The sequence below is a fragment of the Lissotriton helveticus genome, chromosome 4_1 (genome assembly GCF_964261635.1).
Source record: "Lissotriton helveticus chromosome 4_1, aLisHel1.1, whole genome shotgun sequence".
Classification (NCBI taxonomy): Eukaryota; Metazoa; Chordata; class Amphibia; order Caudata; family Salamandridae; genus Lissotriton; species Lissotriton helveticus.
In genome coordinates this window covers 405,354,006-405,498,184 of record NC_136063.1, presented here as the reverse complement: position 1 = coordinate 405,498,184, position 144,179 = coordinate 405,354,006, and the positions used below count along the sequence as shown (strand labels likewise).

Here is a 144,179-nt window from a genome sequence, read left to right as displayed (position 1 = left end):
AATATAATGTTTTTTAAGGCCATCATCTGATGTGCCATGTGAAAGGATCGAGCAGAGGCTTCATTGGTTGGTACATAATAGTGGAGATCACGACATAATCAGCCATACATCCATCAGGGTTGATATAGTTTTAATGAGCACTAAGGAACATATTGTGCTTCATAAGTTATCAACTTGAGAATGATTTGGCTACATTTGGGATCAGACTAAAACGGCCATTATTCTGTGAGACATACATCTCAACTCGCCCTGGTAATAATTCTAGTGTGCTCAAATGTTACCACAAGGTCTAAATGATTTCAAGGTTATCTTAAGGAATAAAAATTGTCTTTATTTTCCTAAAGGACTGCTTTTCAGTAGATCGATCACAGGGCATAAACCGGAAGACATGGCACGGAAGTAATTGGAATAACCCTTGAGGGTTAAAAACTCAGGTCCCTGTACCTCGATTACCACCAAGCCGCAACTGCTATGCAAACGAACGAATGCTTCGGCCGAGAACAACTAATTCGATAAAAACGAGGTATGCATTAAATATAGGTAGATCGAGAAGATGACTTAGACTGCACCCGTGATCATTGCAATGGATGGATCGAGATTCCATCTGCTATCTAGATAGCAAGTGTGTTTGTAAAAAGTCAGAGATATACGGAAGCCCAGAGCGAAGAGGAGTAGTAGCATTAGGACGATTTAACAAATAGGAAGACACTTTTTGACCCTGGATATTTCTTGTTGGACCCTCAGGTACTTGGCAATGGCTAGAGAGAAGTCTCTCTCAAGAATGCTGTAGCTGGCAAACATTCCCCATTTGGATTTGAGTCCCCCTTTTTTCTAATATGTTACATTGGTGATTAGGAGTAGGCTGCAAAAAACCAATTGGCTGTTTCTCTTTTTCCTGTTTTGTTTCATAGACTGCAGTGCAATAAAGGTGGAAATTGGTTTTGTATTTGAATTACAAGTCTTGAAGAAAAGAGATAATATGACATGCGAGTAGAGTGATGAGTGTGATTTGGATGGTGACGAATGAAGTTGCATGTTAATAGGAGTGTGATTTGTTATTACTTTTCACCTCATTTGTGTTCTGAATCCAGAGGACAACCCTAGAAAGAAAAACGGAAAGGTTTGAAACGTGTCGACTGTTTTCTAATCACTAAACAAGTGTTCTTTGCATGTGGTACCACTGATGTTCATTATCAACTGATTTTATTATGATTGATGACTGTCTCTCATGAGCTCAGTAGGGTCTCTGTTTGGTTGTTGCCCCTGAAGAAACAATTCAACTATTGTATTGTAATGTTAGCATCAGGGGCATTTTTTCAAACTAAGATTTTACTTTAGCAGAACCTAAACAAAGAGTGAATGCTTCAATATTTGTTTGTAATGTAATATTTGTGTTGTGTATTGCCTATCTGTTCATTCATTGTTGCTATCATGGTATCAGTAATAGTCCTTGTATATTGATTTTTTTTTTAATGGTTGTTTCCAATGGATGAATAATTGCCAAAAATAAGGCTTCTTTGTTTTAAAAAAGTTTTTTAGACTGGAATAAATAGTTAAATGGTCATGACAATTGAGGTGTGTGATCATGGCTGTTGAGTGAAAGGAATAATTAACATCAGTACTGACATTTGTGTTGTGGATTGAACTTTCTAAAATTGGCATTTTCCCCATACGTTAAGATTTTAAATTGTGAGTCCAGAGATACCAAACATGAACTTGTAATCTCTTTCCTTTTAGAAATTGCATTTATAAAATGTAATAAGGCAACTCCTAGGAGAGAGATAGGCCTTGCACATTGAAAAATGAATATAACAATGTTTCATTACTAGGACATGTACAACTTAAAAGTACATGTCCAACGTATTAAATACATGGTACCCTACCTTCTGGGTGATCCAGGGCCTTCCCTAGCTTGGATTGACTTATATGTATTAAAAGAGAAGGTTTGGCCTTGGCCAAAGGTTTATTTTGCCAGGTGGAAATTGCAGTTTAAAACTGCACGCACAGGCCTGGGACATGTTTGAAGGGCTACTTAAGTGGGTTGCACAACCAATGCTGAAGGCCCATTAGTAGCATTTTTTAATTCACAGACTCTAAGTCCATGTAGTGCCACTTTACTATGGACTTATAAGTTAATGAAATATGGCAATTGGGTATAAGCCTATGTTACCATGTTTAGAGGAGTGAGCACAAGCAGTTTAGCACTGGCTCACAGTGGTAAAATTTTAAGGCCAGCAAAAACGAGCTCAGTAAAAATGGAGGAGGAAGACAAAATGTTTGGAGGGAGACCACCCCAAGGCTGACAGGTCTAACTTTGGGCTCCTGATGTGTGCTGGTGATACTTAAATAATCAGCAACATTTAAAAGTACAAGAAAACAGTACAGAAATGCATGATTACTTTTAACACATGCAAAAACGAATGTTCATCAATTGGTTATGCCTTCATGGTACCAACATTATCTTCCTATGGCCTCCAAAATCATGAGTCCCTGGCATCAACCTAGCCCCACTCCTAGCCCTCCTTCCCTGTCTTCTTTTACTTTTCAAAGATTTGTATTGAATGTTTTTTAAAGGAGAACACTCTTTTAATAACTGTAGTATAGTTCCTATATTCCCAATAGGCTCTGCGCATTGGAATAATATAAACAGCAGTGTAGACGTAGGACTGAGGTCGACTAGGTCTCTACTGACTATATTAGACTTAATTAGTTTTGCCAGCTAGCTCAGAGGTCACTAGAAACTTTCTCGAATAAACAAGGAGGAGTTTAACTTTCCTGGATAGACAAGAAGGGATTAGCTTCTGACAACCATAAAACATGACAACTTTGCTCCCTCAGAATGAGAGTGTATCTCTAGAGTCGTGTGAAAACAATAGACAGCTATTTTGCTCAGTCAATTGTGCATACTTAGTTTCACCAGAGTGCAGAGAAATAGAGAGACAGGCGTTTTCAATAAAAGGTGTTATTTATTGAGCAGTCTTCTTTCTCATGCAAGAGAAATGAATTGCCACAATTGCAATACTTAACATGAAGTAAAGTGCGTACAGTAAAAGGAGTATTATGAAATAATACTGTAAAAGCATTGATATGGTTTCTTAGCCATATGATACTTTAAAATGGATACAATATATACATACATAAAAACATTGCCTAACGTACTCAACTGGTGCTTCTAATCTACGCCTACCCCGGTGTACCTGACCTAAGCCTAATACGTGGGAAGGAGTAAGTAAGTTGCAGTTTAAGTTAAGTTGGGTTTTGCCAAGGAATCTGAATCAAGAATTCTCTTAAGGGTTTAGTCAGCTCCGTACCTTGGTAATAGAATGTAGGAGGTCTGGTATCTCTCTCTCAGGACTCGATATCCCAGCAACCCGCAAGGGCGGCTGGAAACACCGGAGCATGATTTTCTCGGCTGGAGAAAAAGACAGCGTCTTTCTCAGTGCGTCAAAAAGGGAGGGGCGGCGTCCGTGGGCTCTCGCATCAGCAGGGCTCTCGGGCAAGTAGATAGCCGCTCTGCTCCAGACCACCGTGTCTTTGCTTAAGGCAACGTTGGTATATTTATACCTGAAAGGTGCCGGGTTTGACATAAGGTTGGACATAAGACGTCAATAAAGATGTCACTAAGAACTGGCCGTTCTTTCAGTGCTCGCAGGAGTTCTAGGACAAATCAAACCATAAGCATGGGGATTTCCCAGGTTGCTGGAGGGTTGGTTTGTTTAAAGAACGCGTTGTACTCTCTAGGAGTCTGGGGAAGTAGTCTTGCTTAATTTGGACTGCATGGGCTACGACTAAATATGAATATGATTCTTATGCCTTTATAAGGATATTATTTATTATAGCCATACAAGGGCATAAATTGGGAATATTGAATTAGGGTCCTAGATAGAAATACAACACCCACTCCACGATCTAATGTCCATCATTACTAAAACTAAGCAATAGTAAACATATAATGATGCATGTGTGTTTTCCAACCCACCCCAAAATACATAAATCGCATTTGAAATGGTATCTGGTAAATACACGAAGATGAGTATTGGTACTGTACGCTTTTTAAGCAGTGGTATCATTCAGTTAAAAATGCATATATATATCAGCTGAATGAATTGCGAAATTTACACATGAAATGGCTCTGCATACAGAAAAGAAGGTCGAGACCATTCCATCACATATTTATACAAATTCTGTACATATGCTAGAGGCTGAGGTAAAATATTGTCTCTAGAGTTCCTAAAATAGAAGCTCTGTTCTCTAAGAATAGTTCTACTTTAAGCAGAGTATTTTGTGCCAGAGAAAGGGTAAATATTTTGGAAGTGAAAAAAAAATAATTTCGCTTTCAGGGGGAAAAATAGTTCCAATTGTTTTCAGTAGCTGTGTTTATCAAAAACTGAAGGCCGAATTCAGAGTTCAGGGAACGCTGTGTGCTCGTTGTTTAAAAAGTTTATTCCCGTTGTTCAGGGGAGAACATCATTTCAGACAGACTTGCAAAAAATTGGTCTACGACAGCAGGTGAAAGTTCAACCAAGTTTGAAAATGCTGTAACAGTGCATGTGTGAGAATGATTGCTATCATCGATGTCAGGATCAGCAATGCTCACAGAAGGTTGTACCTGTGTGGTGCTGCTTTCATCTCGTACCCCACCGCCACATACTCGTAGTGGTGAAGTCTCAACGAATGCCGTCATCAGAATAGGTAGGCGCTGGGGACAACACGATGCATGAGTCGTTACCGGACCTAGCAAGGTATCTGTATCCATTGGTACTGCTGATGGTAGTGTAAGACAGACGTCCAACACGCATTCTTCTCCGCATAGCATACATCGAAGCACAGGTAAGATGCAAGCTTGCCAGATTGGTCTGAATGAAAGAAACTAGGTCATATTCAGATCTCTTAGCCGGGCTAATCCAAGGACTTTAGTTATGCGGTCCCGGTAGCGTATTGCTAGGATCGTTTCTTCCATCGTTGCTGGAGTCTTGTCTGTGGCTTGGCTTGACATATCGGAGTAGAAGAATCAAAAATAAAATTCCTGCTACGAGTCCCAAAAGAAGAGGCAGACCGCCAAATAATGAATGCACAAAATTCGGGATAATGCCCAGAACTGTTTCAAAGGGTGCTAACAGTCCCGAAAAAATTGTCTTAAATACATGTGCGATGCCACTGGTATCTGACATGTTTAAGATTTGGCTTAACATATCTACGAAATGCACGGGGCAATTCGTTGATAATAGGGAATGTATCTCTGCTGTTGTCCTTGCAACTTGCAGATCATGCGTTTCTTTGGACGAGGTCAAAGGCACAATTGTCTGTAAAAGAATAGACTTCATTCTGCTTAAAGTATCAATTCGAATAGAAGAGATATTCAAATAAGGCCATATTGCCGCCTCCCTGTCTGGAGTGCTGTTTGGATACAATACTTGCATACAGCAAGTGACCATGGAACTAACGCTCACGAGATAGGCTTTTCCTGGCACCATGCCACAACAGCTGTGGTCACTTATTAGAACATAGCTGCAGTTGGAAAGCTGTCTAAAGAATGGCTCTATCTGAGTTGCAGGAGTGCTGTGCAGGTGACATGAAAGGTTATCCGAAGACCCTTCGCAGGCCCCATGCAAGTTAATACCGCTTAACTTAACTTAACTTAACTTAACTTAACTTAACGTAAGTGTACCGCTTAGTGATTTTTTACAATTGTTACCACTAAGAAACACCTCCCTTTTCCTTTCATTATAACATTTGTGTGTATACGGTAATTTCCATGTTGACTTGATGTATCCTTTACCCAACCTTTCATACTGGCCCGCTGGTATATACTCTTGGCAATATTTAAACTGGAAAGTTGTTATCGGAATTGTAATAATTCCGTGTATTATCCATTCATTGACAGGTCTTTCTGACATTGTCAATGGTAATCTCTCAAGTTTTTCAATGCTCAGAATCGTATAGTCTGCTCATTTTTGTGCCAAACTGATTTGTTTATCAGTAAGGTTAAAGATAGAGAATAATGACGTTGTGTTGATTAAACGCCATGGCACGTAGCCTGAACGCAGATTTTGCAACGTCCTGCCAAGCTGTACAATAGAACGTAATTGGGACTGACCATGTTGTAACATTAGTAAGTCCTGCTCTATTATATCAATAGCAGATGATACGATACTGTCCAGTGAATATATTCTGGAGGACAGTCGTTAACCCATTGTCCACAACAGAAAGTGATTTTTCCAAATTAATACGATCAATTTCTCGTATTTTTTCTGCTGTTTCAATTTGCATTACTTTCCAAGCCTCGTTGTACGCAGCGTATATACCGGCCGCTATGAAACTTTTTTGACGCTGTTTGCGTGGTCCCAGTATGAAATCACGCAAGTCAGCACCGTCTTTAAGTAAAGTAAAGTGTTGCTTAATTTCAGCCAGTGTGGATTTCTGTAGCCATTCGAGGCATAGTTTCCCTACACTGTATGTTGTAACTATCCCTGGATGTTGTCTCTGGGAGTATCTAGGATCTGGCCTGTTCTGTTTAAACCCCTGTATTTTGTTCAGGAATCTATCTTGACAGTTATTTGTGTCTGTGGGCCAGATCAACCATTTTTTCCAATCAGGATTTGTTCTGTTTTGGTGTAAAATATGGGACACGTCTATCTCCACTTCTGTAGTGCTATTACTATCATGTATGGGCTTTGGAATAGACAGTTTGTTTAAGTCTTTTATCTTAGCTAGGCCAAGACAAGTAGTCTGTTGAATGGTGTCATTCAAGAATATTAATTGTTCTGGGATCATGCAGGCTCTAAATAATGCTTCTAGACCTTGGATCTGCCATTCTTTTGTACCCCAGATGGTTTTTGTTTCAATGTTGTTTTTCCAGAATTCAAAACCAATTGTAGTAATTTTTTCATAAAATGCTTCAGAATAAATCAATTTAGTATTTGTCAACATTGTTTTCATTCCAGTCTTATTTAACATTTTAAAATAAAAAGTTTCTGCATCACTTGTGTTAAACCCTGAGAAGTATGGGAATTTCTCATAAAATGTTTTTGAGCTGCTTTTAGGCGGGGTTATACAATGTTCCCATTGGTTATAATTTAAAACATTTCTAGGCTGTGCAGACTTATACAAATAGTGATGACCAAAATGATTATAGCAGTACATTTCTTCATAACTGGATGAATCCTGTAAATAATCATGTTCTGTAAAGTTTGCTGACATTACTAAATCTGACATCATATTGTTAATATTTTCAAAGTCCCAATCATCAAAGAAAGTACTTGGTTTTACAAAGTCACTTAATGAAACCTTAAACTGGTGTGGATATTTCAAGAGCTCAATCGGGCCATAAATTTCATAATCCGTTCTGTCCCATGCTACCCCACCGGGTATTGGATTGGCTGTGACGTTCACTGATGATAGTTCTCTTTTCTCGATGTGAGATGACTTGTGAGGCTTTAGGACCAAGTTGATGTTCTGACTTGCTGTGTCCATTGTACTGTATTTTCCTTCAATGAATTTTCCCAAACAAAGAACCATGATGAGCCAAAGCAGGAGGGAAAGTACACCTAACACAATCCAAAATTCATCCATGGAGAAATCATATATGTTTCTTTGAGTTGATGAAAGAGTTCAGTTACTTTGTCTTTGAAAGTTTTTGTTGCTGGCTTTCTTCATGTTCACTTGGATCATCAGAAAAGTCATCGAAATTGATGAAGTAGCCAGATGCAGTTCTGTCAATTATTGGAATTGCTTCCGGATTTTTTTTAGTCTTTAGATCTTTCTTGGAGACATTAGTATAGTCCGATGCTACATCATTGTAGACAGGTGTTTCTTGACGAACTGTTGCAATTTGGGTTTCAAGAGGCACAAGTTCCATGGCTGTGTTGCATAGTCCTTTTTTATTCACTGCAGGTTTATCAAATGTGATTAGTCTCTCAGTTTGAACCTCTTGGATTGTAGCAAATTTTGGTATTCTGCTATTTCTTGGGAGTCCACTGGGCCTACTACTTATTATTGGCCACATGATTGTGGTTTTACCAAGTCGATGGATACAACTCAGTTCTCCTTTTTACCAGCAAGGGGCGGTAGTATAACTGATCTTGTTCCGCTGACAGCTAAGACAGGTACTGCTTTTCTGTAAGAAGGCCCAAATTTCTTCTTCACCGCGATCTTCTCTCTGACCAGATCCCCAATCTTTGGAATCCAGACAGGTCTTGCTGGGACAGGTGGTTTTTCTTCAGTGGCTGTTGGCTGTTGTTTTAATTTTATGTTACTCAGGTTTCTTCTTGTTTCATTTAAGTCCTGTAAAACAGTCAAACGGTCTTTGATATCAAAGCATTTTTCTTCTACCACTGAAGTGTGACTATCAAGATCCTGAATGTACATTCTAGTACCGAACAATAGTTCGTACGGAGTGAGACCGTTTAGAGAATTTCTTGGCAGATTATTAAGATTACGTTGGACACTTGTTAAATGTTTGACCCACCCAGCACCCGAACCTAATACCCTCGCCGTTATAGATTGCTTTATGTCACGGTTTTTTCTTTCCATTACCGCATTTCCCTCAGGATGGAATGGAGAAGAGTACCGCAATGCAATGCCCATGCTGTTCATGGCCTCTTTGTAAGCTAGAGAGCTAAACGCAGGACCCTGGTCATAATGTAGCATGCCAATTGCGTATATGCCGATAAAGACTCGCAAATCTTTTATAACAGTTCTGGCATCAGCCGAGCGCTGGTGTCTGCATTTTAAGTGAATCTAGTCTTAATGTTTATGGGATCGCGTATAGATATCCTCATGCTTTCTAAAAAAGGGGTCCTGGCAATACTCCGGTCGGTTCACGACAGCGATCTCTGTTGCAGTTTGGACAGCTCTTTGCAAATTTGTAATGTTGCAGGCTCATCCCCGGCCACCAGTATTCTGATTGTAATTCTTTTAGAGATTCCATGATCTCTCGATGCCTTAAACCCAATCCCATATGTGCCGCTTCAATCAAGAAGACTCTCCTGTTCGTGTTTGGAATTACTCTATCCCCCACTCCAGGGATTTGAGCAAAAGGAACGGAGTTTGCATCAATTATGTATGTATTACTGAGTGGATAGTTCAGAGGTAATGCTGCATAGTCGCCTTTTAAAGACGCTTTTACCGCCAGCATAGTTTCTCCGTCTATGTCATTTTTAGAATGCTTTTTGGTGGCTATGGAAGCCGGTTGGACCGCTTCCGCTGTGGCTCTGAGAGCCAATGAATTCCCTGCATCGTGAACGCCATCACGTTGATGACTCAGTGTATGTCTCACGTGAGTCTTTCGTAGTTCTTTCTGCAAAAGAACTACCTGTTCCCAAAGCTTTTTATGCTTTATTGTGGCACCTGTGTCATCTTTGTAATCATTTTGAACCCAGTTCTGCAAGGTATTATTGTAAGACTTGACGCAGTAATGCGAATCGCACACTATTAGTGTGGGGAATTCGCGATCGGCATTTTCAAGCGCCATCTTTAAAGATCTTATTTCAGCTCGCTGAGTTGAACAGTTTCTGAGTGATTCAGTTTTGGTAATTAATGGTCTGAATTTACCAAACCGCCAGCGACCTTTAACAATCGCGCACGCTGCGTTGTAGGATTTTTTCTCTACATCGTAGTGTTGTGCAAATCTGTCCATGTAGATTACACATGTGTATTGTTCGAGAGGCAGAATTTCGATTGACAGAGGATATTCTTCTTCATATTCTAGATTTTCTAGTTTTTTCATTTTCGGATCAAAAAAGTATTTCACGTCTTCTGCAGCAAGAGAATTTTCCCATTGTATCCATTTTGGATCTAATGCCACAGCATTCAAATTGCGTGGGCTTGTTGATGCCTCAAGGGCGGATTCTGCTGTTAAAACAGTTATTCTTCTGCCTTGGGCTTGGGCTCTTTCTTTTGCTACAGCAGTTTGAACCGCTATTAGAATTTTTTCAGTAGAACTGAATTTCATTTCAGCTTGTGTGTACAAGTGTGATTTGTAAGCTATTGGTACGGTTTCTCCCTCATTAGAGGTTAGGTACGTGAATCCGCATCTTCCTGTGATGACTCGGATTACAAGGTTGCGCACGTTTTCGCGTGTTCTGCAATTTTGTTTTAGCTAACATGTCTGTTTGCAATGATCTTAACATTTCTGTATGTTTCTGAGTCCAATTTATTGGTTTAAAATCAGGTTTTATTAATTCATAGAGAGGTTTAACCCTCTCTGCCTAATTTAGAATGTATGTTCTTCCGAAATTCAGGAAACCTAGTATTGATTGTAAGTTCTTCAGCGTTTTAGGGGTTTGAGTACAGCACACTTCTCTAAGAAGTTGTCTGCTAGGCTTTTGCCTTCACTTGATAATTCATATCCTAAAAACAGGACAGTTAGATGGGCAATTCTTGACTTTTTAAAGTTGAATTTGTAACCCTCAGCTGCGAAACCAAGTATTATGGTGTTCACTCTTTTTAAGTGAGTCTGCAGGTCATCATCTGTGAGTCTGCAGGTCATCATCTGTTAGATAGATGTCATCGACATAGGATAATGCTTCATCATCATATATTTGTAGTAACTCTGTTACTCTTGCTGAGAATAATCCTGGGCTATTCTTGAATCCCTGTGGGAGTCGACAGAAGTGTTTTTGCGATCCCATTATTGAGAAAGCGGTCAAATACCTGCTTTCAGGTGCAATGTTTTGACAAAAGAATCCATTAGAGATGTCTAATGTCGTTTTATATTTTTTGCGCACGATGTTATTCATTAGTGCTGCACTGTGTGAGTTTTGTACTGCAAATGTTTTGCAACAGGAGTTTAGGTGTCTGTAGTCAAAAACTAGACGATATGAATCGTCTGGCTTGGAGACAGGAAACAAAGGATTGTTCATTTGTGAGGTGCATGTTTCAATCACCCCCTGGTATTCAAGTTGATCTAAGATCTCCCTGACTTATTTTTTAGCTTCTTGTTTAACTGGGTACTGCCTTTGTGCAGTGGGTTGAATTTTTAACTGGATTTTGTGAGGAGGAGAGTCCTCATCCCATCCTACATGATTTTTATATAATGCAGGAGCTTGGGCCACTGCCCATTTTCCTGCATATATGGATTTTTTATGAGTTGAAATATGATTTCAGAAGGCAGGCATAATCATTTCTTCGCCATGAGGGCACTCCCTGACAAACTCTGGTGGCCAGTCTTTCTCAGCTAACAGGATGTCATAGCCTTTAGAAAGGTTATCCCAAAAGAGACCCCTTACTTTCCTAGTCTTGTCCCCTCTATACGTAATGTTATTTCGTATATTTTATGAGGTTTGCTAACTCTGGTATCTGCAGTTTGCACCTGAATGTATTCATTCGTGTCCACTGTCTCCGGAAGATTCATCAAGATCTTGCGAGCTATTGTCACTTCTGCTGCGCTGTCTAGCATTGTCTGGGACCACTCTCCGTTTTTCAGTTGTGTCCTCAGTATCCTCGGCATGTTTAATTATTTTAATACTGGCTACCTTCTTTCTTGGAAATTGTAATTTTTTACTTTGAATAGCAGGTTCCTTGTCTTTGGACTTGACGTGCTCTTCCTTGTGTTCTGACCGTCCTCTTCTTTCCGATTTATGTGAGGAAGTCTGAAAAGATCAAGAGGGATGTGTATCAATATCTTGATATCTATCAGGTTTTCTCAATTTATCCCTATCTCTAAGGTTGTATTTTTTCTCAGAGGGCTCCCTCTGGGGAGACTTGCCTCCTTGGTCTGGAGATCTTTCTTTCCGTTGAGGAGACCTTCCTCTGGACTGGAATCGTTTTTCTTTGGGAGTGGATTGTTTATTACCATCCCAACTCTTTTTTGGAGTGTTTAGAATTTTTTTAATAAAAGTTTTTTTAGGATTTTCAGTTAGTTGGGGTTTTACTGGTTTCCCACCCAAACTATTTCTACCTAGTTCTTCATAGGATTTTTCTATGATTCTGGCAAGTTCAAATGGTTGTTCTGCTATATCTGTTTCTTTCAATTTCTGGCGGATCGCCACAGATGCTGCTTCTCCTTTTATGTTGGCTAATAATATAGCCGAAATTGCAAAAAACACAGTTGATGAACAGAATGTAGAACAATGTCATACATTCACCCCAGTACAAGGATCTGGGCCTAAATCCATCGTTTTTTTTGCACTCCACACCACCCTGGGTTACACACTGGCTATATGCAAATCAGCTCTGACCCTGTGCCTCATGGGAACAGTCCAGTCCGAACTACCAAGCCATGTCTTTCCCAGACCGGAATCAAGCATCCAAGGACCGGTTTCTGGCTATCAGCCTTCATCAGCCTGGATAGCTTGACTCCAGTGGTGTAGAGAGCCTGGGACTCACGTCTGAGCATCCCCAGCACACTCGGGGTGAAAATTGCAAAAAACACAGTTGATGAACAGAATGTAGAACAATGTCATACATTCACCCCAGTACAAGGATCTGGGCCTAAATCCATCGTTTTTTTTGCACTCCACACCACCCTGGGTTAGACACTGGCTATATGCAAATCAGCTCTGACCCTGTGCCTCATGGGAACAGTCCAGTCCGAACTACCAAGCCATGTCTTTCCCAGACCGGAATCAAGCATCCAAGGACCGGTTTCTGGCTATCAGCCTTCATCAGCCTGGATAGCTTGACTCCAGTGGTGTAGAGAGCCTGGGACTCACGTCTGAGCATCCCCAGCACACTCGGGGTGAAAATTGCAAAAAACACAGTTGATGAACAGAATGTAGAACAATGTCATACATTCACCCCAGTACAAGGATCTGGGCCTAAATCCATCGTTTTTTTGCACTCCACACCACCCTGGGTTAGACACTGGCTATATGCAAATCAGCTCTGACCCTGTGCCTCATGGGAACAGTCCAGTCCGAACTAGCAAGCCATGTCTTTCCCAGACCGGAATCAAGCATCCAAGGACCGGTTTCCGGCTATCAGCCTTCATCAGCCTGGATAGCTTGACTCCAATGGTGTAGAGAGCCTGGGACTCACGTCTGAGCATCCCCAGCACACTCGGGGTGAAAATTGCAAAAAACACAGTTGATTAACAGAATGTAGAACAATGTCATACATTCACCCCAGTACAAGGATCTGGGCCTAAATCCATCGTTTTTTTGCACTCCACACCACCCTGGGTTAGACACTGGCTATATGCAAATCAGCTCTGACCCTGTGCCTCATGGGAACAGTCCAGTCCGAACTACCAAGCCATGTCTTTCCCAGACCGGAATCAAGCATCCAAGGACCGGTTTCTGGCTATCAGCCTTCATCAGCCTGGATAGCTTGACTCCAGTGGTGTAGAGAGCCTGGGACTCACGTCTGAGCATCCCCAACACACCTGGGGTTGAAAATTGCAAGAAACACAGTTGATGAACAGAATGTAGAACAATGTCATACATTCACCCCAGTACAAGGATCTGGGCCTAAATCCATCGTTTTTTTGCACTCCACACCACCCTGGGTTAGACACTGGCTATATGCAAATCAGCTCTGACCCTGTGCCTCATGGGAACAGTCCAGTCCGAACTACCAAGCCATGTCTTTCCCAGACCTGAATCAAGCATCCAAGGACCGGTTTCTGGCTATCAGCCTTCATCAGCCTGGATAGCTTGAATCCAGTGGTGTAGAGAGCCTGGGACTCACGTCTGAGCATCCCCAGCACACTCTGGGTGAAAATTGCAAAAAACACAGTTGATGAACAGAATGTAGAACAATGTCATACATTCACCCCAGTACAAGGATCTGGGCCTAAATCCATCGTTTTTTTGCACTCCACACCACCCTGGGTTAGACACTGTCTATATGCAAATCAGCTCTGACCCTGTGCCTCATGGGAACAGTCCAGTCCGAACTACCAAGCCATGTCTTTCCCAGACCGGAATCAAGCATCCAAGGACCGGTTTCTGGCTATCAGCCTTCATCAGCCTGGCTAGCTTGACTCCAGTGGTGTAGAGAGCCTGGGACTCACGTCTGAGCATCCCCAGCACACTCGGGGTGAAAATTGCAAAAAACACAGTTGATGAACAGAATGTAGAACAATGTCATACATTCACCCCAGTACAAGGATCTGGGCCTAAATCCATCGTTTTTTTGCACTCCACACCACCCTGGGTTAGACACTGGCTATATGCAAATCAGCTCTGACCCTGTGCCTCATGGGAACAGTCCAGTCCGAACTACCAAGCCATGTCTTTCCCAGACCGGAATCAAGCATCCAAGGACCGGTTTCTGGCTATCAGCCTTCATCAGCCTGGATAGCTTGACTCCAGTGGTGTAGAGAGCCTGGGACTCACGTCTGAGCATCCCCAGCACACTCGGGGTGAAAATTGCAAAAAACACAATTGATGAACAGAATGTAGAACAATGTCATACATTCACCCCAGTACTAGGATCTGGGCCTAAATCCATCGTTTTTTTGCACTCCACACCACCCTGGGTTAGACACTGGCTATATGCAAATCAGCTCTGACCCTGTGCCTCATGGGAACAGTCCAGTCCGAACTAGCAAGCCATGTCTTTCCCAGACCGGAATCAAGCATCCAAGGACCGGTTTCCGGCTATCAGCCTTCATCAGCCTGGATAGCTTGACTCCAATGGTGTAGAGAGCCTGGGACTCACGTCTGAGCATCCCCAGCACACTCGGGGTGAAAATTGCAAAAAACACAGTTGATGAACAGAATGTAGAACAATGTCATACATTCACCCCAGTACAAGGATCTGGGCCTAAATCCATCGTTTTTTTGCACTCCACACCACCCTGGGTTAGACACTGGCTATATGCAAATCAGCTCTGACCCTGTGCCTCATGGGAACAGTCCAGTCCGAACTACCAAGCCATGTCTTTCCCAGACCGGAATCAAGCATCCAAGGACCGGTTTCTGGCTATCAGCCTTCATCAGCCTGGATAGCTTGACTCCAGTGGTGTAGAGAGCCTGGGACTCACGTCTGAGCATCCCCAGCACACTCGGGGTGAAAATTGCAAAAAACACAGTTGATGAACAGAATGTAAAACAATGTCATACATTCACCCCAGTACAAGGATCTGGTGTGGAGTGCAAAAAATCGATGGATTTAGGCCCAGATCCTTGTACTGGGGTGAATGTATGACATTGTTCTACATTCTGTCCATCAACTGTGTTTTTTGTAGTAATATAGCCGAGACCTGCTTGAAGTCTTTCAGTAATTTCATACCCAGAGTTAAATCAGGTGCTGGACCGTATTCATTTTGAATCTGTCTTAGCACATCTGGTATAACCGCCATGGACGGAACACCATGTGTTTTTGTGTAAATGGAAGCAAAGACTGTGCCCCAAGTGTCACAGTCCTCCACATGTGGTGCGATACCCATTGGAAGACAGATAGTCAGAATTCTGTGTTTCTCAGTAGGTGTAGTATCAGAAAATACTGCCTCTATTTGAGTGATTTTTTGTGCTAACCAGAATGGAATTTGTTCCCGTTTTGAGGGTATTTTACCAAGACATGATTGTATGTTCTGTGGTGTTATTTTGTTTGTGTTCCCCTGATGAGGGGTCAGCTGTGGAATGTTAATTGCTGGTTGGACTGTTGAAGTCCGCATTACATATTGGACCAATTGTCTGTGTATTTTAATTAATATTTTTAGCTGGGCTAAAAGTTCCCGGTCTGACATTTTATCAATGTCTGGATGTGGTGTGTAGCTGGCTGGAACCGGCCACGTGGCTCCTGGTCTACCTAGTGGACCGAGCCTGGTGATGTGATTTTTATGTTTTAGGACGCCTTTAAACCAGAGCAGGTGCTCTTGGTAATATAGTGGGATTTCAACCTCCTCGAAAGGAGTGTACTCATCCGGAGGTTCCTATATTTTGTAATAGTGGAATTCTTTTGTTACAGCGTTTGCTGCGGGAAAGTGTATCCATGAATAGAATACCTCTGTCTGCCGATATTCATGGGCCTCTACCACGAATATGACTGTACCACCTTGTGATGATAGTCCATTTTCTATAAGTTTAATAGTTATAGTTCTTCTTACATTTGCCGGAATGATTATAGCATTCGGGTCATTCTGTTGGAGATTCGTGTCATCTAACAACAGTTGAGGCGCTGTAGCATCTCTTTCTTCATCACCGTCAGGCATTTTACTGACAGAAAGTTCTATGTTGCAGAGCAAGTTTCAAGGGAAACAAAGATTAGGTGCACAATATTTTGGAACACTGTATCCTTCAACGTTGACTAAACCAAAAACTATACATAGGAATCTCTTCCTACTAAGTTCCGGCGGATTTTAACCTTTTACCCACTCCAGACGTCTTTTGGAGTTTTTACGGGAAAAAGGGTTCTGTGTGAAAAAGCACGACTGAGTTACTCTAGTGTCTTGCGTTAGATTATCGCCTTACCAAACGTTGGGCGCCATGTAGTGTAGTTCCTATATTCCCAATAGGCTCTGCGGATTGGAATAATATAAACAGCAGTGTAGACGTAGGACCGAGGTCGACTAGGTCTCTACTGACTATATTAGACTTAATTAGTTTTGCCAGCTAGCTCAGAGGTCACTAGAAACTTTCTCGAATAAACAAGGAGGAGTTTAACTTCCCTGGATAGACAAGAAGGGATTAGCTTCTGACAACCATAAAACATGACAACTTTGCTCCCTCAGAATAAGAGTGTATCTCTAGAGTCGTGTGAAAACAATAGACAGCTATTTCGCTCAGTCAATCGTGCATATTTAGTTTCACCAGAGTGCAGAGAAATAGAGAGATGGGCGATTTCAATAAAAGGTGTTATTTATTGAGCAGTCTTCTTTCTCATGCAAGAGAAATGAATTGCCACAATTGCAATACTTAACATGAAGTAAAGTGCGTACAGTAAAAGGAGTATTATGAAATAATACTGTAAAAGCATTGATATGGTTTCTTAGCCATATGATACTTTAAAATGAATAAAATATATACATACATAAAAACATTGACTAACGTACTCAACTGGTGCTTCTAATCTACGCCTACCCCGGTGTACCTGACCTAAGCCTAATACGTGGGAAGGAGTAAGTAAGTTGCAGTTTAAGTTAAGTTGGGTTTTGCCAAGGAATCTGAATCAAGAATTCTCTTAAGGGTTTAGTCAGCTCTGTACCTTGGTAATAGAATGTAGGAGGTCTGGTATCTCTCTCTCAGGACTCGATATCCCAGCAACCCGCAAGGGCGGCTGGAAACACCGGAGCTGGATTTTCTCGGCTGGAGAAAAAGACAGCGTCTTTCTCAGTGCGTCAAAAAGGGAGGGGCGGCGTCCGTGGGCTCTCGCATCAGCAGGGCTCTCGGGCAAGTGGATAGCCGCTCTGCTCCAGACCACCGTGTCTTTGCTTAAGGCAACGTTGGTATATTTATACCTGAAAGGTGCCGGGTTTGACGTAAGGTTGGACATAAGACGTCAATAAAGATGTCACTAAGAACTGGCAGTTCTTTCAGTGCTCGCAGGAGTTCTAGGACAAATCAAAACATAAGCATGGGGATTTCCCAGGTTGCTGGAGGTTTGGTTTGTTTAAAGAACATGTTGTACTCTCTAGGAGTCTGGGGAAGTAGTCTTGCTTAATTTGGACTGCATGGGCTACGACTAAATATGGATATGATTCTTATGCCTTTATAAGGATATTATTTATTATAGCCATACAAGGGCATAAATTGGGAATATCGAATTAGGGTCCTAGATAGAAATACAACATAACGACATTGCAAAACACAATTTGATTCCTGCGTTACAATATTTTGGCTTGAGTTTTTACAAGGTGAGGAATTTGAACTTGTTCTATAGTATTATTGATAAAAAGGTGAGAGAAAGGGGAGAAGAAGAGAAAAAGGGAAGGTAAAAAAGGTGAGCTAAAACATGGATACCTCTAATATGGGTGTTAAATGTATATTGGTAAATGTTAAAAAGGGTATATGTAGAAGGAGTGTAGGGATGGTTCGTCTGATAAATGCCTGTAAAGAAGCTTGAGATTATATTGATGGAGATTTAGATGTTTGGTATATAAATCCAACTTGTTCCATAGATTGTGTAACGAGTGTGAATGATAATTCTTACTGTACATGGTGTTGTGGCATCTCCCATAAATCAGACCTATTCCCACCATGTGTAGTATGATTAAATTATGTAGGATTTCCATTTGCATAGTATAATCTTACTCCTTCTAACTTCTATAATTAGAAAGAGGCCTAGTAGATATAAGTCTAGGGTATTAAGATCTGTAGTTGGAGAGGTGGACCCTGGGCCTAATGTAATGGTGTAAACATTAAGGAAAATGTTAGTACAGAATAATTTAGTATTCATTTTCTCTATCACAACCCAAAAGGTTTTGACTAACTTGCAGTGAAATAGCATGGGTAAACAGCAAGGAATCCAGCAAATCATGTCAATACCAAGGTTGGGCTGAGTGTATAAAACCAGTTTTGAAAAGTTTGATAGGGGGGCGGGTTATATGATAAATGAAGAGCCCATAATTTAAATTACATTAGGATTAGAGAGATCTTGTTCATAGTGGAATATTTCCACATGTCTTTCCATATCTTATTAGATATGGAATGTGTAGCGGTATTTGAGTAAGTGATAAACCATTTATTTTGGATTAATAGGGATAGCTTTTTCATTACCTTGTTGGAATATAGTATTTTATATAGTGTTGTAGCAGTGTGCAGATGTGTTTACATTTAAGAGCAGTTTAAAGAGGTCCGACCAGTAATGTTTCTTGTGTTTGCTCACTGTTGCTTTCCACTTCAGAAAGTTATTCAAGTCTATATTTTTGACCTTCTATTTGTTTTGCAGTTCTGCAAAAGTTTTAGGATTGTCCGAAGGGCCTAAGTCCTTAATATATAGAATACTTTTACTCGCCCAGTTAGTGCAGAGTAAAGATTTCCCTTCTATTTTGAATTTATTATTTCCCAAAAGCAAAGTGTATTTGGGTTCATGGATTTTTTTTGATGAGTTTGCTATCTAGGGTTAATATAATGGCACAATAGAAGTATAGGGCTAATACCTTCTTCATTGTTAATGTTGACATTAAGGAAAAGGCATTTATAAGATGTTATTCTATGGGTGCCCATAATAGTTTGTCAGAATCCTCTGTGTACCCCATATAGCTTGTCTGCTTAAGAAGACAGTTTGACATTTTAGGAAGTTTGGTAGATTGCCTCCGCCTTCAAATCTATTTAGTCTGAGTTTATTAAGGGCAATTTTGCCTTTTTTATTTTTCCAGATGAAGCCTGATATCAGTTTGTGTAGGTTTAAAATTGAATGAAAAGTGCAGGAGGAGCATAAAGGTAATAAAGTTAATCTGGGGAGCCACCATCATTTTAACACATTTTATTCTACTCCACCAGGTTATAAATGTTGTAGACCATGAGGAAAGGAGATCCTTCACTATTTTGAGCAGATTATCCTCAGCATGATTTTTGTGTCATCAAGGTTTGCCCTAAAATATAAGTATATATTCCTATTTTGTGTTAATTGCCACCAGAAATTATAGAGGATGAGCAGAGATTATTTAATGGGAATACTTCAGTTTTATGTAAGTTGAGGTAGTACCCGGGTACTTCTGCCTTCTAAATGTGTCAGAAACCTAGGAGTTATGCTAATTGTATCAGAAACTCAGGAGTTATTTTGATGATGAAGTCAACTTTTCTACTCAGGTCAACTGTCATCAAGAACATATTTTTCCACCTCAATCAATAAATCAGGCTAGATCAAGTGTGACTAATAACCCGATAGGGTATCCAGGCGCTTTCAGGTCCCAAAAGCTTATTCTAACAGCCAGGTCTTGAGGCCCTTCAGAATTCCAGGAGGGAGGTGATAGTTCAGAGGTGTGTGGGAAGGCTCTTCCATGTCTTTGCTGCAACGTGGGAGAAGGAGCGTCCTCCAGTTCGGCTTCGGTAGATGCAGGAGTATGGTCAAGTGAAAGGGAGGCAGAGTGTAGTCTACTGCTTGAAAGACGGCCTGCGGACACGGCTCCATTGATACGCCGTGGCTACTATGGGATTCGGGGGTTACTGAGTGAGAATCCCCATCTACTTGAGAGCTTCGCTATTCTCTATTCAGAAAGAACAGTTCTCGCCCTATGTTTGACTACTCGTGAAGAATTATCTCATCGCCAAAATATTTATTTGCCCTGAAGAAGCCCATGTTTGGGTGAAACGCGTTGGCTGGTTTCGTCATCTGCGTACTTGGCACAGCTGAAAATAAAAGATGTAATACAGCATCTGATTATGTCGTGTCATTGAATGCTTACATCTTTTTCTGTTCTTTATATGTTGCCTCTCATTCAAACTAACAGAGTGTAGTCTTCTCGACGGTTGGCGAAAGTTCAGGCAGTGGCTAATGTAGGTCCTTAATTGTGTAGAGCCATGTGTGCGTATGTCTGCAGCTCCATCCCCTTTGCGGGATTCTTCACCACAGTAAACTCAAGACTGAATTTCTCTCACACAGCTGTGGCCCTAACTTGCATCAACAACTGCCAAAGAGTCTTCACTGGTCTCCCAGTCAAACCATTCCATGAACTACAAAGAACCCGGAAAACAAAACAAAATGCTCAACTCATCTTTAATTTTAAGGGTTTGATCACATCACCTGCGCTTTAAAATGATCCTTTAAAATTATCTTATTTAAAATACAACAAAACCAAAGGAGATGATGGACGGAGTGTTGAACATTGCAAGCAATCATCCCCAGTCCACCGATCTGGGTTTAATCCATCATCATTCTTCAGCACACTCCGTCCATCATCCCCTTTGGTTTTGCTTTGTTTGCCCTAAGTTGGCAGGGTATGCCCAGTCATGGGTCCCTTGCTCACTTTGCCACTGGATTCAAGCCAGCCTGGCTGATGATGGCTGATTAGCCAGAAACCGGTCCCAGGATGCTTGTTTCCGGTCCAGGGAAGGCATGGCTTGGCAGTTCGGGCTGGACTGTTCCCATGAGGCACAGGGTCAGACTGATTTGCATATGGCCATGTCTGAACTGGGGTGGCGGAGTGAGCTAAAGAATGATGATGGATTAAAACCAGATCAGTTGACTGGAGGTGAGTGCTTACATTGTTCAACACTCTGTCCATCATCCCCTTTGGTTTTGCTTTGTTCACCCTAAGTTGGCAGGGTATGCCCAGACGTGGGTCCCTTGCTTACTTTGCCACTGGATTCAAGGTAGCCTGGCTGATTAGCCAGAAACCGGTCCCAGGATGCTTGTTTCAGGTCCAGGGAAGACATGGCTTGGCAGTTCGGGCTGGACTGTTCCCATGAAGCACAGGGTCAGACTGTTTTGCATATGGCCATGTCTGAACTGGGGTAGCGGAGTGAGCTAAAGAATGATGATGGACTAAACCCAGATCAGTTGACTGGGGGAGAGTGCATGCATTGTTCAACACTCCGTCCATCATCCCCTTTGGTTTTGCTGATTTAAAATACTGCACAGGGTACATAAGGCCCAGCATGGTGCAACTCCTGCTAGCTCCACAAACATTTTATGACATACTACTTGACTAGACAACTAAGTTCAGCCTAACAACACTGTCTCACACAATTTCTGTTAAAGAGACATTTTTAGGAAGGTCACTGCACCAACAAAGCTCCTCCCTCCAAAACTTTATACCAATGATTCTCTATTACGACACCAATTCTAGATTATTCCTCATATACCTGAAGTCCCACCTTTTCCAAGAAGTGTGTGTTTCATAATGTTTTTTATTGGAGTGTGCCTCATATCCCCTTAGTTGTTCCTCTGTGGCTCTGTGGTGCATGAGTGCTTAACAAAAACAATAAAGCAAATACATCAAATATAATAAGGTACGTTTCTGCCTCAAAGAATGGTGCATTCTCTCAGTAGCCCATCGGAAGTGAGAGCAGGGCTTAACTGCAGAGCACACATGAATCCCTTTCTTTGCAATGAGATTTGAGAAGCTAAGTAAATAGGGAGGTCTCAAAACCACACAGATGATGGATAGCTTTGGAGAGCCCCTCATGCCACATCAACCCTCAATCAATCAATAATTCAGTAGTTTACTATTGCCAGTTTTCAGAATCCATTGCAGGGTCCTTTGTTCATTGCAATGTCTGTGGTTGACCTGAAGGTTGATTTAGTTGTGTCGGTGTTAGTTTGTCCATGGGCCAAAATAACAGCATCCTTAAACATCAGTCTGGATGCTACACTGTACAGACTAATAGGGTAACACTAAAAGCCAAGGGGCCTGGGTCAATTTGATACAAAGAACAATAGGTCCTAGTAGCAAGGATAATTAAAGAAACATGGCATTTAATGCCTTATTTACATCAACATAAATTGATTCATGTGTGTGTGAGAGAGAGAGAGAGAGAGAGAGAGAGAGAGAGAGAGAGAGAGAGAGTGTAATCGAATGACAATGGACTGTGTGAATCAATGAAATTATTTATAATTTTCTTATAAGAAAAGATACATATAAAAAAATACACTCAATAATTGCTTTCTGGTTGCACCATAAAGTGCAAGTGCAATACAAAAGTGCTCATAGGAGTGCTCAACTGGGGTCTGGCCTGCTCTGCTGCCAGAGTGAGGCCCATGGATGGCTAAGTAGTTGGCTCCTGAGGGCCAGAATTGGGTGGTGGGGAGGGCTGGTCTCCGGGGGGAGAGGGGGTGACCCTCATGAAAGTGGCCCAGGCAATAAGACAGAGACTGTGGTGACTGTGAAGGACTGGAAGGAGGGGCTGAGACCAATCCCTGGGCAGCAGAATACAAGACCCCTGGAAATACCATCCCCATCCCATCATGGTGAAATCAAAGATGCAGAAATTGTGGCTGTTGGTTGATCCCCCCCCCAGGGATGAGGGTTAGAGACCCTGCCCAAACAGGAGAGGATCGAGGGCTGGAAGCTTACACCACAACAATCCTGGAGGCGATCTGCAACACCAATTCAGTGTTTGAAATCAAAATCGACGCAGTCCTAATGGACCTGCAACACCTGAGAGCAGACCATAACCTGTTGCCACAGCGGGTGGCGGAAACGGAGTCCTCGATAACCCAAATACAACCTGCTCTATTGGATGCCAATGCCAAGATGCATCCTATACAGAAAATTAATTACATTGTTGCACTGAACTTACCTCCGGTCCCTGACGTGAGGTGGGGCTACGGGCGCAGGAGCGGCATAAATCCAATGAGAAACCCCGCAGCCCGGGGCAAAGACCGCGCCAAGACGGGCCCGTCTGAGTCCGTCAGAGTCTGAAAGAGGCTGGGATGGACCAAGGCACTAACGTCTGGACCTCAGATTCTCCCAAATTGGTACTGTCAGATATTGTTTTATATTGTGGCATAGCCACTTGTATTTGTTGAGCTTCCTTGTTGCTGAAGGTGGTCGTCGCTTTTCTTTGTGTGTGGGCTAGGGTTGTACTACTGCATTTTGATTTGATTTAGCCTGTGCGGGAATCTACTGTTACCACGTATCATTGTTACATTCAGGAGAGATTTCTTGTCCCCGGGTGTTTTAGGGGCTGAGCAGGGAGAAGCGGATCATCTTCGTTTTGCACTTTTAACACTGTTTTCTGCCCTCTCCCACACATGAGCCTGACTGAGGCTGACTGAGGCTGAAGGCTGAATGTGACTGGATCGGGCTATAATATCAACGGTCTTACTGTGAGCTACTACTGTTATAAACCTAACCTTTTGTATTAAATTTGTTGTTGCAGCTCTTGGTATCTTGGTATCGTTACCATTGGGGTTTTTGCAGCATGAGTAAACACAAGCTTGGAGCGGGTGTAGGGGTTGTTGCCACACTTGATGCTTTTCTTACTAGGGCAGAAACAGTGTTAATGCACGAGATTTAACTTACAGAATGACGGTTATTACTAGAGCCTCAACATCCCCCCCCCCCACCAAAATAGTGTCTTCATCCAATCTCTTGCTCAACCACACTGATAAATTAATCTCTCATCTTAGCCTTCATAGCCATCATAGCCAACCATCCCCTGCACATGTAAAACCACCGCCACCCACTTCTTCTAGCCCGGGGAGCGGTTCTCGCTCCTTGATGGCCACTAGAGGGAAGAAGTCTAGCCAGGCTAATGCCTGTGAACCCCCATTAAAAAAAAAGAAATGCGTGTGGTCCACCTAACCCCATTATCCAGGCTTCTACAGTAGTAAAACGCAAGTGTTGTCACAGGGAGTGATGGTAGCCAGTTACCTACTAATTTGCCAACTAATTCGTGCCCCTTCTTAGGTAATACTGACTTTCCTCAACGGCTAAATGAGGATGAGTTTTGCTCACGGTGAGAAGCAAAACTTTCTTGCTTGCTCGATCCCCTATTTCATAAACTGACATTGATAGAAGAAAAACTTACTAAAATAGAGCAAGGTATCCCTCAGTGTCTCCTCTATCCACTCTGGTGATCGGATAATAGGAGGGCCTGACACACACACGCATATGGTGAGGGGAGTTGATAAAGTTTCTAGGGGACCCCCAATTAAACCACACAGTTCCACATGCACAGTAGGGACAGTTACGGAGTCCACTCGATTGAATTATCCCCCTCAGGGAGGCACGCCACAGCCAACAGCATTGCCAGAGGGGACTAATGAACCTTGTACATGGACCTCTAAGCAAATTGTCGGCAGTGCCCAGAGTGCTCAAATGCCCCTTTACCTCCCTCCAGAATCTACCCCATATTCAGTTGTCCTGGCCAACGTTCCAGTGCTTTCTCCCAACATACTGGAGCACTGGTCAGCACTAAGGAACAAGGTCCTGCATTTGATGAGCACTAGGGTTGGCTTAAACGATCACCTTTCTCAGAATTTAAAATGGTTCGGAGAGTATCATGGGTCGGGAAATCACGTAAGTCCTTGGGCTGTGTGGTCCTAAGCTTTAGATCGCCATGGTTGGTCAAGTTTAACTTGCAGAGGGCAGACAAACATCATATTAAGGTGGACGACATTAACGTCCTCCCCCTATGGTTTTTCTACCAGCCAATTACTGATCCATGGTACAGGGTGAGGAACGGGGTACCCCCACCTTATGGTCAATTTGTTAATTCTGTCCCTATAAGCAATCGCTTTGGAATCCTTGCTTCTCTAGAGGATATTGACTGACTTGGTACATCTGTTTGCTCTGCTATGACTGGCGCCCGGGTACATAAGGGAAGCTGGGTGCCTGATTTAGACTCTCATAACCAGGGTGAGCTCCCCCGAAATAGGGATGACATGGGGCTAGGGGTTGAGCCTGTTTGTATTAATAGCTACCCGGGGGATGACTTACAGCCGGGGTGGAAATGAGACTGGCGGTTGCGAGTGAGAGGGGCGCTACAAAACCCCTCCAGCAGGATTGACCTTTTCTAACTTAGGTTTGGGACTGGAAGCTCTGGGTAACGTTAAGGTGCCCATTACACCAGTAAATTCTAATGTTACAGCCCAAGGGAATACAAAAGCTAATCTATCTACAGTCTCCTGGAACATAGCAGGATTATCCGCAAAAAAAGCTTCACTCCAGTGGGCAGCCTTTATTGAAAATCATGATGTTTGGCTATTCCAGGACACTCGGTCCCTGGAATAAATTTACCATCCGGGGTTTTTAAACTACTCCAAAGTAGCATTGGGGGGACAGAGAGGTGGGCCTATAGGTGGACTTACCTGTTGGATTAGACAGCAAGCATGTTTCAAGGTTGAGGAAATACGTATTGAATCTCCAGATATCATGAACATACGGGTCCGGTTGGCACAAGTACCAGATATATTGATTATTAACTGCTATGCAAGGGGGAAGCCTGGTGGCAGAGGATCCAACACAGTCACCCTCCTTGACAGTTTATTGGAAACAATAGGGGATGCTGTAACTTGATAATAGGAGGAGACTTTAACTGTTCCTTCGAGCCCCTGGACCAAGGGGATGGCAACCTTAGTGCAGAGGAGGATGCCCAGTGGAATATCCCTCAACTAGAATTATGCCCAAGTAAAAAATGGACTGAGGCAGCATTGCAGCTTAAAGTGATGTGTTTGGAACAGGGTGTGAGGGCAGTTAATGGGAGGACCCAATCGGATAGAATTGGTACCTATACTTTTAATAATGGCTTAAGAAGTAGTCGGATAGACTATATTTTTATTAATCTAGAATTTTGGTCCTCCCTAGTGGATATGGCAGTACAAGAGCGGAATGAACGTGATCATAACCCTCTGGTATCGAAAAACTGCCCGACGCTCAGGAGATGGACTAACAAGATGCTTAAGTGGGCAGCGAGTGAAAGCACACTCAGATACCAATTGGCCCGCCGCAGGTCAGATGACGGAGCACTAGAGGCGGCCATGGAATGGGAGATACTGGTGCAATCCTTGCGAGATGGCATGGTGGAGGAGGAGGACAGCCTCTCGGAATCAACTGATGCAGCCCCCCAGACACACACCGGGAGCACATCTCCAAGAGGATGTTAAACACTCCTGATAGCACACACACATGTACACTACAGTAGAAGTTCAGGTGCAGGAGGTAGGCACTCGAGGGAGGTGGGTGGGACGATTGGGGGAGAGAGAGTGAAGTTGGGGGGGAGGGGAGTTGCGGGATAGTTGACCACAGGGGTGAGAAGGGTGAAAATATTAAAAGCAGGATGTGTAATTCTACGTATACGGAAGTCACCATATGAATGATCTCAAGAAGAGGGACCTACTGAATGACGCCGCCCGACCTCCGGGTTGTGGGCTAAATGGCTGTGTATACAAAACAGGAGATGAGAGGAAAGCGCATTGGCGTCAGGGGACGAGACATATTGTACATACGTGAAGTGGACTGTATTTCCTGCAATAAAAACGGTTTAAAAAAAAAAATCATAACCCTCTGGTGCTAACTCTGCAGGCATTGGGTCTACGCAAATCCATATACTAGCCCACAGAGCTGTCTATAGCAGATGTTATGCTTACTAATGATACTAGAAGAGTTAGAAGGGCTATGGTCATAGATAACGTTGGAGATCTTGACCAGATGAAGTTAATGGTTGCTAGTTTGAAAGCTAATCTTCAATCTTGTGACACACAGGAGGACATTAACGCAATGGTTTTTCAGGTACATAACAACTTGTTTAAGAATCTTAAAAACTTTTTCACCAAAACTAATAAAACAACAACAAAAACCCGTCTAAAGGTAACCTCTTGGTATAACTAATCATGTAGAGAGTGTATAAGTTACTCTCAAGAACCATTAGATCTAGAGTCATGGATGATATTAAAATGGCATGAGTAGGGTATAAGAAAGCCCAATATCAAGCAAAGAAGGACTGGGATGAGCAACACTGGCAAGATCTGCTCATAGTTAGTAAAGAGAGAAGCATGTTTAATTTTTGGCAGCTTGTTAAATGGGGTAGTGGTGCATTAATCCAAACACCAGTTAACCACGTAGCCCCGAGATGTGGGTCTTGCACTTTGAGGCTCAGTTTACTGCTTCTACTCACAGCAACAACATCTTTCAAATGCTTATTCCAACCACCACTTTGTACTTTTCTAGTTTAGAGATCGCTTCTGTCCTCAAATCAATCCCGAGAGGCAGGGCCCCAGGACCTGATTGCATACCGGTAAACTTGTTTCTGCACGATAAAGAAACGTGGGTAATTTATATTCAGATGCTTGCTAATGCAATAGCCACTGGTGCACCACTCCCAGATACATGGTTTGGCGCAGAAATTCTCCCGATATTTAAAAAGGGTGATCGCTCCCTACCAGGCAACTATAGGCCGATAAGCCTCATTGATTCCATCCAAAAGATTGTTGCTACACTAGTGTTGTGTAGAATTAAGATCTGGATTGATGACATGAATATTTTGTCTCCCTTACAGGCGGGGTTCCGCTCACACACTAGTACCATCGATCAGGTCTTCAGATTTATGTTAATCTACTGGAGGGCCGTTATTATCAGAGGGGGCACCATCTATGCAGCTTTTATCGATCTTAAATCCGCTTTTGATTTGGTCCCTCGAACCAAAATGTGGAGTGCGTTTGTGGATATGGGAATGCCACTGGAACTACTGGCCAGCTTAGTTAAATTACACAAGTGTAATTATGCACAGGTTCGTTGGGGTATGCAGGGGAATGTCAGAGACATGTTTCCTGTTTTAAAGGAGGTAAGACAAGGGTGCGTGTTGGCTCCCACCTTGTTTTCTTTATTTATCAGCAGGACATTTCAGTATTTTTCTGCTCACCATATAGATGCCCCCACACTGGCTGGTTTTAAGATACTCTTGCTTATGTTTGTGGACAATACTCTGATATTGCCAAAAACTCAAAAAGGGTTACAGTCCGCCCTGTCTCGTTTTGAGGTATTCTGCCGCGATAACGACATAGAGGTAAATGTGTAGAAAACTAAGTTTATGGTTCTCCATAAACATAAACCAATAAAAGGGAGAGTTTTTATGAATAATGTCCTCCTTGAGCAGAGGGATGTATTTACATATCTAGGGATTACACTAGGCAGGAAAATTAAACTGGAAACCCCAGATAGATAAGTTGGTCCTTAAACACGCTCAATTAGCAGGTGCTCTTACTAAAGAACAGGGGCTCTCGCAGACAAAGCCTATTCCCCCGCCTTAAAGATTTATAATTCCAAAATTAGCTCAACTGTATTGTATGGTGCTGAGCTTTGGGGAATCAAGGAGTTGTCATCCCTCACTGTAGCTCAAAATAAATTTATGAGAGCTTTAATAGGTCTTCCGCAATCAACGTCACTCTTGCCCTTATATTTAGATTTAGCTTGCAATGCAATTGAGGACATAGAGCGCTTCTGGCCCATTGCATTTTGGCGAAGGCTTTGGACTACCCCCGAGTTGTCCCTGTACGCTAAAGCACTGTATGAAGTACGAGGGGCAGATTGCTTACGCAAAATTACATGGTTAAACAAGATAAAAAATACCCTGATTGATATGGGGATGAGTAGTCTGTGGGAGGACCCAGTCAGCAACCCATTTCCATCAAAAAAAGAGTATAAGGCAGTATATTGGAATATGGTTAAGATTAAGCCCTTTTCATCTACAACGAGGTCCATCATGTCAAGGGGATTTTTGGAGCTCAAATATGAAACTGAGTTTGAAGCTTATTTGGATGTCATCACCGAACCTTTTGATACGAAGCAGTATCACCAAATCAAGGTGGGTTCCCTCCCTATAAAAGCACTCACAAGAAAGTGGGATTCTGTGTTGGATGATAAATGCTCTACATGTCTAGCTCAGATTGAAACATTAGTCCATATGTTGTTGGTATGCCCTGCCTATAAGCATCCTAGGAAAAAATGGCTTAAACCTGTCTGCCTCAATATGGACATAAGATCAGGTGTGGAGGCATTAAGGATCCTGAAGACTAACATGTAGGAATCAATAGTAATCGCAGTTGCTACGTTTCTGAGCTGGATGTGGGTTATCCGCGCCAACAAGATGAGGGTCCACTAATCCAATTAGATCTTATTAATATTTTAGATTCAAGATTTGTTTAGTAGCACTACGTTTATCTTAGACATATGTTTTTGTAATTAAAATCTGTGCTTTCTCAGTGGGAAAAGTACTTGGTTACTATGTTCCCTGGCTGTTTCATGGCTATTATTATCTTTACATATTTATTATTTTAGACAATGTTTTTAAATGTAAATGTGTTTCATTTTATCATGGACTTCTTGCTGCTAATTGTTGGTCATGGATTTAGTATATATATGAAATTTCAATATGACTTTTTAAATGCTGTAGTTATACTTGTCTTTTATGATTGTTCCAATCAAAATAAAGACTAAATGAACTGAACTGAACTCATGTATCCACTCTTAGACCATGTGGAGGATACAGATGGCAGGTTGAGATGCACCAACATGCTATTGTTGGAACTCCCAGGGCATGCAGAGGGTTCCAGCATCAAGCTGTTCCTGGAGGACTGGTTACAGTCGACCATGCTGGGGGGCAAGATATCTAACCTGATTCAAATATCTAGGCATCCTTGTGACCTCCAACAAGGAGCTCTTCATTTAGGAAAAGCCCACCAGGGTCCTTAATAACTACAGAGGCGACAAAGGTTGATGACGGAAAGTCTCATTGTTGCTAACCAGATGGGCCGCCTTGTATAAAATGATATATGTCCCGAAATTTCTGTACACATTACAAAACAACCTGTTAAGCATAGGGGAGCACCAAGACTAGTCGTGCCCACATTGACCAGGAAACCTCTAGAGGATGGAATCGCACTCCCAACCTTAGGTTTGTACTATTAGGTTTCAAGTGATCAGCGACTGGTCATTTTCATCACAACAGGAGCTATCACTGCTGACCGATCAGCAATTAATGGACCTGTAGAGTTATGTCTCCTAGCTAAATGGGGGCAGAGGGAAGTCACCACTATCCCCACCTCCCAGTGGTGATGGTCAAAATCTGGAAACGGGCAACAGGTGCCCTAGGGTCACAATAGACCTCACCAACGACTAGTCACCTTGGTGGCTTGAAAGGACCAGTCTTTGCAGGTTGTATGACAGAGGCACAGATGGCTAAACCATGCGTGCCTCTACTACGCAGACCCAACAACGAGTGTGCTGGAACAAAGCATTCCTTTACCACACATGCCTTTACTATGCATGCCTTTACCTCGTAATTTCATGGTAAGGCATGACTGGTAAAGGGATGTGTGGTACAGATCACACCCTAACCCCCTACTCTGTGCTCTAAAAACTACCCCAACTCCAGAGAGCTAAATACAAACTAGCCCAGAGCACACAACACTAACCTGACCCCAAGCCCTAAACACTGCCTCAACCCCCTGAGCCCTAAACTTTACCCTGACCCCTGAATCCTAAACACTACCAGACCCCTGAACTTTAAACCCTACCCTGACCCTGAGTCCTAAACACTACCCCAACCCCCTGAGCCTTAAACACTACCTGACCCCCCTGAGCCCTAAAAACGACCCCGTCTCCATGACCCTAAACACCACCGAACCCCCCCTGAGACCTAAACACTACCCCTACCCTGAGTCCATAACACTGCCTCACCCCTCTGAGCCCTTAAAATTACCTGACACCCCGGAGCCCTAAAAATGACCCAAACCCTTACAAACGATCACTCAAACCCCAAAACCTGGCCCTAGCTCCACTTACCAGTCTGTGTCCTCTCTGATTCTTTCTCTTTCTGAACCCGTCCATCTCAGCATCTAGACTGCGCACTTCCTTATTCATGCCTAATTGTGGTTAAGGCGTATGCGTGATTATGGCATGCGTGGTTGAGTTTGCAGGGAAACGGCACATATATCTCTGCCCGCATTGTAATGGCCATTTCCGGACTTTGCAGCGATACACCCTCCTTTTCTGTAATATAGCCCTGATGGTGGTGCAGCAAAATATGATCCGGGGTGGGGATGTGCCGTAGTACACGATGATACAGGAGTTTCGAGGCCGGTATGGACTCGTGCACCAAGGCTAAGAAACTGGTGTACTAGGCAAGGGGATAACCCAGAAAATTTGATAAAATATGGGGCCCATGGTGAGGCGCGGAGGACACGAGCTCATGATGCCCATCAGTCAGCTTTGGTTGAAGGGGTGGACTGAGGTGAGGGGAAGATCAGGGTAAAGGCATAGAGTGGGACTTTCTACTGGATTTTCTGCTGGGGGTGTGCCCCCCAAGCTACATTCACATTTGCATCTACAAGTGCTTATCAATATGTGTCTCTGGAAATGGAAATGTTGTAACAATGACTGAAATAGAATGCCTCGAACATGTGTTTTGTTGTATACTAATTGGTTGTTTGCTGTCACCACTGTTGTGCTGTTTAAGATTCCAAAACTCAATCGTGATATATATTTTTTTAAAGTAGTAAATGAAATCCACAACTGGTTATGCATTCTAGGTAGGTTAATCTCAATCAGTGGAGCCTTCAGTGGACTTCAACTAAGGATCTTCGGAAACGTCAACAATTATGAACCACATAAGGTAAGTGGGATACAACCGTTGACTAAAAAATTAAGGAACCCAAGGGGAAGCTTTAACTGCAGGAAGCCACTAAAAAAACAAAGGTGCAAGGATGGATAAACAGGTGCAAACTAAATTAAAGCAGAGAACTACTTCAACTATAGGACATATTGCTAGGCATCTGCTACATTTTGCAAAGGTGTTAAATACTAGGGGTGGGCCGTCAGAATTCACAGAGTTCTGAAAAACTCAGTGAAGCAGTGCGGAGTGGAGTTTTTCCTCTTGCACAGCTTGCCAATGTTAAGTTGGTGAGCAAATAAAATCATTCTCTAGCCACCTCCCGGCCAGATTTCTCAATGCGGGTGTTGCAGCAGGCCGCTACTGCTCGCATTGAGAAACCTGCCGCTTATGTTGATGAATCTGTCGCTCGAGTAGAACATCTACTCGAGTTGCAGAAAGAAGCAGTGTTCTCTTGTGCTGCGCGTGGTGCCGTTCTTGCTGATTTTACAACAACCTCCTGGTGCTAAAAATCAGCGTGAGCAGTGCTACCTACAAGACTCCGCAGCTTGCGGAACTCCACGGAGCAAGGTGGAGCTTTTTTCAGCACTTCGCCCAGTACTCCACGAACTCCACCCAGTCCTATTAAGGAGACACTCTCCCACTGAAACGTTAGACATGTTCAAGCTAACCTGGAAGTGAGGATTTTAAGTGAAACTGTGCTGTGAGGTCTAGCTTCTGCATGATCCAGTTCTCTACTGCCCAGTCTTCCATGCTTTCCAAGTCTTTCCAATCCTGTGAATGACTCTGTGTCTGAAATGTTCCAGAATCCTGACACACTGGCTACATGGCAACTTACATTTTATTTCCAGTCTGCTAGTTTCTGGCCTCTGATCACATTTCCCATGCCAATATATCAAAGACTCATGATTTATTGAAAATGTTGATTCATTATCCAAGTACTCCCGTGTATCTCGATTATCATCATTGACAAATGATCTGGTTGATTTCCCTGAAAGTGTGAACTTAAAGCCCTGGAACATTTAAATGCCATCCAACCACTGTTAACATTTTATTGATGGTTAATGTGCTGATTTTGTAGTGAAGGGGGGAACTTGGAAAGGTGATTTACTGCTGGCTGCATACCTCAGTGGTGGTTAAGGTTGTGCCATCACTGTGATGCTGCTGAAATCACCTCCGTGCTCTGCAGAAGTCAGTGAAGAGAACACTTTAATTAATTTACATACTACATGCTTCAGTCTTTAATCTTCATATTCATCTTCGTCTTTATGGTCCAAGCCCTTTATTTCGAATAATCCTGTGCACAAAAATGCAAGAAATCAAACAGGGCATGTATGCATCAGTCCTTGGAGAGTGGTACAGATTTACTCTTAGAAGGAAAGTACCTCTTGCTACAACCTGTTGTTTTTCCTTCAAAAAAGGAGTAAGCTGTTGACAAAACATGCAACGCCTTTATGTTTTTTTCAAGTTCTTGTCCAATCTTACACATCTTGCTCTGCATGTTGGGATCTTTATGAGCTTGCTGACAGACCCTCTACTGCCTCTGCCATAAATTGTTTTCTTTTTAAGGGAAGTCCTGCAGAATCAGAAAAAAACAAAGCTTTTGAAAAGTAACTGCTGTATCTTATATGCATGGACAATATTGCTACCATTGTCAGAGTCCTTAGACTTTCGGATTCAAGACTTCATTGGCCTTGGCCTTTGATCGTTCCAGGCTGTTGGCAACTGTGTGTGCCTTCTCCGCTGAGAATATTTAAGTTGTTGCATGTTAATAAAGGTCTTGAAAGGCATTACTGGCAGCAGACACCCTCTTATTATTCTACTTGAAAGTCTGCAGAGAGGGGGGCGGAGCTTGCCAACAGCTAAGATGGCTGCTTGAACCCGGAGCTCCACCGTGCACTGCTTGATATCCTACATAATCCTGACACAGAGCACAGATTTCCGTCCCCAACTCCCCCCACAGAGGCCGGAACCGGCTGGGAAGCTAGCGATCCCGAAATCGCAAAGATTTGGCGCACCAGTACCCGATCACGGTGGTGAGAAGAACTGCGGGCGGCTGGGCCGAGAAACCACGCCCTCTAGTACACGCTGCGTCGGCCGACGTGCCATTGCATGCGGCGGAGGTGAGCGCCCTTGCCCCGGACTCTCGCGGAGCAAGCCCTTTGACCAGCGAGACGCACCCTGGTCGCCTTCCGCGAGTCTCTGTGGAGAGCGGAGCGGGCGCAGTGAAACACAGAGGGGTGTCCTGCCCCTTCTCGCACCCTTGTGATCCTGCGTAGAGGGGCCGTGGACACCTGGCTGCGTTGGTCCCCTGGCGGGGAGGTAACTTGGAGTGGCGGCGGAGCCGAGGCCGAAGAGGCGTGGGATCCAGTCTTGGGCTGCTGATGTCCACAGGCGAGTGGGAGAGGTCCCTTGGGAGCACGGGAGGTACGTCCGCCCCCCCTCACATTACAGAAACAGCAATCGGCACCCCAGCCGACTGCCGGCAGTGAAGCTCGCTGGGGATTGAAGGCGGGGGGACCCAGAGACAGGCCCTTGGAGCACCTCTGCGCGACCATTATGGGTGCGTTGAACTCTGATTCCGGGTGCTGCCTTGTGGCTAGTCTACGTGCTGGGCGCTAGCCCCTGAGAGTGCATCGGGCGGGCCTGTGCTAGCTGGTGGAGGCGAACATCATAGCGAGGAGGGGGATCGGGACGACCTCCTGCCATTGTAGCGGAACGGTCCACGTGGCGCAGTAACCTTATCACGCTAAGTGCACCGGATTCCCCGTGACTCTCCGCAGTGCCAGTGCAGTCGGGTGTAGGCCCACACAGACAATTGTCGCTTTCTGCGGTCCCACGCTTCAGGTTTGCGGGGTGCCTCGACGACATACCGGGACTCCCTGGGGAAGTGACCCTCGTTTACACCCCCAGTGGTGTGGCAGAACTGCTATAGCGATGGGAAAGGGGGACAAAACGCAGAGCAAACTCCCATTCGCGCAGAGGCGATTGCAACTGCAGAGATCCCCTGCAGAGCATAGAGAGACCACGCAGACGGTGGAGGAACAGGCAGACAGTTCCGATATAAAGAACATTCTACGATCCATGGAACAAAGCCTCCAAACTAGCATATCTGCGCTGGGCACCAAGATGGACGCTATGACATACAGAATGGATCGTATGGCCGAACGCTTGGATAAGCACGCTGAGAAACACGACATGGCCAAAAGGAGAATAACTGAAGTCGAAGAGGCGCAAACAGAGTTGAACACGGCACACAAGAAAATAGAACACCTGATGCATTCCCTCCACGACAAGACAGGATTTGGAAGCGTGCTCGCGACACAGCAACCTCCGCATCACGGGACTGCCGGAGACCACGCAAACTGGCACGATGGAGCTGTTCGTGGAAAAGCTTCTCACTACCCTTTTAGGAGATGGGGTGTTCTCGTCAATGTTTGTAGTGGAGCGGGCTCATTGGTCCCTGGGCCCCCGCCCGAAACTGGGGGCGCCAACCCGCCCGATTATTGCCAAGTTGCTTAACTACCGGGACAGGGACACTGCCCTCAGACTTGCTAGAACAAAGTCTTCACTTCAGTATGAGGGATCGGCAATATCAATATACCCGGATTTCACCGCGAAAGTGCAGGAAGCGCACAAACACTTTCTCCCTCACAAGAAGAGACTCAGAGAAATGGGCCTGGACTATGCGATGCTGTACCCAGCCAAACTACGAGTCAACAGGCAGGGTCATTCACATATATTCACGGACCCGAAAGAGCTGCTGCAGGCATTGAAGCGATGGTCGAGAGAACAGAGAAACGATAATGCAGAAATGCAGGCCGACGGAGAGAACAGCCATCTAGATGACCAAGAATGACCGTGAAACCAGATCATTATGGTGCCCGCACTAGGAGAGTGGCAGAGTTGATCGTGAGACTGTGACCTCTGAGTGGGAGGATATGGCCCGTTCTTCTGATGGAGGAAGACTGCCAGATAAGTAGCGGAGGGAGTGAGGATGGTGGTACAATTTGGATACTTACTTATGAGTGCAATATGCTGCTGCAGACTGAATTTGTGCATACTGAACTGTGAAACGATGGGGTGTGTGGGGGGGTGTTGCTGCAGGGGGGAAATGTTGCCGAACACACTGAATAGACTGTAGTACTACTATGCAGCTCTGTATACACTTACGACTGTGCATGGCGGAAGGAGGGGTGGAAGCCTGACATAGTGCTTTGAGAACATTGGAGGTAACAGGCTGATAGGCGACCTTAGTCCCCGAGCGTAATGCACTACTGAAGTTCTAGTTTCTATGTTGAGGGAGATGGCACTGGGGTGGGGGAGGTTGGAAGGGAACCTGCATGGCTGAGTTGCGGGGGGTCTGCTGTGGGAGGAGGGTGGAGGGGTTGGGGTGTTTTGGGGTTCAATTTGGTTTGCTCTGCCTGCTCACACTGCCTACACTGCTTTACACCGAACTATCCCACTACTACGATGGCTAGTACAAATGATGTAACTGTGAATGGGGAGTCTGGAATGCTCAGAGCGTTGACGTGGAATGTAAGGGGTCTGAATGACCATCGGAAACTCAGGAAAGTCCTAAATTATTTACAGCGCCATAATGTAGACCTGGCACTCATCCAGGAAACACACCTTCCACTCACGAGTAGAATGTTCCTTAGCAGGGGGCTGGTGGGCAATATCACTGCTGCGGGATTCACAACCCATTCTAGAGGGGTTATAACTTGGGTAAATCCAAAATCAAAACTGACACTGTATTTGCTGAGGGCAGACCTGGATGGTCGTTTTCTGGTTTCTAGATGTGTGGGGATGGGGCACGATTTAATAGTGGTTAATGTTTACGGCCCAAACTACGACTCCCCGGATTTTTATGATGCACTTGCCCAGCACTGTCGTGCATATACCTCTGCACAATTGCTATGGGGGGAGACCTAAACTCTTGGTTCTAGAGACGTGAGCGAGGAAGATTCCGCCTTTCACGTGGCGTTTCCCCCCGTACTCCCTACTAGACGAGCTCTTTCGAGGTGAGCTTGCGGAAGAGATAGTGAAATTCTTCTAAGTTAATGTAGGGTCGGTTGACCGCTTGCAAACAGTGTGGGAGGCGTTTAAGGTCTACATTAGAGGCATTGCTATGGCAAAGCATTCGAGTGTACTCAAGGCTATACGCCAAAGACTACTACATTTGGAGACGCGACTGGCTGAACTAGAGAAATGTCAGTTGGAGGGCTCGAGCACTGACGTGTCGGAGGATATAAAAACTCTCATAGTAGAATATAACGAGGAAGCAGACAGAGAAATTCAGCATATGGGGAAATACGTGACGGCACGGACGTACGGTGAGGGAGAGCGCCCTGGTTCCCTTCTAGCCAGGTTAATGAGAAATGCCAGACGCCCTCAGGTGATATCTGAGTTGGAGTCATCTGATGGCCTCCTCCTCACGGAGGAGACAGAGATTGTAGATGAGTTCAGAAACTATTATTTGCGACTTTACACATCTAGGGCTGAGAATAATGAGGAGGCCATAGATGATTACCTGGGTCACATACAGCTGTCTTTTTTATCGAACTCTGATCGAGAATTCTTGATGCAGCCCATACACAAGGACCAGATAGCGGATGCGCTTTCGAGCATGCGCTCGGACAGCGCCCCCCGGGGCCGATGGGCTCACCGTGGGATTTTATAAAGCGTTGAAGGACGACCTCATTCCACATTTATCCACACTATTTGATGACATCTGCGTAGAGGGCAGCATGCCACGATCCATGAGGGAGGCTCTGATAGTGACTGTTCCTAAACCGGGCAAACCCTTGAACGCCAGCGGCTCTTACAGGTCACTGTCTCTTCTAAAAGTCGACGCCAAGCTCTATGCAAAGGTTTTGGCGACCCGTTTGGCATTACTGGCCCCGGAGTTGGTGGCCCCGGAACAAGCCGGATTCATTCCTGGCAGGAATCTCACCTATAACATTCGAACCATACTAGGGACTATGCAACATGTCAGGCAGGACACCAAGGCCATGGCTATCTTCCTGGACATGGAAAAAGCTTTCGATTCTGTGGAGTGGCCCTTTATGCTCTGTGTACTGAGACGACTGGGACTGGGCGAACCGTTTTTACAAATGATAGGGGCGCTATACTACCATCCCACTGCCAGGGTGCGCATAGGCGATCGTGTCTCGGACTCCTTTGGGATAAGCAGAGGCACTAGACAGGGCTGCCCACTTTCGACCCTACTCTATGCGCTGGTTGCTGAACCGCTGGCATGTGCACTCAGGGAGTATCACAGTAATGAAGGGGTGAACTTCCCTACGTACAAAATCGTCATATCTACTTATGCGGATGATACTTTGTTGTATATTCGCGACCCGGAGTCGAATCTCTCTTCAGTATTGCGGGAGGTGGTACGTTATGGTGCACTTTCCGGCCTCAGAATAAACTGGTCGAAATCGGTGGCCTTCCCTTTGACCCCGAAGACTACACGCTTTGACGTGGAGTACCCGTTACAATGGACGACAGAACCGATTAGGTATTTAGGGATGATGCTTCATACTGACCCAGAAATTCTAATACGCGAAAACTATGGTGTAGCATATAGCAGGTTAGAGGACGACGTTGAGAAGTGGATCACACTACCGCTGTCCTTAATGGGACGCATAGCAGTGATGAAGATGGTGGTCCTCCCCAGGTTCTTGTTTCTCGTTAATACCATTCCAATTGTACTAAGTCCTTCTTCAACAACCTGACGCAGCTATTTATTAAACTCGCTTGGGGGGGGCAAACAGCCGAGGGTAAAATGGACGACTCTCATGCTTCCATACGAGTTGGGGGGACTAAATGCACCGGACATGGAAAGGTACTACAAGGTGGCGCAAGCGGCACACATGCACACATGGATTCACGGTAAGGCGACAGTGCCGCATGTTCGGCTGGAACGACTTTTTGCAGAGCCGATTCTGCTCCCTGCCACGTTGTTTCGACCGCCTGATCGCAGAATTGGTATTTTGGACTCGATTAATTCCACTAACCACGCCTGGAATGCGTTGCTGCAGGCGCAACGCTGTGCTTTATTGTACTCCCCCCTAATGCCTATTGAATGGGCATCATGGCTGTCCCCTATAGCGGAAAAGGGAGTGATTCAGGCGTTGCGTAAAATGGGTATCACTACGGCGGGAGACTTGTTTCTGAAAGCTACTGTGAAAACGTGGGAGCAAGCTGCGTCGCTTCCCTCCGAGGCCCAGCTACTGCTCCGCTTCCAATACCATAGGATCCGTAGCGCACTATTGGACCTTTTGGATCCTGGCCTAGCGGAACCGCCGGAAGTGCTGGAACTCACTCATGTTATTAAAACTTCCTCTCCTCGCAAATTAGTCACAAACTTATATAGAATGAACAGGGTGAGTGACGAGACACCTCTCTCGAAGGTTAGGACTGCGTGGCAGAGGGACCTCCACATTACGATAGACGACGGAATGTGGATATATTGCTGTAAAAATACCAGGAACCTATCATTAAACGGCAGACATAGTCTGGTCCATTTCAAATTCCTCCAGCGGGTGTATTACACCCTGGAGAGACTGCATAGATATGGCCTCCGTCAGTCTGCTGAATGCGAACGGTGCCATGCACCATACGCGGACTTCATGCACCTGTCGTGGCAGTGCCCGGGAATCCAGACATTCTGGACTGGGATATTCACTGAAATGAGTACGATCCTAGAAATAGAGCTGCAGGCGGACCCCGCCCTGGCCTTCCTGTTGCGATACGGCGTCTAACCAATATGGGCATGCTAATGGCCAGACGAGTGGTTGCAATGTGCTGGATGAGAGCTCCTCTGCCGATCGTGAAGAGATGGGAACAGGACATGCGATACTGCTGTACGCAGACTGAATGCTACAGTGAACTACTCCCCCCCCACGAGTCGCCCCAAGAATTTCTGGAGCCTCTATCGAGACTATCTCAGAGTGAAAGACATCGAGAAGGTGAAATGCGGGTTGGACTCTGGGGGACGGGAGCGCTTGGATGGCGTGAACCTTGAAAGCGGGACGCCTTGATGCACGATGATAGTGAGAAGGGGAGTACTGATGGGAGGCGGTGCTGTGGTCTAGGTTCGACTGTGACGCTCGCAGGCGGGGCACTGCAGAAGGGATAGGTGTCGTCATGTGAGAGGTGACCCAACCGACTAGTGTCCCAGTTGCATACTCACGGGGCCAGTCCCCCCACCACACTGACTATCCCCATAGATGGGTAAGGGAGAATAACGGAGCATAGTTCTGAACACTGGTTGAGGTAGAGCAGGGGGTGGCATTGGCATAGGGGTGGGGGGTTGTTTGGAGTTTATCTTAAGGAGGAACTTTTTAGGGAGCATGAGAACGTACACAGCGGAAGTGCGAGCCCCAACATAAGGATGGCACGGAGCGGATCGCGCTCCTGCTTCTGAGGGTAAAGGCAGTGTGCGCTGTAGGGATCCTTCATATGTATAAGTGTGTAATTATGCCTTGATTTAAGGTGCCGCCGGACCCCCGGGTTGTCGGCTAATTGGCTGTGTATAACTGAGGACAAGACTAATACTACTGCTGATCCCGCTGCCGGCCTCCGGGTTGTGGCTGCACGCTGTGTATGACATCCCAACATAATAAAGGTTTTGAAAACTTAAAAAAAAAAAAAAAGAAAGTCTGCAGAGATGCACATATCAGCCTCATTCACAAACCCATTGAGACTGCGAGGAATACTACTATAGTAGTACAACCACATAGCAAGAATATTTTAATTTCACAAACGGCAAATTGGAAATACACTCATGGGACAACCCTATCTCTTCTGTGCTTAATAATCCACCACCAATAGTACTGATACTACTGAGGAGCACAACAGTTGAGTAGCCCGAGGGAGTGATCCCAAATTAAGCCTATCTCCACTAAATTGAGAAGCACAAGGGAAAAGTCAAGGTGGGACATAAGCAAGGTCATGCAAACCCAAAAACATAACCACAAAATTGTAAATCTGGTGCAATTCACACAGGTTATACCTACATCTACTTCGGCAAAACAGAATCAAATCTACTCCACAACAGCCTAGTAATAAATCACACACCACACCTGGCCACTCAGGTAAACTATAAAGAAATCACACAGAAATCAGTGGAGCCGGGGAATAACACCACCAGAACAATAGGAAAAGGGAAATGAAACAACAGTTTACACTTAACCATAGTCAACACAATTGCAGCATGTACACATACGAGGCACATACATTTAGACTAAAACAAGCATTGGAAATGCAATAGGTCTCTCCTTTGCAAGCGTTAGAGCTATTGGTTTTGTACATGTACATGTTTTATACTTATGTGTTATGGAGTGGAGTGGATGTATATGGTGGTAGGGGAATTATGTAGCTTGATGTGCAGTGGAATTATGTAGATAGTAATTATGTGGTATTGAGTGTACTGAAATTATGTGGAGGGGATTGTGTGTTTTGAAGAGTACTTATGTGGTAAGGTATTTTGTACTGTGTGGTGGTATGTAGTGGAGTTTAGTCATGTGGTGTGCTCTTGAATTTTGTGGCATGATGTGGAATTCTATGGTGTGGATTAGATGTTTGTGGTGTGTTGTGTAATTGTCTTGGTGAGTTGAGTTATGTGGTTTGGTGTCAAATTATGTGGTGTGGATTAAAATGTGTGGTGTTGAATTGTGTGGTGTGAAACTGTGTGGATAGCTTTATATCTTTGGTGATGCAAAAACAAAATCAAATAGTTAGGAGCTACGCTCTAGATCTGTATCTTTGGGTGTTAAAAAAAGACAAACAAATACATCTTATCACAGAGCTCCTACGTTTTCCAGATCCCATGCATAGGTGGTTCATCTAGGCCAGGCTTCCTTTATATTTGCATTTTGGTAAAGTTGGGGAGGAAGATGGTTCATTGATCTACCAATCACCTCACACATCTGCATTGATTTGAAGGTTATAGTTTAAACCCTGGCAAGCAAACTCCCTCTTCTGAAGTCGGTAAAGCGAGTCACATTAAACTGTAATTTACAGAGCTTTGGAGCAGAAGAAGTTGATAGAAAAATATTGTAAATGGTATAATTACAATAGGGGGCGTGGCTAAGCAGGCCAAGATGGCGGACGGGCTCCCTTAGAGCTCCGGTCGGCTGCCCGCCACGCTGATAATGAAAGCTGCCAACATGCACCTTTGCCGCCTCCAGCTGCTGTGGGGGACTCCCGGGACCACCTAGGGAGCCTCGGAGAGCGACGGTGTGTCCGGGAAGCGCCCGCACTGACCCCTGATGACAGCGGCCGAACCTCCCCCAAAATGGCGGCGCCCAGGGACTGACACGAGAGGTCCCGGGAGGCCGGCGCGATCCCTCCAATTGCCGGGATCCGGAGCGCCCTGCACGCCTAGCCGGCCATCCGCCGCATTTGGAGTACGCTGCCACACGCTGGGCGCAGCGGTAACCTGGGGAGAATCGTGGTCCCCGGACCCGCCGAGGAGACTCGACGGACTGAAAGTTGCAAGTGATCCCACCGCTGCGGGGGGCCCGGGCGGGTGCGGCCCCTTGCGACCCATCGCGACAAGTGCACGCGGAGGCCGGTGCGGACCTGGCCGCTCAGGGCTGGACGCCGGAGAGGCAGCCCACGGATGACCCCGGGAATCCCCCAACCCAAAATGGCGCCGCCTGAGTGATTCTACGAGGGAGAGGTGCCGGACGGCACTCGCGACCTGCGGAGACCCTTGAGACTGGTACCCAGAGCCAACACCATAGTGTGCCACCGGGGAGCCACGCGGCGGAGGGAGTCAGGGAGCAACGACACGTACGCCCCCGAGGTGAGCTCCAATGCCCGATTCGGGTCCCCGACGTCCGGTCCGAGACCCTCTGGGGAACACCGACCTGCTGTAACTGCCCTCAGCGGAGGGACTGGGAGTGGCGGGTGGCGGTGGGGGAGTGCCCCGGCCACCCCAGCAGCACAACAGAGACGCAGAAAGTGTGGGGTGCGTCCACGAGGAGAGCATCCCGCCTCCCCTGTCAAGGGCACACCACAGACCCCCACGACCGGGTGACAGGGGGCCCGCCTGGAGGAGCAACACTAAACGGAGGAGGCCTCGGAAGCCCAGTCTACCCAGCGTCGCTACAGACAGAGGTCTGAATCACTTCTAGCAGGCCGGATCGGACCGATAGGTCACCCACATCACCTATGGGGCGAACACAGCGGACGATGCCCGTGACGCCGGCACCAGCTCAGAGACGATCACCCTCCCCGGGCCCCTCACGCGGATCGAAGACCGGAGGTCCTCCGCAGGAATCGGACATGTCCACAAAGCTGGACAAAGTCCTGGCGGCCATCGAGCACTCACGAGTCTCCATGGAAACCAAATTCGGGGAACTGGCCTTGGACATCACCTTACTACGCGACGACCATAGGAAGCTGACAGATAAGGTGAAGCAAGAGAGTCACACGCTCCATGAACTGAAACCTCAGGTCCAGCTCAATCAAAAAGCCATCAAGGACCTACAAGAGAAGGTCAATTTCCTGGAATGCAAGGCGGACGATTTGGAGGGACGCTCCCGCCGGAGCAACATACGTCTGATCAACCTGCCGGAGGGAGTGGAGAAAGAAGACCCTATTCGATACATAGAGACTTGGATAAAAATGTTCACCCGAGCCAAAGACCTTACGCCGTTCTTCTCAGTAGAAAGAGCACACCGGGTCCCGACTGGACGACCTCAGGCTGGCCTCCCGCCCAGACCATTCCTTCTGAAGCTCCTGCACTATCAGGACAGGGACACGATCCTACGGGCGGCCAGGCAAGCGAAAGTCCTCAGGGTGGAAGACAAAAATGTGATGGTGTTCCCGGACTATTCTCAAGCAGTGCAACGCCAACGTGCCACATTCCTGGCAGTAAAGCAAGCCCTGCGCCAACATAAGATACAATATGCCCTCCTGTTCCCGGCCCGGCAAATGGACGCCGAACAGGAGATGGATCGAGGCCCTCACATCTTTACATCCAAGGATGAGGGTCAGAGTGACGTCCGCACCTCCAGAGATGGTTCCGCCTCCCCGCCACTGGTGACCCCACAGACGGCGGATACACTCATCTGATGGCGGCTGACACAACCAGGGGTAAGATTGAGATGGCGGAGCAAACTGGCCAACGAGGGACGCCGGGAAGACACGCCTAAGGTATGGGTGGTAGCATACACACACGCAGAGACATAATGTGGCGGGTGGCCTTGACCCGAGATCAGGGCTCCACCGCTACACCACCCCCTCACATCAAACGAACTAGAGACAGTACGAGATGTACAGTTTGGGCTCATCGTGCCTTGCAATGGGCCCCTGCAGTTGGGACTGTTTCCCATATGTTGTTTTCATGTTACGTCCCTTCCCTTTGAACCCTGATACCTACACGGGAGATGGTAGTTTGGTCACGGTGGAACCATGTATGAAGGGAGGTGATGCGGGCGAGAGTGGTTCTGGGTATAGTCGAAGGGTGGCGGGTGCACCGACCAACACTACTGACACTCTCACATGACAAAACCCCCTAACACGGACTTTACCTTTATCACACTAAACGTCAGGGGGCTGCACACGGCGAGCAAACGGTATGCAGTCTATGCCTATCTAAAGAGACAGCAGGCACATATAGCTCTCTTACAAGAGACTCACTTGACGACAGCGGAGACCAGCAAGTTACAGAGGAAGTGGAGGGGTATGATCTGTGCCACGGGGTACTCCGCATTCGCCAGGGGCACACTGATCTGGGTCAGACCGGGAGTCCCCTTCCGGGAACAGTCCAGGGTGGTAGATAAGGAGGGGCGCTATGTACTACTGGAAGGACAACTGGATGGACAGTCTATCCTGATAGGCAGCATCTATGCCCCCAATGTGGAGCAGAACGCCTTTTGGTCTCGACTCACGAACACGCTGGCACACCACACCCACACCCCTTGGCTACTGGGAGGAGATTATAACAGTGTCTTAGACACGACCCTCGACCGGTCCCGCCCCCCGCCACCACGGTCCCCAATATACAGACAGACGGAGCTCTTCAATGAGTGGGTTCGACACTGGACACTAACAGACACATGGAGAGCGCTGAACCCCACGACGAAACTATACTCATTTCACTCCATCCCACACGACGTTCGCGTGAGACTTGATCGATTCCTATGCTCACCTGCTATACACGCCAAAGCCAGACTCACAGACCACCTAGGCAGAGTGCTCTCGGATCATGACGCCCATGCCCTGACCCTCAGATGGCAACCGCCCCACCCCCCAGTACCGACCTGGAAGCTCCCTCGTGAGTGCCTCACAGACCAGGCATTCACACATGATCACGGGGAACACCTGCAGGAACACTTCAGACTCAATGCGGGCTCGGCGTCCTCTAGTCTCGTGGAGTGGGATGCACACAAAGTGACGGCGAGGGGACACTGCATTCAGCAAGTACTAGGGGTACGAAAGGTACTGGAACGCGCATTACACATTACAGAACAGGAGCTGGCAACCATGCTGCAAGCGGATAACCGCGGCGAGGTGACCCAGCTGCAAATAGCAGAGGCTAAGACAAAATACGCTGAGACACTACGGGACCTGCGTAAATATAATTTCAGAAAATACGCCAGTAGGGAACACCGGGAGGGCAACAGGGGTGGCACACTCTTAGCATGGTTAGCTCGACAGGACCCCGACTTGAAACCTGTCACGGAAATCATAGACCAGGCCGGTCACCTCCAAACATCCCAGATAGCGATCATGCAGGTTTTTTACACATATTACTCGCACATATACCAGACTTCCAGCCAAGGCGACACCCCCGAGGTGTCCAACTTCCTACTCCCGTTGCCTATCCCCCAAGTCTCGCCGGCGCTCCGGAAGGACCTAGAAAGGAAAGTAACACAGACCGAGATTAAGGCAGCGATAGGGACGCTGGCCAGAAACAAGGCCCCAGGCATGGACGGCTTCCCCCTCGAATATTACCAGACTTTCTTAGTTCACCTTGCCCCACGTCTAACGACAATGTTCGAAGACGCACTCAAAGCGGGAGTCCTCCCACGTTCCCTCAGAGAATCATTAATAGTGTCGTTCCTAAAACCACACAGGGACCCCCAGCTCCCATCATCCTACAGGCCGATCACATTACTTAACTCAGGCTGTAAAATCCTAGGTAAACTGTTAGCGACGAGATATGCCCAGGTCGTGCCCCAATTGGTCCACCCCGACCAAAACGGATTCGTGCCAAACCGCAATACATCCCAAAATCTCCGTAGGCTTCTCCACGTCCAAGACATAACTCGAGCCCAGTTCCCAAATGCAGCTTGCCTCATACTGGACCTCGAGAAGGCATTTGACACTCTCCTATGGCCATATTTGTTCAAAGTCATCGCCAAGAAAAACTTTGGCTCCCGCCTCATCGCTTACACCAAGCTCCTGTACACACAACTCAGGTCCAGGGTCCGGATCGGCACCTATATCTCCTCGGAATTCACCGTAGACAGAGGGACTAGACAAGGATGCCCGTTATCACCCCTCTTGTTCGCCTTGGCGGTCGAACCTCTGGTGATACGCCTAAGACGAGAGGGTGAAGACTGGGGTATCCCCCTAGCGCACTCATGGCACTGCGTATCTCTGTACGCAGATGACCTCCTGATTTATGTTAGGGATGCCACGAGCGACCTGACGTGTATCTGGAGGACGCTGGAGGAGTTTGCGAAAGCGTCGGGCCTAAGGGTCAACTGGGGGAAATCCTCCGTATACCGGCTGAGCCCCCATATGGCCCCCTTCGAAATTCGAATGGGTACCCAATCACTCGCCTGGAATGCTGACGCCCCCCAATACCTGGGAGTACGGTTGTACCACACCCCGGAGGACTTATACACAGGGAATCATCGTAGGACGCTAGCTGGTCTTCGATCAGCGGTCAACTTCTGGAAGACACTCCCACTGGCGCATATAGGCCGAGTGGCCCTGGCAAAAATGATTATGGTCCCCCGCCTGTTGTATAGCTTCGCGAATCTCCCAGTGATCCCTCCTCGATCATTCTTCGGAGAACTGAACACTCTCCTGATAGAGCTGATATGGGGAGGGGGTCGAAGACGGGTGGCGCTCTCCGCACTCTACCTGCCTACCACGGAGGGTGGACTGGGAGCGCCGGCCTTTGAAGCATACTTTCTAGCGGCCCAGCTCCAGTGGCTGTCCTACTGGACGGCGGGACGCCACACAGGGGAAACCATCACAGCTACTGGTCCTCTCTCGCAAGCCACGATCGTCAGAGTTTTGTTGCCAGGCACCAAACCCCTGCGGACTCGACCCTTGCAAGTGTCCGTTGCCCGAACGTGCATGATGCGTATACACCGCATGTCCAAAACACAGCCACCGTATTCACCTTTGTTGCCATTGGCGGGTTTCCCTCGCAGGGATTCGTATTATTCCCCGGGCACGCTTCGGGTTTGGACAGAGCTGGCGGTCACGGAGATCGGATCTCTGTTCGAAGACGGACAGTTACAGACGTTTGAGCAGATGATGGACCGATACGACCTGCCCCCGGGACAGTTTTTGCTCCATAGGCAATTATTAGATAGCAGCAATACGCACTGGAACCCAGAGGTCGGTGAACCCGCGACACATCCAGTGATTCACGTGATCATGCACATGGGGGTGGGGAGACACTTAGTAACATGGCTCTACAGGGCGGTGCGCTCTTTACTCCTCCCGTCCTTCCAGTCTCTACGCCAGAAGTGGGAGACAGACTTCGGCAGAGTGGTCCATGACGGGGAATGGAGGTCAGCCCTGGAATTTCCCAAAAAATTCTCCAGAAACGCAAGGTTCCGCAACATACAATTCAACGTCCTCCATAGGGCCTATCTCACACCGGACCGCCTCCAACGATTTTTCCCGGACACCCACTTCGAATGTCCCCGATGTCGAATCCCGGGGACAGACTTCAGACACATGTTCTGGGACTGCCCCACTCTCCGCCAGTACTGGGACACGGTCCACCGAACCCTAGAAGAGGTCACGACCATTGCCACCATCAACACATGGGAGGCATGCGCACTCGGAATTTTCCGCAAACGGAAAACTGAGAAAACGCAATGCCGATTCCTATCACTAGCAATCCTCCTAGCGAAACGCGGTATCGCCATGCACTGGTGGGCCCCCACGGGACCACCAGAGGCAGCATGGATTGGCGCGGTAAATAAATGGGGTAAGGCGGAGGAAGAGATACTCCGGGAGGAGGAGGTACGGGGACACCGCAAACATCCCATATCCCTGGAGTGGGCTCAACTACTATATAACTTCACACAGGCGACACGCCCTCAGGAGTCACCTACAACCTCGCAATCCCAGACACGACCGACAACACCGACCCCCATGCATACATAAACATGTCACGGACTCTACATACCTGTCGTGAGCGACCACACTCAGCGACCCTCCGACACCCAGACACAAATCAACGACGCTCGCTATAGACCTATACCTAAAGACCAGAGAATACGTACTTTGTGCTTGGCCACGGTGACCTGGAAACCCCCCCCTCCCGTCCTTCCCTTACTTCCACCCCTCTCCCAAGTTAATCGGTTCACCCCCCTAGTTCCTGGGTAAGAAGGCAAGCTCGATTTAGACAGAGCGCTACCCGTATATATTATTCACTGCTTGACTTCACGCATAGAGCCACCACGATGCCACAGGTTGTTGTGAATCACACCCACATAGCCGATGCCTATAGCACCGACCCCACAGTGCCTGACACGGCACGAGTGCACCCCCCCACGGGTGCAGTTGACAGACTACTATGTTCGAGACGGTCCCGCCCATGAGGGGGGCATACGCTATGGTGGGATGCCACGAGATACATGCTACCAAAGCACACAGATAGGGACGATCGACAGACATTGACCCCGAACTGGGATATGCCAAACAGAATCCACGTCTCCAATTGTATCTCTGTGACTTTAATTTTTGTAATGCTCGTTTACCTTGATTGATCAATGTCGTATTGTTCATGTAAATGCAACCTAAAACCCAATAAACAAATTCAAACAAAAAAAATGGTATAATTACAATAATTGATTAACTAATTAGTTAATCGGACCTACAGATTGAGCTAATCAATCATAGACCTGGGAAACCAGATGTCTCTGTTATTTATTTTTATATTTAATAACCAATCAAATATGCTTTCTTCGAAAACACATTGTGTACCATAAAAGCTACATAAAATGACATCGCTGAGTTAAAAGCACATTGTTAAAAAAAAAGGTCAATAAAATGAGAAAATAAAAACACAATGGATAGACACAGGCGTAGACATTCCCTGTAAACAATAACATTTCTACAACTGCTTCCTACGTCTTATAAGAGCCAATACGTATTGTGACAGTACAGCACATATGTACAAGCTCTGTAGCATTTGCAAATAGATAAAAGCTGGGCGACATTGCTGAAATCCAAGTTGTTTTAGCAGCAGACTAATAAAGCATTTTCTTAACTCTGTGTAAAACAAACAAAAACAGAATATGAATAGTGCTTTGCTTAGAAATGTTGTAACATGGACATAACTCAAGATCAGCGGCTCAGTTATTAATGTTTGGGAAGATCATTAAATAATGAAAAATATCCAGCCGAAACCTAGTCAGGACGAACCTGTGCCGATGGTTATTTACATTAGCTAGGTAGGGTTAAATATCATGGCTGGCCAGAATAAACTGGTTCTTCCGCACTGAGGGTTTCCTAATCTCAGTGATTGGCCTCAAATCCTCTAATAGAGATAAGCATTTTAATTTAAGAGATTTCCTTTGGATATTGCCAATAAGGATGGTCAAAAAACTCAGAGTGGGCAATGTCGACCAAGGAGCCACGTACGAATCTGAACCAAGGGATTTTTAGTGCTGATGTGGATCTGAGACAGTCTTCTATAATAGAGCGATTAAGTGCAGTGTGTTCCGAAGACCAGATCTTGTGCCAGAGCAAAACTGGCTGGACTGTAATCATATCTGTAAGGTATGGAACACTCAATTCGGGGTGACAAATGTAAGTGGAGCTACTTTTTGGAAGAGCAAGAAGATTCCTTAAGAAAACGTTTTCTGCACACTCTAATGATTCGACATTACAGTGTGCCCCTAGAGCTCGGACTTGTGCGTGGCAGTCGGTCTGCATTTTTCCTTCTAAACGTACAGCATTTCCCTTGGATGTTTTATGCTCAATTTCGTGGCAAAGTCTAGCAAAGCTGTAGTACATTTTATAAATTGAAGCCTCCTTGACTTAATTGCATTGGACCAACATCCATCTTTGTTAAATAAAATACCTAAATAGGAAAATGTATGTGTAAATATAATCTAAGAGTCCTCTACAAAAATGTCTCGGCAGTTTGAGGACCTATTCCCGGGCTTCATAATGAAAGTTTTACTAATGTTAATTTTTAAACCCAGACCTTGGCAAATTCATCTAATACTCGCTGTAATCCTAATGGGGTATGAGCCATTAGTACAGCGTCATCGGCATATAAAAGTGCCGGAATCGGGCGCTGTCCTACTAGGGCTTAATCAGTGCAATTATTTACAAGGGCACTACCTAAACTATTAAGGTAAAGATCAAACAAAAATAGGGCGAGTACGCCTCCTTGCCGTACTCCTCTTTCTAGCGGGAATGATTGGCTGCATTCACCTTTCAGGCCATAACGCACTCTGCCCTACCCAGTGCATATAAGTCTTTGAGGAAATTTACAATAGGGTGGTCTTTCCCTTACTAACCATGACCAACTTAGTTTATCGTGTACCACAAAATCAAATGCAGAGGTTACATCTATAAATGCTGAAAACCGAAACTCGTCTTTAATAAGCACATATATCCCTATAATTAAATTTAAATGAATAGCCTGTTCAGTCGTCCCCAAGCCTGGGCGGAACCCAAACTGCAGGTCGGAAATAACACCATCGGACTCTGCCCAGTCCTGCAATCTGCCTAGGAGAATTCATTCTGTCACTTTAATTAATGAGTCCAGCAAATAAATTGACCTGTATTGTGCTGGGATATAATGATTGCCTTTCTTAAATATGGGAAGTATTGAAGACTCGGGCCAGGTATGTAAAAAACCTTTGCCCCGACAGGCTCTAAAAAGTTGGGTTAAAAGGGGACCCCAAAGGTTGATATTGGATTTGAACAAGTCAATGGGAATCCCATCAGGGCCCGGTGCTTTACCACCTTTACTCGCCTTTAGAGCCATAACTACCTCATCTAAGGAAAGGTCAGGATAGGTCTGATCAGATTCAGAGGAAGTGTAAGAGGAAATACTCATAGAGGTGGAACTAGGGAGGGACATGGTAGTAACCGCCTGTTTTGAATAAAGAGTAGTAAAATGATTAAGCCATTCGGCTTCTGTAATAGCAATCTCCATGCGAGGGCTATCAGCTGTATTAAAAAAAAGGGAGAATTATTAATACTCCAGAAGGTTATATTATCTTTTGACAAGCTAGCCTCGAATAGTTGATTCCAAGTCTCCTCCTTCAGAGTCTTTTTACAATGTGTCAAAGCAAGCCTGCAGGCAAATCCACACTCCTGCACTTCCTGGATAGACCTTGGTTGTTTGCCTAGTGCTAACTTTAAACTTCTCAAGGCCTTCAACCAAGCAGTGTCAATCCAACTGCGATTCTCTGATCTGGCTGTATTCTGATTAACAGTAAGGCCTTCAATAATAAAAAAATGTATTTGCTCAAAGGTCATAATGATTTTATCAGCATCTGCATACTCATCTAAACAGGTATCAAAGGCCGCCTTCTGTTTGAAAAAGGTATTAAGAGTGACCAGGGACCATCTTAAGGCATGCCCGTTGTGCCGAGAGATCTCAATGTTCGCCACAGTAGACACAAGTTGAGTGTCCTTCAGTTGAGAAAGTGAATTAACGTTCAGAGCTACACTCTGTGGAAAGTGATCACTCATTGCAGAATCATAGATGGAAAAGTCTAAAACCAACTCGGAGTAACGTAAGGGAACCAGCAAAAAATCCATAACGCTATTCAAATCCCTACCGTTAATAGTACACTTTACTTCAATTGGGGGATTAGTAACTCATTACAGAGGGACAGATTATATTTACAAAGTAGATCATTTAACAGGTCCCCGTATTCAGTGTGTAAAAAATGAGTAACATCATCGTTATCAATCGCAGCTCGCCCACAGAATTGTTGGGTTATGAAATGTTTTAAAACCGTTGAGGTGTATTGGGTCCACTGCCCATGTTTCCTGTAAACAAAGGACATGAAACCTGGACACAAACTAAGACCACTCAGTCATTGTACTTTTAAAACGTGGCCCAGCAACATTCCAAAATACCACCATGATGGCACAGTCAGAACGGGTGACCTGGGCTATTAGTGACTGTTTAACTATTAGGTCCTTATTAGCATTTGGTTGAGGGGTAGGAAAATCACACTACAAAATGTAATAATCTCTGGCGATACTAAAAGGATATTATTGCCCTTCAGAATAAACAGTGGGCTGGCATAAGTGGAGGCAGAAAAATGGACCACAGTGCGCAGGTGAATTGCAGCAGAAGCATGCACATGGACAATAGAGGGCAGTGTGGAGGGGGTTGGGCAGCTAGCTGACCATGGAGGGTTATGAAAGGGGCCGGGGCATGCAGATGGAGATCAAAGGGCAGGCAGGAGGGCTAGAGGCAGCAAGCTGGCCATGGAGGGAAGGAGGTGGGAGCACACAGCTGGAGCACGCAGGGCATGCAGAAGGGGAGGAGGGGCAGGCAAAGCAACCTGATCATGGAGGGCAGGCAACGGTGGGTTTGCCACCAGCAGGGGTTTGCCAATTATAGCTTAAAAAAAGTCCTCTGAAAAAACAAAGGTTAAAGTAATGTTATAGTTAGTTATCTAATAAGATCTTAGCTTACATTAAAAAAAACTAGAAATTCATTTAAAATACAAAGGTTAAAGCAATGTTATAGTTAGGCGTTGAAATGTTAAAAACTAACAATTAAAAAAACACTGAAATTTAACAGTTATAAGTCAGTGAGCTAACTATAACTTGTACCTTCACAATGCACTGCTTATAACCTCACATATCGCACCATTCATGACATATTAAATTACATCATTGACCACAACTCAAATTGCAACATTGATGACTGCACTGATGACATCCTCCAAACCACTGCTCCTCAAATGAACGGCGCCACCCGCTCGTAGGGGCGTGGCGCCCTTAGTGGCATCCGGGGCGGGAGCCAGCAGAGACGTCCTCGAGGCAGAAACAGGACAGGGAAGAGCCAGCAAGATAGAAGGGAGGCATGACCACGTGAGCCTACCACGTGAGCCTAGTGTCATCAGGAAGGCAGGGTCAACCTTCCCTCCCCCGAGGGTACAAAAGCCTCGGGGGAGGCCGAACTAATCCTCTTTGCCCTCTCTCAACAGCTCCGGCGGCAGCAGACCAGCAAAGAATTACCCACCCACCCATCCCTGCAACAAGGAAGAGAATGGCGGGGTCCCAGGCAAGAAAAGGGTGTGGACTTCCTTTTTGGTATGGACTGGCTGCCCATGGAAAGGGCAAGCAGTCATTGTGGGGCTCTGGGCTGGCAGGAGAGGGGGGACTGACCTGCTGGTGGTCCTGACCACTCCTGCCCTACCCAAGATGCCGTGTATGTTTATAAACATTGGAGGGGGTATACCCCGGTATGGTTGTCACAAATAGTGGCAGATTATTTACCTGCGGCTCTGTTGACCGGAGGGTGGTCAACTTAAGGAGAGCAGTCTATCTTGGTTGTGGCCTGCTGGCACAGCCCGAAGGACAAGCCAAAAGGCCCCTTGGAGAGCGGGGCGTAAATATAATTGCAATGTATAACTTTGAGATTATTTTAATGTTGTTGTTGTTGATAAGCAAGTATTTTAAATATTTACTTTAATCAAGATGAATGAAGGATTAATGAAACTGCTTGAAGTTTTAATAAAAGACTACGCGGTGAACAACAACAACCTGCTTCATGTCTTTTATGGGGGGGGGCGACTCGCACCCGGTAGGCACACTATTACTCTATAAACCACTTGATGGTTTTAACAACAAAAGCAATTAGTAAAAGGCCCATAAACATTTACAGCATACATTGACTGTATGTGCAAATGTACATTTATGAAATATAAATGATGAAGTCCTGGAGACAAGTTTGATTCAGTGTGGTAACATTTACATGGCACACACTTTCACTACTTGTTTTTAAAAGGTAGAGATTAAGCACAACTAATGAGAGTTGCAGACACACATTGTTTGTGGCTTAAATCAAAGCCCTGTTGCCAAAATATGGGAGAAAAACTAAATTTTATGTTTACAATACATTATTCACCTGTGGATTTCTGTGCACATGCTGACATTAAAAAAATGATAAACTGCTATCAGCTATTTTTATATAAACTGGAGATTTATAATGAACAGATATTTATTTCCAGAAGTTCACAGAAAATTCTGAGATATTATAAATTGCTGAAGAGTATATAATCTATGGATGACTCAGAAATGGTTCAAGTCGCTGAATTAATGTAAACTTGATGTAATGGTATGCACCATTCTGCTCATTTCAACGATATGTGTAGACTATTTTTACAAACATGCCTTATCAGTGGCTTAAACATAGATGTGAAGTCATTGACTTTACAATTCAATGTCAGACTAGGTATTTATAACAGATGAATCTCATTAATATAAATAATGACCAAGCACTCTTTTGAAGTGTATTTAAGGTTTAATAAACTGCAGATTTTGTTATTGTCTTTTGAAACCTTATATTTCATGTTTATACCAGTAGAAAATACCATAATATCAGCTAAATATGGGTGCTTTCACAGATATTCTTTAGGTCTTGCATGATGCAAAAGGTTACTCTCAGAAGCACTACAGAGGTGGTATAAAATTGGGTCCAAGTGTAGCTTCCTGATACCTTTTAGTATGAAAAGCATATAGCAAATTGTCACTTTGATTGATTAATGTCATCAGTGATGCCATCAATGATATCATTTGAGGTGTCATCAGTGATGTCATCACTTATGTAATATGTTAGATCATAGGCAGTGCATGTTGGCACGCAAGTTATAGTTAGCTCATTGAACTGTAACTCATTCCCCTCTTCCCCCGACCCCATTATTGTGGTCCGACCATTTCATGGTTACTTGTGAGATTTTAACCAATCAAAAAAAAGCCCACTTATTAAAGCCCACTCGCTAAAGCGCCGCAACTGGAAAAAGTTTACCCCGGCACTGTTTAAAAGCTTTCTAGATGAACAACCTCCTATTGTAGGGCACTCATTACAAGAGGTATGGAATAATTACGAGCAATGGTTAGAAAATGCACTAGATAAAATAGCCCCCTGGACTACTAAACCCCCCATCAGGCGCTCTAAATCAGAGCCTTGGTTTACGGAGAAACTCCGACTTGCGAAAGCCCAATGTAAATCAATTGAGCGTAATTGGAGAAAGAGCTATGCACCGGACCTTAAGTTGAAGTACAGAACCGAACTAAAAAGATATCAAAAAATGGTTCGAGAAGAAAAAAGCATCTTCTTCAATACTAGAATTGAGGAAGCTGCCCACCCTACTAAGGAATTATTCCGCATTTATAAAGAACTGACTAATTCTGCCCGTTTAGAGACTCTGGATACTTATTCCACAGAAATATGCGAACAAATCGCTGACTTTTTTGTGGAAAAAGTGGAGAAAATCCATGATACCTTCCCTAAAATCTCTGACGCAGTAGATAATGTAGACATAAAAACTCCCATCACTCAAAACCCGATATTGTCCATGTTTACCACGCCAGACAAAAAGGATCTACTTAATATTATTAAAAGTATACATTCAGGATCCCCTAGGGATGTATGCCCATATGATAAAAGTAAGGACATTATGGACAACACACTTATTGATCATATTAGCCATATGATCTCTCTATCCTTCCAGGAATGTTTCGTTCCAGAAGCTTGGAAATTAGCGCAAGTGATACCGCAAAAAAAAAAACCTAACATCCCTATTTCACAGCTCAATAACCTAAGACCCATTTCACTTCTACCATACTGCGCTAAAATCATAGAAAAAGTAGTAAACAAACAACTCATGGATTTTGTAGAAAAAGAGAACTTACTCCATCCCTCTCAATCAGGATTCAGGCCAGGATACTCCACTGAGTCTGCAGTTCTGTACTCCACGGAATGTATTCGAATGATGGTGGATGAGGGCGAGACTGCAGCATTGGTCATGCTGGACCTCAGTGCAGCATTCGATACTGTGCTGCACTCAAAGCTGCTATCACGTCTCTCGAACTTAGGAGTAAAAGGCCCAGCACTCGCCTGGCTCAGCTCTTTCCTTACCAAGAGATCATTCCAACTACACGGCCCACCCTTCAGATCATCACCTCGCAGCGTCAGCCATGGGGTTCCACAGGGCTCAAGTTTGAGCCCTACCCTATTCAACATCTATATGGAACCCCTGGCTGACATAGTAAGGAATTTTGGGGTGGGCATTGTTAGCTATGCTGATGATACTCAACTCATGTTTAAAATCACACCGGACTGTAAGGAATATGCCACCAACTTCTCAAATTGTATGACGGCAGTAGCTACCTGGATGGACGATAACTGTCTACGCCTCAATGGAGAGAAGACTGAGGTATTGGTGGTGGGAAAGGAAACCTCTGTTTGGTCTGATGCATGGTGGCCCTGTGAATTGGGAAAACTTCCCAGCCCTGCAAAAGTGGTAAAAAACTTGGGAGTCATGTTAGATTCTGACCTATCGGGCAAATCCCAAGTGAATAAAACTACAGGAAAGTGCACTGGCATACTCAAAATACTTCGAAAAATCATTGATTTGATTCCCATAGGAGCTAGAAAAACAATAGTCCATGCCTTAATAACGCCACATTTGGACTATGGAAACGCCCTCTTAATAGGCCTCAATAACAAAGGCCTACACCAGCTCCAATGTATTAAAAATGCGGCTGCACGACTGGTGTTAGGTCTCTCGAGAAAAACCTCCATTAAATCTGCCCTAATCAAACTTCATTGGCTTCCTATCAAGGAGAGAATTATATTCAAAAGTCTCTGCTATGCCCACAGGATAGCCCATAACAAAGGCCCCATATACCTGAGAAGTCTCCTGGCTATACATCGACCGATTAGAGCCCTAAGATCATCAGGAACAATGCAATTTAAAATTCCCCGCATTAAAAGAGCTAAAATGGGAGGTAAATCCTTCCGTTCCCTAGCTGCTAAACACTGGAACGATCTCCCCCTTCAATTGCGGATGGAACCGTCCGAAATGATATTTAGGGCAAAACTCAAAACTCTCCTATTTCCTAAATAAATAGCTGATTTGACCCCCTCTCCGGCATCTTCCTCGTTGGTTGATTTATAAGCAGTTAGCGCGGGGACACACAGTTTGTGCAGCCAGGCGCTTTATAAGTGTTTTATTATTATTATTATTTTCACACCTAACTTTACATTACTTTAACCTACACCTTTTTAAGCGACTACATAGATAGATAGATAGATAGATAGATAGAGAGATAGATAGATAGATAGATAGATAGATAGATAGATAGATAGATAGATAGATAGATAGATAGATAACTTTACACATTGAATAAGAATATGTAAAAACAAATTATAAGTGAAAACAAAAATAAAATTACATTTACAAAAATAAAAATAGAATTCAGCCAACTGTAGCATTGTTATTAAATGAGGGAGTGAAGGTCCCATCCCCCACACCAATGTGGGTTTGCTCTTCTGCAGTTGAAGTTTAATGTACCTTTCATTGTCTACTGCATTAGGATATCCATCTTATGTTTTTACTTCACCATAAAACTTTACTGATAGCTGTAGTCATCTCTCGACTGGTGTATTGTAAATCCTGCTACACTAGCTTATTTTTTTTACCTAAAAGGCCGCGGAAATATTGCAACCGCCTTGCAATTTTTATTGTTGCTCCAGATAAATTAGAGAGCTCAAGTCAAAACATTGCATTATCCACACTACTTCAAAAGGCTGATGCTCACCTATCAAAAGTGTTGCAGCCTTTTCTGGCAATTTCAAAGTGCGTGGCTGGTCATAACATGGCAGGTCACACACCACGCACATTAAGACATGAGCGCTACCTAGTGGATGCCAAAGGTATCAGAATCATACCCTGGCCTTTCTTTAGGAACCCTGTCCTGTGCCGGTGCTTCCCCCAGTCTTTGGGCTTATGAAGGCGGGAGCATCAAGTAAACAGGGTTCTTACATCCATACCTATGCTCTGCAATTTTCATATGCATTCCACGTGGTCCATCAGCAGCAAATAGGAAGCATTTGAAATGAAAAGCCTTGGACAAGAAAGACGTCGGTCAATCTTGCCATGTCATCAGCTCAAAGGGTGGGTGATGTTACTTCCGTGGCATGTAGGTGAATAGTCGCCCATGCAATTATAGTAGACTTTTGCTATTAGAAATATGACTTGAGTGTGCTGGTCACAACCCTGGGTCTCCATTGTGGAATGGGTCCAGACCAGTTGACCTCTTCCGCCAGGGGGCGTCAGTATCACAAAGCCACTCTTCTAGGGTGACCAGAATTTTAATGCCAAAAACCAGGACATTTCACAAAAAAAGAAGAAGGACTACAATTTTACTTCAAGCAATGAGAGCGCTCCTCAGCAGAGAATTACAGAACAGGCAGTAAGAACATACATAAAATGCTATTTTTAAACCCAGTAGCTTGCCTGTTAATTAAATTGCTTTCTTGAAACAACTGCTAACTTTCCATGCTTTGTAAAACATAAAAAACACCTCCCACCGTTTTCAGTCAACGCTCTCTAAAAACCGGGACAAGAGCTAAATTTCTTGAAATTTGCTGGGACAGCTGGTTAAAAACAGGGACGGTCCTGGCAAAACGGGGACGCATGGTCACCCTACACTCTTCCGACTGAGAGACTCCCCCCTGCCACCCCTAACAGACTGACTGCGCAGGATAACGGTCACTTCAGCGGCCGAAGCAGGGCAGGATTATCTCTCAAGTCCCTTCGCACCCGGGCATTTCTGCCCGACAGATGAAAAATCATACATTTTGCCCAGGTAGATTTTATTTTTCTGAAAGGAGGGCCAGCATCTTTCCTCTGTGTTCTGTCCCATTTATCCAGAGGTAAATCTAGTCCTCAGAACATCTGCCTCGAGGCTCCGTCAGTCATTCACTACACTTCTGACTCCCATCCACCACAGCAGCTGAGCTGAGCAGGGTGGCAAACATTATTCCATTTATAAAACACAAATGGAGTCGATAAGGCAGCTGGGGTTCCTTATCCAGCCAGCGCTGCTGCAATGGCGAATCCTGTGTTTGTTTTTCCAGTGTTTTACTTGGCCGACGGTATCTTTGTGCAAATGAAACAAAGTGCACCTCCTGCAACGTGCTCTGGGAACGGGCTGAGCGGCAGCGCGCCGCGTGCACTGTCACTGCTCGGCGTGAGCAGTGAGGGGAGAAAGGAGGCGTAAATCTGCTCTCAGATACTGATCACACTGTCAGCGTGGGGGCTGAGGCGTCACGTGGAGCGACAAGAATGACCAGGTCTGTCTGACATTGACACGAGTTAATGAGGGGAAAGCGATTTTTCTACTTCCACTTTAGGTTGTTTTTCATGAACCACCGTTTCCCATGAAAATCATGTTAAGTGCTAGATATGGCAAGAAAAGTAATGTTTTCCCTTCATCGTGGCCTACAATATCAAGTCATCTGCATTACGGTATTCAGTAGTTTTATATGTTATTTCACGTATTTGTGTGTTACGCTTTTGTACTCTCGGTTACACTACATAACATTACAATTTGTTATGCTGTGGTGTGCTATGTCATATGTCATACATTTTAATTTACAGGCATTTGACAGATTTATTGTCAGTACTGGGGAAACATTAAAAAAGAAAAAGCATTGGTAAATGCATTGAGTTTTGCCTATGTGATTAATAATAAGCTGTTCTTTGTTGTAAGTTGTAGATTGCTGAGTAGTTGTACAATATAAATTACAGAAAGTCTGTTAAAGTGTTATCACTTCTTTATGTACAAAGAGGCAATATATTGTGCTGTTACTAGTGGTAAAGTTTGGGTAAGTAATAGCAACATTTTACAAAAAAATTAAAGAGGAAAATTGTTTAGCAGTAAAATATTGCAATATATTGTGTTTAGAAGGGTTTAGTAGTAAAAATGTAGCAATAATCTGGGTTTAGTGGGGTCCCTAGAGATTTTGGCCCCAGAGCCACTGCACCTGCTGCACCATTCAAATCAAGTCTCAAATGAAAGGTAACTGCAATTGCGACTGCCTGTTTAGTAGTAAAATATGGCAATATTAGGTGGTTAGAGGAGTTCTGACAAATGTTTGATCCAGTGCCACTGCACCTACAGCACCATTCAAATCATGGCCCTAGTTTCTGAAAGATAACTGAATTTGTGACTGCCTGTTTAACCCTGTTTAACCCTTTCGTTGCTGCCGTCGGCCACCGGCCGTCGCGAGCACTACCTTCGTAGTGCTGCGCATGTCCGCTCACTCTTCAGTACGCCCGTACCGCGGCAGAATTGCCGCCGCGGTTAAGGTGTTAATAGTAAAATATAGCACCATGTGTTGTTCACTGGAGTTATCAAGCCCCTTTCAACTGCAAGGGTGCACAGTCTAAATATCGAGTTTTTTATACCGACCTACAGAAATATCAAGTTTTTAATATCGAAGGTACAGAATCGAGGTCAAGAATATCATTGGACAGAATATCGACCCTAAGGCAAGTAATATCGATTTTTTTTATATCGATGTAAGTAATATCGAAGTCATTAATATGGATATCAAATATATCGATGTTACTAATCTCGATGTTACTAATATCGATTTTGTACTTTTGTTATGTATTTTATTATGTATTTAATATGTATTTGTTATATGTTTTTTGTTAAGTATTTTACTTGTTTTAAATTATATGTGTACTATTTTTATATATTAATAATGTTATTTTTAAGTAAATTTTATGTTGAAGTACCGGAGCAGGTTGTGGGTTTATAGGGGAATAGGGTGGGAAGTAATTTAACAATAGTAAATTAATTATTAATTTTTAGGCGTTCTTAATTCATTTAAATTAATTTTTGGATGTAAGTTCTGTAGCGGGTAGTGGGTTTATAGGGGAATTGGGTGGGAAGTATTTTAATTGTAATTAAGTAATGATTTATTTGTATTTTTTGGTATTCATAATTAAATTATTTTCATTTAATTAATAATTGCCAATTACATTTTTTAATTGTTAATTAACTTTTTAATTGCTAATTAATGTTTGTAATTGGTAATTAATTTTGTTAATTGGTAATTAATATTTGTAATTGGTAATTAATTGTGTTAATTGGTAATTAATGTTTGTAATTGGTAAATAATGTTTGTAATTGGTAAGTAATTTTTTTAATTGGTAAATAATTTTTTAATTTGTAAATATTCTTTTTTATTTGGAAATTCTTTTTTATTAATTGGTAATTAATGTTTTATAAAAAGTATATTTTGGTATAAAAAATAATTTTATTGTTTAATTTTTTTGAATTGCTAAACAATATTTATTTATTAAAATGTTGTTTTTTCGAAAAATCTTTTATTTTTTAATATTTATTATTTGGTTACTAATATTTAGTAATTAATATTTATTGGTATTTATTGTTAATTTATTGTTAATTAATTATTTAATTGTAATTATGTTTTTTATAATTATTAATGGCTATTTGTAAATGATGTTGAGTTGTTTAAAATTTAAATTATTATTTATTTTAAATACAAAAATTATTTATAAGTATGTTATATTTAATTTCTATGCTATCCAACGCTTTCCCTACTGTTGCACTCACTGGTGTGGGAATAGTAATTTTTACCCCTACACTATCCAACGTTTTCCCTACTGTTGCACTCACTGGAGTGGGAATAGTAATTTTTACCCACCCGTTATCCAACGCTTTCCCTACTGTTGCTCTCACTGGAGTGGGAATAGTCATTTTACCTCTACGCTATCCAACGCTTTCCCTACTGTTGCACTCTCTGGAGTGGGAATAGTAATTTTTACCCCTACGCTATTTAACGCTTTCCCTACTGTTGAATTTTCTGGAGTGGGAATAGTACTTTTATGTTCTACGCTATCCAATGTTTTCATTACTGTACTTTTTTTTGGACTTTAAATAGTAGTTTTATTTATTTATGTATTTAATATTTTTGGTATTTTTTATATAATGTTGTATTTAATTAACTTTAAAAATATTAAAAGTATATTGAGTTTTTTAAATTTATTAAATATAATTATTTATTTGTATTTCTGTTTTATTTTATGTGTTTAGATGTATTTGTAATTCATAGTATATTTTAATAATTTATAAGTAATTAAAATAATTATTACAAATTAATATAAAGTATATATTATATATTGTATGTTTATTTTTAATTAAAGTTTTATTATTGAATATGTAATATTTATTAATTTTAAACATTATTAAATATGTTTAAATATGTTTATTTTATTTATAAGTATTATTTACTTTATTTTACTTTTTTTTTTACAGAAAAAAAACCCGATATTTTTAATTACGATATTTTTAACATCGATATATGTTTTTTCCGATATTTTTGTACTTACAATGTTGTAGATAGGGTGTTGATATACTTGCCTTCGATATTCCAGCGTTGATATTTCTGTAGGTCGATATTTTGTCCGTCGATATTCTTTCAGTGATCCAACTGCAAGGTAACTGCAACTGCGACTGCCTGTTTAGTAGTAACATTTGGCAATATTAGGTGTTTGGATGAGTTCTGATAACTTTTTGGACTGGTGCTACTGCACCTGCTTCATTATTGAAATCATGACCCAAGAGCTTGCTAGATAACTACACTTGTGACTGCCTGTTTAGTTGTAAAATATAGTAATGTTTGGTGTTTAGTGGAGTTATGACAACTTTTGGCCCCAGTGTCACTGCACCTGCTAGACCATTTAAATCATCCCCTTTCAACTGCAAGTTAACTGCAATTGTGACTGCCTGTTTAGTAGTATCATTTGGCAATATTAGGTGTTTAGAAGTGTTCTGACAACTAATGCTTGAAAGATAACTGCACTTGTGACTCCTTGTTTAGCTGTAAAATATAGCGATAATTGGTGTTTAGTGGGGTGCCTGGAGCTTTTAGTCATGGTTCCACTGCACCTGCTGCACTATTGAAATCATGACCCTAGACCTTGCTAGATAACTGCACTTGTCACTGCCTGTTAGTTGTAAAATATAGCAATATTAGGTGTCTAGAGGAGTTCTGACAACTTTTGGACTCGATGCTACTGCACCTGCTAGACGATTCAAATCATGACCCTGTTGTGAACAAGGCAGCTACACGTGTTGCTGCCTGTTTAGTAGTAAAATATAGCATAGCTCTTGTATGTTAACTTCAAGTTTAACGAGCAATGTTTATTACAGCATTTTCAATTTGATCATCATGACCAAATAGATTAAGTTGAAAAAATCAATCTGATAATGCCTTCAAAGTGCAAAGAAATGTACTGAGTCATGAATAGTAAATGCCACACACGTTCTAAAGCTAAAACATCTGCTTTACAAAACTAAGTTATAACAAGCCAATAGGTCCTGCCTTTTGGATGTGAATGCAGCGCTGCCATGTTTTTGAGGGTATTTTGAATTGAAATTGAAATGAGTCTCTAGTTAAAGTCCCGATGACAGTAGCAGCCATTTGTAGTAGGCAATATCATGAATGCGTATAACCTTTGAAGCGATCAATGCCGAGTTTACCCATCACGTTTTCAAATTACGAGAAGCACATTACACACATCTCCCAAGCAGCAGGCCTTCAAACCAACAAATGGATTTTACTAAGGTGAGAGAGAAGCATAATCAGGAGATGCTGCGACTTCAGTTAAAGGGGAAAGAAGAAAACGAACGGCGGAAGAAATCGAAATGGAAAAAGTTAATTGCCATTGGCATACGTGAAAATCATGAAATACTAGAAAAGTACAATTCCAGACAAAGAGTAAGGGATTGCAGTAACTCTAAGAAGGCATGGGAACAAGTAAGAGCAGGTTAGAACTGCAATGTGGTGGCAGCAGCAGGGGACATACGGAGGAGAATTTACAGATAAACAAACTGTTTTCTTACGTGCATTCAGGCGTCCCTGTCTTAGTCGCATCCAAAGCTTCGCACCAAAAACTAGGCACTAGAACAACAAGCACAACTGGGAACTTAGCCTATTCATTCTTAACGCATCGGGTGACTGTGAAAATCTTTTGAAAGTGGCATTCAACTTAACAGAACGCTAGCTTCTTACAGGAACAAATGACACAAATAGTTAACTAAAGCACGCAAACAGCACAAAAGAAGCATACAAATGCCGGATGAGACGAGAGATCTCTCTCTGAGTCTGGAGAGATCTGAACTTGCACGGAAGACAGGCAGTAACAGCCAACAAGCATAGATGGGAAGAAGGGGGTGGGGGAATAGCTTTAAAACAGCACACATGCTACCTTGCCCCTTTCTGATGTAAATAAATCTATACTAATATAATAAAGAGAGAGCCCAAACCTTTGAGGCGGGTAATCTCAGGAACCACAGCACCAATCACAACACCCAATACAGCGTTGGGAAGGGCAGTTGCAGCAGAAGGACATAGGCTATGCAGACGCCCACCATATACATTTAAAAAGTAAAAGAACGGTGCCAGCAAAGTAGTCTCTTGTGGGCGTGTCTGCGTTGTGCTGTGGGCGTGTGCTGGGGGCGTGACAAATGCTGGGGGCGTGTGGTACATTCCGCCCTTCATGCGATGTCTCATATCGTGTGCTAATTCCACCCTGCTCCCTTTAAATACCCCTGCACCCCATAATCACAACCCACCCTTACTCCTTAAAATACCCCAACACCCTTAAACACTTACCCATCTTAACCCTATAAATATACCCTGTACCCCAAAACCCAAACCTATCCCTAAACCCTAAAAATACCCCGGTACCCCAAAACCCAAACCTAGCCCTGAACCCTATAAATACCCCTGTACCTCAAAATCCAAACCTACCCCTGAACCCTAAAAATACCCCTGTACCCCAAAACATAGCCCTGAACCCTAAAAATACTACTGTACCCCAAACCACCCCTGAACCCTAAAATACCCCTGTACCCCAAAACCCAAACCTAGCCCTGAACCCTTAAAATACCCCTGTAGCCCAAAACCCAAACCTACCCCTGAACCCTAAAAATACCCCTGTACCCCAAAGCCCAAACCGAGCCCTGAACCCTAAAAATAACCCTGTACCCCAAAACCCAAACCTACCCCTGAACCCTAAAAGACCCCTGTACCCCAAAACCCAAACCTAGCCCTGAACCCTAAAAAATACCCCTGTACCCCAAAACCCAAACCTAGCCCTGAACCCTTAAAATACCCCTGTACCCAAAACCCAAACCTACCACTGAACCCTAAAAATACCCCTATAACCCAAACCTATCCCTGAACCCTAAAAACACACCTGTACCACAAAACCCACACCTATCCCTAAACCCTAAAACTACCCCTGTAAACCCATAACCCAAAACTATATCTGAACCCTTAAAATACCCAAACACCCCAAAACATACACCTCTGGACCCCAAAACATATACCCCTATACCCATACTTACCTTATCCAAACATAAAAAAAAATGCTTTTACCATTCATGCATTTACAACGAATTTTGTTGTAAATGTATGCGTGGTAAAAGCATATAAAATGTAATGCCATACGTTATAATGGCATTGCGAAGTCATGGTACTTTTGTAATGAAAGTATGCGGAGTGATGGTGTGCGGAAAGAAAGTTGCGGAATAATGGGTGTTTACCCTCCCCCGGTAAGTACATTGGTGGCACGGCGGCCCACATCTCCAGCAACATACTCATATTTATTCACCACCCATTTGAAAAATGCACAGGTCTCTCTCATTGATGGCCAGCACCGACATACACTTTTAGACACACCTCCCGACAAAAGTTCTAGAATTGCGAACTTTAGAGCTGGGGAGCTACGTTCGAATCTCGACATCAGCTCAACATCCTGTGATTCCAGGCAAATTCTCGTTGTCTCCCCGTGCCTACCACAAATGAATGTGTTCTTCTGTAATGTAAATTGTGCTCATGCCATGTTGTCGAGTTCGCGCTATATAATATTGCAAGGAAAATTAAAGTAGGGAAACTCGAGTTCACACACTACTGAACGCGCACTCTTAAGTGCATCAGCAGTGCACTGTGAATCGGAGTGTTTCACAGGCCTGTCACAGATAAGAAATGCTATCAAAACGAAATCCTACAAAACAATATACTACTGACCGGCAGCAATTCATCCCCGGAAAACGTCGGGACGGGTTGCTAGTACATTTATAAAACGAATCGAAATACTTAAAAAATAGAACGCACACCTTTACAAACAAAAATATATATGTTAAAGTAATCTGTGGGAAATGCAGTCATACGTGATGAAAGGCCATTTGGTGTGAGTTACAATAAATTCACAGTACTGAATGAAGTGGCCGCCATTGTCCGGGCTACTTGAAGGGAGGAGAGGTACCAGCAGAGCAAGGAGGTCCCAGAAAGGGAAACAAAAGAGGAAGTTGTAGGGTAATAGACAAAATGTTCACACGGAGAATAGTGGACCCCACACTGGGTTTGAGAAGCCCATACTTCCCCCACATGCAGAGCGGCCTCTTGCAGGGAAGCCAGAGTGGAGCAGATACCAATGTACATCACGCAGAATGTTCTGGATCACTGTGATTATCAACAGATTAGGATTGAAAATTTGGGGGGCTTTTTCTGATTTTTATGAGACTTAAGAATGTATAATGTAGCGGTTATAGTTGTGTATTTCTCTTATTTTTGTCCTTCATCATCCTCGTATCCGTTAGTTGCATCTTATTTGAGTTGGTTTGCTTGTGTGTTCTATCCCGCCCAGGATGTAAATTTGTTTTGAATTATGAATTCTGTAATGGTTATCTTGTGTATTCTGTATGTTCAAGGGCTTTTTTTTGTGTTCTCCTTGTTGTGTTCCAATAAAAAAAAAAAAAAAAAAAAAAGTGATTATCAACAGATCCTGTGACCAGCCTTGGACAGAAGGAGAGATCACAAACTTTCAGTGGTGTTTAATCCTTGTGAGGGGTGCCTTCAACAAATCAGTACGAACAAGCATTGGCAAAGCCAATATGTCTTGTCTCTGAAAGGTGTTAGCAGACATTATGGCTTTGCCAGTGCTTGTTGGCGATGCCAGATGCTATCGGCAGAAAGGAAACAATGCTTGTTTCCAGTGCTGTTGACCAGCGCAAAAGCGCATGACTACTGCAGCAGGGTGAGTCGGTGCCAACTAGTACTGAATGAAGTGGTATTCATTGTCTTAGCTGTTTGAAAAGAGAAAGCGCGCATGGCACACTGAGTGTAAGCACAGCACGTCATGCCTGCAGTAAGAGAAACTCAATAAATAAAACAGTGCTTACAGACTAAGTAACACGTACCATGTAGCAACCGAAGTAAAAGGGCCAGTCGCTATAGGAAGTTACAAATGAAGACAAGGCGGTACTAAGAAGGGACTAACAACCTATTTTTGAATCAGAAGCCAGCATTTACGAAGGACAATGACACAAGTCAATGGCAAATATGGATGGAGAGTGGGCGGGGCTTCTATTCCATACTCAGTACAACAAGTCTCACAGAGCAGCGCATGCGCACTGACTCTAGGCTCGACCTAAGAAACAAGCATTCCAGCATACTGTTAGAAGCTGTCTGCCTTTTCTGTGGGAAGAGGTTTCATATCTTGACAGTGAATGTGTCTTAAACAGTGTGAACAGTTTTAGTAGAAGTATTGTAAATGAATATATGATGTTACAATGCGTGCAATTACAGCGCATGCTTTTACAACGCAGTCTTTACATCGCAACTACCATTACATTGCATTATTTTACAACGCATGCCATTACAACGCATTTTTAAAAACTACCATTACAACGCATTCCATTACAACGCATACCATGACAACGCTTATCATTACAACACATAATACTTTTAGGGCAATAGTAGGGTAAGTGTTGGATAGTGTAGGGGTAAAAATTACTATTCCCACTCTAGTGAGTGCAACAGTAGGGAAAGTGTTGGATAGTGTAGGGGTAAAAATTACTATTCCCATGTAACCCATAACCACCCTAATACTAAGAAAATCTTTATTACTTACCTTATGATGTGCTGCAATGGCATGCGTTGTAATGGTATGCATTGTAATGGCATGCGTTGTAGTGATATACGTTGTTACGGCATGCATTATAATGGCATGGAATGTAAAGGCAGTTGCGCTGTAACAGTTGCGTTGTAAAGGTAGGTTGTTGTAATGTCTGCGTTGTAATGGATTTTTTCCATCGTAAATGCATGCAGCCAGGGAAAGTTAACAAAAAAAAGGTTACAAACAAAAGCGGTTGAACACGGTAATTCAGAAATGGGAACTGATAGGAGCCCCCTTTTAAGTTATATTAAATACAAGAGATTTCACAAGTTCTGTGCAGGCGAAACCTAAAAAAGGACAGGACTGCTACTTATCTCTTCCGTCTACACAAAAGGGAAAGATTGCATCCATAAGTAGGTGACTCTTGGGCTCCCTTTTCAAGGACTGATGAGGCCAAATGTCTTTAACTTACTCATGGACGCCGACTCGCCAAAAAGCCAGGAGTAGCAGAATTGACATGTCAGTAGGCCTGGGTAGAGCTCGTGTAGTTCTGCTATGTGGAATACCACGGAGCGGCCCAACAAACTCTGCAAGATTCCGCGGTATTCCAAAGATGGCTGCAGCTGCTCAATGTGCCAGTTTGAGCTACATTTTTAACGTTTAGTAGTGCGATGTGCGTTCTCACTCTGGAAACTGCACGCAAACTGTACCACATGGTTCGCATGGGTGCGGCCATTTAAGTTTTCTGTTCTGTGCATAGTGCTGAGGCCTGTTTTTCAATCTACCCGTAATCTTTTCAATCCTCCCCCTATCTAACTACCCACCTCTCAATTTTCTTCATTGAATGAGTTGGTGCTTTTGTGTATTTTACATGTTTGTCATTATTTAGTTTTTTGTGACTTGTTGTACTTTTGTTTGTCTTCACTTTAAGTCTTTAATTTTTAATTTCTTCCTTCTCCTATTTCTTCTTTTTGTATTTTTTTGGACCACCCAGCAGAGCAGAGTGAGGGAGTGGCAGCACCATTGCTGCTGTTAGCCAAACACATAGCAGGTGTCATTGCCGCCAAGGGGCGCAGTCTGCACCTACTGTTCCTTATAAGGTGCGCATGTGTATGCACCAAAGTCACCACGAGCATGCAGTGTCCTGTATTTAGCACTCAAACACCACACACATCACATCCCGTGAAAATGTTTGCGCTGCTGCTTTTAGAACACAAGCAATGCAAAAAACGGTAATTTTCTGGTTACGGGAGGCAGAGGAAGAGACGACAGTGACGAGGAGAACAGGAGGGAGCGTCAGGTAAGTGTCTCCCTTATGGCCTGTGGGGTTAGGGAGGGCCTGCGTTCACCAGCAAGTGGTTCCTGAACTTGCTGCATTTCTTTTCTTAATAGTGCGAGGCTGCGGAACAGATTGTGGGCTTTTGTGAAAGTATTTGTGTTAATCGCAGGGCCATCAAGCACTGCAATTAACATTAATACTTATACAAAGGCCCACAATCTGCCCCACAGCTGCTCTCTATTAGGAAAAGGAATGCAGCATATTTAAAGCAGAACGCGTGCTTTCAGAGAAAGCCTTTCTTTTAATAATAGTGATGTTGATTGTGTGCCTTTGAGATAGTATTCATGTGCAACTCCATGTAGATGCATGATGTGTGCTGCGATTAACACAAATACTTTCAAAATAGGCTCACAATAGGCCCTGCAGCCATGTTCCTATTAGCAAAATGAATGCAGCCACTCAGAATCACGATGGGTGGCCCTGGGCTAAATGCTTGTGTGCGGCTCTGTCCTCTTTGTAACTTTCCTGTTGCACCCAACTCAACCACTTGCACAGTTTGAATGCCAGGGAAAAGCATGCTTCACAGGAGGTGTAACACACAGTGCAGATTTATAGTCCAGTTTAGCGTAATGGATGCTAATAATGAAGCACGTGGACATGTTTAGCCTAAACTGGAATCCCAGGTAACTATTTGGTCGCTTTTCCTATTGGAGTCTCTGGAACAGTCACATGCATTGTTTGTAACACTTAGAGCCTTTGCTAAAGAGCTTGTCTTCAATTGCAGGTTTGCAATCTGTAAGGTATTTGGTTGAATGGTCATGTGTGAGTACCCACAAAGACAAGGTAATTCTGTTTACTTTCCTCGTTAGATTTGGAGATTGCTGGGTAAATTGATTCACAATCTGCACCCTTTTTCTTTTGTAGGTTTGTGAAATTGTACTACGGATACAACTGCACAGGCAGACGTGAGTGCAGGCAAAACAGCAGGTACTTATTTGGCAGAGTTAAACTGTGGTGCACCTTGTACATTATTGCATACCAACATACTTTACCCATGTTTTTTTCTGTTACAGGTTTCACAGACAGAACCACACACATTTGAATGGGCATAAGTGAGCGAAAGCAGAACAGGTAATTGTTTGGTAGGGTTATACTGTGATGCACCTTGCACATTATAGCATACCAACATACTTTGCCCATGTTTTCTTCTGTTGCAGGTTTCACAGACAGTACAACACAAATTTGAACAGGCATACATGAGTACAAGCAGAACAGGTAATTGTTTGGTAGATTTAAACTGTGGTGCATCTTGTACATAGCATAGTAGTATAACAACATACCTTACCCACAATGTGCCTTAACAATCTTTACTTCTATTGCAGGCTGTAAGGACAGTGCTACATATAATTTTGGAAGGGCAGGGCAGAGAACACAAACATCCAGGTAATTATACTCTACATTTTGCCTGCAATGCCTCAACACTGTGTGACAGATTGCATTCATGAGCATAGGCACTGACTTTAACCATGTTCCTTTATTTAGTAGGCTATGCGGCATAGCAGGCTAAAACCAATTAGCACAATAATGTTCAAGCACAAAGCTGTAACTTCTGCAGAGTGCAGTGCTTCACCACAAAGGAAGAAATGTTGCCTTGTATTCAAAGAAGGATGGATAAAACAAAATTGTGGAGGCTGAGACACAGAAATCACGAAGCAAGGTTCGTGTGCACCTTGGGAAACTATTTCAATACAGTGCAGACGTGGGCTTGATCTGCAAAGCATGTGCAGATGACAAGACTTTTGGGGACTTTTCTACAGGGAAGAGATCGAGTGATGACTGGAAACTAGATTACATGAAATGCCACCTAATTAGCAAAGTTCACAAGTCTGCTTTGGTGCTACTGAGAAACAAAAGTGCTGCTTGCAGGTTTGGTTATGGTGTGCGGGCAATGCAGACAGAAACTGCGACCACCAAAGGAAACAGAATAGAGGTGATTGAATGACAAAGATCCCAGCCTGAAGAGATAAAGATTCTCATTAACAATGTGTTGGCAGTCAAGATGAATACTTCAATATTTTCTGTCCAAGACATCCATGGCTAGCTAGCTTTGTAGGTTAAGATACCAGACGGCTTGAAGAGCAGGAACTACGCCTTTGAGTTCCTTGAGGCCATCAATAGCATGATACGATGTGAAACTATGGCAGAACTTTGCAACACTCGGTATCACACTTGGATAATGGATGAGAGCACTGATATTTCTGTTACAAAAATGCTGATCCTGTACTTCAGGTTCTGACCTATAACATCAACAGAGCACAAACACTGTTTGGGGGCATAGTGAAGCGAACTAGTTGTAATGCTGAGATTATCACTACTGCTGTGAAAGAAATCTACACTGCCAATGAACTGGACCATACCAAATTGGTCATGTTGACCTCTGATAGTGCGTCTGTGATGCTGGGCAAGAATAATGGTGTTGCTACTCGCCTTAAACAATCTGTTCCATCATCTAGTTGAGCAGCATTGTGTAGCCAAGCTGGAAGATTTGGCACATGGTGATGACTGGAAGAGGGTTCCGATGATTAAAAATATGGAGGCATTATTCGCACTAGCTCTGGAGCCATTGGCAGCCTGGGTGGGAGGGGATTCTGTGATATCCGGTATATATGGGGGGGGGACCAATGGGAAGAGAATATCTCGATCTATGCCGATGATGTCCTCCTGTACGCAACACAGTCAAGATTCACTGTGAGTTGGCTCCTACAGATCTTTAAATTATTCTGTAGCTACTCGGGATACCAAATTAATTGGGACAAATCCTTGTTGTGTATACTGTCAGATGGTCCCCCACCACTATTAGGGGCAGGAACTCAACTACAGGTTAAGGATACCTTTAAAAATGTGGGCATACAAATTATAAAGATAGATACCGATTTTCTCGCAAAGTACCTACAACCGCAACTAGATAGGATAAAAAGTGATGTTGCACACTGGAGGACCCTGCCGATCTTCCTTATGGGAAGAGCGGTTATTTTTAAGATGATGTCCCTACCCAGACTATTATATATTCTACAGAACATGCAGTGTCCAGTTCCAGATGAATTCTTCAAGGAAGTGGAGAGTGAACTACGGACATTACTATGGGTGGGATGGTGGGGGGGGGGGGCAAGGATTGCATTAGCTAAGCTACAGAGAGGCGTAGATGATGGTGGTCTGGCCATACCAGACATCCTACAATATTACTGGGTCTCACAGTTGATGGTCATTAACGACTGGGTGTTCGTGGACAGAAACAACCCAGCATACCGAGTGGACCATTGGGCGATGGGTACAAGAGGGTACATGAGGGCATTATATTCCTCTGCGGTAAACAAACATATGCCACCACATACACATACAGTGCTCAGCTTGTGGGCAAAAGCCACTAGATATCTTGGGTGGGACAACAAGCTGACAGAGCAGACCCCCCCTGTGGGATAGTGATAAGCTAAAAGAAGTAGGTAGGTTACAGGGGTTTGGTAAGTGGAAAATGATTGATAATATGCGTTTGGGAGATGTATGGCGGGGACAGGCCCTGTTCCCATTCGCTACATTGCAAAAAGAGTCTCAACTAACAGACACAGAGCAGAATAGATACCTACAATTGGGGCATGCGATACACAGAAATATCAAGGAAGGGGTACATCTCCCTGAATACAGCCCACTGGAAGATAGACTTTTATTGGACCCAATACCCGAAAAGGCACTGTCTTGTACATACAAGAAAATCATTAACAATTCACCGATCCCCTTGTGAAGTTAAGAGAGGGATGGGAAACATATGTGGGGTTGCTTGAGGATGATTAATGGGTGGAGGTGGTGCAAAGCACCAGGGAGGTGACATCAGGGAACGATTTTGACTGGTCCAGTTGAGAATCCTGCACATGTCCTATTCCTCCTGCACACTCATGTATAGACTGGGCCGCATCCCCACAGTGGAATGCCAGAGAGGCTGCAAACAGAAGGGCACGTTCTTCCATATTTTGTGGGACTGCCCGATTATACAACAATTTTGGGGGAAGGTGATGCGAGTAATGTCAGAAGTCCTAGGAACTGTAATAACTCTGGAGGCATGGTGGCATGTTTTGTGTGTATCCGGGAAACAAACATGGCCCAAATATAAAAAAATCTGGCTATTAGTGGCTGCAATGGTGGCCAAGAGAAATATTGCAGGGGCCTGGGGTGCTCGCTAGCCACCGACAGTGGCATGCTGAAACATGGACATGGACTGGTGCTGCACTGCAGAGAAAACAATATATGAGAGCCGTGGTTGCCTGAAGAAATGGGAAAAGGTATGGAATCAGTGGGAACTGTACAGGGGTAGGTGAATGAAGTCAGGAGGCAATGGCCGGAGGGGGGAAGAGCACGATTGTTGCAGGGCTTGCTCGCCTGGAGTGCAGTCCAATCATAAGAGATCATCTGTCCCCGAACGTATAATTTACTGCATGATGTTTACTGTCAAGATTGTTCTGTGGAAATATTGTCTGCCTACTCTGCTGATGTTTCAATAAAAATAATTTAAAATAAATATGGAAGCATTACTGAGGACTGTCTACACTGTGTTCTCCAGATCTCCTACAGGGAAGTCAAAGATGGATGAAATCGCATCGGTCACTGAATGTGAAGTGGTCTCCTAGCGTCCATTCAATGAAGTTCAATGGCTTTCAAGGCATTTTGCAGTTGGTGCACTAATTAATAATTACGAGGCTGTTCTTAAGTACTTTGAGCATGTGAAAGTTGAAGAGAATGATCCAGTTGCTAAGTATTGTTATAAAGAGCAATCAGGCGCAAACTACCATATTTTCCTTGCAGTACCTAATGACATTCTGGGTGAATTTGTATCTTTGTGCAAACTATTCCCAAAAAGTTCTTTGACTACTGTTGAAGCTGTACAGTATGCAAGAGCATAGATTGGCCAAATTAAGGAACAGTACTTGGGGGACACTTTTTTTGGAGCCGCACGGTAAAGGATCTGAATGTGTTGTACAGGGAGGGACAAGATTTTGATAGTGGGCCTATTTTGACTAATTCCAGGCAATAGCAACACAATCACATTTTGATTTGGGGACTGAGAATGTACAAAGACTTTTTGAAAAGTATAAAAATGTATATAAATATGTGGTGGCAGAACATGTAAATGGTGGGTTATTTACGACCTTTCAAGGCATGGCAAATTTCACTGTACGCAATGCTGCTTAGTATAGTGTGGAGTCTTAGCTTGTTGACGTCTGCGCAACATTTCAAGCACCTAGTGTAGATTGTGAACTAGGATTCAGCCTCATTAACACTATAAAGAGTCAATTGAGAAATAGACTATAGGAGAAGCATTTGGATATGCTGATGAGGACAAAAACCTACCTCCTGAATCTGAAAGTTGACCTCAATAGAGTTTTTCAGCACTGGAAAAAGGGCAAGGATCGACGTGAGAAGCAGCAATGTCATCCATCTAGTGATCAAAAAGCAAAAAACAAGAGAATGCCAATGCTGATATGACTTATACACTCAAATCTTGCAATCACTCGTGCCACTCATAGTGATTGAAATCTATTTATTTAGAAATTATTTATATTTCATTTTTGTTTTTTATTTTAAATATACTTTTAGGAATCTTTTAACCTTTTAAAGATGCAAAGGAAAAGATTTTTCAATGGACCAAACAGTAATATTTACAATTCAAAAAGTAATAACCTACATATAAAATTACAAAATACATTCAAAATTAATACAAAACATACCCATATTCCCACAAAGAATCAAAGAAAAATTATTAAAAATAGTAGGAAAGGAATTCGAAAAAAGAGATTTACAGAGAAAAGAGGGAGGATGAAATCCCAGCAAATGTTGGCACAACACTAAGGTATTCAGGGTATACGACTTAAACCTCTTTTTCAAACATTTTTATGAGTACACCTGACACCCTTTTTTTAATAACTCCACTTGTTTTAGCCAAACATGAAATGTCTACGCGTTTCAAACCCTATATATATATTCGGAGGGTTAGCCTCAGGACCTGGGAAAATGAGCTTATTAGCTTCCTGTGGGGGCACCCGTGGTGCTTCACAGCCGATGTATTTCAAACATGTATTTCTTCAAATACTTGTTTGGGGGCCCATTATTAATTCTCTGCACTGCGGCCGCAACCAGGGTCATTTACTGACACATAACTTGAGGAATGCTTTACGTTATCCAACCACCATTAGTCCAGCAAAGCGAAATCTTTAATTCCTCTGGACTGCTGCCGCACTATGTCTTCTTTTCCTTAAGAGTGCTGGCACTTGACTTGTGTGATCGGCCCTCCCCCACAGTCCATATTTGCCTGGATCTCACACATTTCACAAACTATCTCTGATGTGATATCCAGACATTACTCTGTAGCTTGCACATGAAATGGTCAATATGTTATGTAATTGTGTAACTCTGTGTATATAAATGTGATCTTGTATAGGCTCGCAACATTTCCCCACCCTATGAACAGTACTTGAGTTGAGGATCTTTAGTAAAATCTTACTATGGTACCACCATTTGAGTCCTATGCTTTTCTAAACCCGAAGTGTATTTGCCTGTGTAACCAATTCATGTCATGGCATGTGTATCTAAATTGAAAACCTGCCTTAAGAGCCTTGATATGGCACTGCATGTGTGGAAATTCACGTCTTTTCACTTTTTTAAATAAAAGTTTGGAGAGAACTTTGGCGCTGCACCCACAAGCGTGGTCTGGTTCCCGGTGCACATAGCCTTTGTTGCAGCACACAGGGACTTTACACTGCAGAGGGAACATTGCCATTCTCTCGGAGGTGGAGGTAGCTGCACAAGTTTGTTTTGTGCAGTGCCACCTCCCCTCCATGCAGGCAGCAGGTGGCAGGCCTGGCAGCAGGCACGGCCTGCAGGAGTATCGTCTGCTGTGGGGTAGGGAGCAACGGAGCTTTGGGTCCAGCGCACCCAGCAGCCGTTGCCACACCAATGGGCTGATATCCTAGACAGGGAGCCAGACCTGTTTGACCTGCTGGGCATCAAGGTTGCAGGGCTCAGTGAGCTATTATTGATTTGCAGTGTTCTTTCTGTATAATATTTTGTTTGTAAATAACATGCTGCTCGCACTCAGAGATAAGTTACATTCATGTTACAAATATTATGTGATCTAGCCAGGTGTTTGGTTCATGTTCAAACAGTAAAACTAGAGAGTGGATGGCCATGGGTGGACCCCCCCCCCCCCCAATGCTGTTTATGAATTATCATAAATGTATACAGTAGTAGTACACCAGAAGTTTCGATGACAGTGCAGCATGGCTGGAAACTAGTATGAGTAGTATGAGGATGGTCCCATTGCATTTGGCAACCAAGACAATATGTCCTTCATTTACCAATTATTCCTCCCTTTCATTGCGCGACAATTACTCAGAGTCATTACAGCTTTACCCCTCCATTACAAAATATTTTTGGTTTACTTGACTATCTGCCTTTTCAAACACTGCCAGCCGTCATACTGCAATTGAACTGTAGTGATGTATTGTGGTTGAATTTTGTAAACAAAATATAATAAGGGGAGGCGTTTCTGGCATTTAAAATGTGTAATGTGTTTTTTCAGCCACACAGACCATGGGGCCAGAGCCAGCGGAGAAGACGCAGCTGTGGTCGAAGGGGAAGTCTCAGCGGCGGCAGAGTCGGGTGGTGGTAAGTCCCATTGCTTGCTTGTTGACAATTACTAGTATACTCACTGCAAGGGCATTGTGATTGTGAACCCACCACTTTAGCAGCTACAGCGGGGGTTGAGTTAATGGCCTCTTCCATCTGCAATTCAGCAGACAAAAGTTTGTAATGAATGCTAAAAATGATGGGTTGATAGAGAATAGGAAAAAAGAATTGTAGAAAGGATGGGTGAAATGTTATATGAGAGAAAGGATGCGTGAGTGAGTGAAGGTGAAAGGATGCATAGGTTGGTGATAGGATGCATGGGTGGGTGGAGAATGGATGAAAGGGTATATGGGTAGGATTAAGCCTGCCGGGGTGAGTGAAAGGGTTGATGGATGAAAGGTATTCTTCTCGGGTGGGTTAAAGGAGGATGGTTGAAAGGGTGAATTGGTGAAAGAATGTGTGCTTCAGTAAATTGATGGATGTATTGTCAAATATGGTTGAGAGCCATGAATGGGTGAATAAATGGATGCATTTATGTCAGTGGATGGATGGTTTTCAATGGTGGTCATCAGAAGGGGGGCTTGGAGAAGATGGTGGAATAGCCTACCTTTTTCTTGCTAAAGATCTGGAAGCCAATGGTGGTTGAAAAGGAGGTTCTTGTTCAGCAAGAAGCTCAACCTCCTGTTCTGCTCAAACTTCAGTAAGATTCATTGCTGGCTGCGCCGGTTGCCCTCTTTCCTGCAACGACTGGGTACTACTTTGTGAAAGAGCCATATCCAATTCAATCTCACTGCTCAACGGCGTCAACATGATTGCAGTGGCTGCCTCGCTGAGAGACACAGGCTTGGATTTAGGTTGTGGTGGTGCCGTTGATGCGGGAGTGCTGCTTACAGTTTTCTCCCTGGAGGCCGATGCAGTAGGCAGACGTTTCCCAAAAAAGACACCACCCTGCATGCCAGTGGTGGAAATCTGCTTCTTCTTCTTCTCGCCACTAACCACTTTTGTGACAGCACCTTTTTTTTGGGCCATCTTGAAGCTGTCAGTTGGCAAAGATTGGAGTACTCACATGACTGTCTGGTAGTACTGTGGGTGATGTCTCTTGTGCACCTAAAAGCAAACATGCAAGAGAAATATTAATGAAATGTGGCATTTTTGCAGTTTGAATTAGTACAGATAATATATTTTAGTGCTGTTACCTGAGTAATCATCATTATTATCCTAAATAATTAACAATAACAGTGCATTTCAAACCACACCACCAGAACATAATATTTCATTTCCAAGGATAACATACAGATGTAACTGTTTGCTTTGTGTGCATCTAAGATAGAAACCTTTGGCAGTTAGGGAGGTGTAAGTCGCTGGCATTCTCTCACTATAATCTGAAGAAAGGCGCTGGATGTCACTTACTATAAAGACGCTCTAGCGGGCAGAAGTTTCATGAGCGCTCGTTGGCAGCGGTAAAATCTCACGGGCAACCGGCAAATCGTACCTGGCGAGACTCGTTGCACTTGCAGCACGTGCAAAAACCCAGCTCAGGCGTGTCAACCGAAAAACAATTCCGCCACAAGGTATAGTGCAGAGTTCCTAAATTCTGGAAACTCTGTGAGCGGAGCAAGATTTCACGCCTAGGCATACATCACAATTGACCCCACTGATATTAGTTGAAGAGACATCATTAGACTTTTGACTTGCTGCCATCCTTGCAAGTGATTTTACAGAAATTAACAGCCAAGAAACCCAGCTCAGGCGTGTCAACCGAAAAACAATTCTGCCACAAGGTATAGCGCAGAGTTCCTAAATTTTGTAAACTCTGTGAGCAGAGCAAAATTTCACGCCTAGGCATACATTACAATTGACTCCACTGACATTAGTTGAAGAGACATCATTAGACCTTTGACTTGCTGCCATCCTTGCAAGTGATTTCACAGAAATTAACAGCCAAGAAATAGGATAAATGCCTATTTTATATAACATCTATATTTTAAATAGAATGGCGTCAAGGTATGCCAGTGGCATAGATATCACCTGCCTAGTTGCAACTATAATATACATCAAATGTGGTTATAGGCACTTATGCTTTGTTCATCCTAAATTGGCAGGGTAATCCCAGACGTGGGTCCCTTGCTCAATTTGCCACTGGATTCAAGCTAGCCTGGCTGATGAGGGCTGTTAGCTTGTTTCCGGTCCAGGTAAGACATGGCTTGGCAGTTCCGGCTGGACTGTTCCCATGAGGCACAGGGTCAAGACTAATTTGCATATAGCTGGGTCTGAACTGGGGGTGGCGAAGTGAGCTAAAGAACGATGATGGATTCAACCCAGATCTGTGACTGGGGGTGAGTGTCTGAAAAGTTTCAGCGCTCCGTCCATCATCTCCTTGTGTTTGCTTTATAGGCACATCTAGCCTTATTTATTTATTTATTTGGTATTTTCTATTGTGCGAACATGACCCTGCGTAGGGTATCAGAGCACTTTACATTGCATTTCCCAAACCAAAACCATTTATGTTTCCCAGTCATCAGTTATTGTACCATGATTAGAACTAAACAATAAGCTTAATATACATATATACAATCCCACAAAGGGTTAGTGATTGACGAGAGGTAGCAAGAATACGATCATGACCCTGCGTAGGGTATCAGAGCACTTTACATTGCATTTCCCAAACCAAAACCATTTATGTTTCCAAGTCATCAGTTATTGTACCATGATTATAACTAAACAATAAGCTTAATATACATATATACAATCCCACAAAGGGTTAATAATTGACGAGAGGTAGCAAGAATACAATCATGACAGGTCCGTGGACAATAGCTAGACTGTTGAAATTAAGGGAGATATTTCCTCATATAGAACGATTTTGCTTCCTTTTTGAATGCCGCGATGGATGGGATTCTTCTAATGTTAGGCGGGAGAGCATTCCAGATTCTAGGAGCTGCACTGGAGAATGCTCGGTCATAAGTACTTTTCTTACAAAACGAGCCGGTTTCAGTAGTAGGTCTGCGTGGCTCCTGGAGAACCGGCCCCCTCTTGATAGAGTGAGTTTTTGGGCTAGGTAACCTGGTGTTTTGTAATGTATCGCTTTGTGAGTGATGCATGCCAACTTGAATTGAACTCTTGCTTTGAAAGGCAACCAGTTGAGTGCTTTCAAATGAGGGGAGAAATTGTCGAATGTTTTGGATCCAGATATCAGTCTTGTGGCTGCATTAAGACAAGCTTTCAGTGGGGCTGTTGAGATCTTGGGGAGCCCGGCCAGAGTTGTGCATCCATTCTTTATTCTTGGTATGACCAATGCCTGTACTGCTGTTTTGAGATCTGTCTTATTTAAGAATGGTTTTAGCTTTCTAAGGTGGCTTAAATGGAACCGGGCATTTTTTGCCATCGTGTTGATATGTGCTAACATGTTCAGATTTTTGTCCCATATAATTCCCAAGGAATTAGTAGAGTCAACAATCTTTGGAGTACACTTTAAAGCTGTGATTAGGTTGGTCCATTCTACTATATTTGATGTGCTTTTCTGGGGCGTAATCAGCAGGAATTCGGTTTTATAAGGCTTAAGCTTCAGGTGGTTGATGTTTAGCCATTGGATGGTTCTCATTAGTGCCTGGTTCCTGGTACTTATCTCTTCTGTCGATGTGACTTTGATGTACAGCTGAGTGTCATCTGCATACATGTGGAAAAAAATGTTTGCTTTTTGTAATATATCTGTGAGTGGGTCTATGTATAGATTAAATAACGCCAAAGATAGTTTTGACCCTTGCGGAACTCCTATTGTATTTCTGGTTGAACCTGACAATGCTTGGTTGACTACAGATTTTTGGGATCCGTTCTCAAGAAAGGAACTAAACCATTTTAGGACTGTTCCCTCTAGCCCCATTCTGTTTTTCATGCAATCCAGTATTTTAGCATGGTTTACCGCATCGAAAGCCGACGAAAGGTCCAGCAGGATTAGGAGACATGTTTTGTTATGGTCGAGGGCAAGTAAAGCATCATCCACGATGTGCAGAATTGCTGTTTCTGTGCGATGGATTGGTCTGAATCCTGATTGTAAGTCATTTAACAGATTGAATTCCGAAATGTGAAGGCTCAATTGTTGTTGCACACATTTTTCCAGGACTTTGGCTAGCATGGGAATGTTGTTACTGGTCTGAAATTGTTGGAATCAGAGGGGTTCTCTGTTGGTTATTTTAAGAGTGGAGTGACTTGCCCAGTTTTTAGGCAGACCGGTATTTGGCCTTGTGTCAACAAAGCATTGATGACCTTTGTCCATGATGGGATGAGCAGATGGTTTATAGAAGACCAGCACTTTTCAGGTAAAGGATCGTTATATTGATTGTTGGGTTTAGTGGTTGAAATGATCTTTGCAATGTCTAGTTCACTGACAGGATTAAATACTGACCATTGAGCATTGTTTTTTGTTTTTTCTAATTCTAGTTCAAACTGATGTTCATCTAAGGTCCTCTTACCACTTTCAAGGTCTTCGGCTGATTTTTTGAGCTCCCCCTCCAATAAATTTGCTTTGTCTGTAAGGAAGGACGAGAAATCTTCACTATTTAAGATTGTATTTATAGTGGCTGGTGCCGATTTGGCAGATTTATTGGATTGATCTTTTAGTAGATCGAATAGTTTCCTTGGTCTGTTTATTGCATTATCCAGTTCTTTCCTGAAGAAATCTTTTTTTGACTTTAGAATGATTTTATTGTAGGCTTTCCTGGACTGTCTCAGTTGGGTAAAGTGGGGGGATGAAGGGTATTGTCGCTATTTTCGCTCTGAAAGTCTCAGTGAATGTCTTTCTTCATTAAGGGCACTATGAAACCAGGGTTTTTTGTCTTTGTCAGAGATCCTCTTGAACTTTAAAGGGGCGATGTCCTCAATAATGCTCGAAATTGTCGTTATAGTGCTTCGTGAGGTCACTGACATCAACCATGCTCTTAGGTGGTTGCAGTTAAATTTCACAGCGAGCTGCGACGATATCCATATTGATTTCTCTAGTGTCCTGAGTCAATTTTTTGGGCTTAATAGGTTCTGAGGACATTTTGGTTTTTATGAAGGGTATTTCGAAGGTAATGATGTGATGATCAGACCAATCGCAGGGGGTGATTACAATTTTATCGATAGCTTTTTCTTTAGCTATGGTTCAATATAAGGTAGAACCTTTGGAGTGGGTAGGTAGATGACATCCTTGGACCAGCGAGTGATCTTCCAGGAAGGCTTTGAAAAGGGTGATCTGACTGTCAGTATGATCCTCCCAATGAAGATTGAAGTCTCCCAAGAGAATATCATTAGACTGCAGATTAGAGTTAGCAGTGATGATTTCTATCATCTGGTCTATGAACTTTGTCTACCCGGGGGGTGGTAGAGTGCGTGGAGTTTACAGTTTTGGTTATCAGACGATCTTAACGACATGCCCAGATATTCACAAGTCCCTAAAGGGTCAGAATGTATTTTTGTGATGGTAATGTCTGATCTATGTATACAAGCAATGCCGCCTCTTATTTTGTCACGTCTTTCCTGTCTCATAATACAGTCATTCGGGGGGACTAAAAGATCTAGGCACGGGGAAGAACAGTCAGATAGCCATGTTTCTGTTAATATAGTTACACCAATTTCTTTGTTTAATAAGAGGTCGACTATGTCTGCAGCATGTTTTTTTTTGCTGACCGACAGTTGAGTAGTATGCAACAAATGTGTTTCTGTGGATTGATCATTGACGAGATAATCTTGTCGGGAATAAATAACACATTTTTTAGGTTGCTAAAATTTTGCCTTCTATTGTTAGGCTTAGCAGTTCTACCAGCATTCGTTGGGACTGTTTGAATATTGTTTTCACCTATCTTGGTGGGAGTAGTGGGGGTTGGTTCGTATGAAGACAGAAGGGTTTGGATCTCATTGTCTGTCAGATAGCTGAGTTGCTTACGGGGGCGGAATATTCTGTTTGACGCGGCCATAGGGGTAGAACGAAGTTTATATTGTGTTTCATGAATGGATTTCTGTAAAACCTCAATTTTTGAAAGCCATTTTTTTGATAAGCACAACAGGTTCTTCATATCTCTAATAGCGAAAAGCATGGCTTTGTAAGTCTTTCAGGATTGCGAACTGAGATTATCAAATTCCCTATTATGTTGAGGGGCTCTAATCTTTTCAGACTATATTCTAGGTTGAGTAATGGTGGGAAGTTGTGTGGGTGCCCCTGTTGAAATGCTAGCTTTGGATATCTCTGAGGGATAGTGACAACTGTTATTTGTTTTGTGCATGTTTCTTTGTGCCTAGAAACTGTTTTGCATTTCCCTGTGTCAGTCATATGCGTGCCTCTCCAGTTAATCTGGTCAGATACTGTTGATTCCAACCTACTAACTGTTCCCGGTAGAGAGTCCAGACACAAATATTAAATGCTCAGGCATTCAGCATCATTGGCCTCCTGCTTATCATCATGCTAGAGTGATTTACAATGGTCAAATTGACCCAGATGACGAATATTTATTTGCTATAGAAACTGACTGCTTTCCTTGGCTCCCTCTTTTATCTCTCCCATGCTCTCCTTTTAGATTTCTCTTCCCCTTATCAATTTTCTGTGTTGCACATTTCTCTGCACTGCACAGATGTTACATCTCTCTTGTCTTCTTCTGTCATTCTCATCTCCCTTTCTTCATGTCTCTACTCTCCCTTTACTATATCATTTTTCAGCTGTATCTTCTCCACCAGCTGCTGAATCTTTATTGCCTACCCATTGTTTCACTTGCCTTTCCTCGTAACCATCTTGTTTTCAAATGTCTTTCTTTTATCAACTCTTACATTGTTAAAATCTAGATTGCGGCATCAACATTATCGGCGCCACCTTGTCCCTTTTTCCGACTCATACGTGCGCGTAAGCAGCAGCCATTTTGTATGCCATGGCCTCTCTGCCCACTGCCGATAGCCAGCGCGTCTCTCCCCCTCACTCCCCGGCCTCGCAAGCACCCCCCCGCGCCCTGACAGCCCCCGGCCTCTCCTGCTTGGGCCATAAACGCACCTCCAGCGCGACCCTTCCTCCGAGCCACATCCCGTGCTGAAACCCCACACTCTTTCATCTCATTCATAGAACAAGCTCCTTTGATAACCTCTTCCTCCCTGTCCGATTGTCCGACCTGTTCCCAGGCCACCACCTAGCCCAGCAGATACAGTTTACTGCCCCTACAGTAGGACCCCGCCTCACATCAAAGGAGCGGGGATTAATCAATGCCTTCACACCCCCAGACCCGACCGATCGTCCGCATTCCTGTTCCCAGCGGAATGTCCAGCTGCGTGATAGCCATCATGCTGAGAATTGGGGTGGGGACTCCTACTGTAGATATGTGTGGGAACGGGCCTGAACAGAGGATTCCAAAGATGCCATTTCTATGCTACAAAGCGATGCCACGGATGTCATAAATGTAAATAAAGCAATAAACCTGTGTATAAGAGGCCAGGCCTCAGAGATGCAGAGAGAGCACCTCGAGAAGATACCCTGTTGTCTGATTTGACGTGTTCTGCTCCGTCTGAATAAACTCCTGTTTCCTGTCTTCTGTCTCCAGCCCCTGCCTCTTTGTTTGGTAATCTCGAATGGTATGAGAGGCGGCTAACGCCGGGCAAATACTGAAGGGTTCTTGGTCAAATTCGGCCCTACCTTCGACAACATGTTCCCCTTCTCTTTCAGCTAAATTTCTCACTTATGTCTTTCTCCTCATTCCCACCTGTCTCCTGACTGTCTGACTGTCTCATGTTTTGCTTTCTCACTTCTGTCTGTATCACCTGTTTATCTGTTACCTGCCTTTCCTCCCTACCTCCTTTTCTCAGCTGTCGCTTTATAATCTGTCGGTTTCTCTTTCTCACCCGTGTTCTTTTTTCAGCCATTTCTTTTCTACCTCTTTATTGCGTCTGTTTCAAATGTTTCTACGTTTCAGCAGCATCTTTATAATCTGCCTCTGTCAATTTCCTACCAGTCTATTTATCCCGATCTTCTCAGTTGTCAATTTCTAGCCAGTCTCTTTTTCATTTGTTTTTCTCTCTCTCCTGTCTCCCCCATTCACTCTGAGCTGTGTCTCACCAGCCTACTTATATGTCACCTCTCACTCACTGGTCTTTCATCTGTCTGCCCCTATCCCACTTCCTAACTTTCTCTTGTCTCTTTCTCATGACATTGTGTCTCTAAAGCCCCTCTCCTGTCTCACCTCTCTCATACATAGTTCTCTTACAACTGACTTCTGTTATTTCTGCTCTGTATTATCTCTTTCTCTCGCACACATCTACCCACAAACCCACCTTCTTTGTCTCTCTGCCTCTCACCTGTTTCTCTATAGTGTTCAAATCCTTGCTTCTGTTTTTCCAGCTTTCTCTAGTCATCTACCTCTCTGACTTCAGTTATATATCTTTTTTCCTTCAGGTACCCGGAGTCAGCCAGAGACATGAATACGCGAATTTTGCAACCACTAATAATAAATTAACTTATTTGCAAGTTTGTTATTTTTGGAGTATTTTTTGTATCTTCACACATAGGCTGCAAAGTTATCACGGAGCTACTAGGTCACAAATGATGAAAGATGGCAACACTGTTGCATTACTATAGGAAACAGAAAAATGTTCCTTTCCTTCAAGCTGCAAAAAATAAACAAAGCTTGGAGAAGAGACGCCTGTTTATTTTCTGTTAGCAGACACTTTTCTATGGTCCTAGGGGCATGTTGATAGCCTTCCTTGCAGGTTGAAATCTGGCCATTGTTGAGAGTCTTGATCTTTTTTTTTTATCCTCATTCGCCTCTGACTCCCGCAAACTAGTAGTCTGCTGGTCTCCACTGTTACTCAAATTGGAGAGGTAGGTTTTCCTTTTGGGGTACTGCCATATCGCCAGCCTACCAGTGGTACACCAGCATGCTACCTGTTGCTGACCTGTCACTGTTTATGAGAGGGTGGTCGTGCTCTCTACCAATTTCGAAAAACCAAAGACCAGAGTTGTCGATAGAACCCTCCTTAGATCACTATTACCTGATGACCTGGTGATACCAAGGGGGTCCATCCATCTTGGTCTGAGAGCTTCCCATGAGGCCTAATCATAGGACAAAAAAAGAAGATGTTCTTTACAAGTTACATGGACAGGTTTGATTTTTACACTATCTGAGCTGGAGACCATTTTAACAGACAGTCCCAAATTGCTGTTTTCTTGCTATTTTGCAGTCTGGCCAAGTCCATTATAGATGTTTTAGAGACTGATGAAAGCCATTCAGAATGTGTGGGAGGGGAAACCTCTACCCGTTTCTTGCATATTTCTCGCCTGGCCAGCAGAATAGCAAAGAAGAGGATACTCCTGGTATGTCCAATGATTTCCGTTTGAATACCAAAGATTATTAGGCTTAGGGAGATATGTACTGGCTGTCCTAAGATAGACGTAAGGGTGGAAGACACCTTTTGCCAGAAGTCCGAGATGGCGGGACAGGTCCAAAACATGTGTGTGTCTGGGGCTCTTACCATATTAAATTTTTTACATCTTGCCGGTGAATCGTTGGACATCTTTGAGAGTCTAGCAGGGGACAGGTAAACCCTGTGCATTGTGAAAAAATGATTTCTTCTCAGCCAAGCTGGCTTCGCAACTGAAAACAATGTGTTCTATGAAACCTGCCATAACTCAGTGCAATCCCCCTCTACGATCAACTCTTCCCATAATTCGCCGGCTGATCTAAAATCTCTGTCTATTGCACCCTTCAATTGCCCAATAAAAAGAAGCTACCTCTTTCTTGCCTGCTGGCTTTTTAACCAGGAGTTTTCAAGATCATTACCCAATCCTATCGGCTTTTTGTGATTTTGGGACCAACTTTTTAACTGTATGTATTTAAATCTCGACATGGCCCCTTCCATTTTATCATCTAATGTTGCCCAGGGAAGTAGGGAACCATCTTCAGTTAAGTCTCCCCATGTTGTTAAACCTGCTGTTCTTAATGGTATGGCAGGCACATCTTTAAGACAACTAGTAGACCCTGGGCTTTCCTACCACAGGGCTAATCTTGAGTAACACTCCAGGTCTAATAATGTTTTAATTCTGGCCCATACTTGGGCTGCTCCACATAGAACTTTCAGTGATGCCTTTTTGAAGAATTTTTTGTCTCCATATTTAAAGAGAAAGCCATCTTGGGAAAGCTCCGACTGGTCGAGCATTGCTTTAAACATTTTTCCCCTATCCGAATCATCTGGATGCTTTAACAGCATTCTTGAATAGGTTAATTGAAATGCCCACGCATAATACTGAACATCCGGGAGTGCAAGGCCACCTTTTTCCCTTCTCTGTCTCAGTTTTTTCGAGGAGATCCTGGTTGCCTTGTAGGCCCATACGAATTAATTGATTGCCTGCTGAAATCTGTCAATCAGTTGTTTGTCGAAGTGTAATGGGATGGTATTGAAGAGAAAGGTTACTCTTGGTAAGATAACCATTTTTATCAAGTTTACTCTTCCCAGGATGGTCAAGGGGAGATGAGCCCAGGATTTCCTTTGGTTTAGGCTCTCTTTAAGAATATTTGAGAGATTCACCTTAGCTATCTCCTCGATACTAGAGACAATTTTTACCCCCAAGTACCTCATATCATCTTTCGTTTGATAGAGACCCTTTGGCAGGTTCCAGGTCAAAATTTCGTTTTTTCCTGCATTAACTTCGTAGCCGGACACTCTGCCAAAATCTTCTGATAACCTTATGACTTGGGGAAATGATGTATCTAAATCTGACAATAAGATTAAAATATCGTCCGCATACAGAGCTACCTTTCTCTCCCATGTGACGCTCTTGAATGGTATTATGGCTCACTCTTCCCTAATACTCTCAGCAAATGGCTCTATGGACAGGTCAAAGAGGAGGGGAGAGAGAGGACAACCCTGTCTTGTTCCTCTCTTAATGCTAAAAGGCTTTGTCAAATTGCCATTTACTATTAACCTTGCTGACGGGTCACTATATAGAAGTTTAATGGTTCGACAAAACTTTGGGCCAAAATTCAGTTTCTCCAAAACTGCAGCTAGATAATTCCAGTTTACCCTGTTGAATGCTTTTGTTGGATATATGTTGAAATCCCGCCTTGCGAAGGGGGGGCGCTGGAAGTTGGAACGGTATAATTTACTACTCCAACTCCAGACTGTGCGGACACTAGGGAAGGTGTTGGATTTTAAATCCAACACCTCCCCCCCCCTCTGCAAGTCATTGTTCCGACTTGCGGAGTAATGGTATGCAGAATCACAACGTGGTCGTGATAACGACCGCGTTGTGATTCCCCGCGGAGAACAAGAATTGTTGTAAGTGCTGTTTACCGCTTTTGTTGCGTCAAGCGTCATAGCCGCCAACGGGACTGCAAAACTGGAAGAGAAATCAATCGCACCTTTCAAATCGTGCGTGAGATCAAAAAGGTTTCTACCTTTTTAAAACCCCTTCTGATCTGTATGTAGCAGATCTCCTGCAACTGCTCCTAGTCTGTCAGCCAGTATTCAGAGTCTTGATCTTAACCCTGCCCGAAACTGAAAGTCAATAAGTCCATACCATACTGGGGGAAGTATGATCCTGTTTTTCAGTCTGCAGGTTGTCCTAACTGCTTGGTTCAGAACCTGTTGTAAATGGGCTAGATCATTGGCAGGGCAGCCTACATAGTTGGACTTATAAAGTCGATAATAAATTGGAGGGTTGCCCTAATTAAGGCAGACCCCAACTTGATAATCAAGGGTGGAAGGATGTTTCCAGACACTGTAGTTACAAATGACATGGTCCAGCAACTTCATACCATTCTCCAAAAATGTATTTTATAGATCAGACATGGTTCAGTGCATCTCTAAGCAATTCTAGCCAATGGAAGAGGCAGATTTAGAGAATCTATTTTTAAAGTTTCCTAAAGCTTTTCAAAAGATAACAAGTAACAATGTTTTTTCATCTCAGAGAAACTAAGGTAAATAAACTACACATATTTTTCCAATCTTCAAGGTTAAAAAGTTAACATCCATACAACGAAATGGAACTCCAACACACCCACCAGAATAAAGTTCTCAACAAATACCAGTACTCAAAACTTAAAGGAACTATGAAGCCAATAACTACACAACATGTTTTTAACCAATGTTCAAAACCCAAACAAGTATAAGAACTTAACAGCATGTCTTCTTTTCACAGGATTAAAGAGAACACACAAAACAATACTAAAACATTTTTTCTCAAAAGCATTTAAATGAATCTTTTTTATTCTTTTTCAGATCATCAAAACATGGAAAATCTACACAGAGCTGAATACATAATTTCTAAAAGAGATAACAGACTACTTAAGTAGTGAGTACATTTAGAGTATGGAGAGACTTACTGTAAGTAAGTGGTTACTCTTGGTGATATTGTCTGCCTCTGCAACCGAGTTAGAAGTTAGAGAACTTGTTCAACACAAAGTTAGTTAGTGCTGTCTCATATGATAACTATAGATTTTAGGATTTATCCAAACACCAGTTCAAGGATGTTTTTCAATTTTACCCAGCATATACAAAAACTTCTTTAGGTAAGGATTACTTATCAAGTAGTAAACTAGAATGCGAGCTGTAGAAACTAACAGCTTTGCGGTTTGGACCTCCTCAACAAAAGGGTCTCCTTCCACGTACCCAAAAGAAACCTCCACTCTGCCGACCTCACCCTAGCAGAACCCCTGCGCATCCACAGAACCAGAGCGGGTGGAAGAGCCTTCTCCTACATCGCGGCCAAAGCCTGGAACGAGCTCCCAGTCCACATCAGACACTTCCCTACTCTGCACACCTTCAGGACGACCCTCAAGATCTGGCTCTTCGTCTGAACCAAAGCTGTAACCCCCCCAACGCCTTGAGACCCTCATGAGTGAGTAGCACGCTCTAAACCCCCTGATTGATTGAATGTGTAGATAAATTCTACACATCAATTGTACAATCAGACTTTTTTTTACCCAAATGAAGACAAATTGGCTACTCTTCTACATTATTTCATGGAGACACGGATTGGCCATCTAAACAGGCCAGGTTGTAGGAGAAAACAGCATTTTCCAAGTGCTGAAACTGTTTCTCGACAAAGACAAATAATGCTATTGAGGGTTGGCATAACTCCTTTACCAGTTCTATAGAAAACCGACACCCCAACCTATATCATTTCTTGGAAATTCTAAAAAAGAAACAAATATTTCAGGTGATGAGACTTGTGTAGTCATTAACAAGCAGTTTGCATCCTCAAATTTCCAAAAGAAGCAAAGAAATATCTAAAAGACTTGTCAGAATCCAACAGTTTTCTACATTGGGAGCTGCAGACTCCCTTCACAATATTGCATATATCTTACATTACTAACAATATCACTAAATTATAAGTTACTCTCTTGTTTTGAATCAACCACAAAATAAAATTGATATTTTTTTACAAAAGAAATTAACAATTTAAATGTATTTTGGCCTATCTGTTGATGTCTTTTTTCTTCAATTCTTGGTGATTAACTATCCAGCTACTCACCAAGGGTTATAGGTAATCTATCAATCTATGAATGTGAAATTTCAATCTATAATATAAACCACATTTTTTAAATTCATTTTTTCTTCAAATTAAAACACGCACATCTATACCATTCTTTATTTAAAAAAAATCAGATACTGTTTTTTATTTTAAATGTAATATGTTGTAATATTTATTCTTCAGACACTTTTCCCCACCAAATGTCTTTCAAGATCCAAAAAAACAACCTGAAAAGATTTTTCCTTCTTTTGTGTTTTTTAAATAAAAAAAGTTATCTTGTAAAATTTGAGCGATCTAATCCGGTGTTTCTTCCTTCCTCGTAGAAGTAATTCTTCTTTAAAAAATGTTAAACTCATTTAAAAACCAGAATCAAACATGTTATTGTCATATTTGTCAATTTTTTATAATAAAGTAAAATAAATTATGCAAACTATACCTTTTGTCCAATGTAACCTGAGCTCCCATTTGAGCCTATCCACATGCCAAATGGTTTGAGCAGCACCCAACCTGCATTATAACAATCATTGACAAGGACCAAGAGTCTGATGCCACCCTTAATAGCATAAATATAGCACACAACTGGGTCATCAAGGCTATGGTTCCATGAAATAATTTCTAAGGGTATCACCATAGGAGTGACATAGAAAAACAATACCCAAAAAGAGTTGGACGGAGTACAAAAAGGTGATCTCAAAAATTGCATCCCCCACCTTGGAAACAGCACAAAGAACCTATGCAATCTAAGCAGTGTCACTCATAAATAAAATCTGAAACTAATCTGAACTCTCTCAGGTGAAGAAAGAGATCTGAAAATGAGTGGAAAAAGAGAACCCTCAACTGAGTTCATCAGAGCAATCCATCATTATATTTTACATTTAGAAACAAACCTCTATTAGCTTTGCTGGGGCCAAAACCACATGTTAGCAGTTCTGAATTGGTGCAGAATCCTTGCTCAAATTCTTCTCACCTCTTTTCCTTTTACAAATAAATCACATAAAAAAGGAAAGTAGCAAATGGACCACCACCAAGACCTTCATCTGTAAACAACATCTTTATTCACTTAGCAACAGAAGCATACTCCCCCAACCTACACCTTCAGTTTCTGCCCTAACCAGTGGACTGCTCAAAAAATGTCTGCATTATAGTATCAAGGGAAGTGGTCACTGCTTCTTTGCAGCAGAAAGCAAGACTAGAAATAGGCAACCTCAACATTTAAAGGACAATCTAAAGTGTATTTTCCATCCGTAAATCATGAACCGTCTGGCCTGCATACTGCTTGCCAAATACATATGTGCCTCTAGAACCTGGCTATCACGCCATCCTCTAGTCAAGTAGAAGGCATCAGCACAACATGTAAAAGATGATGACAGCGGTAAACAACCATTACATAGCAACTTTTACTTTGCTATTCTTTTGCTTAGCAACTTTTACTTCGCATAGTCCATTACTACGCAGGAGAAGAGTGGATCCATGGTTGAAGGTGAAGAGAGGGACCACAAGGAGCGAGAGGTAAGTGGGGCAGTGTAGTTAGGGTAGTGTTGTAGTGTATGTGTAGTGTAGGGTGTAGTGTTTTAGGGTTTAGGGTAGTGTTGTAGTGTATGTGTAGTGTAGGGTAGTGTTTTAGGGTTTAGGGTAGTGTTGTAGTGCATGTGTAGTGTAGGGGGTAGTGTTTTAGGGTTTAGGGTAGTGTTGTAGTGTATGTGTAGCGTAGGGTAGTGTTTTAGGGTTTAGGGTAGTGTTGTAGTGTATGTGTAGAGTAGGGGGTAGTGTTTTAGGGATTAGGGTAGTGTTGTAGTGTACGTGTAGGGTAGGAGTAGTGTTTTAGGGTTTAGGGTAGTGTTGTAGTGTATGTGTAGTGTAGGGGGTAGTGTTTTAGGGTTTAGGGTAGTGTTGTAGTGTATGTGTAGGGTAGTGTTTTAGGGTTTAGGGTAGTGGTGTAGTGTATGTGTAGGGTAGTGTTTTAGGGTTTAGGGTAGTGGTGTAGTGTATGTGTAGTGTAGGGGTGGTGTTTTAGGGTAGTGTTGTAGTGTATGTGTAGTGTAGGGTAGTGTTTTAGGGTTTAGGGTAGTGTTGTAGTGTACATGTAGTTGTAGGGTAGTGTTTTAGGGTTTAGGGTAGTGGTGTAGTGTATGTGTAGTATAGGGGTAGTGTTTTAGGGTAGTGTTGTAGTGTATGTGTAGTGTAGGGGGTAGTGTTTTAGGGTTTAGGGTAGTGTTGTAGTGTACGTGTAGTGTAGGGTAGTGTTTTAGGGTTTAGGGTAGTGGTGTAGTGTATGTGTAGTGTAGGGGTAGTGTTTTAGGGTAGTGTAGTGTATGTGTAGTGTAGGGTAGTGTTTTATGGTTTAGGGTAGTGTTGTAGTGTATGTGTAGTGTAGGGGGTGGTGTTTTAGGGTTTAGGGTAGTGTTGTAGTGTATGTGTAGTGTAGGGTAGTGTCTTAGGGTTTAGGGAAGTGTTGTAGTGTATGTGTAGTGTATGGGGTAGTGTTTTAGGGTTTAGGGAAGTGTAGGGGGCGTGGAGGGTAGTGTTGACGTGTAGGGTTAAAAAAGAAAAAAGAATCTGTATGCGTAGTAAAAACCTGTGATGTAATGTACTGCTAAGTAATGCCACTTTAATGGTTTTCTATGATTTTGCGAAGTAATGGCATGCATTTTAAAATACTGCTAATTAAAGGCATTTGCTAAGTAAAAACTGCGTAGAAAAGGCATGCTAAGTAATGGCATGCTAAGTAACATCATACATTCGTACCTTAAGGGTTTATTCAAATACTTATTCAACTTTTTAATCAAGTCATAAATATGAACAAAGAAATGTATCACAACGGGGAGATATTCAAAAAAGTTGTATTTATGGAATGAACCCAAATCAAATCGACTACCTAGCAACACTGTCACTACTAAATCTATTTCACAGTTTACTTAGTAGTGTAACACCCTCTTGCAAACATAGCTAACTCACATTTCACAAGTATTTTTCAATCAGAAACCTTTTCATAGTTTTATACAAAACAGGTGTCAGAAAATTTGACAAACATATACAAAACGGGTGTAAAAAAGTCGACTTTTCGGTCTTTAATAGGCCATACAGATCCATAAGGCCATCCTCAGGACACAGCATTGCTTAGTATCCAATCATTCCTGTACAGAATAAAAACAATCTACACAATAATGAATATCCCCTGGGTTCTAAAAGTATTGTCTGCTCACACCGCAGTCCAACTTCAGTGACTGACCCACCAAGCATGCCTAATTAGAAAGACAAACATCCAGATACTCCAACCAAAACCCCACTTATATGTGTGGGAAAGAAAACTAATTGAAAACACCCAATGTGCCCATAGTGCACAAACCTGTGACCAACACTGCAACATAGAAGCCTTACTCTGTATATCCAATTGCATTACCTTCCTGCCTTCTCAAACAGGTCTCTACAGCAAAGAATAAGGTCAATATTAAAATTCAGAATTGTAACTCATATATCATCAGGTTATAGAATATAAAATCAGCATGTGATAATCTGAAATTTTGAATTTGAGTCTCCATCGAGATGAGTTATCCATCTCATAAAGCAAATAACAGCTCCAATGGGCTCTTTCCTATGTCAAGGCTTTTGGAATTAAAATCATGCTAAGTATTGCTGATTTGTGTAAGACCAGCTACCCAGCGCTCATTGATGGTCTGCTTGGAGACCTGAGAAGTTGGTTTTCCTTGTAAAGTTCAGTATTCTATGAAGGATGTTTTTAGGCACTACTGATAAAGGTGGGGACAAGGAGACATATTTACAAGCCCCTAACGCCACCGGAGCGTCACTTTTTTTGATGCTCCAGTGGCGTTGCTCGATAACCCATATTTATGAGATGCTGTGAAGCCACTTAATGTGGCTTAACGCCGCCTTGCAAATAAAGCCTCTTTTAACACTTCACTTAGCGTGAAAGAGGCATGCAAAGAGTGTTGCAGTGGGCATTGTACCGCAACACCTGTTGCTTTTTGAAGCTGCCCCATAGTTACAAGGATGGGGCAGCGCCAAAAACTAAGTGCAGGTAAAACTAGTCTTAGGTTGGCAACACAGGAAGAAATGATTAATTTCTTATCATAGTTTGTTCTTTCTATGTATGCTGCATTCTGCAGCATACATAGAAACAGCAAATTGCCTCTAAAGGTTGTTTATGTGCAGGAAGGTGTGCTTTCCTGCACATAAACAACCGCTCCTGCAGTGCAGGAACCCTTGCAACATGGTGCATGGGTGCTCTATGCAGCTTTCTTAGTGCTAGGGGAAACGCAGAAGTGCACTGTATTTTTGTAAATACGGCGCATCCCTGCGTTTGAAAATGACGGAGCACTGCGTTGCCAAATTTGGGGTTACATTGCGCTCCACCATTTTCTTGTACATATCCTCCACGATTTACTTGAGGCTCTCCAAATGGAGATTTGGAATGGGTTTCACATGGGCATATCTCTCCGTGTAATTCAGTGTCACAAGCAACAGGGAAGACTAGCGGTGACTAACTTTAAGGCGTACTACCATGATACTCACCTAGGGATGGTGATAGAATGGTACAAGTGGGGGACAGATAACATCTGGTTCTCACATAGAGAGGGTGCTAATAATGAGATCGCATGGGATGGTATTTGGCCAAGAAAATAATTGAGATCTCTAAGAGCTTATCTCAACACACCAGTGACCACAGTATTAACCACATAGGATAACCTAATGAATAAACACCAGCTCACAAAGGGCCAGATGTAGGTAGCCCAATACCGGTCGGAAACGGCCGAAAATACCGATTTTCGGCCGTTATCGACCGGTATTGGGCTATGGAGATGTAGGGGCTCAAAAAACATACAGATTCGGTAATTTTACCGAATCGGTAATTTTACCGAATCAGTAAAATTACAGAATCGGTAAATTTACAGATTCTGTAAATTTTACCGATTCGGTAAATTTACCAATCGGTAAAATTACAGAATCTGTATTTTCAGATATAGGTAGCACTTTGAACAGTGCTTCAGGCCTTTCAGGATTCGGTATTTACCATGTAATACAATTGCATGGTAAATACCGAATGCCTGTGTACATGCACATCTGTGCATGTACACCTGTGCCATATGGCACACAGACATGCCCTAAGGGCATGTCTGTGTGCCACATGGCGCACAAGCCATGTACAGGGGTGCAACAGGGTGTCAAAGTGACACCCTGTCCCCCTTTGCAATTCGGTATTTTTACCAATTCGGTAAATACCGATTCGGTATTTGCTACTGAATCCTATGGGCTTCAAGGCCCATAGGATTCAATAGCAAATACCGATTCGGTATTTACCGAATCGGTAAATACCGAATCTTACCGATTCGGTAAAAAATACCGAATTATTACCTACATCTTATTTACCGATTCATAAATACCGAATCGGTAAAATTCGGTATTTATGAATCGTAAATGAGATTTACCTACATCTGGCCCTACATTCCTTTCTCTGCACCCCATACACTTTAACTCTGAATCCACCCTGCAACAAGAACGGGTACTCTCTGAAAAATAGACCTAATTTCAGACTTTTTTAATAATGGTAAAATTAAATAATTTCCCGAATGTAAGCAAGGCTTTACTACTTGATAGGTCTGAAAGGCAACATTACACACAATTGAGAGATTGGAACCTGCAACCAGGGCTGGAAAGCGCACACACCATAAAAAATTCTATTTATGGAACCCTTTTCTTTCTGTCACCTTGTTGAGGGTCCTGTGTCCACCGTTTCCTCCTTTTTATCAGAATCCAAACACGCGTATCTAAGTGGGAGTGAAAACTGGTGTAAGAAAATGTCCCCAGGCAATGGGAAGCCCTATGGAGGGACATACTTGTAAGCCCCATGTACATATGGAATAGTAATATCCACTACATGGTCTTCTGGGGTTAACACTGCAACCCCACTAAACTAAATTAATGCATATATTAGTAATCGGCTAGAATCCGGCCTAAGCGCTGTGTGTGCTTTTCACATGTAATGGGAGTGTCCAAAGTTGTTGCCCGTTTTGTTGGGAGTCTCTAAAACTCTTTAGAAGATTCTAGGATACCCCCTCCCGCCCTACTGACCTAGAAATAATGGTGCAAAGCAATGTGAAGGAAGGTCATATGAAGTTTAAGGCAACATGGAAACCATTACTGAAATATACTTCAAGGTTGGGTGTGATCACCACAGCTTAGGGCACTGAATATCTTTGAACAGTGAAGGGAGACTTCCATAGCCCTGGGCAGTGATAAACCTTTGACTGATGAACTAATGTTGCTAAATGCGAGATGCTGAGAATAGAGGACATGTTGTACAATAACACAACTTTGGGATGGAGACTGAGCTTAATGGGGAGTGGGGAGGGAGATATGTTACCAGTGGAATAGGTGACAGCAAGAGTGAATATTTATTATTATGTATCATGGATTTTGGAACCCTGTTCCTGCTGATTTCTGTGTTATAAATGAGCACGTTGATTGAAAAGGTGGATTATAAAAAAACAAAACTGACAGGGGTCTTCAAAGTCTAAATAAAAGACATGCCCTGAACAATAAAACTTGTGGCATCCTCATTCAGGTCTTGCCAGTATCTCCACAGCCATTGCCATTGTCTCTAGCTAGCCAGCTTCCTAACCTTCAGCGTGACGAATTTCAGCCCAGCCTTCCAGATTTAAAATGTCTGCACATTAGGGGATCCCACTTATCATGGCCTATTTTGCCTAGGACAATCCCTGCTAACATTGATATATTTTGAAAGGCGGTAAGAGATTTTTTTATATGGGGGTTGGCATCAGTCTCCAAACCGTTTGAATAAAAAGTAATTCCTGGTAGGGCAGCAGGGATGGCATAACTCAAGAGCATTAGCACAGGAGAACAAACATGTAGAAAATGAATGCTCAATTAAAAATACACTGCACTGGTTCATAATCTGATTTATTTTAGCATTTCTAGCCTCACAAGAAGATGGCAATACAGCAATTGAGGGCAGTATAAATCAAACAAACATAATTTGGAAAGCACTCCAACTAGTTTTGCCATCTTCTGAAGATTACATATGAGTGGCAATGTTTGCAAGCAATTATGTTTAAGGTCTCAGATACTGCTGATCTGTCTGACCTTCAAGGACATCATAATTTGGGAAATTAACAATATCATGGTTTTGCTTCGAGAGTGGAGGAGAAACATTCACTCTGCATGCCTGGGGCCAAGAAGACAGTTGTGACAACAAGACAAATAAATGACTAGAGACAGAAATGCCCAAATAGTGCACCGTGAGTTTAAGTTTGCATGGATTTCATTCTTGTGCTGTAGTAGAAAAATAAAAACAGTGACTTCTCCATTATTATAAAAGAGCATGTCCTACATAAATGGCCTGGATAATGTATGTGACTTTAATGAAAATCTCTATAAGGGACCAGATTGAGTTTGGCAAATCTTCTGTCTTCCCAATTTAGAGAGGAAGGGGTATCTGCCAATTTCTGGCAGAGCTCCTTTATCCACCAAACTCTAAAAAACTATCGAACTCCTTTAACCCCATCGCTTTCACAACAGAAAAATCTAAAAACATATACAATCAGTAGTAGGCCTATTGTATAACTGATAGTCCATTCCAGTCACTGGCATTCAGGTCACCATACATGCTCCCTATTAAACATACCATGCTGCCATGGATCCACGAATACATCCAGTGTCTCATTCAGTTCTCTGGCATCCGTCATAACTTTCCCTAACTAACCAATAAGGAAAATAGCCTATTTTATGATACTCCTGAGGCGAAAAGCCGGGAGGTGTTTATGCTCATTTTTAATCTTGTACTGCTTTTAAAACCTTGCTGATTTGCACATTTTATTCTACTTTAATACTGACCTGATTCCCGGTGCAGCTGAACAATAGCTGTTGGGAAAGGGAATTGACTCGTTTCTTGGCGCCATTGCTCGCCGAGGGAGACGATAGCCACGCCCATCTCTTGCTGGCCACGCCCCCTCCGCAAAAGATAAATAGGGCGCGCTGAACGCTAGCGCTGCTCCTCTGCTTGTGATACTCCTGAGGCGAAAAGCCGGGAGGTGTTTATGCTCATTTTTAATCTTGTACTGCTTTTAAAACCTTGCTGATTTGCACATTTTATTCTACTTTGATACTGACCTGATTCCCGGTGCAGCTGAACAATAGCTTTTGGGAAAGGGAATTGACTCGTTTCTTGGCGCCATTGCTCGCCGAGGGCGACGATAGCCACGCCCATCTCTTGCTGGCCACGCCCCCTCCCACGTCACTTACTATCACTATATACTCATGTGTCAGTACCGGAAGCGCAGCGGACGAGCGCAGCGGGCACGCCGATTGCGCGCCGAAGACGCGCTTAAGGCAAGCTCGTCTGCGCTCGTCCGCGACGAGGACGCGCATAGCGCCACTTACCCTGCCCAATTCAGCCCTCAATCCCCCTGCTACACCCGGGATGCACTGCTCAATCTACGAGGGTATGCGCATGAAGGTAAGCTCTCCTTTGAAGAGACTGCTTCTCCCTTAACTGACTTCATCTACAAGGGCTTAATCGTAGAAGGCCTCTTGAATGTCAGATCTCTACCGAAGCATGCCACTGAAATCAATCTCCTTATAGACTCACACCAACTAGATGTACTCTTTCTAACTGAAACTTGGACACATGCCAATTGTGAGACCGACCTAGCATCCGCCTGTCCTCTTAACTTCAACATTCTACATCTTCCCAGGCCCAAAGGCCGCGGCGGCGGAGTTGGTATCATCTTCCGAGCCGCTTGGCAAATAAACATCATTGACATAGATCCTGTACCTGGAACTGAGCTCCTTGGTCTGACTATAACCTGCCACCCAGGAGTCACCTTTACGGTGATTATCTGCTACAGACCGCCAGGGGCATTTTCCCTCCTGCAACAGCAAGCTCTCCTTACGATCATTACAAACATGGCAACCTCCCATAACAAACTTATTATCCTTGGAGACTTCAACCTCTGGCCAAACGGCAGCCTGGACACAGGCTTAGATAACCTTCTGTTATCTTGTGACAGCGTAGGGCTTCACCAACTGATAAAGGCCCCCACCCACTCTGCAGGTAATCGTCTCGAACTCATTTTTTCAAGTCCCGATCTTACGCAAGTAGGCGATATTCTGCCCATGAGTTGGACGGACCACTCGCTCATCAAACTCTTCATCACCAACGCCATAATAAGAAAGCCCAAGAACTACCCTCCATCACAATTCTCTTACCGTAACTGGAAAGCTTTAGAAACACTCTGCACCTCCACCAAATTCTTTGAGGTGCAGGATAGCTTCTCTCCTACCAGCTCGGTGGAAAATAATTACAGTTCCCTCAGCTCGAGAATTACATCTATCACGGACTCGGCTGCCCCTTTAAAACACTGTAAACCCAAAGGTAGAGCACCTGCTTCCTGGTACAATGACTCCCTGAAATCCCTCAAATCTGCCTGTAAACAGGCTGAGAGAAAGTGGAGACACGGATACTGTGACAACAACAAAGCCCTCTGGAAAAACTTACTCTGTGATTACAAATCTGCCATCGCAAAGTGTAAATCGGAATATTACTGCTCCACTATAGCTAACGCTGCTAACAGCTCAAAAAGTATATTTCAGATCCTGGATAACATTATACATCCTGACTGTGTCAAGAACTCCATTCCCCCATCTCAGACCCTCTGTGACAATCTCGCTCGGTTTTTTACCGATAAAATCGAGACCATTATCAGCAACCTGGCAACCCCCCTGTCACATAATCACTCTACCCCTCCCGGAGTCGGCCCCACCAACGCTGACTCCTCGAGGTCAGCAAGCCCTCCTATGAATAGTCTCCTGGCCTTCCCCTTGATCTCTCAAGTAGAATTTGAGAAACTGGCAATGGGCATCACCTCGGGATCTCCTCTTGATCCTTTGCCCCCGAAAATCTGGAAAGCTTGCGGGCACGAGTTATTCCACACCCTGCGGATGATCTGCAATCAATCTCTCAGCTGTGGCTTCGTCCCCACCCCCTGGAAGCAAGCACTTATCACCCCGCTACTTAAGAAACCTACGCTGAATCCAGAATGTTTGTCCAATTTCCGCCCCATATCACTTCTGCCATTTCCGGCGAAGGTGCTTGAACGTTGGGTCAGCAATTGCCTCTCAACCCACCTCGAGCAGAACCTCGTTCTGGACGAATTCCAATTTGGGTTTCGCCCAACCCATGGCACTGAAACTGCAGTGCTCACTGCCATGGAAGAGCTTCGAATGCGTGCAGACAGGGGCCAAGCCGTGGCCCTGATTTTATTAGACCTGTCTGCCGCATTCGATACTGTCAATCATGGGATCCTGCTTGAGAGGCTGAGAGAGGCAGGTGTCGATGGCACGGCTCTGCTCTGGTTTCACTCCTACCTTAGTAATAGAAAACAGGCGGTATCCCTTCCCCCTTTCCAATCGGTTTTCTCCCCTGTCCCTCACGGTGTTCCCCAGGGCTCCTCCATCAGTCCGATTCTTTTTAATGTTTACTTGAAGCCACTGGTCGTTTTAATTAAATCGCACAATATGACCACAGTAAACTATGCGGACGACACCCAGCTCCTTTTCTCTTGGGAGGGTGAAGACTCCATCTCTTTTGAAGCCTTCCATAACTGCCTAAGAGACACCGCAGGCTGGTTGCACCGGAACTCCCTCCAGTTTAACTCCTTGAAAACCGAGGTTCTGTTCTGTCCCGCGAGCCGCATATCCCGCCCTCTGCCTACTGAGTTCTGGCCCCCGGAAAACTCCAACAATCCGCTACCTGTTACTACTGTTCGCAATTTGGGCGTCATGCTAAATCACCAACTGAGCATGGAAACGCAGGTTTCAAGAACAGTCGCTACCTGCTCAGCCCTTATGCGCTCACTGCGCAAAATCCTGCCTCTATTACCATCCTCAGCCCGAGCATTGATAGTCAGGTGCACTATCCTTAGTCGCCTTGACTATTGTAATGCTCTCCTGTTTGAATCCCCTGCGACACTGCTAGACAGACTCCAACGAGTTCAGTCGGCAGCAGCCAAACTGGCTCTTGGTTGGACCAGGAGATCCTCGGCCACTGCTGCCTTGGCCGAGCTGCACTGGCTTCCTTTGAAGCAACGCATCGCCTTCAAAGCCCTCTGCTTGGTCTTCAAGGCACTACACGGTGCAGGACCTAGACCTCTTCAACGTCTGTTCTCGTGGTACATCCCCACCAGAACACTTAGGTCCGCAACCGCCTGCCTTGTGAGAGTACCCAGATGCAGGAAAGCCAGGATTGGGGGAAGATCCTTCAGGGGGGCTGCGGCCAAGCTCTGGAACAGTCTGCCTGCCGAAATTCGCCAAATCCCACACCTCCTACCCTTTAGGAAGCGAATCAAAACATGGCTCTTCCCCCACCCCCTCCTCTAAGCCCGCTTACCCATAATTCACCTCCCCCGCCCAATAACCCAGGAGTAACTACCAGCGCCAGGATACCTGCCAGGTGACAGCCGCGCTCTACAAATGTTTTAAATAAATAAATAAATAAATTTATTGAATTGTCTCCGTAAACAACTCAAGTCTGCTATATTGAGCATTAGCCTTCTCACAAGCTAACCATCAGCCACAAAAGTACATAAAAATTGAAAATTACCTTTGGTAAAATAAAATACACCTCCTCCTAAGAGGTCTTAAACAGGAAAATCCCAGGACAAGTCTTTGTCCTCATATTTTGCCATAGGGGATACCCAGCACTAAACACCTGGCCTACTAGGTTCGTCTTTGAAATTCCATTTAACAAAATATATCCATAAAGGATTTAAAACAATGTAATACCAATCCACCATTAGGTACATTTTGGTTTTAAGATAGGTTTTTCACAATAAATATATGAGGGCTACTGCCTTTATCATAACTTTAAATAATAAACAGTTCAGGCTAATAGCCTTGATCATTGGCTTGGTATCATAACGAACTCAGGGGCATATTATCAAGAACGGGCGTTACTTTATCGCCGCTTTTATCGGCAGGAAACTGCAGATAAAGCGGCGATAATGTGCTTGATAATATGCTCTATGAATTCCAATCGAAGCCCATGTTAGATGTGAAGACATCTAACATGGGCTTCGATTGGAATTCATAGAGCATATTATCAAGCACATTATCGCTGCTTTATCAGCAGTTTCCTGCCGATAAAAGCGGCGATAATGTAACACCCGTTCTTGATAATATGCCCCCCAGTCCTGCAGTATTGAACCTCATCTTTCATGCACTAGAAGCACTTTTTTTCGGCAGAAGCCTATACCTTCTGCCCAATCAAATGATGCTGCTATGGAAATCAACTTATGGGTGGAGTCAAAGCACCTTTCTGAGTAGTCCTTCTGGGAGCTATTTTTCTGTGGATCACATGTGGTAGGAGCCAGACCTAAAAAGGAAAGACAAGCTTCAATGGCACTGATCTATTTAAATCCCCAAGATTACAAATGTATCCTCCTTCTTCTTCTCCCTCCTTTTGAGGTAAGCAAAATTCTGGCAGTCATCAGTATATCAGCCTTTAACAGAATGCCAAAAAAGTAATTCCTGTTCATTAAATAAATAGGGTCCCGTGTGGACTTGAGTTTGTTTAACTGCTCTTTCTTTCTTGCTCTCTCTCTTGCAGCAAACTGTTTGAACTTCCCCTGACTTACAATATACAGTGCAAGGCTAATTATGCGACCATGGTGACTAAATTATGCATCAAGAAAATGCAATGTTTGTGGCCAAATGTGCCGCATTTTGTGACAGTATCACTTCATTACTTTGTCATTTTTACACGTGTCAACACTGGGTGTCTGTGGCAAATCTTTAATATTGAGGAAACAAAGTATCCACAAAATTACGGCTGAGCGGGAGGTGCAGCTGGCCTTAGAGCAGGGGCCGAAGTGATGGGGGGGCGGGCACCAGGCGCTGAATTATGCTGACAGCAGACCTTTGTTTTAAGTGGAAAGAAATGAGCGACAGTAAGCCGTTCCGTAATGTGGCATTTATATCCTAGGCGGATGAGTCAAGGGACTCCAAATATTCTTCAAAAACCCGACCCCCATATCTAATAGTCACGCTGCGGATATATTTACACGTTAGGCAGGCATGCTTGACCAGAATAGTATGTTTGCCAATCATGTATTTGGTTGCATTTTTAAAATGGTAACAGAATTTAACTGCAATGTTTAAATATGTTTTGTGTTTAAATAAGTCAAGACATATCAACCTATTGACAGTTTAATAGAATAGTTGGAAAAAATCCTGAGGAGGGCGCTATGAATTCAGATTTTTCACTGAAGGGTGTGGCATTAAATAGTTTGAAGACCACTGCTTTAGAGAGAGGGCGGCTAACCCCGCGGGCAGCAGACAAAGGGCACGACAGCACAGGGTGCGAGAGCGTGCCAAGGGGTAAATAACCTTTACAACGCAGTCATTACATCGTACTACACTTACAACGCAGTCATTACATCGTAACATCCTTTACAATGCATGTCACTACAATGCAGGCATCACAATGCATACCAATACAATGCATGACACTATATCGCATGTCACTACAACACAGGCATTACAACACATACCATTACAACACATACCTTTACAATGCATAGTACCCCTACACTATCCAACACTTACCCTACTGTTGCACCCCCTGGAGTTAGAATAGTAATTTTTACCCCTACACTATCCAACACTTACCCTACTGTTGCACCCCCTGGAGTTAGAATAGTAATTTTTACCCCTATACTATTCAATACTTACCTTAAATGCTATGTAATGGTATGCGTTGTAATGGTATGCGTTGTAAAGGTAGGATGCGATGTAATGGAATGCGTTGTAAAGGTAGTTTTTTAATATGCGATGTAGTGTCATGCGATGTAATGGAATGCGTTGTAGTGGATGCTGCAATGTAAAAACTGCATTGTAAGTGCATGCGTTGTAAATATATGCTTTGTAAAATCATACATTCGTGCCAAGGTAAAGGTCAGTGAGTGACCAATTGAATTTGGGTTTAAAGGACCCAATCAAGAAAGGTGGCGTGGTCACGAGCACAGCCTAAAAGGCGACTGGGACAAGCAGTCCCCAGCTTTGTCACTGGAGGAAATTGATTGCCACCACATGCTGCACGAGGGGACCACACGCCCAAGATGTCTCAGTGAGTTAAGAATGTGCTGCCTAACTAGAAGAACAAGGCTCCACCATTCATGTCGCCACCACATGCTGCACAAGGGGACCCTACACCCAAGATGGCTCAGTGAGTTTAGTGTGTGCTGCCTCACTTCAAGAACAATGTCAAGTCAAGTCATAGAATTTATATAGCGCACTACATACCCAGAGGGTTTCAAGGCGCTTGGGGAGGGGAGGGGGATTATTTGTCAAATATCCACGTTTTAAGTTGTTTTCTGAACGCTAGGTGATTCTGGGTGAGGCGAAGGTAAGTGGGAAGTGAGTTCCATGTTTTGGCAGCCAGGTATGAGAAGGATCTGCCTCCCATGGTGGTTTTGTTGATGCGAGGGACGGTGGCGAATGCTTGGCTGGAAGAACGAAGTTGGCGGGAGGGGGTGTAGAAGGACAGTCGAGAGTTGAGGCAATCTGGTCCGATGTCGTAGAGTGATTTGTGTGCGTGGGTAAGCAGTCGGAAAGTAATCCTCTTATTGATGGGTAGCCAGTGGAGGTCTTTAAGGTGACCAGAGATGTGTTCGTTGCGTGGGATGTCTAATATGAGCCTGGCTGAGGCGTTTTGGATTCGTTGTAATTTCTTCTGTAGTTTGGCGGTGGTACCTGCGTAGAGGGTGTTTCCGTAGTCCAGTCGGCTCGTGACCAGAGCATGGGTGACTGTTTTCCTTGTTTCGGTGGGGATCCAGCAAAATGTTTTTCTGAGCATGCGAAGGATGTTGAAGCAGGATGAGGATACGGCGCTGACTTGTCTGTTCATTGAAAGTGAGGAGTCCAGGATGACGCCAAGGTTCCGTGCGTGGTCTGTCGGGATGGGTGCTTTTCCGAGGGCTTCCGGCCACCAGGAGTCGTCCCATGCAGAGGGGGATTTACCTAAGATGAGGACTTCTGTTTTGTCTGAGTTCAGTTTCAGACGGCTTTGTTTCATCCATTCGGCGACTTCTTTCATTCCTTCGTGTAGGTTAGTTTTGGCGGTGCTGGGGTCCTTGGTGAGAGAAAGGATCAGTTGAGTGTCATCCGCGTAAGAGATGATGTTGAGGTTGTGTTGGCGGGCGATGGTCGCGAGGGGGCTCATGTATACGTTGAAGAGGGTGGGGCTGAGTGAGGATCCTTGTGGTACGCCGCAGATGATTTCAGAGGCCTCGGACTTGAATGGTGGGAGGCGGACTCTCTGGGTTCTTCCTGAGAGGAACGAGGTGATCCATTCCAGTGCCTTTCCTTGGATTCCGATGTTTCTGAGGCGCTGTAAAAGGGTGCTGTGGCAGACTGTATCGAAGGCTGCGGAGAGGTCGAGGAGGATGAGGGCGACTGTGTCTCCATTGTCCAGTAGAGTTCGAATGTCGTCTGTTGCTGCGATGAGGGCGGTCTCAGTGCTGTGTTTTGCTCGGAAGCCAGATTGTGAGGAGTCGAGGGATTTGTTGGCTTCGAGGAAGGCGGCGAGCTGGTTGTTGACAGCTTTCTCGATGACTTTGGCCGGGAATGGAAGAAGTGAGATGGGGCGGTAGTTTTTGAGTTCGGTGGGGTCTGCTGTTGGTTTTTTCAGAAGGGCGGTGAGTTCAGCGTGTTTCCAGTCTTCTGGGAAGGTAGCGGAGTTGAAGGAGCAGTTGATGACGTCTCGGAGGTGCGGGGCTATGACGGAGTCTGCTTTGTTGAAGATGTGGTGAGGGCATGGGTCTGTGGGGGATCCAGAGTGGATGGAATTCATCAGGCGGATGGTGTCCTCAGTGGAGATTGGGTTCCAGGCGTTAAGGGTGTTAACTGGGGGAAGATGGTTAGCAGATGGTAGGGTGGGTTGGTTTCCGGGTTGGTTGTCAAAGCTGTTGTGGATGTCTGCAATCTTGTTGTGGAAAAATGAGGCTAGGGAGTCGCAGAGGGTTTGAGAGGGAGTGATGTCGTTGGAGTTGGCCGAGGGGTTGGAAAATTCCTTGACGATGTTGAAAAGTTCCTTGCTGTTGTGGGCGTTGTTGTCGAGTCGATCCTTGAATGCTGTTTTTTTGGCTTTTCGGATCAGTTGGTGGTGTGTACGGATGGCGTTTTTGAAGGCGTCCTTGTTGCTGGTGGATAAGTCTTTTTTCCAGGCCTTTTCAAGGGAGCGGCATAGTTTTTTGGATTTCTTGAGGTCCTTGTTGAACCATGAGGCCTTCTTGATTTTGTGTTGGCGTTTTTTCAGTGGTGCTAAGGTGTCTGCGGTGTTGGATAACCAAAGGGTGAGGTTGGAGGCGGCTTCGTTGGCGTTAGAAGAGAGGGCAGGGGAGGTTTGAAGGAGCGATGAGGAGATCTGTTCCGTGGTGATTTTGTTCCAGTTTCTTTGTAGAGTTGGTTGGAGGTGGATGATGGGTTTCGGCTTGTTGTAGGTGAAGTGGACGCAGCTGTGGTCAGTCCAGAGGAGCTCCGTAGTGTGGTTGAAAGAGACATGGTTGCTAGAGGTGAAGATGGGGTCGAGTGTGTGACCTGCGATGTGGGTGGGGGAAGTGACCAGTTGTTTAAGTCCGAGGTTGGCGAGGTTGTCTAAGAGGGTGGCGGTGTTGCGGTCGTTGAACTTCTCAAGGTGGAAGTTGAGGTCTCCCAGGAGGATGTAGTCTTTGGAGGGGAGCGCGTGTGGGGTGATGAAGTCCGTGATGTCTTCACTGAATTTTGCGCGGGGTCCTGGTGGTCTGTAGAGGAGGGTGCCTCTGAGTGTGGTCTTGGGGTCGATGTGGTTCTGGAAGTGAAGGTGTTCGGAGTTGGCGAGGTTGGCGTCAGAGCTGGTAGAGATGCGGATTGATTTTTTATGGACGATAGCGATTCCTCCTCCTGTTTGGTCGGTGCGGTCTTTGCGTGTAATCTTATAGTCGTCAGGGATAGCGATGGCGATGTCAGGGGCGGAGGAAGCGTTCATCCATGTTTCCGTAAGGAAGGCGACGTCAGGAGAGATGGTGTCTAGTAGGTTCCAAAGGTCAATGGCGTGCCTGTGGACCGAGCGGGTGTTGAGAAGGATGCATTCTAGGTGGTTGGGGTCGGGAATCTGTGGTGTGGTCGGAGCGGAGACGTTGACGGTGCCGCTGAATTTGCAGGAGAGGCAGGAGAACGGTCCATGGGTGCGTCCTGGAGCGGCTTGGAAGCAGTTGGGGGCCCGACCGGGGTTAAGGGCTAGGAGGGTGGCGGCATCGTAGGTAACGCGGGGGGGCTGGGCAGTGCGAGGGGCAGGGGGTCTGGCGCTGGGCGCGGTCCAGGCGCGGACGGGCGTAGACGGGCTTACCTTTGGCGCACCTTCGGCGTGTACGAAGCGCGTGGACGCTGCGCGTGGGGGCATTGGCCATAAATGGATGGTGGGGGGAGGGCGCTTCAGCTGGGAGGCGGGGCGGGCTAAGGAGGACGATAAACAACAGCAAAATGGAGGTGGAGGGGTCAGGGCGGCAGGAGAGCTTGGGGGGGACACGCAAGGACTGAAGCAGGGTCGCGCTGGTCACCAGGATGCAAAGTAGCACAAGCGGCGATGAGTCAATAAATTAAACTGCAGAGTCACGCTGGTGGAGTTGCACTGTGAATGGGCAGATCGTCAATTACAGCAAATTAAATGTTCAAAGCTGCGAGCAAAATGGGCAGAGCGGCAGGAGCAAAACGCGGTTAAATGCACTCAGGAGTAGATTAAAAGCGCTGCACAGACGGTACCTTAGCAGCAGGGGAGCGACCACTCAGCTCGGGAGCGTAGAGCGAGTCACGGCGCTTCGAGGTGTGTGAGCGCTGTTTGTTGTCTGTGGGAGGGCGCTTCAGCTGGGAGGCGGGGCGGGCTAAGGAGGACGATAAACAACAGCAAAATGGAGGTGGAGGGGTCAGGGCGGCAGGAGAGCTTGGGGGGGACACGCAAGGACTGAAGCAGGGTCGCGCTGGTCACCAGGATGCAAAGTAGCACAAGCGGCGATGAGTCAATAAATTAAACTGCAGAGTCACGCTGGTGGAGTTGCACTGTGAATGGGCAGATCGTCAATTACAGCAAATTAAATGTTCAAAGCTGCGAGCAAAATGGGCAGAGCGGCAGGAGCAAAACGCGGTTAAATGCACTCAGGAGTAGATTAAAAGCGCTGCACAGACGGTACCTTAGCAGCAGGGGAGCGACCACTCAGCTCGGGAGCGTAGAGCGAGTCACTGTGTTTTAATGCTTTTAATGCTTCACCCGAAAGACAATAACTAACAAGCAGAGGTATTTGAGTGTGGCCTGCAAGCCATGCATGAAGGCTTGCCCATGGGGTGGGGGGCACCATAGCAATTAAGCATGGACGCAGTGTGGCGATTGTGTCCAATAGCAGGCAGTGCTCACTTGGAGACCTCCAGCTGTAGGACTGGAAGTACAGACATCCGAGAAACGTGGGGTGACGATAAACAAGGAAGACTAACGATCAACAGACTCTAAGGAATGATGAATCACATGCACCTGTCATGCCAGTTTGGTACCTGCTGGCAGGGCAGTGGTGCTAAAGATCAGGCAGCATGTGCTTGGAGTACAACGAGTGCAACTCGCAGGGCTTCCAGATGCACTGGGAGCCAGTTCAGTGGCGCTCAAGGAGGAGCAGCCGACCCAGGGCATGGTGCACTGATCAGGGTTCCTTTTTTTTAAATATATATATATCTTTATTGAGGCCTTTTTTACACACATTTTATGCAAGTGAATAGAACAGAACAGAGCAATTAATACAAATAAACCAGCAAAAAAAAGTAGGAGAGGAAATTTACAGAAAATATCATCATTCCTAGACTTCAGTCGGTAAAAACAAAGAAAAAAATAAAATAAAAAACCATAACAGATGTGATAAAACAGAATTAACAAGAGAAACAGTATTAAACTCAAATAATTCCAGTAGTTGGTTAGTCCACCGCCCCATGTATCCATTCCATTACCGGAGCCCGAATCTTCATACCTAATGTTCTTTTTTTCCGACCCTTTGTTCTATATATAGCAATTTCGATGTTATATGTAGCCAAAAGACAGGCTCTCCATGTTTCAAAAGATGGGGGGTCTGGGCTAATCCAATCTTGCGTGATACACGCCCGAATTAATGGCATAAAAATAAATACTAAACATTTCGTCTCTTCTAATACAGTGTCCGAATTTACTCCTATCAAAACTAGTTCATCTGTCAAAGTAACAGTCGTGCCAAACAAAACTGTCATAAAATTTTGGATGGATGAAAAAAATGTGGATAACTGTGGACAACGAAAAAACATATGTGGTGTGTCTGATGCATATTCCCCACACCTACTACACGAGGTGCCAACAGTTCTCCCCCATTTCGATATCTTAAACGGCGTATAATATAAGTCAAATAAAGCCATGTAATGTTGAGAACGTAATCTGCCAGTAATCAAGATTCTATTTGCTATGGCAATTGATTCCTCATTTCTAAAATAACCCCAACTCAGGCTGAAATTCTGGATGCAGATATCACCTGGGAAGAGGTGGAAACTGCTATTCTTTCTCTTGCAATGGGAAAAGCAATGGGTCCTGACAGTATCCCTCTGGAATTTTTCCGAACATTTCGCCATTTATTAAAGAATGATCTGCTTCTTATTATCCAAGAAGCACAGAAAGGCGATGCACCGGAATCATGGTGCCAATCAACTATTATGGCCTTTCTTAAAAAGGATAAGTCGCCCCTTACAGGCCTATTTCCCTAATTAATGCGGATAGCAACATTTTTTCAAAGATCTTAGCTAATCGACTTTCTGGTATAATTTCAACAATTGTCTCGCCTTTTCAACATGGGTTCATACCTAATAGGGACACTACGGATCACATACGACATCTTATAGCTTTAATGGATTGGGCCCATGAGACGAATAGGTCCCTTGGAATTACCCTGTTGGATGCCGAAAAGGCATTCGACAGGGTAGCTTGGCCGTTCTTATGGGATATGTTGCAGCTGAAAGGGTTTGGCCCTCAGATGATTTCAGCTATAAAAGCTCTGTATCTCTCTCCAGTTTCATCCATTAGACTAGCAGGGCAGAACTCTATCCCTTTTTCAATTTTTCGTGGCACGAGACAGGGCTGCCCATGTTCGCCTCTGTTGTTTGCTCTTTATATTGACATTTTTTTAAATAAATTAAATCAGACAGAAGATATAACACCGGTGCAAGTGTCACGTATGAACTATAGAGCCCTTGCCTATGCCGATGATATTGTAGTGGTGACAACTGATATTCAGAAGGCATTACCAAAAATTGAGGATTTAGCGTCTAGCTTTGGTTTCTTTTCCGGCTATAAGCTGAACATTTCTAAGACGCAAATATTATGTATTGGACCGAACCCGCCGACTCAAATCAAAACTGTCTCAGAAACCACATATCTGGGTATAAAAATCACAGTCCCGGTTTCTGCTATTCCAGAATTAAATTTAAATACCGTGCTAAGGAATGTCAACTCATCGCTTGAGCGAATCGATCATCTTCACCTATCTTTAGTGGGTAGAGCGAATGTTCTTAAAATGCTTATTCTCCCCAAGTTTTAATATATGTTCCGGGCTATCCCTCTCGAATTCCCTTTAAGTTGTTTTAAACAATTGTAGAAAATGTTAGCTAGGTTTTTGTGGGGCTATAAACGCCAGAGAAGAGAGTATAAAACAATGATTTTGCCAAAGGACAGGGAAGGGTGGGGCATACCGCACTTTCTTTAATATTATTTGGCATCTGTTATACAGTTTATTTCTCCACTGGTAGTTGGGGAAAAGGTACGGATACCATTGAGTCACTAACCCTCAATATACAAGTATGCATTAGGGGAAGAGTGTCGGGGATGCCTCACTAAGATCATAGAGCCTAGCTACTTTAAAAAAAACAAATTTAAGACCGTGAAAGCAGCTTATGCAGCTTGGAGAATAATAAAGCGTCAATTAGGTATTTTTAAGATCACGCTGTACACACCTCTTTTATCATCTCGCACTCTCCCATCAATATTTCAAGACTCAGTTATGAATAGGTGGCGTAACTGCGGAATTCAGTATCTGGGGGATCTATGGCAAGATGATCAGCTGATTCCCTTTAGTGAACTACAAAATAAGTTTCATATACCTGCAAATACATTTTTCAAGTACTTACAGAGTCACAGTTTTTTCAACTCTCTTGGTATACAAACTCGATCTCATTTACGGAGAATTTCGATTATCGATAGTATGTTTGTCAAAAAAACGATAGGACATTATTATAAATTGATACTTTCTTGCTGTTTAGATGATATTGAAATAATTCAAAATAAATGGGCTATAAAATTGGCAAAGGATATAATTTATATTGAGTGATCAGGGTTCCTTTAGTAAAGATGGCCATTGTTTGTGGGGCTAGCAACACACCCAGGTGCTGTGAACCGTTGGGGCAGAGGCATTGGGCAGTCGCGTGGGAACTGTGAGGTGAGCATGGGACAGCACAATAAGGCTCCTGTATTGGTAAAGGATCAGGATGGGAAGGTGCATTCTTACGGCCAGAGTTGACGACTTCAGAGCTAGGAAGCCAGACTCGAGCCTCAGCTTTGCCTCAACATTCTGTACTTTATTAACAAATCAATTATTATTCCCATGTCTGCAAACAAACAGGGATGTGTCCTTGTGCCTCAATACTTTGAGCTGGGAATGCCCCTGTATTGATCGGGTGGGGGTGCAGTCCTGCTAGACAGGGCGTGTTAGTGCCAAACAGAGAAAGCGCTCATTCAGGTTAGAAATTAGGTGTTTGTGAGATTCATGAGAGGCAGGATGGAGGCACATCCATCTTCTAAACCTTTCTACGGTACTGCCTGCATGTACTTACTCACCCGTGTATACTCTGACTGTGAGAGACTGTCCATCCAGCACGCAGGGCGGTGCCAGACATGTCCTGAAGGCAATCTGGTTGTAGACAAGTAGCCTAGAGATGGGATGTGAGAGTTTCCACACTAGGTGAGGCAGTTGAAGCATCAGTCTATTGAGCCCCATATCCTAACTGAGCAGGAGCTTACAAGGAGCATGTGCTGAGCTTCATAGGTCCAACACACGTTGGGAAACCCAGCCGACCACGGGAAATGCATTTTGAGCAGGGCTAATGTATTTACAGTAGGTTGTTGAAAAACATAGACTGCATAAATCTTGCATGGCACGCATATTTTGTCTCCTGATTTCTCACGAACAAGGGGCTGCACTCTGCCATTCAGATTAAGAACCTGACAAATATTTACAAAGCTAATGGAGGCGGAAACATGCACCCACCTGACTCTGGTAGTGTGCTTTGGTTTTTTCCATCACAGCAGAGGCCTCCCTCAGGTTGAGTGCTAATCTGCTGAATATTGGGCTGCAAAAATAATTTACGTTTCGCTTTTGCAGATCTTCTATTCCTAATAAGATACAGATACAGTACGTGCATCTACAACCACACTTGAATAAAGCTCGGTCTGGGCGTAAAACTCCACTCCGCTCACGGAGTTCGCGCAATTCGGCAACTCCGTGTTCAGCGGACAATGCGAAGGTGCAGATTAACTCTGCACACCTCAACAGAGCAGAGGTTTTTTTTGTTAGCATGTTCGAAATGTCTTTCACACACACGGGAGAGACTTGCAGGGCCCTCGCGATCGCCCACGAGAGTTTCAGAGCCGTTCGCGGTCGCCACGAGATTTGCTAGCTAGCCGCATGCTCCAGCAAGATTTTGCAGTCACTAACACATCTTTCGGGTGCACAGTGACTTCCGCCGGATGTTTTCTGCCATATGTGATCTTGAACGCGCAGAATTTACATCGAGAAGCATCAAAATCTTCCCTAAAAGATGATTTGGAGTCAAAAACCTCCTCAAATGGACATTTGGCATTGGTATTTTGTGCGAGAACTGTTTAAAAAAAAGAATCCACTGGAAGGGAGTGCCCAAGAGTAGCCAACTTCCTGTTCCTGTCCAGCAGGCTCCCTCCAGTGCTTTGTCCATCTCCTGGTCACTTTTCGTTTGGATTTAGAGCTGAAAGGATCGGTCTTTGTGTCTGCTGCATATACCATTGGATTTAAGGACTTTATATTTGAGATTTCACAAGTAAGTTGAAAAACTGGTGTTGTTTGTCTGATTTGGGCCATGCACCTGGATTTATTTATAATTTCTATTTAAAAAAAAAAAAAATTATTTGTTTCATTTGTAGAGCGCTTGAATCACCCCAAATGGGGTATGTCCGCGCTGCGGACGAAAAGAGGAAGCAAGACAGTGTTTCTAGAACAGCAGAGTTTTTAGTTTTTTCCTGAAACCTAAGTAATTGTTGGATAGGCGGAGCTTCAGGGGTAATTGATTCCAGAGTATGGGAGCAAGATAAGAAAATGATTTGCCTCCCAATCTGGTTTGTCTGATGCGGGGGATGACAAGAAGGCCTTTCCCTTCTGAGCGGAGTATGCATGAAGGGGTGTGTTTAATCAGTTTGTCGGCCAGGTAGGTTGGACCTCACTGGTTTAGGCCTTTCAAAACTATGCAACAGACTTTGAAGCAAATTTTTTTGCGGATTGGAAGTCAGTGAAGTTCATGCAGAAGGGGAAGAGAAGGGGTGCGGTAAGGGGCACTGGTTACTAAACGGGCCGCTGTATTTTGCACCACTTGAAGAGTCTGTAAGGCGGAATCCTTGGCGGAGATCAGCAAAGCGCTGCTGAAATCTAAGCGACTAAGTACCAGTGTGTGTATAAGGGTCTTACGTGTTGACAAGGGGAGAAAGTGGAAGACTTTACGCAGCAGGCTGAGGGCATGAAAGCAAGCTCTTTTGGTTGCTGCTATGTGGCCATCCAGATTCAGCTTATTATCAATCAGGACTCCTAAGTTCTTGACCACCGGTTTAGGTAGAGGTGCTGAACCAAGTTCTTGCGGCCACCAGCTGGGGGACCAGCTAGTGACTGCGTCCTTGAACAGCATGATTTCCGTTTTTCCTGTGTTGAGCTGCAAGAAATTGTGGCTCATCCATGATGTTATCATTTTCATGCCTTCAGCAAATATCTCTTGGATGTTGGGGGTATCTTTGTCATAGGCCAGGAGCAATTGTGTATGATCTGCGTAGGAAATCGGGTTAAACCAGATGTTCCTAAGAAGCGTGGCGAGGGGGGCAATGTATATATTGAAAAGAGTGGGACTCAGATAGGACCCCTGGGGTACTCCTTTAGTAACTGAGGGGGTTTTGGATTTGAAAGATCCAAGGTTAACTGTTTGGGACCTGTAATTGAGAAAGTCTCTTAGCCACTCCAATGCAGTGTCTTGAATGCCTATTGAGTGCAGTCTATCTAGTAGAATCTGGTGTGAGAAGGTGTTGAATACGGCGGATAGGTCGAGCAGTATGAGAATTACTGCTCGACCGGCGTCTGCCTGCATTCGAATGTCGCCCACTGCATTGACCAGAGCTAGTTCGGTGCTGTGCTTGGGACGGAATCCCGACTGAGAGTGATCCAGACAGTTGGAGGACTCAACAAAAGCTGAAAGATGTTTATTAATATGCTTTTCCAATAGTTTACTGTGCAGGGGAAGCAGTGAGATGGGACGGTAATTGGTAACAACATTGGGCGGTAGTTTGGGTTTTTTCCTGATTGGCATGATCTGAGCATCTTTCCATTCTTTCGGAAGTTTACCTTGTACAATTGAGCTGTTTAGGATGGAGCAGAGAGGCTCGGCCAGTTCAGTTTTTTAGCAATTTTGGCAGGGATAAGATCTCTGGGAGAGCCTGACTTAGCAGATTTTAATAAGGATTCTGTATCTAGTACAGTCAGCAATGGATTTTTTTTTAATATACCCTGATTGGGTGGACAAGGACTGTCAATCGTCGGGTTATGCCTGAGGTTAGTGCTGGGAGTGGATATTTTGTTATAGATATCCTACATTTTTTGTGTCAGGTGGCCGGCTATGCTATCGCATAGCGATTGGGATGGCTCTTCCTCTGGATTACAAGCTTTCGGATTAATAAGGGTGTTGAGAATCTGAAACAGGGTTTTAGAGGTGTTGTATTTGTTTTTAAATGATATTGTGGCGGGTAGCCTGTAGTTTCAGTAGGGGCCTAGTTATTTATTTGTAAGTAATTTTCTTCATTTAGAAAGGACACATTTGCACAGTTCACTACATTTTCTCCATGGCTTTTAAAACATTTACAATATTGATTTAATTCACTATGTGGCCTAGTTCTTGATAAAGTATTTTCTTCCATTATAGAAACTCCTTGTTTAAAAGTGCTTACTTTAAGCAGAAGAGGTCTGCTAACAGGTTTCCCTTTCAGTGGCTCATTTTTCGGATTAACCCCTATTTGCACACTCCAGGCTCTAAGGTAGGAACTGCATTTCCTCCCTTGCAACCCACAAATACATCTTTTTTTATGCAGGTTTTGACTGAATCCATTGGATAAGTGCATGATTCACCTGCAATATCATTACTAATCTCCCAGAGAATTTTCTCAGATGTCTGAGACTCATTATAATATTCTCAACTTCGATCTTTTTGTAGTTTCCTTCTCCCACACACTGTCTTTTAACAAAAAAAACTTTTTTTACTACACAGGCCATATGCACTCTTGGTTTACAGTCCTGATGAAGACCCCACAGTGTTGTTGTCTACACACACTCATGTATAAGGGGTCGAAACAATGACGTTAATCATACAAGCGTGCTCTGTCCAAATATATAAAGCTGTATATGAAATAGAAATCACATGTCTATTTACGGCCTTCTGAGATATTTGGATGCTGTAACAAGTTTTTGTGTTATCTATGGGTAATATTCTGGTTCTTTTTGTCTCGGCCACACTTTTAGGTCACAAATTTGTAATTTTATTGCTATGTATTGTACAATGTGTTTCAGTCCTGTCATATTATTATTGATATGTCTTTAATCACATACAATATATTAATTTTAATATATCAGACACAATCTTTTCAACTTTAATTGAGTCCTTGTCATTTTTAGTTGATATTTATGTCTATGGTCAGTGTTGTGTGTATCATTGATTGATGGTCCTACTTTTGAGTGGGCAAAGTTATTTCTTTGAAGAAATTCCTTCCCTATGGCAGAACCACTGTCTATATATTGGTGATATTCCCCAGGTTCTGCAGGACACCCTATTATTAGTATTGAACGTTTAGAAAGTGGGCATTTTCTTGCTTTACCATCCTTTGCCTTTTCTGTCTGTGGAATCCACGTCTGGTTTAGACTGGCAGTTGGGCTGTTTGTGCATTCACTCTAGACAGTTAAACAAAGGGAGCTGAGGTGTGCCCTACATATCCTGATTGCCCATCACCAGGATGATGGGCCTTCCTGAGCTAGAGTGCTGGAAGGAGTTGTCACTGACACCTGAATAGGGCTTTGCCTGTCCTCTCACAATGCTGCTTCCACCCAGCTGTAGTGTGTCTGGAGCCAGAACATTGCAAAGCAGGATCAGTGCACTACAAATACTATCCTTTGAAGTATGCCTACTTCAAAACAGAATGGGATTAAAGTATTGGACCTGTACCCCCACATTTTAGAACACTTCTGGATCAAGAGGAGAGTCTGCCAAAAAGAAGAGCTGCAGAAGCTGTAGGAGGGGAGCTGCCACTTTGCTTGTTGCTGTGTTGTGCTGGCCTACTGCTTGCAGCTTCTGTCTTGAGCAGTGGAAGGACTGGACTTTACTTTCATATCCCGCTTCTCAAGGCTCTCCAAGGGCTTGTGTGTGCTTGCCACATGTTGGAAGTCTCAGGGTCATCAAAGGCCTAATCTACAGCACCTGGACTACTCTGCTGGGAGTCCTGATTGGCATATGGTGCCAGTTCCAGTTCCTGGCTCCTTGGAGTAATGTGGCTGGTACTGCAACTCAAGAAAATCAACATTGATGCCTTCAGCGACGCCGCTGCCTGCACCAGAGCCGAGGACACTACTCGTGGAGTGCGCGAATCAATGCCCTGACGCGCACCGCAGCCCTGGCATTACCGATACCATCAACATTATCGACTCATATGTCGTGATGGAGCCGCTGCCTGCACAGGAGTCAAGGGCACTGCTCATGGAGTGCACGAAACACCATCCCGACTCGCACTGCAGCCCTGACCTCTCCAATTGCAGCACTTCGCACAGACACCTGTTGATGTCAGTGTCTCCATCGCAGCATCGCAGAGTTGATAACCGATGTGGGTGACATCCCAAACTCATGAACACTGCACCATCGGATGGAATGGATGCTTCACTGCCGAAACCGCCTCACCTCCCCTGCACATCGAGTACTCAACACCTCGCCTCCTCTGTGCAGTAAGGAACAGATGCCACCTCGACCCACCGACGTCTCACCTCCATGACGCCATGCATCTGCTGATTTCTTCATTTTCCAAGGTAAAGTTACTTGGGAATCCAATTTGACTCTGTGGGCGGACCGGGCACCTTGCGGTCGGGTCCATACTGTAGATTAGTAATTGTCATGATGTCAAGATAGCCCTGGTTGGAGCTCCTGTCTTCTAAGAGCTATATTTTTACAGTAAATGATCCTGAAAGTGATATCTTGAGTTGTGTATGTTGGAGTTTTGCCATTTTGTTCTTGTTTGGTTTAGATAAAGAGTGGTTATTATCCTGAACTGGTGTGGTGTCCATTTGTAGTGTTTTAACTGTGTTACTGTGTGTTTTGTGTAGAGATGCTTTACACATTGCCTCTGAGATAAGCCTGACAGCTTGCGCCAAGCTGCCAAGGTGGTGAGCAGGGGTTATTTTGAGTGTGTAACTTCCTTACATTGACTAGAAGGAAGGGTGCCTACTTGGACAGGGTGCATATCACTGCCAACTAGAGACACCCATTTCAAACATAGACCATTGTGAGGAATACCTACATGACTGAACTGTCATCGAAATCTGATGAAAGACTCCCCCAAACAATTAGCAATGTGCAGATCATACCCCTAATACATTGGCTAAGCGTCCCTTCATCACATCTGAAGAGCCTCAGCTAAGGTATGAGGGGTTGATCTGGGGTGCTGTACATTGCGTGAGAAATATTGAAACAATTGCAGCCTGTGCCTAGCATCACAGTCGTAGCTCAATAAGGTAATGCTAGGTGAGTGAGGATCAGACAAGGTAGGGTGAAAACCACTCATTTCAGGGAGGGGACACGTTGCTGCACCGTGGGTGGAGAGTTCTAAAATGAAAAATGAGTAATATCCTGGCGGAGTACTAAAGAATGTATGATTTTGATTGAGGATATCCAAATAGTTAAAGTGTTGTTTAACCTTGGGTAGTTTCGCTGTTACTTGATTGTTTGGGGGAGTTTTTCTTGCACGATGAATGGCAGCTGATGTACATATCACGCAAGCAAAGTTGTTGTCAAATGTGAAATTAAAGCAATACGCAAAAATGGAGCTTACCATCATGTCTACAGCAATATGTAGAGAATTCAAAATGTATGCCATGTATTTTTGCTCAAGTGAACATTGGAAAGTTAATAGATACCCGTAAAAAAAAAATGGTAGACCATCACATGAGCTGACCATCCGGCACAGTTCCTACTGGAAGCTTTTAAGGTCAGCCGTCATTCGCTGGCAATGTAACTGATCATTCTGACCTTTGATTTGAATCCCTTGTTCTGGTGCACACAGCCCAATCAATAAAGCAACACTTATATATTCCCACATAGGAGTTTGCTCATCAAAAGTATTTTAGCAACTACAAAAAAGTAAAAAAGGCAAATCACCCGGTGAGCAAAGGAAAGACAAAATATATAAAGGGACGTTTTAATCGGCCGTAAGTTTAAAGACATATGGGGACCTACTTACAAAGGCATTTTGGTGTACAAAAAATAGGAATCCTTCAGAAGTCTTTTATGTACTCTTGCATGGCAATGTGGATTAGCCCCAAACATCTTAGATGGGAATGATATCTGAATATTCAGTAAATATTTATATTTATAATTAGTAAAAATAGAAAGGACTGCGCCCTCTTTGTACTTATACTAATCGGATGTTGAGCATTTCAGGGCCGATCCACAAAGGCATGTAGAGAATTCTGTAATGTAACTTTCCATACTCGTAAATCCTTTTGTGAATTAGCCTCATTGTGCTTTCAACAGAAATGAGGAAAACAGAAATGTGATGGATGATTTGGTTGAATAAATCTCAGCCACTGGTAATTACTCTGGGTTGCAATAGAGACCATCATGTTTTGCCTACTGTGCCACTTCAGACAGGAACCAGCCATATTCAGATCACCCTTGGTCATGCTTCAATAAAAAAAGTGAAGTCCAGTCTGCCACGCCAAGACCCTTGTGAATGGAAACACAAGCAACCCCAGACAGGTTTTTGCCTATTTAGGCCTTGTCAGTAGGGTGCAGTGTGGCTCCTATGGCACAGTGAACACATACACCCATATAGGCCTTCCCATCACACTTAGGACATCCCACTTATAGCATTTTACTGAGGGAAACAAAAAGAAATAAAAAAAGATTAGATTAGTACTAGCACTCCGAAATTGTTTCTGTATTTGAACAAAGTATTCCAATTTGTGCGTGCTACAAAGGGCATCACTCTCTGGTCCACAGAGCGTGCAGTATTATAATGATCCAAGAATCTCCCTGCCCGGGAGGCGTCCCCTTTGTGCACTGCTAAAGATCCAGTATGGATTTCTCAAGTTCATAAATGGAACCAAAAATAAACGTATTATCTCTATTACGTAAATAAAGCACGTGCGATCGGGCGTGAGTTAATCAAAAACTAAAAGTCCACGATAACACTTCAGACATGGCATCAATATACAACACACGCATTAACATGCGCTCTATTTAGGTTTTGACACTGTTCTATGATCTCTATTGGTTTATCTCAGCTGCTGGCTATCTGTTTAGTTTGACTTTGCTTTGCATTTCATTTACAGAACAGAACCTATCCCTGATGAAGCCCGAAATGCATTGGTTATGGATTAAGAATGTTGATTTCATCGTGATTTGACAAATGGAATGTACATTTGAATACGAAGAATTCCAGGATGACTGAATAAAACCTTCCTGGTTTTGAATGTTTTTCTTAGAAAATACGTTTATTTTTGGTTCCATTTATGAACTTGAGAAATCCATACTGGATCTTTAGCAGTGCACAAAGGGGACGCCTCCTGGGCAGGGAGACGCTTGGATCGTTATAAGACTTAATCTCAGCCACTGGGAATTACTCTAAGTCGCAGTTCAATTCATCGATTTATACCCACCATGCCACCTCAGACAGAAACCAGCCATATGCAAATCAGCTTGGGCCCTACTCTAAAAGGAACAATCCAGCATGAACTGCCAGGACAGGTCCCCTCTTAATAGGAACACAAGCAATTCTAGACCAATTTCAGCCTATTTGGCCTCATCATTGAAGCTTATGTCCTATGCCCAAAGATTTTGTGAACGGTGCAGCTTGAGTACTATACTACAGTGTAAATGAGACCCTCGTCTGCACAAACCCGTCACACTTAGGACGTTGCCCGTAGGGAATACAAAGTGGTGGATGGGTTTTTTACATTCATTTCAGTCACTGGTATTTACTCCAGGCCACAATCCAGTTAATTGTTTTGTACTGTGCCACGTACTTTACCAACCTTGGTCCTGCTGCAGTAGGAATGAAGATACAGCCTGAACTGCCAGACCAGGTCTCCTCTAAATGGAAAGACAAGCAATCGCCGACCCAGACCCCAAAGAGCCTGGCAGTTTGGACTAGAATGTTCCTACTGTAGGAAGACCAAGGCTGATTTGCCTGGCTAGAAGTGACTAATTTGCCCTTTCCACATCCAGCTTTCTTGGTTTCCATTTGGAGACAGATTGCTTCAACCTGTCCACCTGTTGGCGGGGTATATCCACTTCCAATGCGGGGAGCAGACAAAATGCTCCACATACGCAGACGAAAAAAATGTAAGATTATCAGTAAATAACCTTGGGGCATATTATCAAGAACGGCGATAAAAATTATCGCCATTTTAGCAGCAGGAAACTGCCACTAAAGCGACGATAATGGGCTTGATAATATGCCCTCGTGAATTCCCATAGCAGCCCAGGTTAACACCAGAACCTGGGCTGCTATGGGAATTCACAAGGACATATTATCAAGCCCATTATCGCCGCTTTAGTGGCAGTTTCCTTCCGCTAAAACAGCGATAATTTTATCGCCGTTCTTGATAATATGCCCCCAGGTCATTACCCAATATGTGATTTTGAGTAGACTGTCTGGCTATCTTTCAATAAACTTTATTCTTAATATGCTGGCACCAAAACATAATTTGAAAAATTACAACCTTTTAGATCACTCCAAAAGCGTCCATGTTTGACTACTTAAAACTACACAATCATTAGGAGACATTAAATTTAGGAGCATACATGCTCATGGATTCTTATATAATTAGAAAAAGCCACAGGTGAATCTTTAAGACTGTTCACAAAAAAGCACATCAGAGGTAGTGACAGCCCGTAATGTGCAGTAGTGATGGGGCAGGCCCACACCCATGCTCAAACTCCTCCACATGCACACTCACTCGCACCCATCCATTCACAAGCAAGCACGTATACATGCCATTCACAAGTACATATATATGCACACACTCGGTCACAGCACCCAGGTTCACATACATTCATACATTCATACATGCACCCGCATACTCAAACATGACAATAATAACTTACTGGGCTGCAGGGGTGATGGCAAATCCAGAGGGTGGTGGGAGGGGAAGCAGAAGGCACCTGAAGGAGCTGGACGCTTCATAGTGGGAAGAGAAAACTGGAAGATCCATCTGCCTCCTCTCATTGGCTGACCTAGTCATGAGTAAGCCAATGAGAGGAGGACCTTCCCTCCCACTTCACGGAGTGGGATGGGGTAAGAGAGCACTGTGGATCCCATCCCACTCTGTGGCGAAGTGTCATGATAGACAGTCAGTTCTTGGTACTTCAGGGCTAAAACCTGAAGTGCCCAGGTCTGAGTCTATCAGTGATGCACACTATTGCCATGAGGGGAATGCTCTCAAAATACTTTTCTGGGCTAATGAGGTCATTCCCTCAGGGCTGTGAAAAGGTGCCGCATTACTGCGCCGCGGTTTGTCTGCGCTTAGTTTTAACTATACTTGTTTTTTAACTACTTGCTATTATTTTTCGTTTTGTTCAGTTTTAATTGTGAACTGGTTGGGCTCTCTCCCCCCCCTCTTACCTGCATATAATTTTGGAAATTACACCACCGTTTTGGTGGGCCCGGGTTCTGTGGGTGGTCTGGGGATCGACGATCGGCGCCATTTTGGCTTGGGACGCTGGTCTTTCGGCGGGCGCCATCTTAGAGCGTCCCTGCGCTCCTCCCTCCATTTCTCCGCCTATTTAAGGCGATTTTAGGCAGCGGGCAGCCTGGAAAAGGTGCCGCATTACTGCGCCGCGGTTTGTCTGCGCTTAGTTTTAACTATACTTGTTTTTTAACTACTTGCTAATATTTTTCGTTTTGTTCAGTTTTAATTGTGAACTGGTTGGGCTCTCTCCCCCCCCCCCTCTTACCTGCATATAATTTTGGAAATTACACCACCGTTTTGGTGGGCCCGGGTTCTGTGGGTGGTCTGGGGATCGACGATCGGCGCCATTTTGGCTTGGGACGCTGGTCTTTCGGCGGGCGCCATCTTGGAGCGTCCCTGCGCTCCTCCCTCCATTTCTCCGCCTATTTAAAGTCGCTCTCTCCCGCGCAGCGGGAACGCGCAGTTGGATGCCGTCGCTTGCCGGAGTCTTGCCAGAGTCCTGCCCGTCTGCGCCCGTCCGCGCTAAGGACGCGCTGGGCGCAGCGGGCCCCTCCCATTTAGCACCGTCTGGGAGGTAGGATGATTGTTTACACCAGTGCATTGCTTCGGGCGATTGGGCAGTCCATTCCACGATGCGCTTCTGCACCGAACCATCCCTTGTGTGGCCCCTATCAATGTGCCTGCAAAGGATGGTCGCTTGACCAGCCAGCGGGTATCCGGGACTATGACAACTCGGCAGCTTTATCGGAAGGCATAAGTGTGCCTCAGCTGAGCAAGTGTCGTATTCATGGTCTGCGTATATTAAATCTTAATACCAGATCTCTGGTCAAACATCATCTGTCTATCATGGACCTTATCACCGACGAGGAGCCAGATCTGTTTATCATCACTGAGACCTGGCTCCAGGACACAGACGCAGCCATAATTAATTTGGCTTGCCCTCCAGGATATTCACTTTTTACGTGGAACCGCCTGTCAAGAGGTGGAGGTATTGCTTTAGCTATAAAATCCACCTTTGTGTGCACGTGGACGGGTCTACATATTGCTGGGTGCGAAAGCGCCCTGTTTAAGATCACCATTAGTCCTCAGTTCACGCTGCCTTGGATGGCCGTGTACCGCCCCCCAGGCAGTGATGTAGCATTCAGGGGAGCTTTCCCTGAGGCGGTTAGTACGCTAGCTAGTGACTGCGCCAATTTTTGCATCCTAGGTGACCTCAACCTCCATTTTGACAATCAACAGACCCCGGCTATCAGTGGTTTTCTGGCGGATCTGGAGGCCCTTCAGCTGACCCAACTTGTCACCCAATCTACACATGTGGCTGGTCACATTTTGGACCCGTTTTTTACTAACTTACCGGATGTCCAAGTTTTGGCTATTTCTCCATTGGGTTGGACTGATCATTTTTTGGTGTCCGTCTGGCTACCTCTCCCCGAAACCCCTATCATTCCATCTCCTAAGTGGATCCCTCAGCGGCACTGGAATAAGCTCAGGCTAGAGGACCTACATTACATCATGGCTGAAGAGCCACTAGGCCCCCTGCTTAATGTCACCTCGGGCTACGACCAATTCTGCAGCTGGATTACCAAGGCGCTTGACAAACTGGTGCCTATCATCTCAAGTAAATCCAGCTCCAGGCAGTCGAGTCCTTGGTATGACAGTGCCCTCCGTGCCCTGAAGGGTTCATGTAGAAGGGCAGAAAGGGAGTGGCGGAAGACGTATGATGCCGTAAAAAAAAACGTGTATTTGGCTTCCGTCAAGCTCTACCATCGAGCTATCTGTAGAGCCCGTGCGGCGTTCTATGCGACGGAATTCCGTAACAGCCACAATCCATCGAAGACCATCTTCAAAGCCCTCAAAAATCTGATGGCTAAGAGAGCGGCTCCGCAAGTGGATGGTTCCACCTCCCATTGCGAGACCTTGGCTGCTTTCTTTTTGGAGAAAGTTAAGACCATTTATCAGTCGTTCCCCAGTACGACGCTGCCACTCATCCCTCTGAATGGCCCTCGCAGCTGCCCGGCATTATACTCTCTCCCTACTCTGTCCTGGGATGGGTTTGTCAAGTTGGCACATCGAGTCAAGTCTGGCTCTCCTGCGGACCCGCTTAGACCTGCCCTCTTTAGAGATTCCTCTTTTCAGGGGCGTACTGCGGTGTGTTCGCTGATCAACCTTTCCTTGACTTCAGGTACGGTTCCCGCCAAGTGGAAGCAGGCGGTGGTTTCCCCGATCCTGAAAAAACCATCATTGGATCCTTTAAAACCGGAAAACTACTGCCCGATTTCATTGCTTCCCTGGCCGGCCAAAGTCATGGAGGCTCACGTCAACCTGGCTCTAACTGAGCATATGGCCCGGGCCAATGTCCTCGATCCTACGCAGAATGGGTTCCGTGCTGGTCACAGCACGGAGACTGCCCTTCTGGCAATGGTAGAAGATCTGCGGAGTGTGCTGGATGCAGGTCAAACGGCAGCGCTTATTTTATTAGACCTTAGCGCTGCCTTTGACACGGTGTCTCATCGCATCCTTCTGCACCGCCTGGAGGACATTGGCATCTGTGGCTCTGCTCTGCAGTGGTTCCGCTCCTTCCTTAGCCACCCCTCCTTTTCAGTCCAAATTCCATCAGCTGGACCTGGGGGTCCCTCAGGGCTCCTCGCTGAGTCCCACGCTTTTTAACTTGTACGTGCGGCCGCTGGCTGATGTCGCCAGGCAATGGGGCCTAACCATGCTCTCGTATGCCGACGACACGCAGCTAGCGGTCACGATCAGCGGGGATGCCAAACAGGATGCCCCCAGGTTTCGAGATGGGCTGAGAGAGGTGGCCAGCTGGATGAATAACAACTGTCTCCAGCTGAACGCGAAAAAAACTGAGGTGATGGTCGTTGGGAGGGGAGCGGACCGCTGGGGAGGCGTCTGGTGGCCCCCTGAGTTAGGACCGGCCCCTACACCAGTGATGGAACTTAGGAACCTGGGAGTGTGGCTAGATCACACCCTTTGCTTCACTACCCATACTAAGAGAGTGGCGGCATGCTGTTTCGGTGTCCTGCGTGGCCTAAGACCGGTGCTCAAATTTTTTGATGCCCCGACGAGACAGCTGGTTATCCAAGCGACGATTATCTCCCGGCTGGACTATGCCAGCTCGCTCCTGTTGGGAGTTAACCAATCTGAGATCGTTCGCTTGCAGCGAGTACAGAATGCTGCTGCGAGAGCAGTGGTGGGTCTGCCGAGGTCCTGTCCCACTTCCAATACCCTGCGATCCCTACACTGGCTACCGATTAAAAGTCGAATTCACTTTAAGGCCCTTAGCCTTGCTTTTAAAATCTTAAAAGGATCGGCACCTGAGATCCTCAAGAATTTTTTATCCGCCTATGTCCCGACTCGCTCTCTTAGATCTCTTGGGCAATCTCTTGCGGTTATCCCGCGTTTCAGGCTTAGCCGGATGGGCGGTCGTTCTTTTTGTGTGAGAGCTGCGGCTCTCTGGAACTCCCTCCCTTTGGAAATCCGCCTGCTAGAGGATCTTTTAGCATTCCGTAGGGCCGTGAAAACTCACTTGTTTTAATTTCTTCACACGGAGTTCTGTATTTCTCTGTTTCCTTTTGCGTTGTGTTATGTTCACCTTTTCCCTGCGCCAGGACGCTCCTTAGCTGGAGCATCTGTGCGCAAAATAAATGATAATAACATAACATAACATAAATGATAATAACATCAGCTTGGCAAGGGTAGCCTCAGGCTCCTTTGCTTTTGGCACATATAAATCATTTGGCTAACTGACACTGTCATGGTGAGTTTCTATCAGGGGGATCTTTGCTCAGCCTGACAGACACTCATCATGCTTTGAAAAAGGTGAGAGGTGGCAGATGGGTTGCCCTCTGCCTCTTAATCACAAGCCAATGCTGATCTGAGGTCCACTATTATTATGTAGCAAACTAACTGGAACAATTCTTCTGATAAAGGTAGCTCTTATTCCTTGGACAGCCCACACATGTACTCAACAATCCAGCAGAAGCCAACGCGTCTGCATTGATCATGGCTTTCATGTCGGGGGTCATCAACCCGAAAATGTTTTACTCATACTTCTCACTTGTGTGCCTGACTCCCAGATACAGGAACCTGATACACAAGTAAAAAGTCCCAGCAGTAGGAACCGGCACATAAGTGAGGAGTCCAAGTAATGTGTACCACTCAAGTATGTTAAAAAAAGCCACCTAAGGGCTTACTTGTATCTTCTGGCATGTCATAGGACTGAGGTATTTGTTCCCTCCTCAAAGTGTAAGGAATGGAATAAGGAAGATAGACATAAAGGTATTGGCACAATTACATACTGTTAATCTTTAGTCCTAAGCCCCGTTTCCTCATGTGAGTCTTAAAACTCTATTGTCTGTGCACTTGGTTGTCCACCTGAAATGCCCTATTATTTGGATTTCTCTTATACAGGATGTAGGCTGCGTATCCTTATGCAGCTTATATTTTTTCAGGGGTAGCAAAGTAATTACTTTTTTCTGGGGTGAAACTCAATCTCATAGAGTAACTACTGGGACGAGGAAACCTAGGCTAGGAGTAATACCGCTTACCAGTCAGTAACTGGGCCATAACCTGTTCCTGCTACCTAAGGACAGCTGTTAACGAACATCCCAACTCACATCATGTCAAACATTAGGGAAAGTACTACGTTTTAGGGCGGGCAGTACAAGCGAGACACTTTCTGCTGAATTTATTTATGAGGTTTTATATAACGCTGCTGGACCCAAGAGTATCAGAGTGCTTTACAAGGTAGGTAGACATATTAAGAAATAATAAACAATTTACAATGTGCAGGAAGATTCACAGAAAGGTGAAAACATTCAACTGAATGCGTGAGGGAGCAGAGAAGCAACGGGATAAAAAGAGGGATACACTGGAGTTGAAATTAGGGAGAGAAGGGGGTGTAGAGAAGGGCAGTGAGAGAATGGAAAGAAGGAGAGAGGATGGGTAAAATGTGAGTTACAGTAGAGCGGTAATGAGCGATGTCAGAGTCAAAAACATTAGGAACCCGAGTGTTTGTTGAGGAGAAGTACTTTGAGTCTTTTTTTGAAGAGAGGGTAAGAGGGGTTGCAGCGAAGGTCTTTGGGGAGCAAATTCCAAATCGTCGGAGCCGTACCTTTGAGTCACAATCTGTTTGAAAATTGGTGGTATTTAGGCATGGGACCATGCAAATCAACAGTTTATCTATAAACACCAACATCGAAGCTTTGTAAATGGGTGTTACAAGACCTACCTGTTCCCAGCCTCCCTACACTCGACTGTACATGAAACGTGTTTATATTTCCAGAATCTTAACTTGCTACCTCAGAATGAGGGTGTTTGTTTACCTATTACACAGGGGCAGACTATCCATCTCGCAGAGGGTGTTTTTATTTATAACATGTCACAATGGCCATTAACAGGAAGCAGCCAGCTGACACATCAGTGCTCAGAGTGGCCTAATTAGTGCCTGGACTATCATCAACATGGCGGGATAACTCCAGAGGATGCCTTTACAGCTGAAGGCAAACGCGCCAGAAGGGCAATTTTCTTGCTGTGCCTAAGCATTAGGATGTGTGCATTTGTTAATTTCAGGTTATTACAGCACTCAGAGTCTCGCTATAATTAATCCGCTGATGGGAGGCTGCAGCGTCTGAAGACACTTTGTTTGAAAATGGGGATTTTCAGTCTGCCACTTTACCAATATTCTGAAACGATGAAAGCATCCGTGTGAAAAGAAGCATAAAAGCGCCTCGCATCTTTGTTCGGAAAAGATAGGAGGCAATCAGCTGGCAGAAGCATGACAAAACGAGCCATTCCTTTCCAATTTGCAAAGCACTTTCGGAGCAGAGATTCATTCGGGTCCCCTGTTTGATCTCCTCTGATTGCATTTCTGATCTGCTGTGGAATGGGATCTCATCTCCATCGAGCGTCTCCACAATTCCTGCGAGCGCTATTGTGGGCCAGCCACGATGAGCGGCCTTTCATTTTCTGTGAAAAAACACGTGACGCGCTGTCAGTCCTCAGATACCTCCGAGCCTGAGCGCTATGTAAAGCCAAGATAATATGTATATGTAGTGGTGTGCTTTCAGCCTCGGAAGAAAATATCAGGAATTATTTCCTAAAACCTGCTGCTAGTTTGAGGAGGACATGGCTTGGCAGTTCGGTCTGGACTGTTCCCACGAGGAACAGGGTCAAGACTGATTTGCATATGTCTAGGTCTAAACTGGGGTGGCATGGTGAGCAAATGAACGATGGATTTGTGACTGGGGGAGAATGTTTGCATTGTTCAGCATTCCGTCCATAATCTGTTCCTTTTGCCTACTTCTACCACAGCCTCTTGTAGAGGTGTAGTAGTGCTTGATCTGCAATGCTTCCCTGCTCCTCGTATCCCCCCTCCACCGTGAACAGGACTCTTTGAACTGGAGTGAGAAGGTAACTTTTCAGTGGGACTAACATATGGGGTCCTTCCACCTTCACATATCGATTTACCCACCGTCAAATTAGGATGGCGGTGGGTACTGCGGCGGACGCAAAGTCCGTCCTCCGCTTCACCGCCAAAGGCAATCGCACTGATTCCCTGGCAGGTGGAGCAGGGCCACTAATATGGTGGTGGTATCTAGCAGGCACCGTCCACCATATTAGGATGTTGGTCCAAACAGGCCTTTTCATGGCGGCGATGCCGCCATGGAAAGGCTGGCGGAGATTGGGGGCCTGTTGTGAGCCCCCATTGGGGTGGGCATTATCGTTGCATGGTACCCCCCTCATTTCCAAGCACAAAGTAGCAGACACCACGTGGTGCCTGCCATGTAGTGCAGGGAAATGCTGTGGATGCACTTTTGACATTGCGTGCAGCCAGCAGCACCGTCCGCAATGTCAAAAGCCCAGGATCCGCCCACTAGTATGGCAGGGACATCCTAATCGCAGTGGTGGGACTGCCGCATGTCTGGCGGGAGGTCCCAAACACCGCTACGGTCCGCCTGCCTGCCATCCTAATCACCCCCATAGTCCCTGTCTAAACCAGGTTAATTTGGGGTGTGTTTGTGTCTCACCCTTACAAGGATTGTGATTGCTGCTTGAATAGGGTGTCACCCTCTCAATCAGTAACCCAATGTCTTAAAGCTTGCAGAACTACCAAATAGTTTAAGCTAGCAGCAGAGGAGGATTGGCCTAAATAGGCTGGAGGCTATATTATTGGGCTAGCATGGGTTATCACATGGTGTTTGTACGCCACTCCGATCTCCATATGAAACTGGGTCCAGCAGCAATTTAAAGACAGATAGATATTCTATTAGGAAATATGGTGATACGATTTTTAAAATAATTTCAGATTAAAAATCTTCAGCTTCATGGTCAAGACATGGTGTGTGATCAAACAATTTCTAAGGATTCCTGACTTTCATGCATGTACCTCTCTCCTAGACATGTCCAAATTGCCCAAATGCTTTACAGCTACTATTTAGACAAGCGGCATGAATCTGGATAATTTAAATGAACTGACCTTTCTGATAACTAGTCTCTAAAATGACTTTTAGCACTACATTCTGAATTTAACTTACATCATAATTAATGTTATCATTATTTGCAGATTGGATCATTTTTTTAGTAGGACAAATCAAGACCTTAGCTCCTTGTACCTTAAAATGACTTTCTAAAGATGATAATTGGTGAGAATACATCTATAATCTCTGAATGATATGCTTTTCTGATAAAAACAAATGTGATAATAATACCTTAGGATCACTCTCAGAATATTGGTAACTGAAATATTGTGTAGACAGAATATTGTGTCAAAATTATCGAGGACCAAAATATCGAGAAGATAAGTGCAAATAGGTAAGTATAGATTTACTATTCTTAACTCCACATCTAGGTACCTTGAAGATAAATATATCATCACGGTCTTCCCTGTGAGCTGTGGGGGAAGAGTAGGGGTGGGTAGATCAGTTGTGTGATTGGGGGTCTGTGCCTCACATGTGTCACTTCTGTCTATGACTATGTGGTACAACGACTTTAACCCGACTCTTGACTTGAGCCATTATCTTTGTGTTATTTGCTCCAACACAGTGTGTCCAAGTGGAGCAGGCTTGGGATGGGGTGCGGGGAGGTTGTTATTGTATTCACATTTGAAATTAATAAAGTGATGTAATAACTTATTGTAGTATTGTAGTTAAATGCCAATAAAAAGTTATACTATAATAAAAATATATATATATATATATATATATATATATATATATATATATATATATATATATATATATATATATATATATATATATATATATATATATATATATATATATTACCTGCTGGCGGTCGCCAGTAGGTAGTTATAGTTAGGACCTAGTTTCCATAGGAAACAATTTTTTTGTTTTCCCAATAACCTTGGCACCGATTGAAGAATCTTCGCGAAATTTTCAAACTTATGGTCTGCTCCGGTCAGCTCCTATCTTGAAAGTTCGGGGTGATTCGGCAAGCGGGGGCCGAGAAAAAAGGTGAGTCCCAAAACGTGTTTTCTCCAAGTTAATTCCCATAGGAAAGTTTAGACACGGCTACAGCCCGAACTGCTGAACGGAATTACACCAAATTTGGCAAAAAGGTAGCCCTTGGTTTAGAAAGAACTCTTCTTGTTAAATGGTGTAAATCCATTTAGTAGTTCCTGAGAAATTTAAAAAAAATGCATTTCCCATAGAAAACTTTAGACACGGCTACAGCTCGAACTGCTGAACGGAAATACACCAAATTTGGCATAAACGTAGCCCTTGCCTCAGAAAGAACTCTTTTTCTTAAATGGTGTAAATATGTTCAGAAGTTGCTGAGAAAATCAAAAAATAAAAGTTTCGATATATAGAGGCGCAGTGGATCCGCGCACCCTGCTGATCACGAGCTGTATTCTAATTGGCTGTCAACACTTCAAACCAGCCATCTTGTGCATCAGTAGGAGGCACAAGAAAAGAGAAAAAGAAAGGTGCAAAACAAGAAAAGGGGGCAGGGTAGAAACACCCTGACCCCCTAGGCCTGCTCAGGGGGTCCCACAAGGACCCCCAAGGCCCAAAAAAGCATTTAAAAAAGAAATCAGTCCGAATTTACGCTGGGTGCGCGAATCCGGCAGCGAAAATAAAAAAATGATGCAAGGGCTCCCGCGCTTCATTTAATTAGGCCCCCAGGTGGGCCAGGTCCGGGTGTTCCGGGTGTCCCCCGTTATAGTTAGTTCAGCTAACTATAACTCGCACCCCCGCAATGCACTGTTGATGATGTCACATATTACATCACTCATGACATGGTAAGTGACATCACTGATGACATCACTGATGATATCTCAAATGACATCACTGATGACATCACTGATGACATTATCCAGTGACTGTGTTTTTCTGTAAAGTTTAAATATGTTTAATATATATAGGGAAAGGCGTATTGAAGAACCAGTGGGTGTATAAGTGTCTAAATGGATGATTTAGTAGGTGCGTGACTGACTCTATTAGTGAGTGATTAAACATATCTTACTGAATGCATGGGTTAGTGACTAAACTGTGTGAATGTCTGTATCTGTCTGTCTGTTGGTGTGTAAGCGGCTGCTATGCAATGTAGGTGTTCCCCTGCAAATTCAGATGCAACTGTAATGCAGTGTTATTTATGGCTGCAGTACTGTGTCAAACATCATGTGGAAGTGCAATGCAAGCATGAAATGTGCCAAAATTGCTGCACATGGTCAAACCAGAAATAGGAAATGACACAGTGACTGATCAACACAAAACAGTTTGGCAAGCTCAACTACATCATGGAGGTCATCACACTGCAACTGAGCGAAGCTAGGAGACTACCACCACTACCACCACCACCACCACGTAGGCAGCGAAATAGGAGAAAGTCTCATTGACCTCAGGTAGGAGGAGGTCATACAGTTTTACAAACTTAAGAGGGAGTATGTCATGGAATTGCTGGAGATGATAGGGCAAAGTCTCCAGCCACCAACTGCAAGGCCCACCGACATCCCACCACATGTAACACTTATGGCTGTGCTCCACATGCTGACATCAGGCTCCTTTCAAATTAAAGACAGATTGGGAGGACTCTCACAGGGATCATTTTCTTCCTTCCTCCCCTCTGATAGGAGTGCCATAATTAGGTGCCCACCCCAGTACCTTCTCTTCCCCAAACCTCAACAACAACTGGCTGCTTAGCAAGGATTCAACGATAAAGCTGGATTTCTTCATGTCCTTGGTGTAATTGATTGCATTTGTGTGCAATTGGTGCCCCTTGCTGCTAGCACCCACCTCTACAGAAACAATATCACCTGATTGTAATTCTGACAGAAAATAAGTCAACTTTTCAACCTATATGTACATTTTGGAACTCATTCATTGCGTTGTGCATATGTGAAAGTCAATGTCAAAATCAAAATCGAGTCACTCACATCTTCATAACTAGATGTAGGCCTCAACATGTAACAATCATGTTGTCTGAGTTCTTTATCAACATGGGGACATTGAAACCAAAAAGTAAATCAATCAACGCAGCAAGTCAATGTGATGCATTAAAGGGAAAGGGCAGGAATGCCACATACCTACATAGTAATGGGTCCTTACTGTTCGCATACACTTAAGCAGTGCAGTGCAGCACAGGAAGCTGTCTTGCTGTATTCTGTAGCATCAAAGGGGCAGATTTACAATTCCTGGCGCATCCCTTCAAATCAGCAGGGATGCGCCAGGAAACTTGCGACACGCAACACAATCCTTGCACCACCACAGATGCACCACATTTACAATGCGGCGCATCATGGCGCAAGGCAATGCAGGTGTGTGTCGCATCTGCCGTCGTAACATTGGTGCAGTGCTGGAGTTGTGTCACATGCACGACGCAACTCCAGCACTGTTCCAACCAGGCCTATCTTGCACATGGTGCATCACACCTTACGCCTGCTCCAAGCAGGCGCAAGATTTTGAGGCAGCGGGGTCGGAAAAGTGACTGAGTGAAATCTTGTAGATTTCACTCAGGCACATTTCTGAGGCATTCCTGCACCGGAATCCCTTCCCCTCCCACTCCCCCCCTGCGCCGGAACACCCACATGAAACCTGACGCAGGTTTCATGTGGCGCAGGGCTTTACAACGTGGCGCATCTCCCTAGATGAGTCACGTTGTAAATTCCCCCGCAGCTTTGCTGAAGTAACACAACGGCAGCGCAAAAGTGGCAGCCGGGGCTTGTAAATCTGCCCCACAGTGTGTTCCGTGTGGTACTCAGTGTATGATGGATCACAGATCTCACAAAAAGGTAGTCTCTGAGGGAAACATATGGAGTAGCTTGCAGCATGCCAGCACTTGGCAGGAGAAAAAGTCACTGCAGATACCAACACAAATCATGGGTAACTGTTGTCATGGACAAAAGCTTAATCTCAGGTAAAGATGTCAAAATGTCAGCTGTTAAGAATGGAATCATGCAAGCATGGGGATTTACAAACCAGAATACACATGACACCTTTTCTGGGCAGATTGATGTAAAAACCACATCTGCCCACAGCTGACAAAATACACATATACCATGGTTTGCACACCAATACAAGGAGGATCAAAGGCCTGTAACAAAACATAACACACTTATAAAATAATAAATTAGCAATGCAGGCATAAACCTGAGGAAAATTGAATTTTGCCTTGTCATGTGTCCCTACGTGTTCCCCATCATATGTTATATGTGCATGATCAATATGCATATGTTCCCCCTCTCCACAATAAAGACGCAATTATAGTTGTGTCCAACGTTAGTATGCCAGTTATCCAGTCTCCCTGAAAGCAACAAGTATTAGGCCTATGCTGCCAACGTCTTTACATTGTGCACGTTAATTCATCGAGTTGTCTCCGTTTCTAGGCCTCACAGGGCCTGGACACCAGATTCGAGCCTCAAGTCTCCTGAAACCACTCTGAGGAGCGATGCAGCCCCTCCCGCATCCCTGACCCTTCGCTTACTTTCTGCCAAGCAGCGCGGTGCCCGGCCTGGCCTGCCTGCCTGTCTGCCAAGAATATGTTATGCCTCTAGTTATCAGTTCAGCTCCCCGGCTTCACATTCCTAAGCTAACGATCTGCATAAACATCTTCAGCTATAGTCTAGTCTTCCTGTCTCCATGCAAGAGAATTACTGAATTAGTATCCATAGAAGATTCATAGCACACGCAATACATGTAGAAATATATGCATGCACTAGCCTCAGTGACAAGTAGCCTTTGCCCTGATGACATTTAGATTCAAGCAACATGTTCTCCAAACATCAGATATCAGATATGCTATAGGCACATGTCGTCCTGACATCCCAGACTTTAGTCTCCTCTTCTAGTGCAGAAGTCAGAGCCCCAGCTCTCCCCAGTTACACGTCATGGCCCGTTTGCGCGCACCAGTAGGTTAAAGGTTCCAGCTGCCCAGGTAGCCCCCTCCATGTATCCACCCATTTATGACACGTCTGTGACGTTTACATCACATGCCTCCGTGCACGCCCTGTGCACGCCTTCTTTTTACGCCCATGTGTTCTTATCTTACGTTTGTCACTTGTTACGCCTACTGTATGCAATGAAATTGTACTGTTTTACTATATATACTATGTAATGTTGATGAGACGTGGCAGCTGCCATTCCATTCCAGTGCATGCCACTCCATGGTCTTTAGGCTCGAGCCATCCGATTAAAGCCATTCTGACTCAGATACAACGGATCCTGCCTCTTATTTATTGAGCTATCTGTTTTAGTTAATGCATAGAAAAATAGTACCGGTAATTAATTATTTATTTACCACATAAAATGTCGCCCGAATAGGAACGAGCCCCTTCCCCACGCGCCGGTGATGTAACGCAGGCCCCCTGACCCTTCTACAGCCGTGACGGACCTCTACTGCGCACCTGCAGATATTTCTGCTCAAGTCTCCCTCAGGCCCACGGAGGAGACGGAGACTGCGGTCCGGCATCCAGACGAGGCGTTGAGGAAGGCGGGTCGTTCCGACCAGAGCCCAAGCCGAGAGAGCAAGGTCCGAGGTATCCGGAGGCCCACCTGTAACCGAAGCCCGAAGCCCGAAGCGCATGCGTAGTGCGTAGCAGTAACCAGACGTCGTAGCAGTCCAGTCCAGTCCAAGGCCTTCAGTTTGCTTCCCGGTGAGTACCGTTGCTGGGGGTATCTAGACGGGTTCATTAATTTGTGCCCGGTCCGACGGGTTTGGGTACACAGATCCGGTCCGACGTGTTCACCTAGGTGGATACGGTATGACGTGTCTCTTTAGGAGACCGGTATGTTCTGTACTGTTTTAGCAGTGCATCCAGTAATTCTAGTAAGTCTGTTCTCGAGAAATTCAAGTATTATGTTTTCAATGTATTAGGTAGTATTCTGTTCGAACTGTTATTAATGTGTTCTTGATGTCGTGGTATGAGTGATTGTTTTGCTATTCATTATTGTGTTAATTGTGTATTGTGTTCAAGTCCAAGTACGGTTCAAATATGCCGCTGTTTTCGAAGTTACGTCAGATAAAAACCAGAAAAAGGTTACTCGAAGAATCAGTTCCTGTCCCTCCCAGGGACAGTCCTGGACATTTCATGTATCATAAACATGGCTTAGATGCCATACTGTATCTAGATTTATGGGTGGACTACACCAAACATCTTGAAGAGAAATATAGATGGCCTGTTTCAGGAACATGGGATGCCGAGTGCATCATGAGAGTAGAAGAAGCATTATGGAAAAAGAAAGCCAGACAATCCCAGAAAGATGCCATAGAATTATGGCGTAAAGAATCGCATAAAAAAACAGAAAAGGAATTCAGAAAAGCCGAATTAAGTAGGGAATCCTCAGAAAAAGCCCAAGGAAGGGAATTAATCGAAGAAGGTGAACGAGTTAGAGCAGAACAGTCAGAAAGACAGAGAAATGCCCTTATTAAAGGTATGTATCCTCTTCTCGCCGAGGGTTTGCCTAAAGCGACCCCGGAAACACTCCATAATTTACCGCCACCATTGGTCCCGACTAAGCTGCGTCATAAACCGACTGCCGCTGAAATTTTTCTTTCATCCTATTTAGACGACACTGTTCCCGAATATGCTAATACAGATTCTACCCCGCCAGTCCAAGTTCAAGTCCAGCCCCTGCTAATAATGTAATTACTGTGCCTCCAGTCATTGGTCCTGTCCATGCGCCAGTTCCCCAGGATCAACCCACATTACGTACCCCTACTTTGCCAGTCACGTTACCAGCAGCCGCACATTCAGTATTAATTGACGATTCCAGTTCAGGAGGGGCAGGGGGAGGTATTCCTATCACCCCGCCTCAAACAAAACGCCTGACGCTGAGAGATGCAGCGTTACAACGTACCCCGAAAGTGACTACGTACGAAGCACTCAGAAAGTATTTCAATGAGTGCGGATCTGATTGTAGATATGATCCAGTACCAGGTGAAGATAGTATGATAATATATTCCATACGCTTACGACGAGTTGCAAGCTTCTTGGTTACCATATCAAATATGAAAGAACATCTAGACAGAATATATCATTTTATCCGAACAGGGGAAAAACCAGAACGTATTCACGAAGCTATGGTACACAGGAAAGTCGAGATTCAAGGCATGATTTTGCAATTTCTGATAAATTGCTTAATAAGAGAACAGGATCATCCTGATAAAAATCCAGAAGAGATGAGAGTCCTGACCAGATGGAGGGACAATATAGCAGAAGGAAAACACAAGACACAGAACAGTATAGAAACCATGTACAGAAAGATTCGTAAAGAAATTATAGGCATACACGAGAGGGAGAAAGCAAGAATTATAGCAGAGAAAGAGAATGACTCTTCAGACGAAGAGGTAGACAACGAGAATCCCACTAGAATAGCGTATGTAGGTAGGATGAGACCTTCTGATAGACACACACGCCTAGACTACAAGAAAGCTTTTCCTCCTCCCGTGCCGGAACAGTGTTCTCTTGAACAATTATTTCAGGCTACCGATAAAGTTCTGAAATTACGAATTGGTTACAGTAAACTTAGTACCATGCATGAACAAGAACTAGCCCGATCAGCAGTTCGATGGACTAGTGATTCTACCACGTTTTCAGATGAAGTAGTGGCTCAAATGTTTCTGAAACTGCCGCCAGCCGAGCAGCGACTGGTGGGTATGTATATGATCCAGCACCTCATTACACTGTACGAGAGTCAGCACTCTGATCCAGGTCCATTATATAATGTACTGAACGGTTTACTCCTAAACAGATGGAAAGGTCTAGGTACCGATTTAATTAACGTCATTCTATAACAGCGCCACAAATACAGAACGTTCCTGACTCCGCATTTTGTTTCTGTTTCACCCCCATTCTACATAGATAGACAGAATCCGTTGCGAGAAGTGCATCCTGTTAAGGGAACGGGGGGTGAGCTCGAACGAGTATTTGTTTACACCCCTATAACGAAAATAGAACTACTAGAAAGGAAAAAGTTAGTACCCTGTCACGATAAAGATCCAGCAGGGTTCCACCGTGAATTAAAGGACATGCTCCGTATGGGAGAATACACGTATCCTGATATCATCAAAATGTTAAAGGTCCTGTTGCCTGCGGGCATATATGAAAAACTTAAAGAAAAAGAATGGGAGGTGGGAGAGAAAAAGATAGATTGGACCGCGTTAGAGAACGAAGATAACACACGAGTCCCAGGTACTGGTCTTGGGGATAAAGCCAAAGAATTGCCCGAACTGTTAATACAAGTCTTGCCAAGATTACTAGCCACGAAAAAGGAAGACTGGGATGCCATCTCAGCCTGTAAACAGAAACAAGACGAAGACACTAGTGATTTCTATTCCAGATTTGAGAAATGTTTCATTATTAATAGCGGTCTGAAAACAAGTAGTGAGTCGTATCCACATCTTTTTGTTACTAAACTAGTTGAGAATTCTTTACCGCAAGTTAAAAATAGAGTATTGAAAGTCTAGAGTACATGGCAAGCTAATACCCCGTCCCAAATGCTCCAGATGTTACAGTATCACCAGAATAGAATCAGGGAAGAGCAAGAACACGAAAGGAGACGTATGAAAGACACGAAAATGAAAGTACTAGTTGCACAGTCTGTTCAACCAGATAGTCAGAAGAGGGGTCCGAATCAGACTAGTCATTCTGCAGCTCCCGTTAAAGGGACATGCAATTACTGTAAACAGCCAGGTCATTATATAAACTAATGTGCAGTTCTGAAACATAACATAGCTACAGGTAAGACGAAAGAGAGACCGCGTCCTCCTAGACAAGAATATGTTCCGCAAAATACGCAACCACTGCAGAACGCACAACAGACAGTTACAGTACCGCAGCCTATAGCTGCCACACAACACGTTCCACAACAGATGTACCAGTACGCACAGTCAGATTATCCAGAATATCAGCAGTATTCATGAAATAGCCTAGAGAGGGAAGTTGGCTTGCCTCTCATCGAGATTCCTGTAGATCAAGAGGGTCCCTATGTACACAGTCAAGTATTAGGGAAAGACAGAAAGTTTCTGATTGATACAGGGGCAAGTAGGACTACCATCAGTCATGACGAGGTTCCAGGGGCTCCACTCTCAGGCTCAAGAAATGTTTCCCTGGGATTTTCAGGAAAGCCTATTGTTAATGAAATATCGGAACCAGTTTCCCTAGAAGTTGGTCCATTGTCCCGAACTACAGACTTGTTACTTACGAAATCCTGTCCTGAAAATTTACTTGGCATTAAAACATTGAAAGAATTAGGAGCAGTTATATGCTGTTCCCCAGAAGGAGTGAGATTGTTTTTACGTGATTTTAAAGGTCATTACGTGTTACGTGATTTTGATCCAAGATTACTGAATGTACCACAGCATTTATGGGCGCAAGGTCCAACTGATGTAGGTTGTATGCACATTACACCATATCGTGTCACTCTGAAACAAGGTGTTGTATTACCACGAATCCGACAGTACAAGTTACCACCTGAGGCTGTAGCAGCCTTATCGAAAATCATTGACGAGCTCATTGCTCAAGGAGTAGTTGTAGAAACTGACTCCAATGTATGTAATTCTCCTATCATTCCGATTCTTAAACGTACTGACCCAAATGCACCTCCAGTTTATCGATTAGTGATTGACCTTCGAGAACTTAATAAATGTATCATACCCCAGTACCCAGTGGTTCCAGATATCTCTTCCCTATTGACTGCCATTGATTCTGAAGCTACGTTCTTTACTGTTATTGATCTCAAGAACGCATTCTTTAGTGTCCCCATTCATCCAGACAGTCAGTTTCTTTTCGGATTCTGTTTAAACGGAAGAAGCTATAAATTCACACGAGCTCCTCAAGGTTTCACAGAAAGTCCTAGTATTTACAGTCAAGCACTTAAAAGACAACTAGACAGTATTCACATGCCAACTGACACTGCCCTGCTCCAGTATGTCGATGATCTATTAATCACAGCCCGTACAGAACGTGACTGCGAACGTGCGTCACTGACAGTCCTGTATTTTCTGGCCGAGATGGGGCACAAGGTGTCCCCTTCGAAACTGCAATTCTGTGTCCAGCAAGTGGTATACCTTGGACACTTACTGTCCAAGAGGGGTAGACAGTTGACACCAGACCGTATCCAGTTAATAGCACATCTTCCACAGCCCAAGACACAGATGGAGGTACGAGCTTTTATCGGCCTCACTTCTTACTGCAGACAATGGATTCCTCAGTATGCATATCTAGCTAAACCACTGATACAGTTAACGACACAGGAGGCAGCGACACCGACTGTCCTCCCTTGGACCCAGGAACATACACTTGTTTTTAATAAGTTAAAGAAAGCTTTATGTAACGCACCTGTGTTAGCGACACCAAACTACAGTAAGCCTTTTACACTTTTTGTCACTGAACGTGATGGTACAGCATTATCTGTTCTCACACAAGATCAAGCAGGACAAAACAAGCCTTGTGCTTATTTTTCTAGCACATTAGATCCAGTAGCCCAGGCTCTGCCTGCGTGCCTCAAGTCAGTTGCAGCCACAGCTTTAGCTATCAGACAAAGTGATTCCATAGTGTTAGGACACTCCCTGACAGTACAAGTTCCACACTCCGTGGAAGTTCTTTTAAACCGAACACGGACTCAGCACTTGACAATTGCACGTTTAACAGGTTATGAACTGACATTGTTTCAGCCACACATAGAAATCAGACGCTGCAACATTTTAAATCCTGCTACACTGTTACCCTCGATTACATTGAATCCTGCCACACATGACTGTGTGGAAGTTATTAACACCATGACAAAGCCAAGACAAGACTTGACGGACATTGCATTACCTGATCCAGACCTGACACTTTATGTGGATGGTTCATGTATGAGAACAAGTACAGGAGAGTTAGTAGCTGCGTATGCAGTGATTACTGAAACTGAAGTTATAGAAACACATCGTATTGATACCCTGTCTGCTCAAGCAGCAGAGCTCATCGCTCTGACCCAAGCCTGCATACGAGCCAAGAACCTGAAAGTAAACATATATACAGATTCACGTTATGCATTCGGAGTCGTTCACGACTTTGGAGTACTCTGGCAAGAAAGAGGTTTCATGACCTCTCATGGAGCCAAGATTCAGCATGGCCCCCTCATTCAAGCTCTGTTAGAAGCAATACACTTACCGACAGCCATTGCCATTATGAAGTGCAAAGCACATACGAAAGCCACTGACGCCATTTCCCAAGGTAACGATCTAGCAGATCGAACAGCCAAACTTACAGCTCAGACTCCAGACATTCCAGTTAACACGACCAAGACAGATATTCCAGATCAGACTACTTGCATGACAGTTAAGGACCCTACACAAGATGTACTAGACATACAGTCACATGCTACCTCAGACGAAATCAAGAGATGGTCTGAACAAGGAGGGGTCCAGACAGATCAGGGATGGTTGACGAAGGGAAAAGCCACATGGTTTCTCCCCGACTCTATGGTTCAAGTCATTATTAACACAGCACATAGTCCAGCACATTTAGGAGAAAAAGCCATGTTAGACAGCATCCAGAACCTTTGGTTTAACAAGCATTTACGAGCAGCAGCTAAACAGAAAGTACGTACCTGCATGATCTGTTGTCAGTTCAATCCAGGTAAAGGTGTTCCGGTGGAACAAGGCGGATTCCATCCTCCTGACCACCCTTTTGAAGTCCTCCAGATGGATTATATTCAGATGGATCGATGTCGAGGTTTCAAGTATGTCCTCGTAGTTGTATGCGCTTTGTCCAGATGGACAGAAGCATATCCAGTCCCAGATTACACTGCCGCGACCACTGCCAGGCAGTTGGTTCGTGAGTTTTTCCCCCGCTATGGTTTGCCCAGGGTCGTATATTCAGACAACGGCCAGCCATTCTCATCCGAACTCATGAAACAAGTATCTCTTCTGTTAGGGTACCAGTGGAAGTTCCACTGCGTACGACATCCCGAGGCAGCTGGCCTCGTCGAGAGACATAATCAGACTCTGAAAATCCGCATTGCAAAAGTTTGCGCAGAGAAAGGTGTCGATTAGATGGTAGCCCTGCCAGTCGCCCTTTTTTACATGAGAATGGTCGCTCACTCCCGCTCAGGTCTGTCCCCTTTCGAGGTTGTATTCGGTCGTCCCCCGAACATGTGGGGTACACCTATGCCACGTAAAATAACTGATGTTGACAGTAACATGCTGACAGATTACCTAGCTTCCTTGATGTCTGCACTACTCTCTTGTCGTTCACAGGTCGCGGCTGCCTTTCCAGACAACACCCAGGTGAAACCGCACGAGGTCGTCCCAGGTGATCTGGTTTTGATCCGAAACTTTGATCGTTCAAGTCCGCTGGAGCCCCGCTGGAAAGAGCCGAAACTCGTACTGATGACCACAAGGACCGCCGTCAAAGTGGAGGGCCGCAAGGGATGGCTCCACTCCAGTCACGTTAAGCGTTTTCATGGACTCCGTCCAAAGACTTTTTTCAAGGACTGCCCAGATACTGACTCTAAACTCCCCCTGTTAGAGAAAACTCCGCAGCAGGAGTATAAAATGAAATTGAGGTCTAGCAAGTCAGACAGTTTAATTGTTTAAGTCCCTCTCGGGTGAAGCGGTTAGACAGGTTCCTGACATGTATGAGATAGACCCCCATAGTGAGAGAGTTAGACGAAACTCTAAGAAAATACGTTATTGTAAAAATTTGCGCAGCCGATGCGTAATCACGTTACTGTTTATGTTATTTCTGAGTCTTACGGTTACATGCATAAGTTATGTTTTACATGTATATTTTCCTCCTATTGATTTACATGTACATTTGTCCTCTAATGATACAGTAGAGCACACTTTTAGTGAACTACCTCCTCACGAGTTATCCTATCGACTTGCCATGCGCAACAATACTTTTATCCGAATGTTACACTATTCACACCAGACTAGCAATGCCACTAATTGTTGGGTGTGTGGTCGACTCCCCCCTTTCCAGACACCGAAGGGAGTTCTGCCACTCTTTCCCTATCCGTTTTCACACAATGGTTCGTGTGGAGCATGGTTTACGATAACGTCATCCACAGACGATAAGTCCCTTCTGAATAGAACATGTTTCCCAGACAAGGAAGGTCTTTCCCATAGAACAGGGTTAGATCTAGAAAATGAAGTATATGATCTAGGTAATTATTCCTCGAATTTCATGGTTTTGAATGTTCAGTCCGAGACTACTCCAGATTTGCCTGCTATAACAGTTCTACCAGTGAAAGGCGAATTATGTGTCAGAAAGAATGGTTCAGTACATCTAGGACACAGTGATTGTACTACTGTGGTCGAGTATAGTGACAGTGGGAAATCTACTTTCAAAGCCTCACGTCATTCATATTTTGTATGTGGTCAGACCGCATATGTACGTCTGCCCCTAAATTGGGATGGAACATGTTACATTGCCTTCCTACTGCCACCAGTTTTTCTAGCCCCATCCGATTATCACAGAAATACACATCTAGTACACGTCAGACATAGAAGGGAGATCGAGTCCCCAATTGTCGATCAAACTGAAACTGCATTAGAACAGTATACAGACTTCAATAAAGGTTTCTTTTTCTTCATAGGACCTATCCAGAATAGTAAGCTAATACGTAGGTTAACCAGAACCCTTGAAGCAGTAGTGAATGAGACTACTTCCGCTCTAGGTAACTTAACAGAAGAGCAATCTGCTATGAGATTTGTTGTTCTTCAGAACCGCCTTGTTCTTGACGTCATACTGGCTGATAGGGGCGGAGCTTGTAGAGTCATCGGATCTAGTTGTTGCATTTTTATTCCTAATAACGCACCGTCTGTTTATTCAGCTATAACCAG

The 144,179-nt window shown here is 44.1% G+C and overlaps 1 long non-coding RNA gene across 1 annotated transcript; it reads left to right on the top strand.

Annotated features, from left to right (window-relative positions):
* The first annotated feature begins 59,351 nt into the window (after nt 1-59,351).
* On the top strand, nt 59,352-120,614 carry LOC144827170 (uncharacterized). Its single transcript, XR_013610056.1, has 8 exons — nt 59,352-59,454; nt 70,308-70,370; nt 70,457-70,514; nt 70,601-70,658; nt 70,766-70,826; nt 77,008-77,093; nt 89,277-89,349; nt 120,513-120,614. It is a non-coding gene; the product is annotated as an uncharacterized LOC144827170 (long non-coding RNA).
* The last annotated feature ends 23,565 nt before the right edge of the window (nt 120,615-144,179 follow it).